This window comes from Athene noctua, unplaced genomic scaffold (assembly GCF_965140245.1).
Source record: "Athene noctua unplaced genomic scaffold, bAthNoc1.hap1.1 HAP1_HAP1_scaffold_159, whole genome shotgun sequence".
NCBI classification, from domain to species: Eukaryota; Metazoa; Chordata; class Aves; order Strigiformes; family Strigidae; genus Athene; species Athene noctua.
In genome coordinates, this window is record NW_027437630.1 from 112577 (window position 1) to 251981 (window position 139405).

A 139405-nucleotide genomic window follows, 5' to 3' on the forward strand; every position below is an offset into this window, starting at 1 on the left:
CGTGCCCCCAGGGTGGGATTGGGGGGTTGGGCGATGACCTCATGGACCCCATAAGTGCCACCAGGGTTGACACCACCTTGGTGTTGTCACCTGGGGCCACCAAAGCCCCGGCTGCGTGTGTGTGTGTGTGTGTGTGTGTGTGTCCCACCCTGTCCCCCCACGTGTCCCCCTCCCGTCCCTGTGTCCTTCGCTCACCCCCGGCGCTGGCGGCGGCTGTCACTTGCCATCGCGTCCTGCTGTCCCCGCCGAGGCTGATGGAGATGGCAGGCGGCGGAGCGGGCGCAGCCGTGTGTCCCCGTGTCACGAGCCCGCCGGTGCTCAGCCCCCCGGGGACGGCTCTTTTGTGTGGCTGTCACCCCTTAGCGTGGCCCGGCCGTCCCCGCGGTGGCACCCGTGGGTGCCCCATTGTCACCATGGCCTTTGCCACCGGCGGTGACATCCTGTCCTGCAACCCCGCGGTTGACCCCGATGGGTGCTCCTGGGGGGTGGGTGCTTGGCCACGCGAGTGTCACCCGGGCTGTCCCGAGGCGTGGGCGCCCGCAGAGCCCGGCCCTCCGGCGGGGAAACTGAGGCGGGTGGGAGGGAAGGGCCCTGGGTGTGCTCTGGGGACTGTCCCCCGTGGGGACACAGGTGACGGGTCCCATGGGTGTCCCCAGCCGCCGGCTGCCGGGCTCGGAGGTGACGGAGCTCCGGCCCCCGTGGGTGCGGGGCCGGCGGCTGCTCGGGGCCGGGGGTGGCACCGCTTGGGCCCGTGGGGACAGGGCGTGGCTCGGGGTGACCGCGCGGGGACGGCCCACGCGGGTCGGGGGGGGGGACGGGACGGGGCCACGGAGGGGTCCCCAGCGGTGGGGGGGTTCAGGGGGGCAGCCGGGGGCGGGGGGACCGGGGCCCCACGGAGACCCCGGGTCACGGGCGGGTGCGGGCGCGAGTGGCTGCGGGGGGGCGGGGGGCGCGGCAGAGGGGGCGTGTCCCCGCGCGGGGCGTGGGCGTGTCCGGGGCGGGACGGGGCGTGTCGGAGGGGGCGGGAGGGGGCGTGGCCCGGTGACAGTGGGCGTGGCCTGGGCGGGCGCGGGGCGCACCGGAGCCAGCGGAGCGCAGCGGAGCGGCCACCGCCGCCGCCACCCCCGAGCCCCCCCGCGCCGCCGCCGCCCTGCTCCCCCCCACCGCCACCATTCCCGCCCCCGGCCGACAACGCGCCCCGGCCGGGCGGCGGCTCAGCCTGGGCCGCAAAACTTTACTGGCGGCCGCGGCGGGGGTGGTGATGGTGCTGGTGCTGGTGGTGCTCATCCCGGTGCTGGTGAGCTCCGCCGGTACCGACGGACGCTACGAGATGCTGGGGACATGCCGGATGGTCTGCGAGCCCTACGGCCCCGCCGCCGCACCCGCTCCGCAACCGGCCGAACGCGGACCCCTCCCGCCGCCTTCCACCCTGGTGCAGGGTCCCCAGGGCAAGCCGGGGCGACCGGGGAAACCGGGGCCGCCGGGACCACCGGGAGAACCGGGACCACCGGGACCGGTGGGGGCACGGGGTGAAGTGGGACGACCAGGACCACCGGGATTACCGGGACCAGGGGCTACGGGTGCCGTGAGTGCGGCAACCTACAGCACGGTGCCGCGCGTCGCATTCTACGCCGGCCTCAAGAACCCCCACGAGGGCTACGAGGTCCTCAAGTTCGACGACGTGGTCACCAACCTGGGCAACAGCTACGACGCTGCCTCCGGCAAGTTCACCTGCGCCATCCCCGGCACCTGCTTCTTCACCTAGCACGTCCTCATGCGCGGCGGCGACGGCACCAGCATGTGGGCCGACCTCTGCAAGAACGGCCAGGTAAGGGCTGGCCATCCCAGCTACCAGCCCCCCCGCGGGGACGGGAGATGTCACTGCCCCCCCAGCACCGGAGAAGGGCGCTGGGTGCTTCCTCAGGGTGCCCCGTCCTTTTCCCAGCCCCAGGGATGCACCCCCTGGGTGCTCCATCCTTCTCCTGGCCCCAGAGGTGAACCCTCAGTATGCCACATCCTTCTCCCAGTGCTGATGATGAGCTCTGGGTGCTTCCCCCGGGGAGCCCCGTCCTTTTCCCAGCCCCAGGGATGCACCCCAGGGTGCCACATCCTTCTCCAGTGGCAGTGATGGGCTCCGGGTGCATCTCTGGGGTGCCACGTCCTTCTCCCAGCTGCAGAGATGCACCTGCGGCGTGCCCTGTCCTTCTCCTGGCCCCATAGATGCATCCCTGGGGTGCTCCATCCTTCTCTCAGTGACAAGGATGGGCTCTGGGAGCTTCCACTGGTGTGCCCCATCCTTTTCCCGGCCCCAGAGATGTACCCCAGGATGCTCTGTCCCTCTCCCAGTGGCAATGATGAGCTCTGGGTGCATCCCCAGGGCGCCATATCCTTCTCCTGGCCATGGAGATGCACCCCAGGGTGCCACATCCTTCTCCAGTGGCAGTGATGGGCGCTGGGTGCATCCCCAGGGTGCCCTGTCCTGCTCCCAGCTCCAGAGATGCATCCACGGCATGGCCCATCCTTCTGCCAGCCCTGGAGATTTGCCCCCAAGAGGCTCTGTGTTTTTCCCAGTAGCGATGATGGGCCCTGAGTGTGTTCCTGGGGTGCCCCATCCAACTCCCAGCCCCAAAGATGCACCCCAGGGGTGCCCCATCCTTCCTCCAGTAGCAGTTTTGGGCTCCGGGTGCACCCCCGGGGTGCCCCATCCTGCTCCCATGCCCAGAGATGCTCCCCCGGGTACCCCGTCCCTCTCCCAGCACTGGGGGCACATGCTGCCACCACAGCCAGGCTGCCCTGCCATGTCCCCAAGGGTCCCCTTGGTCCTTTCCTTGGCCCCACAGACGTGCCCTGTCATGCCTCTGGGGTGCCTTGGGGTGTCCCCACAGTGTCCCCAGGGTGTCCTGCCCTCCCCGGCGGGGACAAGGCTCCTCCACGGGGGACAGTCCCTGGAGGGGGCAGCTTCTGCCCCAATTGTGGGGTGCAGCCCCCCCGGCCCAGAGCCAGTCCTGCTGCCGCTGGGTGAGGAGACATGTCCTCATCCCGTCCGGGCTGCGAGGGGACACCATGGGGGGACACCCCGAGGCTGGCTCCGTCCCTGTCCCCCGCCCCACTCCGGCATCCCCCCCAGACCCCGTCCATCTGAAAATCCTCCCAATCCCGAGACCCTCCATCCCCGCTGTTTTCGGGTGATGTCCATAGCGCTGCCCCTTTCTCACACTGTGTCCCCCCAGCCATGACCTGAGGCCCAAGACGTGGTCGTGACCCCCAAAACGTCACCTGAGCTCAGTTCCCTTGGGTGTCACCACAACCGGCATCCTCACCGGGATTCATCCCACCCCGCTCCCACTTCCCGTCTTCTCCCAGCATCCAGCCCTGTGGTGCATCCTTATCCTGAGGATGTACGACACCAAATGAACCCAAACTTGCGTTATCAACCCCCAAAAACAGCTGGGGGGGGGCGGGAATTGGGAGTCCTGTCACGGCCACAGCACTTCACCCCTCGGCTCTTAAAACCCCTGAGCCGGGAGGGCAGCAGAGGCAGAAGCCGCTCAGCTTTTTTTCTCCATCCAAACAGTTTAATTTTTTTTTTTTTTTTTTTTGTGTGTCCCCCACTCCAGTCCCAAATTTTGGAGGGTCCTGGCGACGCTTGGCACCCCTGGCTCTTTCTCCCAAGCAGCATCTGTGTAACTCCAGACTGAGCATCCCCAAAAAAACACCTCAACCCCTTATTCCTCCACAAAAGTATTTCTGGGGATCCCCCCAAACCTTCCTGCCTTCTCCTGCCCTCCACTGAGCTCTGACCCCCCCAGCCTGGTGGGGGATTGATGCACCCGGACGCTCCTGGATGAATTTCCAGAAGCTACGGAGCCCCTCGACAAGAGGAACTGCACTTGGTCGGGCGCGCGATGCAGCTTAATTAACTGGTTGTTAATTACTAACGAGGTATCGCCGCTCCAATATTTATAAAGAAGCGGCTCGGGAGGCAGGGGAGCGTTTCAGCGGGCTGGCTCCAGCGGGAGAGTTTCAAAAAGGTACCCCAAAAATACCCCCAAAAATGAGAAAATTGGGTTAATTAGGGATTTGTTACCAAAAATGCTCCATCCCTGGCAAAGCTGGGGGGTCGGGGGTTGCCGGGGTGTTTCCTGGTAGACAGGGGTCGATGCCAGCCTCCTCCTAGGGAATTATAACTCGGGGGTGTCCGTCTGACCCCCCCACTTTCCTCTGGGCGCTGCTGGTTCTGGGCACAGCCCCTCACCCTGCATCGGGGCTGGAGTTAATGAGAGCCAGGGGAGCCCCGGCGCTGGGAGGGAGCTGCTCCTGGTGGTTAATTAGCATTAATTATTCTTATTTGTAGTAGCCCATAGACAGGCGAGTGGGGCAGCGGGGTGGGGGCGGGTGCTGGACGGTTGGACGGACGGACGGACGGGGTCGGAACGGGGCGGTTCTGGGGTCCCCGTGGTGGGGGTGACTGTGGCCCCGGCTGCCTCGTGTAGCCAAAGGCCTGGGGAGGGGCACAGCCCCGGGGGGGTCCCTGTGGTTGGGGGCCTGGGGACAGTCCCCAGGGGGGACCCCCTTGCTTTGGGGGGGGATTCTGGAGGCACCCAGTGTTGTGCCTGGGGGCCCAGGGGGCCACCTGCTACTGCCCCCAAGGGTGCTGGGGGGCACCCACCGCCATGCCCAGAGGGGTCCGAAGGGGGGCACCCACTGCTGCGCCTGGGGGTGCTGGGAGGGCACCCGGCATATGTCTGGGGGTGCTGGGGGGCGCCCGCCACTACACTTGGGGGTGCTGGGGAGCGCCCACAGCCACACGTTGGGGTCCTGGGCCACGGTGGCCGTGGCACGTGGGGCACATGGTGTCCCCGAGGCACCGAGCGTCACCGCGAGCAGCTCAGCCCCGCTGCCCCCCGTCCCCCTGCCAGCCCAGGGCCCTGGGGCGCAGCCGGCCACGTCGGGGACCATCCCAGTGACCCCAGGGCTGGTGACACCCCCCAGCAGTGTCACCGGGGTCAGTGACAGCGGCTGCAGCAGAGCCAGCTGCGGGGGCTGGGGGCCATGTCCCCCCCATGGTTCCCACCCCCCGGGGCTGCGCCGGGCTGTGGCACGGAGAAACTGAGGCACAGAGCAGCACGAGGGGGATGAGACCATCCGAGGGGGGGACTTGGTGGCAGCCCCCACTTCCTCTGCCACCGTGGTGCCGGGAGCGGCTCAGGCCAGCCTGGCGCTGCCATTTGTCTTCCCTGGTTAGCGCGAAGGGCTGGCGGGCACGTGGTGACGAGGCAGCTCCTTAACGAGGGAAGATGGATGGCACTGGGCGGCTCTGGCTGCAGGGGGAGGGACACGATGGCAGCAGAGCCCGGCACCAAAAAGCTTCCCCTCGTTCTCCCTCCCCCCTGCTTCTTCCTCCCTCCTCTTCCTCAGCATGACCCTCTGTGAGGCAACACCCCCCGGAGATTGGGACACTGTGACCCCCTGAGATTCACCGGGTGTCCTCCCCCAGGGATGGGGACCCTCGTGGTGGCGGGTTATACACAGGGTGAATATTAACAGGGTGATAGTGTTGGTGATGGCACGAGGGATACGGCTGCGTGGGTGAGAGCACGGGACCACCTGCTGGGACATCGGTAGGTTCCAGAGTTAACAGTGTCTGAGCACGCCATCGCAGGCTGCCTGTCGGCTCGGGGAGATGAGGAGAGGACCCTCCCCACCCAGCGTGAGCCAATTAAGAGCCCATTGTTGTCGGTTGTAATTAGGAGCATCTTCTCCCCAGCGCGTCGCTTTTGCATTTATTTCATTTGGGATTCTACCTGCCGGCTTGTCGCTGTCACCCAGCGCTGCGCGATCTCCCGGCAAGGCGCCGGCGGAGATTTGATTACCCAAATAATTCTGCAGTGGCAGCAGGCTCCAGCCACGGAACTTCTTTGCCAGGCAGTTACGGCACCTCCGGCTCTGCCGGCACCTCCCGGCCTTGTCCTCTGGCACGGAGGAAACATTTCTCGTGGGGAGCATCCCGCCCCCCAGCAGGCTGGGATCAGGGTGAAGAGCGAGGCTTGTTTTGGGGGGATTTGAGCTCAGCCTCGCTACACGCTCATGGCCCACAGGGAGCTCATGGGAAGATGTGCAGGAGAATCAGGTTGGTTGGGGCCGGGCTGGGCTTGGAGACGCAGTCCTGTGTCCGAGCCGGGGTCCCACATCTGAGCCACGGTCCTGTGTCCGAGTCCAGAGTCGGGGTCCCAGCTCTGAGCCACGGTCCCGCAGCTGCACTAGGTCAGGGTCCCGTGTCCGAGCCGGGGTCCCACATCCAAACCCGGAGATGGGGTCCCGTGTCTCAGCCGTGGTGCTGCATCCGAACCCAGGGTCGGGGTCCCGTGTCAGAGCTGTGGACTCACATCCAAACCCGAGACGGGGTCCCGTGTCTGAGCTGTGGGCCCGTGGCTGAATCTGAAACCGCGGCTCCATGTCTGAGCTGGGTCCCACATCCCCATCGGGAGACGGGATCCCGTGCCTGAGCTGTGGTGCTGCACCCCAGTCCGGAGCCGTGGTTCCGTGTCCGTGCCGGGGTCCCCCCCGTGCAGACCCAGGGCTGGGGCCCCGCCTCCGAGTCGTGGTGCCACACCCGAGCCTGGGCCTGTGGCCCCAAACCCAGCGCCAGGGCCCCAGCTCGGAGCCTGCCCGGTCAGGGAGAGGCTCCGGGCGGTGCTGGGGGCAGCCCCCTCCATCCGTGGTGCGTCACCCGTGGGGGGGGTCAGGGCACCCCACGCTGCCCCGGAGCTGGCGGGCGCTCTCCCTGGCTGCGGCTGAGCCGGGACCCCGGGTGTCCCGTGGGACCCGGGGCAGAGCCGTGCCCTGAGCCGGGTAACGCGGGTGTCCCCTGCGCAGGTGCGGGCCAGCGCCATCGCGCAGGACGCCGACCAGAACTACGACTACGCCAGCAACAGCGTCATCCTGCACCTGGACGCGGGGGACGAGGTCTTCATCAAGCTGGACGGGGGCAAAGCCCACGGCGGCAACAACAACAAGTACAGCACCTTCTCCGGCTTCATCATCTACTCGGACTGAACCCGCACCCACAGCGTCGCCCCACGGCCCCCCGGCCCCACGGCATCGCCCCATAGACCTCCAGCCCCACGGTATCCCCCAAAGACCGCCCAGCCCCACAGCGTCCCCCCACTGCCGCCCAGCCCTAGAGCCTCCCCTTTGCTACTGTCCAGCCCCACGGCATCCCCCCACAGCGATCCAGGCCATGTGCGGTGCCCCAAACCCCCCCTTTCCCATTAGCTCACCCCACAGCTGCTAATTCAAGGCTGGGGGCCCGCAGGGGGCTGGGGACCAGCAAGAGGCTGGGGGACCCCCCTGCACTGCCCCACTGTGCCCCCATCCCCTGGCTGTGCTCCCCGCTTGGCCCCGTGGTGCCCCACTCCTCGCTGCCCCCCCACGCTCGGGGCAGTGCCGGGGCCGGGGGTCCCTGCTGGCGTGTATATATGTACAGGACGCGCAGATGTCTATACGGGTGCCCCCCTGTCCAGCCCCGTGCTGGGGGGCTGCGCTGGGGCAGGGGGGAGATGCCTTGCTGCCTGACCCCAGGGCTACCCCATGGTAAAGCAGAGCTGTGACCTCTCCCCGTCTGCTGTCTGTGTCCCCGCGTGGGGCAGAGCCAACATCCCCCAGCCCAGGGACAGGGTCCACCTGCCACCCCCCCAGTCGACCCCGCTTGGCTTCCTGAACTGGCCCGGCCGGGGGTGCCGGGAGAGGCTCCCCTGTCCCCAAGCGCTGGCGTCTTCTCTGCCACCTCCAGTGCAGACAGTGGGGGTGCCACCGCCACCATGTCCCTGACCCAGAGCCCAGGTGGCCCCATGAGGGGTGTCCCCTCAGGTACATGCGTCCTCACTGCAGGGGGGAGGACGTGGTCCAGCCCTGCAGAGCCATGAGGACCCTCTGACACGGTCACCTGTCACCGCTGCTTCGGTGCAGGCAGCGATTCATAGAAACAGACTCTACAACTGGAGTAGAGTTACACAGCAGGTATGTTTGTATGTTTACTCCGGCCGGGGTGCAAGGGGATTTCTCTGCAAAGCTTGCACCCCCACAGCACATTTTACCAAAAACTTACCAAGTGTGGATATCCATATTCATTGGATTACACAATACAAATATCCATGTGCATGAGTGAGGCTGGGTTGGCTCTAGATGCTGGTGTCAGCAGTTGATGTTCTCTGCCCATTGCCTCCTGGTGGGTGTCTCTGGGGTCTGTTGGAGGAAGGCTCACAGTCCTCCTCACCTTGTACTTTTCCTTGGAGCATATGCAGATTCTCTCAGGCAATATCTTGAACAACAAGAGTGGTTTTCAGCTGGTTTACCAACTCTATCTTACCTAAAAGCACCAGTAGATCAGTTTCTACTGCCGATACGTGGCTGTCTACCCACTACAAAGACTCAACTTGTCAGAACCCATCTGCTTTCCAAGGACATGGCTCCTATTTTTGCCAAACATAGTAGTTCTTGGTAAGTTTCCACAGAAAATGCTTTGTTTAGATGCACACAGTAGCCCTTGGTAAGCTTCAACAGAACAGTCAGGGCAAGCAGGATTCTTAAGCAATATTCAGAAATTATTTTAAGTTGCTCTAAGCTGTTATAAGTAAATCAGTTTCAAAGCACGGGATCATTTCCTTGTATCAGCAGGACGCCGCCCAATTCAATGAGCCCCTGCGGTGGGGTCAGAGGACAGGAGCCGCTGGGGCCCCCTGGGTGGCCCTGGGGACAGGGTGCACGGGTGGGTGTGTGTCCCCCGGCGGTACCGGGGCTCGTTTCTCAGCACCAATTCCCCGGGAGCAGCAGCGGCCGGGCAGCGGGAGCTGCTCAGGGCCGGGGCTGTCAGCTCGGAGCTGGGAGGAGAAGGCTGCCGCTGCGGCTCGCTGTGGCAGGCAGCAGGCGGCGACCCCGCGCCCCTCAGCCCTGCCGGGCCCTTGGCTGGGCTCTCTCCGCTGGACAGCGCTCGGGCCGCCGGTTCTCCCGGCCGCAGGGGGCCGCCACGGCCGGGACGGCGACGGGGAGGGGGGAAAGATGGCGGCCAGGTCGGGGCCGCGGGACTACCGCTCCCATGGTGCAGCGCGCCGGGCGGACAGCCAATGGGAGGGCGAGGCGGGAAGAGCGGCCAATGAGGAGCGAGGGCGGGAAGATCGGCCAATGAGGAGCGAGGGCGTGAAGAGCGGCCAATGAGGAGCGAGGGCGTGAAGAGCGGCCAATGAGGAGCGAGGGCGGGGCCTGCGCGGCCGTTGGCAGCGGAGCGGCGGGAGGGTCCGTTGAGGCGTTGGGTGCGTGGGGGGGAGGAGCGGGAGCGCGGGGGGCAGGTCTGGGGCCCTGGGGGCAGGTCGGGGGCCCTGGGGGCAGGTCTGGGGCCCTGGGGGCGGGTCTGGGGCCCTGGGGTGGGCGGGCCGGGGCTCGGAGGGGTGGGGAGGGCTGGGAGTGCCTGCGGGGCCGGGGGAGGCGGTGTGGGGGGCCGGGGGCCTTAGGAAGGGCCTTGGGTGGGCAGAACGAGGGGCCCGAGGGAGGCTGGGGGGGCTCGAAGGTGGCAGCGTGGAGGGGGGGGCGGGCTACAGAGGCCCGAAGGGGAGGGGGTGGGACGGCGTCCCTGGAGGGGGCGGGCAGGGCTGTGGGAGGGGGTTGTGGGGGCCTGAAGGGGGTGTGGGGCCGTGAGAGGGGCTGCAGGGACCAGAGGGGGGTGTAGGCCGGGGGGGACGGGGCTGAAGGGGTCGGGCCGTGGGCGGGTGTTAACGGCAGCTCTGGGGGCACCAGCGGGGCTCAGGACAGGGAGGGGGTGCGAGGCCTTGCCCAGCTGTGGGCTCCCCTCCACCCCCTCAGCCTCAGCTGACCCATTCCCCCCCCCCCCCCCCACAGTGCGTGAGGCCCTTGGGACGTTGGAGCCCGGTGCCGTTGTTCTCCAGGCAGTGCCGCGCCCCCATCGCAGCACCCCCCTGTCACCATGATGCTGGGGCCCCCGCCCCAGGAGGGCTCTGTGGCTGTTGTGGTGCGTGTGCGGCCCCGCGCTTCCTGTGAGCGAGAGCGGGCCGCACGCCCCGTCCTGCATGTCGTTGACCAGCACATCCTCGTCTTCAACCCTGAAGAGCACAGTGGCCCCCCCAGCAGTGTGCTGCCCACTCACGGGCCCAAGCACCACAGCAAGGACCTGAAGTTTGTCTTTGACCGAGTTTTTGGGGAGGGGGCCACGCAGGAGGAGGTGTTCCAGCACACCACCCACGCGTTGTTGGACAGCGTCCTCAATGGCTACAACTGCTCCGGTAAGACCCGGAGGGTCCTCCTTTGATCAGAAACCCAGAATAATCCAGGATAATAAAGATCTTGAAGCTCCTCCTGTCCAACCACAAACTTCACACTGACCGTTCCCGACTCCACCAGATCCCTCAGTGCTGGCTCAGCCCGACTCTTCAACCCCTCTAGGGATAGGGACTCCCCCCCTGCCCTGGGCAGCCCATTCCAACGCCCAACAGCCCCTTCTGCAAAGAAAAACTTCTAAAATCCTTGCAGGAGCTCCTGTCCCATCTGCTCCCAGGCAGGGTGGACTCAGTGGAGCTGTTCATTTATTGTGGAAGCCCTAAGCAGCTGGGGATATGAGGGTACACAACAGCAACACGCAAACATGCAGCCTGAAACTTGGTGCTGGCACCAAGCTGGTGTGACTGTGAGTGTGATCGGGACAGGGACGATCCTGACATGGAAATGTCGAATCTCCCCCTGGGGAGCAATGAGGAGAAGCAAAACCTGAATAAGAGCAACTTCCGGAGTCACAGGATGGTTTGGGTTGGAAGGAACCTTGAAAGATAATCCAGTCCAACCCTCCTGCGATGGGCAGGGACATGTGTCACTAAATCTGGTTGTCCAAAGCCCCGTCCAACCTGGCCTTGAACCCTGCCGGGGGGGGGCAGCCACAGCTTCTCTGGGCAGCCTGTGCCAGGGCCTCACCCCCCTCACAGGGAAGAATTCCTGCCTGACGTCCAGTCTAAACCTGCCCTCTGTCAGTTAAAAGCCGTTGCCCCTTGTCCTGTCACTGCAGGCCCTGGTAAAAAGTCTTTCTCCGACTTTCCTACAAGCCTCTTTCTATACATTGAGAGGCCTCAGTAAGGTCTCCCCGAGCCTCCTCCTCTCCAGGCTGAGCACCCCCAGCTCTCAGCCTCTCCCCGCAGCAGCGCTGTCCCAGCCCTCAGACCGTTCCCGTGGCCTCTGGCCCCGCTCCCACAGGTCCATGTCTGTCCTGTGCTGGGGACCCCAGAGCTGGACGCAGGGCTCCAGGGGGAAAAGGATTTGTGGGGAGGAAATGGTGAGGAGGGACCTGGCTGGGCTGGAAAAGCAGGAACAGTGGGAGGATGAAGACAGAGGAGTGCAAAGTCTCCCAAGTTGGGTCTGGGGCTGCATCTGCAGGGACATTTCTAGCTCAGACAGAGATGTAGGTAGACTGGATGCAGGTAGAGTTGAGGATTTCCAAAGGAGGGCCCCAGAGATGAGCCAAGGGCTGGACAGAGAGGGGAGACTGAAGGAGATGGGTCTCTTCTCCCTGGAGAGGAGAAGAGTCCGGGGCGAACCTCATCCGTTTTTGAGGACTTAAAGGGCAGCTTTGGAGAGGATGGGGGCTCTCTGGTCACAAGTTGAAGACAAGGGGCAGCAGGGACATGTTGAACCAGGAGAGGTTTCATCTCAGTAGAAGACATTTTTTACAGTGAGGACATTCACTGGCACAGCCTCCCCAGGGGCATAGTGGAGTCCCAAGGGCTGGGGGTGTTCAAGATGCCATTGGACAGGGTGCACGATGATCTCATCTGGGCTCCCCTTCCCACAAAAGCTCAGACCAGACGATCTCTCCAGGTTCCTCACAGCCTGGGTGTGCTGTGGTTCTGTGATGCTGGGGGCCACAGCGGTGCTGGAGGGGATGGAGGTGGGCGTTGGGGCAGAAATGAGGCTGGGCAGGTGCTTTCCAGGCATTCTGAGGGACAAGGATGACATGCTCTCCGCTCTGCTAGGGTGGGAAGGATGGCGAGAAATCAGGTGGATCTGTGGCGCAAAGAGCCCCTTGCTTTTGCCATCCCTTCGCAGCCCGAATCGCGGTGAGGGGCAGAGCTTTGGGAGGATGCTGGGTTTGGGAGCGGGATCTGGGGTGAAGCAGACACATCTTGGGGTGCTTTGGGGTTTGCCGTGCCCCTTGTGAGCATGCCGCAGGCTGGCAGCTCTGTAAAGCCAGGTCTGAAAGCTCCTTGCTGGGTCTGAAAGCTCCTCGCCTGCCGCCGCAGCCCCCCGTGCTGTTGGCAGGCTGTCAGCAGACGAGCGGCTTAACGAGCACATCACTTGTGTGAGGCAGCACCGTGCGGGAGAGGCTGCTCTCCTGTCTAATCATGTGCCGGGCCGGGCACTGGGACCGGAGGATGCTATTCCTGGCTCTCCGGCATGCTCTGAGAGCTGCTGAAGGCTGCCTCTGTCACTGTGCCCACCTGGCAGGCACGTCTCGTGTCTCTATCTGCATAAAATAACTCCAGGATCCTCAAACGAGAGTTGCCAAGCCCCGAGTGCTGCTATTGGGGGGACGGGCTGAGGCTCTCTGGGTTAGTGTGTCCTGCTCTGATGGTGACGCTTCAAAGAGTGTTGAAAGGGGGGGTGGGGGGGTGAGATGAATTACCAGGTCTGGAAGAAGAAACGCCTTCTGGGGAGAGGTGGGGGAATGGGGCTGCTCGGCTTGTTAAAAAGAAGGTTCAGGGGTGACTGGAGCATCCAAGCACGTGATGGTTTGGGGACTCGTTCTGTCTCTGCTAAATGAGAGAGGCTGCAGTGAGAAAAAAAACTGCACTGAGGGGTCGAGTGGCAAACGCGGAGGGGAATTGGCTTTGGCTTCTCTCTGCAAAGGCTGTGAGCAGCCCCCGCCGCAGGGGTTGCTGCGGGAAGCTCTCCTCTCCGGCAAGGAGTGCACTTTCCGCCGCTCCTGTTAATTAACGATCGTTGCAACCCTCCACCCTTTCTCTTCCCAGTGTTTGCCTACGGTGCGACAGGAGCAGGGAAAACCTACACCATGCTGGGCTCGGAGGAAAGCCCTGGCATCATGTACCTCACCATGGTGGAGCTGTACAAGAGGATCGAGGCCAGGAAAGAGGAGAAGAGCTGTGAGGTGCTCGTCTCCTACCAGGAGGTACGCCGCGTCCGAGCCGGGTCCCCTCCTGCCTCCGGGTCACCGTGACTGGGACCTGGGGTTGATCCAGACCCTGCAGTGCCACACTCAGGGTACCCGCTGCACTGACAGCTGTGCCCGGTGTTCCCAGGGCAGCCTTAGAGCTTGGCTGGAAGCAGGCTCACCCACCCAGTTTGGAGAACTGGTGCTGCTGGTTTCTCCCACCTGGAGCCTGGGGCATTTTCTGCTCCTTGCCGTGGTCCCCGAGCGACGAGGGCTTCCTGGCTTTGGAGGAGTGGTGGCGCGGTGACTTGCCAGTGAAGCCCTCCCAAGCTCTCCTCTGCATTGAGAGCCCCCTCAGCTGCTCTTGGTGTAACGAGGCCCCAGAGGTGGCATCGGGGGGACACCAGGTTGTGCGTGACACTGGGGCACAAAGTTCCTCTCCCTGCTCCCCGTTGGGTAACCAAACCTCAGCCTTCCGTGGCGTTCCCTGCTCCAGGTGTACAACGAACAGATTCATGACCTGCTGGAGCCCAAGGGCCCTCTGGCCATCCGGGAGGATCCTGAGAAAGGAGTCGTGGTTCAGGGTCTCTCCTTCCACCAGGTGGGTAGAGAAATGGGCACAAGGTCTGGGCACCGCTGCGCCTGCACCAGTTCTGACAGCGGATGCGTGTCCCGGGGCCGTGGGGGGTGTGAGGGCGCGGGGGTGCCATCTGCGCGGCTCCTGGCGGACAGCAAACGCCACCCTGAGCTGAGAGGAGCCCCGCGGAGCTGCAGGATGCCTCAGCCTACGCCGCCGTGGCTGCTGGGTGCTGGGTTGTCTCGGTGCTTGCGTACGGGCTGCGCTGACGCCCGCCCTCTGCCCGTTCTCTCCCAGCCCGCGTCGGCAGAGCAGCTGCTGGAGATGTTGGCCAACGGCAACAGGAACCGGACGCAGCATCCCACCGACGCCAACAGCACCTCCTCCCGCTCGCACGCCATCTTCCAGGTGAGGGCTGCGGGTTGCAGTGTCGCTCGGGATTTGTGCTGAGAAGGGGGCGAGGGAGCCAGCCTGTGCCAGGACCCGGGGTTCCTGCCCCTGCTCCTGCTGTGCCACAGGAAAAATCGGTGGGTCCTGGCCCTGAGAAGAGAGGTGTGGGTCTGGGCAGGCCAGTAGCCAGCGCTGCAGCAGGACAGCACACACTGGTCACGCTGGTGGCCACGTCTCCCAGACAGCCCCAGACTCCCAGCTTGGTGTTAGGGGTCCCAAGGGCTGAAATTTCCCTTTGTGCTTTTGTCTCTTGTCAACTCAGCGTGTGGGAGCTGCACCTAAAACCTTCCTCAGAGCAAAGGGGCCGCGTATCGCTGGCTCCTGCTTGTGCCTCCCCCCAGGTGCCGCAGGCAGGCAGTCTGCTCCGTCGTGTCTCCCCCGGCTCTGAGCCGGGAATTCCGCTGCCCCGGGGCTCTGTGAATTTGCTCCCCGGTTTCTCGGTGCTCTCCTACACAAACCTGCCAGTTGATTTCAATTCCAGCCAGGCCCTTCCCCGAATTAGCAGGGCCGTCACGGCTGCGTGGGGAGACAGAGGGCTCTGACTGCAATTTCATTCTGAACCTGGTGCCTTGCCCGTTGCTGCTTGCAGGGGGAAGTCCAGGTGTCTGGATGCTTTCCCAGCCGGGCTTGTCACTGGGTGCTGGATTCCCGCCTGCCGTGAATCCATGAGCTGTGCTGGAACTCTGCCCTGCCCGGCAGGCAAACCACAGTCTGGTGAGGATGCAGGATCGGTTACCAGCCTCCAGCATCTATCTCTGTGGCACCTCCAGGCCATGCAGGAGCCGCTCCTGGGGGGCTGAGGGGGTTCCAGGGCGGTGGGGGAAGTGTTTGCTCCTCCTGGGAGATCTTGAGAGATGCTGAAGGGGAAGTTACGGAGCAGTGCTGTGGGTGAGTCTCAGTGGCTGTGTCCCTCCTCGCCTGCACCAGCTGGGAACTGGGCTGGGCACCGCCAGCCCTGCTTGGATGCCTCCCTGGGGCACTGCGAGGCTGTGTCTGGGGGCTTGCAGCCCCCACTGGCATCTGAGATTTCTGGAAAAACCCACAGTCGGAGTCAGGGCTGGGGCTGCCACCGTGCATGAGCACATCCTGGATGATGCCAGGGCTTTGGGTTGGGGTGTTGCCCTTCGGGGACACGACCAGATTATTTTCCGCAGCTCTGTCCCGTCTTGCGAGATCCCTTCCGTGGCTTTGCTGCTCAAGTCATCGCCGAGTTTTTGCTTGTCTTCTCAGCATGCCGGGCCCCTCCTTTCCTGCCGCTCGATCTCACGCCTGCGTGATCCGCTCCGCCATCGTTTCACAAACATTGAAACCGGTGATGCTGGCTCCAACCAGCAGCCCCACGAGCCTGGTGGAGCTGCAGCCTCACCCACCTCTGTCCTCGCAGATCTACGTGAAGCAGCAGGACTGCACTGGCGGCCTCGCTGGCGACCTGCGAGTGGCCAAGATGAGCCTGATCGACCTGGCAGGCTCGGAGCGAGCTTCGGTCGCCAACACCAAGGGAGAGCGGCTCCGGGAGGGCGCCAACATCAACCGCTCGCTGCTGGCCCTCATCAACGTCATCAACGCCTTGGCTGAGGCAAAGGTAACGCTGCTCCTCGCGTGGCCCCGCCGGGGTGGGCGGGTGAGCGCGGTGTCCTCCGGGGATGGTTCTGCCCGCGCGGTGAGGGTGGCAGCCTGGGCTGGGCTCCGAGAGGTGCCGTGGGATGAGGGTGGCCGCGCCCTTGCGGCACAGATTTGGAGCTGAGCAGAGCCTTGATCTCTCGGTACAGAGCAGGAAAAGCCACATCCCGTACCGGGACAGCAAGCTCACACGCCTGCTGAAGGACTCCATCGGCGGCCACTGCCGCACCATCATGATCGCCGCCGTGAGTCCCTCCGTCCTGGCCTACGAGGACACCTACAACACCCTCAAGTACGCCGGCCGGGCCAAGGAGATCAAGGTGTCGGTGAGGATCTGGCGTTGCGGCGGTGATCTGCTCTGTGTTTGGGAGCAGCTGGGGATGGCTGGGAAGGAGCCTGGTTTGTGGGGCGGAGGTTAGTGGGTGCCTCCCTTATCCAGCTTGAGTTTTCCAGCCCTGGGGGTGCCGCTCTGGGCAGACAGCAGCGGATGAAGCTGCAGACAGTGTGTGCCCTGTCTTCGTGTAAAGCTCCTCAGCCCAGCACCCAGAAAGGCTTGTGACTGCGGCAGCAGGTCCCTGAGCGCAGCTCCTGTCCACTGCAGCCACCCTGGGGCTCCCTGGGGAGCCTGGAGGAGGCTGAGCACCTCCAGCACTGGGAGAGAGGTACGTGCAGCCCCAGTGCTGCTTTAACCTCTGCCTTGGCCCTGTCTCTGCAGCTGAAGAGCAACGTGACCAGCTCTGACGGCCACGTTAGTAAATACGCCGTCACCTGCGAGCGGCTGAGAGCGGAGGTGAGATGCTGGCGGGGAGGGGAGGGCTCTCGCTTTAGCTGTGGTTTGCTGGGGACGTGGAGCTCTGAGCTCCTGGGCTCGTGAAACCATCTGAGCAAGAGCTGATCCTTCCTCGCAGGTGGCAGATCTGCGGGCGAAGCTCCGGGTCTATGAGGACGCTGCCCGGGAGTCACAGAACCAGGCTCTGGCGCCGCTGGCTCCCTCCGGCTTCCCAGAGGGGCTGCCCAGGTGAGGCTGGTGGGGAGCAGGGACAGAGCTTGGTGGGACCTCCTGGTGTGCCCCGAGCCTGTGGGGTTTTAGTGCTGGTCAGAGCCCAGGTGTCCATTAGAAAGCAGAGGAGCTTCTTTACTGGTGTGCACGTCACCTCGACTGGGCTCGGGGGCAGTTATGAGCGTGGCAGAGCACAGTGCACAAAGCTGGGCTGCAAAGGCCTAATCCTCTTCTCCTTGATCCATCCCAAAACTTCTTGGGCAAAGTGACAGCTTCCCCAGAGGATCTTCTCTGGCTCAGTGGCTGCTTCTCTGCCTTCTGCAGGTTGGAGGAAGCTGTCCCACAGACCAGCGTGGCTCAGAGGGGGAGTGATGGAGAGCAGCAGGAGCTGGGAGCTGGACAGTCTGTTGGGATGCCAATGGAGCTGGAGGAGGAGGTGAGAGAAGGGGTGCTGTGATGAGTGGGGCCTGGTGGGGGGCTCACATACCCTCGTGGGGTACCCTGGGCACGCTGGGAGAGGGCAGGAACTCACCCGGTCCACGGGCTCCTGGCTCAGCGTGTGGGGGGCTGTGGACTGCTGGCAAAACCCCTTAACTTCCCAGCTAACGGGGAATTTGGGGAACAAACTCAGCTCAGAGATGGGCTAATGCTGCGCTTTTGGGTGATTGCTCCAGGCTCCAGAGGAAAGGCCTCCCAGCAGCCCCAGAGCAGCCCACCAGACAGACGTCCAGCTGGAAGGGAAGACACCAAGGTGCCTTCTGCAGGGGTTGTCTGGCAGCCGGGCAGAGACGTGAGTGTCCTCGTGTCGTTCCCACATGTTGCTTCCTCATGTTTGCCTGCGGAGGACGGGCTGCCCACCCTCCTGTTGCATCCTGTAGCCATCCTAAGGGCTGTCCAGAAGGACGTGGGACCAGGTCTTTGTCTGCAGATGACAGCCGGCCCTGTAAAATAAGGGATTTGGCTCCTGGAGATCTAATCCCATGGGATAGTCTCTCCTGGAAATGCAGCAGTGAAGGTTTCCAGGCACAGCCACCGTGTGAGCCGTCAGTGCGCGTTGTTAGTCCTGAAATTACCTCTGCGAAGTCTTTCCTCTTGCCGCTGCTCCCCCGGGCCCTGCCCTGGCAGGGCTCCCGTGGCACCATCTGCTGATGTCTCTGCCCCAAGCATCTTGGCAGAATGAACCTCTTTGGAAAGGCCTCTTGAGGGAGGCTGGCCTTGACGTGTGCCTGGATCTGTCTGCCTCTGCCGGAGCTGACAAGTGTCTGAAGCCCGGCAGAGCCTGCAGGTGCCGTTTTGTCCCTGTAACTAACAGGTAAACACACAACTCACAGCTCGGGTTGTCCAGGAAGAGATTTACAACTTGGGTATCTCTCGACTTCAGTTTGCCTCTCTTGCCCCAAAACTCTGCTAACAGGCTCTGCCCCGCCCAAGGAGGTGTCTCAGAGGTGACGCTGGTGCTGCTGGGCCTCCGTTACTGGTGACGCTGGCTCACGCTCGCCTGCTAACTGGTTCTTGGGTCTGTCTCTCTCTGTCCCAGGCTCCTGGCTGCCGTCCTGAACGTTGCCCGAAAGCAATACGCCCTCCTGAAGGCTGCCGCCCTCCTCACTCCTGCCATGGTCTCCGAATTTGAGGACCTGGAGCGCCTGGTCAGTCAGGAGGCTGGTGTAAGCGGGGAGCAAGCCACGTCTGCAAAGGGAGCCGCAGAGATCGGTGGGGCCAGCCCTGCCCAGAGGATGCAGCAGGGCTGTGAGGGTGAGAAGCTGGGGCCGTCGGTGCTGCCCCCTCTCTTTTGTCTCGGTGTGCGCTGGAGGAGCCGGTGGCGGGGGGGCAGCTCCCAGCTGTGGGCACAGGGCAGGGAGATGAGTTTCTCCTGACTCCTCCTGACGTGGCACCCAGCGGGTTCTGCCCAGAGCGGCTGCAGCCTCGCTTTGTAGAGCGACTGGGGCTGGCCAGCACCGCCGGGAGCCCGGGGCACGGCCGGAGCCAGGAGCAGCCCTTGTCTCCGGGGAGCTCAGCATGTGTGTGCGAGTCAGCATAAACGTGAGGGATATTTCTGCTCCTGGAGACCAAAACAGCAGTTCTGATCCTCATTTGTCCTCCTCTTGTTTACTCCTCCATGGAACATTTGTCCCAGCCAGCCTGGCTGTAGCCTCCCAGCCGGCAGCCTGCATCTGACCAGGGCTGAGCTCTCCCTCCTCATCCTCAGGGCCGATGCACGATGCCCATAGCGAAGCCGTGGGCGCTGCAGACCCTGTGTTCCGGGCACAGACCGGGCGTTGCCGCAGGGCACTTGCTTTGGGCCCAGCCTGATGCCTTTAGGATTAGTTGTGCTGGCTCTTTTCCTCTCGGTTTAAGGTGGTTGGATGGAAACACCCGCTGGCAAACGGCTGCTGTAGGGCTCGCTGGGCTGACCTCCGCCGAGCTGTGACGGGGGGCTGTGAGGGGGATGCCCCGGGCTTTGCGGGTGCCTGGGAACTGCAGACAAGGAGGTGACTCTGTTTCTTCTCTGCTCCTTCAGCCCAGGTGTCTGTCGCCGTGCCCAGCACCCCCGGGATGAGTGGCACCGTGCAGCGCTTGCAGGACCTCGCTGCCCCCTGCAGCCCCACGTCGGTGGCTCCTGGCCCGATTAAGAGGAGGGGGACTACAACAAGTCACATGTCCCCGGTGTCATCGGCTGCCCAAAACCGCCGCACGCTGCCTGCTGTGCCCGTTCACAACCTGAACGAGACTTTTGAGGTCTCCAACAGCAGTGGTTCACCCAGCGTGGCCGAGGCAGCTGCCTCCAGCCTGCCAGAATTCTCCATCTGGGAGAGCGTCCAGAGCCACCTAAACAAGCAGGACGGCCCCGTCGTGCCCCAGTAAGTGCTGGCCTGGGGGGGTTAACTGTGGTTTTGGGGCTCCCCCCTCCACGATCTTGCTGTCTGGGTGAATCCTCCGTGGATCGCTGCAGCTCTGCTAAGGGGGGAGACTGGGCAGAAAACACTCAGCCTGCAGACAGGCAGCCAGCGGTCCGAGCTCGTGTGTGAATCGCTGTCAAAGATATAAAAAACATTCCAAGGAAATCTATTTCTCCCTTTGGGGCCCTTCTGGAGCCCCGCGTGCTGGCTGGGAAGCAGGTGGGGCCTCACCTCTGCTCCCAGAGAGGTTGGAGCGAGGGTTGGGACTGCACACTCTGGGGTTTTGCGTTTTATTGTTTAGTTGGTAGTTTGGGTTTCTTTATTGCCGGTGCTTCAAAGGGGCTCTGGATTTTCCAAAGCTCTGTGAATCTGTGAGAGCATCCAAAGGCAGAGATGGGCATGGCCTTGGTAACGCAGGACACCCCGAGGTCTCCCCGTCTCCTCCTGCAGCTCTAGGAAATGGTTCCTACCGAGGGAACTGGGGACACTGAGGTCCAGGGGAACAGCCCGAGCACCTCAGGGAGCAGCAGTAGCCAGGCGGCTGACGCCTCCTGTGCCGCTCTCCTGAGGATTTACCCCTCTTGGAACGGTTTTCCCCTACAAAACCGGGCAGGTTTCCTGTGACTCCTGTTCCCTGCGGGCGGATGGTGTTGGCCTGGCTGCCTCGCAGCCTCACGAGAGCGGGCACTAACTCCCTTCTCCTTGGCCGCAGAGCCTGTGCCCCGGTGTCTGCCGTGAAGGGTTCCTCCATCCCCAGGCCCTCCGTGGTCTCCAAAGCCCCTGCGCAGAAGCGGAGGCGAGTGGAGAGGTGAGGCAGCCGCCGGCCCCCCGTGCCCCAGAGCGCCCCGCGCAGGCAGCAAGGGCTGGCAGCTGCCTGGGGCTCGAGCCCCCGTCCCTGCCTGCGTCGGCCCCACCTCACCTGTGACACGTGGGGACGCGGGGGGGCTCCGCCCTGAGCCTCGCGGGTTTAAAACGGCCCCTTTCTCTCCACAGCGCTGCTCCCCCCACCCTGGGTGGGCTCCAGAGCTGCAGCACCCCGAGATCTGCGCAGCCCTCCCGCGCCCCTCCGCTCCCGGGCAGGCGCCTGGGGAAACCCTCTGCCCGCAGCACCACGGGCTGCAAGAGCGTTCCCTGCGGCAGGGCAGGCACCAAGCGGGCGCTGGACCAGCCCCCTTCCGGGTCAGGTGAGGAAAATACCTCGAACTGGGAGGTTTGCTGCTGGTGGAAGATGCTCTTTGGGGTTTGCTGCTTCCTGGCTGTAGCCAGAGCCTCGGGGAAGGCTGGTGGGTGCTTGGGGAGGGGCAGAAAGGAGGAGGGGGCTGGCAGCACCTGGATCTCTGTCGGGGCGGGGGGGGACGGGACCTGGGTTTGCTGCTTTTACCCAGCAGCTGCCTAATGCACTTCCCTCCTCTTTCCATCCTCAGAGCATCCTGCGGGCCCTCTCTCCTGGAAGGGCAGCAGAAGGACCACCAAAGAGCTCGTGGCCCTGGGCAGTGCCCCCCCTGCTCCCACCCCCCAGCCAATGAAGCTCTTATGCTGATGGCTCCTGCACCCAGGATCCCCGGCAGTGTCCCAACCCAGGTGCCAAACTTCTTCCTTTCTCTCGTAGCCCTGTCCCACCCTTCCTGCAGCCACACAACAATTCCTGCAGCCCTTCTTGTACCCCTGCAGTCACCCCCAGCCCCCTCCTGTTCACCGTCCCAGTTACGTCCCCTGTCGTATGATACTAAGAAATAACATGTATTTTTAATAAACCTTTTTCGTTTCCAACCAGAGGGGAGAGGGGAGACGTGCGGCTGTTTCTTCTCGCCTCCCCCTCGCCCAGGGAGCTGGGATGGGGAAGCAGCTCCCGTCTGAGCGGGCCTGGAAAAGGCCCTTGCTCGTGGGGGTGGGCTCTGTCGGGGCTTCCCCCATCTCCCATCATCCCCGGGACCCCGTGGGTGCCTTCTGCCCCCTCTGCTGTGCCCGGGGGGCTCTGGGGCGCTCGCTCCGTGTCCCAGAGTGCCGGCAAGCACCGGCTGCTGCTGCTTTGCGGGGCGAAAAGTGTTTCTGCTACAACCCCATGGCCACCATCCCTGTCTCTGTGTGACGCTGGGGGCTCCTGGCTCCAGCCGCCTGCACAGCAGAGAGCTCCCCGCATCCCTGCCTGGGGACCACACCTGTCCCCCGACACCCCTGCGACCCCCTTTCCTGCCGTGCCAGGGCACGTCTGGCCACGGGCACATCTGCTTGCCTGCCCCAGCTCCTCGTAGCCACCCCCAGAGGTGACCAAGCGTGGTGGGAGCAGGACGGGGAGGGAGGACCCAGCTGCGGGTGTGCTGCTGTCCCACAGGGACCGGGGTCACCGGCTCCTTCTGCACTACTTCCCTGCCTGGCAGCGGCTGATCTCGCCTTTGTCTTCTCAGAGCGTGGAAGCTTCTAATTAACACTTGCAGCCCGCTCCCAGTCCGTTTGTCTCATTAAGGGGGGCCGGGGAGGAGGAGGGGGAGAGCCCAGCTCTGCCTGCCGGCAGGGACAGCTTTCTGTGCTTTGATCCCGGCCGGCAGGAGCTGGGAGAAAATCAACCTCTGGGGAGCGGCGCGGGGGCTGGCGAGGACCCCGCCGCGCCCCCAGCCCCGTCCTGCCCCGCCAGGACTGTGCACGCCAGGGGACTTCAGAGAGTCCCGGGGGACGGAGGAGCCCTGTCACCAGGGGCTGTCACCCAGCACACATTCCCAGGGCTGCCACTCTTCCGGGAGGCCAAGTGTCACTTGCGGGGTACATCGGGGCCCCAAGCCGGGCGTTCCTGTGGGCAAACCCCTGCCCGCCGCTGGTGACAGCGGCCCAGGACAGCTGGGGGACACGGGCCTGCCTGGGGGCGAGGAGCTTCTGGGGATTCGAGGGGGATGTGGCAGCAAGCGGTTGTCTCGGAGCGCCGCCCGAGTGCCCCCAGTCGCACCAGTATGAGCCCGCCCTGGCCCTGGGTGCCCACAGGTCACACCCGTGGGGCCACGGCTGTTGCCACGACACTTTCCAAGTGGCCGCGGTCGGTGGCCCGGCGACGGTGGCCGCGGTCCAGCGGGGCCTGGCGGCGTGTCCCCGTCCCCGAGCGGGCGGGGAGCCTTTCCCGGCCATCGGCTGCCATCTAGCTGCCAGCCGGCGGGAGCTGTCCCCCGCCCTGGCCCCGCTCCAGCCCCTCCTGGGACCCCCCCGGCTTCATCCAGCCGCCTCTTGGGGCCCCCACCCCGATGCCCCCACGAGTCCCTCGCGGTCCCCAAGCCCCCCGGCCCCCGCCGGCGCTGTCCCCGAGGCCTGGCCATGTCCCGCTGTGTGGCTCAGGGCTGGCGGTGGCCCCGTGCCCCTGGCTCTGTCCCCCCGCGTTTCCCGGCAGCGCCGGGCCCCGGCACAAAGAGACCCCGCGGGGGGGCCGGGCCCGCCGGCTCCGGCCCCGCACGAAGCCCCTTTCAGCCGCCCGGGGAGGGGTCCCGGCCCTCCCTCCTCCCCCCGCCGCCCCCGGCGGGCAAAAGCCCCCCCAAACTCAGCGCACAGGTGACGGGGACGCGGCCGCGCACCCACAGCAGCGGCTGGGGCAGGATCCGGCCCCCCCGAGCTGGGAAGGGGGGACCCGGCGCCCTGAGCCCCGGCCGGGCTCCGGCAGGACCAGGCGGCGCTTGACAGAGCCAGCGGGGGGGAAGGACTTGGGAGGCGTCAGGCTCTAATTAGCAGCCGGCCTTAATGAGCAGCCGGCCTTAATGAGCCGCCTGCCCGCGCTGCCAGACGGCCCGCACAGAGCCTCCGCCCAGGGGAGCCGGGGCCGGGCGGCGGGTGCGGAGCCGCTTGTGCCGGGGCTGGGCCCGGGGGGGCGACACGGGGAGCGGGCGGGGTGTGAGTCGTGAGAGAGACAGAGAGTGTGTGTGCGTGTGTGTGCGTGTGCGTGTGTGTGCGTGTGCGTGTCTGTGTGTGTGTGTGTGTGTGCGCACATGGGCATGGGGGGATGGAGACGTGTGTGCGTGTGGACGTGTGTGTGCACCCAGCACCCACAGCGCCCTGGGCCCCCGCACCCAGCACCCCTGGGCCCCCACGGCCGTGCCCCCAGCACCCACGCCGCCCCAGGGGAATGTATCCCGCGCCCACAGAGCCCTGCAGCGCTGCCCCCAGCTCCCGCGGTGCCCACGGCCTCGCACCCCGCCTCGCACCCAGCACCCACCCGCCGGCTGCCCCACGGGTGCCCACGGCCACGGCTCTGCCTCCCAGCCTGGCGTGTGCCCCAGCCCCCCCAGTGCCCGCCGCGGGGGCAGGGGGCCGTGCTGCGGTGCCCGGGCTGGCTGCCAGGGCACAGCCCCCCCCTGCTGCTGTGCCGGGACTTGGGCTCCCTGCCCGGTGGCCAGTGACGAGGGGGCCCCCGGGCTGCACAAAACCCCCGGGCCGGGCCCATCACGCCCCCCCCTCCGGCATGGAGAGCCAGCGGCTCTCCTCCTACGGCCGCCGCATCGGCCCCGCCGCCCCGGGCTACCGGGGGCTTCCCGCCAGCCCCCCCGCCCGGCTCCGGGCTCCCCGCAGCGCCCAGCCTGGTCCCCGCACGGGTGCCCGCCTGGGGCTGGGCAGGATGGACTTCTCGCTGGCCGCAGCGCTCAACTCGGAGTTCAGGGAGACGCGCACCAACGAGAAGGTGGAGATGATGGAGCTCAACGACCGCTTTGCCAGCTACATCGAGAAGGTCCGGCTGCTGGAGCAGCAGAACAAGGTGCTGGTGGTGGAGCTGCACCAGGCGCGGGAGCAGGAGCCCTCGCGTCTGCCCGACGTCTACCAGGGGGAGCTGCGTGACCTGCGGCGCCACGTGGAGCAGTTGGCCACCGCCAAGGCCCGTCTGGAGATCGAGAAGGAGAACCTCGCCGAGGACCTCGGCAGCCTCCAGCAGAAGTAAGGCTCTGCCCCGCTTGGGGTAGCCCTGGGGCCCAAGGTGGCGACCATGACCAGGGTGGGGATGGGGAGCGGGGTGGGGATGGGGAGCAAGGGGGCCACCAGCAGCACGATGGCCTCAGGGACCAAGGTGGCCCCCAGGATGGTGATCACAGTCATCTGGGGACCAGGGCGGTGGCAAGGACCAGGGTGACAGCAGGTATCCCCAGGTTGGCCACTGAGACAGAGACCAGGGTGGCCACCAGGACCAGGGTAGCCCTGGGGACCGGGCAGTGGTGGGCACCAGGGTGGTGACGGGGCCGCGGGTGGCAACAGGGACCAGGGTGACCCCGGGAACAGCGCAGGACGGTGGCGGGGGGTGTGGGATGGGCACGTGCTCCGACACAGGGCGTGGGTGCTGGGAGTGCAGGGCCGTGTCGGCCCGGGGGGTCCATCCCTGGGGCTCAGGGTGACGAGGAGCAGCGCCTAATGAGTAGCAGCAATACCGAGTAGCAGCGCCCAACGAGTACTGCGCCTAACGAGGAGCGATGCTGAGGGGAACGGTGCTGAGTGAGTAACGGTGCCTCTGCTCCGGCGCAGGCTGCAGGACGAGGCGACCCTGCGGCTGGAGGCCGAGAGCGACCTGGCTGCCTACAGGCAGGTGAGGGCAGGGGCTGGACCCTGCGTCCCCCGTCCTGCAGCCCAGGGGCTCAGCCCCCAGCTCAGCCTCCCGCGGGGACGGGCAGGGGTGGGCAGGAGCGGGCAGTGGGGGGCTGGGGTGCCTTGGGGTGGGCAGAACGGGGCAGCACGGGGCAGGGCCGGGCAGCTCGGGAGGGAGCAGGCCCTGGGGACGGTCCCTCCTCTCCCCCCGCGGCGGCAGGACGTGGACGCCGCTGCCTTGGCTCGCCTGCCCTGGAGCGGCGGGTGGGGACGCTGCAGGACGAGATCGCCTTCCTCCGCAAGGCCCACGAGGAGGTAACCCCGCGCGGGGGGCTGGGGGGGAGTCCCGGGGCTCGCCGGGGCCGGGCTGAGCCCCGCTGTCCCCCCAGGAGCTGCGGGAGCTGCAGGAGCAGCTGGCCCGGCAGCGGGTGCACGTCGAGGTGGACGCGAGCAAGCCGGACCTGACGGCCGCCCTGCGCGACATCCGCAGCCGCTACGAGGCCGCGGCCGCCAGCAACGTCCGGGAGGCCGAGGAGTGGTACAAGTCCAAGGTGCGGCGGAGCCGGTCGCCCGGCGGGGGGGCCTGGCTGTCCCCTCCCGAGCGTCACCTCCTCGGGGCTGGGCGGCGCCGCCTGGGGGTGGCGCGTGGGGTTTGGGATCCCCGCTGCCCCCGCCCGTGTCCCGTGTCCGGGCCTGGTCCCCGCGGGGAGCGGGGACGTGTCCCCCTGCGGAGTGACACGGGCACGGTCCCTGAGGCGTGTTCCCAGTGACGGGGCCCACAGGCACTGTCCCGCAGGAGCAGGGACACGTTCCCGGTGGCTTCCAAAGGCACCATCCCTCCCACCTGCACGGCGGGGACGTGTCCCCAGCAGCACCTGCCGTCAGGGACGTGTCCCATGTCCGCTGTCCCGTCACCTCAAGGGAGCAGGGACACGTCTCCACGACACGTGCCATCAGCCACGTGCCCCACGTGCGCCGTCCCTTCCTCCCATGGCAGCAGGGATGTGTCCCCACCACAGGCGCTGCTGGGGCCACGGCCTCCCGGGAGCTGGGATGTCCCTGGGACACGCGCCTTTGGGGATGTCCCGCCTGTCCCCAACGGCTGCAGGAACAGGGACATGTCCCCAGGCCCACACCAAGGGCGTGTCCCGTGTGCACTGTCTCCTCCTGCCCCAGCAGCAGGGACACATCCCCAGTGACACGGGGCTCTGGGGACACGTCCCGTGAGCACCGTCCCACCACCCTGCCGGGTCGGGGATGTGTCTGTGTGCCACGTGCTGGTGGGGCCACGTCCCTGCAGTGGAGCAGAGCAGGGCTGTGTCCCCACGCCATGTGCCACCGGGACACATCCCACGGCACGTGTCCCCCCCCCAGTTCACAGACCTGACGGCCGCGGCCGCCCGGCACGCAGAGGCCCTGCGCGCCGCCAAGCAGGAGGCCAACGAGTACCGGCGCCAGCTCCAGGCCCTCACCTGCGACCTGGAGGCTCTGCGGGGTGCGGTAGGTGACAGCTGCGGGGAGCGGGCGGGGGACACGGCATCGGGGGGCTGCCACCGCCACCGGGCTCCCTGGCACGGCGCTGGGGACCCCCACCCGCTGCTGGGGGAACGGCTGGTCCCCAGGGGTGGGAGGTGGATGGGCACCGCGGAGAGCCACCAGCTCCCGGGAGAAGGCGGCGGTGGAGGGTGTCCTGTCCCCTCGAGGTCCCCCAGAACGAGTCCCTGGAGAGGCAGCTGCGGGAGCTGGAGGAGCGCTACGCCCTGGAGACGGCCGGCTACCAGGACACGGTGGCACGGCTGGAGGAGGACACCCGCAGCCTCAAGGAGGAGATGGCCCGGCACCTGCAGGACTACCAGGAGCTGCTCAGCGTCAAGCTGGCCCTCGACATCGAGATCGCCACGTACCGCAAACTGCTGGAGGGCGAGGAGAGCAGGTGATGGCAGAGCGGGGGCTTCGTCCTGCCCCTGCCCCTTCCCCGGCCGTGTCCCAAACCATCCCCAAAGCCTCGTGGTCCCCTCGGGGGTGTCGGACTGTCCCCAGCCCTCCTGCCTCAGCCCCAGGCGGGGCCGAGCTGGTGTGCAGGGCGGCAGCAGGACCCCGATGCTCTTCCCAACACCCCGCGTCGCTCCTGCAGGATCACCATCCCCGTGCAGAGCTTCTCCAACCTGCAGATCCGAGGTGAGGCCGTGGCCACGCGTGGGGTGGGGGTGGGATGGTGGCACAAGCAGGGGTGGCTTCTAGGGGTCAGCGGGAGGAGACGCTGTCTCAACCATCCCTGCCCCATCCGGAGGGACCGGGAGCTTTTCCTCCAAACCTCAAGGAATGAGGACTCCTGGGTTCTCCCAAGATGGGGGGAGGAGTGAGCCATGGCCACATCCCAGAGCCGAGCATGTCCCCAGGCCAGTGATGTCCCTAAGGCTGAATGACCACCATGTCCCCAAGGACAGCCCTGTCCCCAAGGCCAATCACACCCTAAAGCCACCCGTGTCCCCACGGCCAACCACATTCCCAAGGCCAATCATGTCCACGGTGCCGTGTCCCCAAGGCTAATCACTCCCCAAAGCCGGCCACATCCCCGGTGCCAGCCACATGCCAAGGCCAAGAATGTCACCAGTCACATCCCCAAGGCCAATCGCATCCCCGAGGCCCACAGTGTCCCTGAGGCTGGTCACATCCCTGGGGCCAGCGTCCCCTGGCTCAGGGTTCTCCAGGCCAACCTGTTCCCTTTGGGCCCCCCCACCTTGAGTGGGGCTGGAGGAGCCATTCCTGGGCACTGGGTCACCCCCGTGTCCTGCCCCTTTCCCCTAGAGACCAGCCTGGACCCTAAATCCGTGTCTGAAGCCCGCGTGAAGAGGAGCATTGTGGTCAAAACTGTGGAGACCAAGGATGGAGAGGTGCGAAGTCCTCATCCGTGACACCCACGCTGCCTCCCCTCCACCCCCCCTCCCCACGGGGTGTCCCCAAGGGGGTCACTCATCATGCACGTGGGGCCACCACCCTTCAGCCCAGGAGCAGCCCAGGCAGGGAACCAGTGACCCCAGTGCCCTGAGAGCACGGCACGAACCGGCTCTGGGCCACGGTGGGGCTGAGCCTGGCAGCTCGTAGAGAAAACCATCCCCCGTCCCTGTCCCCAAGGTCGTTCAGAGCCCAGACAGGCTCAGCCCGGGAGGAGAGCCCAAGCCCGGGGTGATGGTCGCTCTCCCTCTGCCTCCAGGTGATCAAGGAGTCCAAGCAGGAGCACAAGGAGGAGCCGTAGGGCGGAGGAGCCGCAGCAGCCACACGCTTGTAGCTGTAGCCCCGTAGGTCCTGTCCGATGCTGCAAGGGAGCCCGCGGCCGGGCACCGGTCACGGGAGGAGCCGGCGGTGCCTCGGGGGGTCACCTCCCCCAACCCACCCCGCTGACACCCTGTTGGGGGCTGGCTGCCAGCAGAGCGCCCGTTCAGGCGGGCACAGCGCGGGGAGGGGATGGGCAATACCCGGGGCAGGCGAGCGGCGCCGGGCAGAGCCGAGCTCCCTCGCCAGGACGCTGCCACGGCCCCACAGCACGGAGGAGCCGGCGGTTTCGGGGCCGTGCCCGCGCTCATCCTGGGTCTCCAGTGCCCAGGAGAGAGGCCCTCCTGTTGCCATCTCTGTGTGCCAGTCGGACAAGACAACGGTGCCAAGAGCACCTCTCCCTGCACCCCACCTTGCTGCCCTCTCCCCGGTCTGGGAGGCCACCCCAGATCTCCCCAGTGTACCCAGGCCCTGAGCACCCTTGGGGTGGGGGGCCTGCAGGGTGCAAGGAACCGGCAGCTGAGGGACATTTCCCCGTCACCAAGCATCACGTGGGCTTAGCCCAGAGGCAGGGGCAGGAGGAAGGAGGATGGGGAGGCAGGTGCTGTCAGGACGGCATCCAAGAGTGATGAGATGGGGATAACGAGGGGTTCCTGGGGACACTGGGGTGTCCAGGGTGGTTTGTGGGGCCGGAGCAGTGGTGGGCACAGGAGGCTGGGTGGCCTCGAGGACTTCTCCTGGCACAGAGCCATGGGCCTGTCCTGGCCCCCCCGAGTGTCCGCCACCAAGGTGTCCCCATCACCGTGTGGGGACAAAGAGTCCCGAGGGGCTTGTGGCGAGGGGTGACCCACGGTTGGGTGCCTGGGCCCTCGCCTGGGGGGTCCCACGCAGGTGAAAATGGAGAGGAGGGGAGTGCAGAGGAGACGGAGGAGGGTGTCAGGGCACCCACGGGTGCTCTCACAGTGAGAGGTGCCTCCCGCCACCCAGGAGCGATGGGGGAGGACGGATGGAGCCATCCCCGACCTGCTTGTCCCGCCAGGGGGACCGGGGCTGCCCTGGTGACAGTCGCTGCCATGCGAGGAGCCCAAGCTCCCCCCAGCACGGGCATTCGAGATGGGGCTGGAAGAAATCCCTTGTCCCTGGGCTCCACGTGGCCCTGTCCCCCTGCCCCCCTCTGTCCTCCGGTGCTCCCCCCGCACCAGCACGTGCCACCGGCCCACCCAGGGCCGTGGCCCAGCCCGGTGCTCACCCGCAGCCCCCGTCCCCTCCTTCGATTTAGCTACAGACCATGAGCGGAACCTGCCCTGATGCCACCTCACGTAGGAGCAACAGCCCAGCAGCACTCCTTGTACCCCGCAAGCCCCTTGGGACGAGCACAGGGGGTGCCACTGGGCTGCCACCCCCCTTGTCCCCTCTGTCCCCCCGTGCTTTGCAGCTCCTGACTCCAGAAGGGCCGTTCCCAGGGGCAGGAGATGTTACAGGAGAGCCGGGTGCTGCCCGGGTTTGGCATCCAGGGTGGGATGGCAGCGGCCCGGGGGACTCGGTCCCCCTCGAGCAGCCTTGGGCTGGTGCTTTGCAGCCCACGTTGCTACTGAATTAATGCACTAACACCTGCGGCAGCTTGAGGTGAGAAATAAAGCTAAAACGCGAGTGTGGTGCTTCCAAGGTCGCGCCTGCAACCTGCCTCTCTGCAGGCAGTGCCGGGGGTCTTCTTTACTGCATTTCTCCTGAGTCTTCTCACTAAACCACAGTTATTTTGCCTTTCCCCAAGTGATGGGGATGCTGCGGGCTGCTCCCATCCTTGACATAGGACGTGAGTGCAAGCGCTGGGCCTGGGCACTGCTGAAAGCGCCGGGCCTGTTCCCACCAGAGCTGGAACCGTTGTGTCAGGGCTGCTCCTGCATCAGCATCCTCCATCCTGACCCCGGGTAACTCCAGCACCTTCTTGTTTCATTTAAGCCTTCAACTCTTGGCTTTCTGCAAGTCCTCGGCTTTGCAAGTGTTACCCAAAGGCAAGAGGAATCGCACCCACAACAGGCTGCAGGGACACAGGTGTCCCCAAGACAGAAGCCACAAAGCCCAACATTCCAGTACCAGGCCCAGAGGTGAATCTGAAGCCTGCAATCAGGTGCCCAGTGGTTTCCACAGAGAAGGTGGGAGAGGGATGGGAATAGTCTGCCAGGGCGAGGGGGTGCCCTTTTGCTCCACTAGACGGGTTTGGAACAAAATGGACCCGACCGTTGTTGCTGAGATGATTTCAAGGCAATCTTGTGGCAGGCGCATCCGCCAGTGCAAGTGGAGCTTCGTGGCTGCTGAAGTGTGGCAGCTTCTGGCTGGCTTTGTTTTCAAGGTCTCACGGTAGGTGAGACCTTTGGCCAATGGGAGCCGCTACTGACTACAGGTCAGATTCGGTCTGGGTGTCAATGGAGATCCCTGGGGGAGCCATCTGGAGCTCGTCCCCTGAAGCAGCACCTTGCGGTCGAGGACTCTCCCCTTGGGCCAGGACGCTGCCCAAGGAAACTCCTCGAGGGCCCTTGGGTCGGGACGCTGCCCTGAGCAGGTCCTCGAGGGTGAGAGCCCTCACTTGTCAGGTGAGTGACAGAGCGTTTGGGGTTGCCGTTAAACCCCAGGGAGTGAGGCTTTGTAAAGTGTTTTGGGCTGCTATTAAACCCCAGAACGTTGTTCTGTTCTCCTCCTGCAGACATTCGAATCGGTAATTTACAGAGAGCCGGTTGGCTGTTACTAATAATAAAATTTTTATTTTTTATATTGGTGGCCGGTTGCTTGTTTGGGAGCCTCCGTAACAAGTCTGAGCAACGTAACACACACGGGGCTGCTCAGCACCCTTGGGAGAAGCTTGAGAACCCTCCCAGAGTAGAACTGCAAGGGAGCTCGGGGGGCAGGTGCTGAGCTGTGCCATCCGAGGGCCTCTCTGGGCTCCAGCCAAAACAGAAGTGCAACTCCATTTAGACACACTATTAGGCAGCTCTGCAGAGTTTCTTTGTTGGACTGATGCCTGTCAGTTCCTTCTGCATTTCAATTTGTGTGGAATTTTGGCAAACCAGATAGAGTTTGAGATCACTGGACCATGAGGTGACAGGATCTCTGAGGTTGAGCCCGTGCCCTGCTGTTTGAGGTAAAATAATAATAAAATACCTGGTTCGATCAGTCCCAGATACACCACCCTGCACAGCACCTCCACCTCCATCAGCCCATTCTACCTCCAATGCAAACGACTCCTGACAGCACGGGTCCGGGGCACTTTGGTGGTCCCAAGTGGCTGGATTACACCCACGTACAATTGCAGGCACTGCAAGAAGTGCACCGGACCTCACCCTTTGCTTGGCAAAAAGTGATGTTTCAGGAGAGTTTGTGTTTTTCCTGGACTCGCAGGAGTTGCTGGCAGTCACTAAATTACTAAGTCAACAAGTCTGCGTGTTAAAATTCACGGCAAACTCTCCACCAGTGATTAGATTTCACAGCTTAGAAGAATTTTGCCCTTGAATCTTGCCTTTGTCATCTATAAAACCATACAAAGCCAGAAAAGACCTTTTAAGATAAAGGTTCACCTAAGCAACGCAATTCCCAAACCTATTACCTTCTGAACCACAGAAAATTCTTTACAAAAGCTGTGCCTACAATTAAAACTCTTCAGTATGTACTAAAATCTTTGTCCGAAAACCTTTGCTAAATTCTTAAAATCGGTCTCAACTTCTCTAGCACCTGATCGTTGCCTTGCTACACCTTTGTCCTCACAAACTGTGAACAAGTTTTCTTTTAACCTTCCCCCTGTTAAGAGAGGGACAGGACCACTGGAAGTCCTCGCTGTCGGGCATTTTCCAACCCTTCTGGGGCTCTTTAACTCGTTCAGAGCGAGCCGCCGTGCTCTCAGTCTGTGACCCTGATTTTTCATTTATTTACTGATATTTGCATCACTTGGATGTTTGCTGTGAATAACCAGAAAAAAAAAATCACTAATGAAGGGCTCAGAATAGGTACCAGGGGAACCCATCTAGAAAACAGGTATTCCATGACAATTCCTCACTTACAGTCATGCATTCAGAACTGTGAGTTGCTTTAAAAAACTCAAAAATCTTGATGTTGTTGCATCAATTAAGAAACCTGAGTTTTTAAAATTAAAATATTGTCTATTAGCAATAATTCAATAGTCCGCTGCATCAGTGGTTAACACAAACTTGCGATTCTGGTCTTAAAATTACTAAAGGTAGCCCCTCTGACAAGGGTACGGCCAGTCATTAAGATTTTTTTAATACTTTTCTCGATTTAAACTGATCTAAAACTTGATAAATCCAGTTTTAAAAGCCAATGCCAGGATGAGAAACTGGGTGATGAACTCACGCAGCCTCAGCAAACAGCAGCTGAACACGTTTTCAACACAGTTGAAAAAACAGAGACAAGTTTCGTGTGATGTAAACGCAAACCCTCGACCTACGTGTCACACGTACGAAATGACGCTCCTTGCTCGGTTTTGCCCCATCCTTGGCCATTCCAACCCAGAAACGTCAGCCAAGGTACCGCTTCTCAAGAGATACACGGCAAAGGGATCGTTTGCTTACAAGGAGCCACAGAAACACTCCCAGGGCAGAGCCCCCCGCCGGCAGAGCCGGCCCGGAGCAGCAGCCTGCTCGCAGCACAGCACCCACCCCAGCTCACCTGGGCTTCTGCTCCGCGCCCTCAGCCCCTCACCTCGCCGCCTCCTCGGCCGCAGCCTGGTCGGAAGCCCCGGGCCACGGCGGGTCCCAGCTGCACCGACACACGGGAAATCCCTGCAGCCAGACCTCTCCGCCTCAGCGTTAATCCTCAGGACCGCACTCGTGAGGAGCTTTTGCCGCCGACCGGAGGGAGGAGGACGGACGCGGAGCAGCCTGCGCATTCGCTCCGCGCCGCCAGGGGCCCGTCTCTCCCCAGCCCGCCGCGGCCCGGTCCGCTCAGCGCCCGCGGCCGCCTCGGCCCCGCTCCCGCTCGGGGCCGCCCCCTCCCCACACGCGCCGCCGCGGCGGGGCCGCCGGGCCCGGGCGGGGGGCGCATGCGCAAAGGCGGGCGGCCCGTGCCGGCGGGGACGGGGGCTGGGGGGGGCGGTTACACGGGCGGGGTCACGCGTGGGGCCCTGGAATCGGGGGGGGAACGGCCCGGGCCAGAGGGACACGTGCGGTGACACCTGCGATGGCCGCGGGGAGCGGCGGAGCTGGGTCCCCTCCGGAACAGGACGGGGACGGAGACTGAGAGCGGGGGGGGGACACACGGACAGTGGGAGCAGGACAGGGACAGGGGCGGGGACAGGGACACGGAAAGCAGAGTGGGGTGGGGACATCAGGACGGGGGCCCGGGGAGCGGGATGGGGACAGGGACAGTGGGAAGGGGGTGGGAATACGGGGAGCAGGACAAGTCTGAGGGCCCGGGGAGCAGAACGGGGGATGGGGACGCCGGGAGCGCGATGGGGACAGGGACACGGGGAGCCCGTGCCCAGTCCCGGGGGCTGGGGAGAGACGGGGACGACGGAGGGGTCAGCACAGCCCCACTCACTGCTGGTGCCCCCTCGGCACGTCCCGGTGCTGAGCCCCGATGAACTCGTGCCAAGGACGGAGACCCCAGCACCCGCTGCCCTCGGGAGCGGTTCCGCGTGCCGGCGGGCCTCAGTTTACCCGCTCCACAGCCCGGGTGGGCGCGGCCCCTGGGCACCCCGCACCCGACAAAGGGCCACTGCTGGCAGCGGGGGAAATTCCAGCCGCTCGGAAGGGGCTGGGGGTCAGGGTCCGGCCGCGCACAGCCCCCGTTCCCAGGGAAGAGCCGCTGCTGCGGAAAATTCCCAGCCCGCGCAGGCAGGGCCGGGGCTCCCGCTGCGAGAGCTGGCTGCCCAGCGTGGATGGTCCCGCTGAGCACTCTGCCAAAGGCGTGGAACTGAACGCCGTCGTCCGTGCTGTACATTTTCGTGGTGTGACACATCAGCGGCCCCTTTCCAGGAAAGGGAAATAAGCCTCTTTCAAAATACAGTCGAGAAACACCGACCTGGCAGGACTCGTGGATAGAAAGGGATTAACAGGCTGGAATTTAGAAATACTTCTGTTGACTTGCCAAGCCCTTCATTTCCTTTCCCTGAAAGCCTTACATCTCCCTGCCCTGTACGGAGACCCCTGGAACGACTTTGCTGGACTCTTCTGGAGCTTCTCTCCCTCCTCTTGGGGAGCAGTAAATCGTGGCTGGGACAAGACCAGGAGAGGAAATGTCACCTGCTGGCCTGCAAAGCAGCTCAGGGCAGAGGACCCGAGCCTCCAGGGATCACAGCTCTCACGTCACTCCACAACCGGTGAGCTGGTGACAGTCACCACTGTATAGTTTCAGGTGGGTAATCACAACCCGTTACCAGAAGAGATTCGTTTTCTCTCCAGACATCAGAGCAAAAGTCACAGGCAAATTCCTCACTAGCTGCTGGCTGGCGTTGGTGGCTCTAGACAGCTCTGAATGACAGCTCAGTACAAGCTGTTGGAGGAGGAAGGTTTTTGCAAGGCTTTGATAGGAAAGGTGCTGACTAACTAACGTGGGGTTATTTTTATCAGCACAGTTCAGATCAGCTTTCTCAGACTTTGGAGAGAGAAACAAACTTCAAGGGAAAGGGACAAAAAGGCAGCAAAAGGACACAAAATCACCCTGCAGTTCCCACGTGCTCTGAAGTCCTGACCTAGTCCTGTTCCTCCCCGAACACTGTCAAACAATTCTCTCTCTCAAGGGCTGCCCTGGCAGGCAGCTCAAGTTTCTCCAAGTGAAGAGATTTGTTTCAGTATCGGATGAGAGCTTTCAAAATGCTAGAAGTCAAATCTGTGCAGATGGCTGTCTAGGAGGCAGCTGCCCTGTCAAGGCAGCGAGAGGAGCGTATTTGCCCGCTTCTGGACACTCAGAGCCAAGCAGAAGAGTTTCCTTACGTCAGGGTCACATTCACTCATGGCCTCCCCGAGGTCAGAGTCGACGCCACCAGTGTAGGTGTGCTCGATTTTCGTCTTGGCTCCCACCTTTGGGGAGGGGATATGCTGCACACACATGTCCACAAAGCCTGGAAGAGTAATACTTCATGAGAACAGGATTAAGCAGTGCAGAGGAAAGAAACAGGCTCCAATAAACACGGGGCAAAGCCATTCCTACTGCAGCACCCCCACAGCAATGGGGAAGATGCGAGCCATGTCTCCAGCTGTCCATTGGGCAAAAGGTTTAGTATTTTATATCTGGAAAGCTGAGAAGGGAGCTGTGCAAGTGAGCACTCCATGGCTCTAATACAGCCCTTAACTCTGCTCATGTCAGACCGGGGTACTGCGAAAACCACGGAGGGGAAGACAAACAACATTTACCTGTGAATTCCCCAAAGAACTTCTTGCAGACAAGCCGCAGGAGAGGCCGAATGTTCAGTTTCAATTCCTCTTTGGTCAGGTGGATGCCAAGTTCATCCAGTGTCCTGGGCAGGGTCGTGTCCACGTCCCCCACCACCTGCAAGACAAGCAGCACCACTCTCAGCTTTGCTGTGGGGTCCAGGCCAGTAACTCCCAGGTGCAGCTCCACACACCAGCCATCGCCCTCAGGGCTCTTGACCTGCTCTGGTTTAGAGCTCAAAGGAGAACTGGCGGCTGCTTCACATTATCCCTTGGCTGATGTTAGAGCACACTAGAAAGAGCAAAGGCAGTTCTATTAACTGTGCAAACAGAGGGCTAGATTTGCAAGGAGCAGCTGTTAAGCAGTGGCTCACCGTCTGTGGAGATCCCACCGCAGGATGGGACAGGCGAGTCCCACAGGCACCAGACACCACCGGGTAGTGTTCAGCCCTTGGCTGCTCCTACCTGCAACTGTGGGAAGGAGAATGAACCCCCACATACCTGAGCCAAGATCTTGTACAGGGGCTCCAGAATGAACTCCACGAAACTGCGCTGGGAACTGCTCGTTGGGGCCTTTTTGGTGAACTTGCGGCTATGGGAGACCAAAGAAGAGACATGAAGAGCATCTGCAGCCTGCAAGCACCCCGACGGCAAACACAGCCTCTGCTCTTCCCAGGTTATCTCCTTCTCCCTCCCAAGCCTCCGGGAAGCTGTCACACAGGAGTCGTGCCGACTCCACGCGAAGGCCAGAGGAGGCTCTGTCCCTGCTGTGAGATTCGGGATGGACCACACGAATTCACACCAAGCAGGAGGCCTGACCCAACCCCTCCCAGATACGAGCCCATCACAGGATCACGGGACAACTCAGGTTGGAAGGGACCTCGGGTGGTCGCCCAGTCCACATTTTACAGCAAAAAGAGAGAACAACCTAAACAGATGTTTAAACAGGCTTCTTACGTCTTCGGGTTGAAGTAGATGTCACCCCACAGCCGCTTCGCAAACTCCTGATAACTGATACCTCCTACAGGGAAAAAGCAAAATGACAAAAGTCTCTCAGAGTCACTGCATTTATCTCACCTTGAAAATCTTTAGGTTTTGGCTTTAAAACAACCCTGAAGATTTAATAGATCGATGCTTGGTCCCAATTTGGAATGGTTAAGCCCTGACCTGGGGAGAACAGGCAGAGAGGGGGCAGGAAACAGTCCGCTGAGGACGACACCAGCAGCCCAGGTACACTGTGGGGTCACAGACTTGCTTCTCAGGGACATTTCAACTCCCTCAATTACACACAAGGTTAAAGCGGAGAAGAGCTGCCCTGCCAGACGCCACACTGCAGGAACTCAGTTACATCTGCTGCCTTCTCCAAACGTTAACGCTGCAACCTGACGCTGTAGTGCCAAGGTACTGGGATGGCTCACACCCCGCAGGCTGATCGCAAGCATTTTCTGCCTTGCTGAACATCTCCAAGTTCTTTTCTCTTTTTCAGCTGATGCACTAAGAGCACAGCCACACACCCAAGTGCCGAAGGAACGGTGGAGTGCTTGGCTGTCACGGTGAATTTACAAATAATAAGGCAGCGGTGATAATTTACAGTAGTTTCCAAACAAGCTTTTGCTGTGGGCAGATGTGCAAGCATAAGAAATTTCACGGTGGCTGCGGTTTTGACAGTTAAACTACTATAACTCATGTTAGTTGAAGTACGGTGGCTGCACATAAAATCCCTGGTGGCCACAATCGAGTATTACCGACTCCAAGTACCGCTCAGCTCATGTCTGCCCCACGTGGATGACATCTCCCACCACCCCTGCCTGCATCTGCAGCGCTCCCCCGAAGAAGGGGGATCAGCCTAGAGGCACAGAGTTAACGCTGGGACGCCCAGGCAGCTCATTTATTTCTCCAAACTCACCAGGACGCACGACAGTCTGACACCTCAGTCCCTGACCTCTACAACTTCACCCTCCCTCTGGCTAACTTCTCTGCAAGAGCTGGGCCAGCTGCTTTACAACATCCTTCCTCCCCTGCTCACGGCTCCTACAGATCACCCCCAACTCCCCAGCGTGAGACTTCAAAAGCCTTGGCTGTACAGCTGGCTAATGCCAGCAAAAGGCCCGCTTGTACAAGTGGCAGATTGCCTTGAGCGGGCACCTGGGGAACAGAAAATTAAATCAAAGGCAGGAAAAGGCACTTTCTTAAAAAAGAAAGAGGGCAAGAGTGCAAAACCTTGTGGGCCAAGCTCGTGCCTGGCTGCAGCTGAGTCTCAGACTCTGGAGACTCGCAAAAAGCCAGGCAGAACTTAACTGCTTCGCTCCTGAGCTGTTGTGATAAGGAGGCAAAGCACAACACATACACTTGCCTTCAACTGCCACAGCAGGACTTGGTTTTTCTGATTAAGCGTACGTATCACATGTTGGCTTCTGGCTCAATAAACATTTATCAGGAGAGACTATCTAGCTAAAAACAAGTCAGAACTATTTTTGCTCTTTACGACCCAGGGCCCAGGGCTGCAGCACCTCTCAACGCTCTGAAATTCAAGAACACGCACACTGCCCATACATGTGCAGTGAAAGGCAAAGCTGAACGGCTCAGAAAGCCTCAACAAAAAAGGTTAGGAAATGAGATGTTAAAGTGTACAAGGTTTCTGGATAATCCTCACCATATGTGTCTGCATAAATCTTTGCAAAAGATCCCAGCGTGAAGCAGATGCTGTACTGTGAACTGGAGAAACACACGTTCCCCAGAAGGGGAGACAGAACGAGGTTCTCATCGGTGGAATACATGCTGAGAGGAGACAGTTTGTAGAGACAAGAAAAAAAAATAAAATCAGTGCTATGAACCACAGAAGACACTTAAATCTACTTCCCACACCAAACAGCAGTATGTGATAGGCAAGTGATTGCCAAATAGCATCTTAAAACGGGCTGCAGCGTGCTTGCCATCAACGTTTCAGGGTCAGAATCATTTTATGACTACTAACTGTAAAGCATCAGTCTGCAAAGAAATATTTCAAGATCTAGAACTAAAGTTAATCAGCACAAGTGCTTTGTATTTTTTGTCAGGTGGAGTTTTTCCTCCCCTAAAAAAAGGCAGCAAAGTTGGTCAACTAAGCAAAGGGAAAAGATAATACAAGGCAAATAATGTAGGAGGGATAGAACTGAACTGAAACAGTTCTAACGGACTCACAAGCATGCTGGACAGGAGAAACTACCCTGCTCCAAGCTGCCTGCAGCAACTGAACAGAGACAGGCAGGGGAGCTTGTGTGCAAATTCACACCCACTCCAAGGGCAGAATGCTGTTAAGAAGATCACCTGGATGCAGAAGAACCCACAGAAACAATGCACTGCTGCTGTGAAAGCTGGAGAAGATGTCCCTCCCTTCTCTGAGCAGGGTCTTGCAGGGAGATTTGACCCCACCAGCACCAGAGCCTCTGCTCAGGGGTTGGGACGAGTTCCCATTGGTTTTTTAACAGGTGTTTTAGAGCTTTGAGACATCTCAACCTGTAATTTGGGATACAGCCCGGACAATTTCAGCACATTTGAGACATCTGGGAGCACAGAAGTTCCCTGCTCTGGTCATACAGCCACTTTCCCCACTTTTTAATGGGGAAAAAAAGAGCTGATCCCATGAAACGTGTCAGGAAGAGTCAAGCCTGCCTAACTCAATATATTGCTGAGATGAATTCCCAGCAGTTCTTCCCACCCCATTTTCTATCAAGAAACAAACTCATTAGTTTTTAGGCATCCACAGGGCTCACAGAGGGAAGCACCCGAAATAGAGCAGGGACAGCGAGCACCAACGACACATCGCCCCAATACCTGATCAGACCGTTAACTTCATCCACGATATGTCTGAGTTTGTAATAAGCATCTGTAGGGGGCAGTTTCAGCTCCAGGATCAGTCGGTCTATCTTGTTGATGCACACAGTCACTGCCAGCCTTTCCTGCACCGCGTGCTTGATCAGCCTCTCCGTGTTCAGCATCACCTGCAGGGAATCACGAGCACAAACACCCCCGGTGAAAGCCCTCCACAAAATGCTCTCTGGGGCGTGACAGACAAACCAACGACCCTTACGCACAGGGCTGCAACTCTGTAGGAGCTCAGCCATCAGCTAATCCTCCTGAAATTTAGAAGTAGGTGCTGACCCAACTGAATTCCTAAATCCTACCCCAGGGACATCTCGGATATACATAACCTGCTCAATTTTAGGTACCATGAGGATGGAGAGGCAAACAAGTTAGATAATCAGCCCACAGGGCACACGCATCACGTCAGCCCTGGACACACAAGCCAGAGGCCTGACTCCCTGTTTTGCCTGGAAAACACTCTCACTTCCCCACCTGTCCTTCAAAAATCCTTCACCCCGCAAAGCTGAGGGCCAGGCCTTCACTTCAGGCAGGATCAAACCCTCCAGAGGAAGAGGTTTTGAAGTTAACCCCTAGGAGAGAGAACGTGGCACTCACCCCCTCGGCTGCATCAATGAAAAGTACAACGCCATCCGAAATACGAAGGCCAGCTGTCACCTCGTCAGAAAAACTGACAACACAAAATGGTGCTGAGAACCAGAGTCAGCCCTGACACCAGCAGCACAGAGGGTGGAAAGCCGTCCCCTGCTCCGCAGCAGCGAGGCAGAACACAGACGGCTTCCTCCTCAGACAGGGACCCGGGAGCAGCTGCCAGAGCTCCGCAGAGGGATCTGCTTCAGCTTTAATGCTATTTTTTGAGAATAAACACAACAACTCATTTAACAGGCACTTTTCCTCACATTTGTTACTGTTTTTCTCACAGCTCTGTGCAAGTACTTCAGGAAAAGGAGGAAGATTACTTCTCACCAAAGAACAACAGATGCCTCTCCCTCCAGCCTCCTCCTGCGCTCTAACCTCCCTCATCTCGCGCTGTAACTCAACAGATGTGTCCCAAGACCCTCGTTCCTAAAGTTTGGCCTTAGTTTCTTACAACAAGTTGATCTGTGATTATGTTCCCCTCACAGAAGCTTGTCAGAGGCTTGAGGGAACTTGCTTAGAGTCTCACGGTGGGGCAACAGCATTTGAGAAAAGCACGGCCCCCACTGGGCAAGGTGTCACCTGGAAAATCCAATTCTACATGTGCTCCTCATACACCTGAGTGAAACACATCTGCAGCCCCATTAGCCCGTAATTAGGCCTCCTAATCAGAAACACAAGCCTGACTAGAAGCCAGCTGCAGAGTTGTTACTTCTGGAAGTGATTTCAGAAGAAAGAATTTAGCTAAAGGCTCAGGACTAGGCTGGAATCGTCTACAAAACCCACAAAACAAAACATGCGTTTTTGCACAAGAAAACTTCCCAGGGCTGCATGCACCTGGGTGCCATTTCCAGATGAATCAGTGCGGTTTCAGGGGGTAGATTCTTTGTTTTTCTGAGAGCCAATGCTACCCAATCCCCTGCAATCCAACACCAAAGCTCTCTGAATGCCCTCATTAACCATCACTGCATGTGCTTGTACTGCTCTGCTCCTGTCAGCAGCACCAGCCAGAGAACACAGAGGTTGGTTAATGAGAGAAATCTTGGTTCACACGGTCACAGATCTGCCCCACACATCACCCTGCCTTCAGCTAAGTGCATCCCAAAACAGGATTTTCAGGATTACACAATCACCTGGAGTGTCAATGATGTTGAACAGAAAAGACTTTCCTTTGGTGTCGGGCAGAACAATAGTCACTGGTGTGCTCTTGATGCCTACTCCCCTCTGAAAGACAGGAAACCAGCATTATCAGTTACAACAAAAATACTTCAGCAAGGTGACCAAAGAAAAATGAGGAAGACGGAAAGAAGTAAACATCCACTCAGGACATCCTGTTACTCCCAGGGAGGGAGTAACAACCTCAGATTGCTGCAGTATCCAGCTCAGCTCCTCCATCCATACTGGCTCAGACTGGTGAGCTCCCACTGCACAATCCACGCCTCGTCTCACCTGAGGAACTGCAACACCCGAGACAGAAGACACGTGTTCTTCTGTGCCTTTGCCCTTCTGCTACTCTCAAGTTATACCTCAAAGCAGAAGGTTTGATCACCCAGAGTATAGAGTAGAGCATTAAGATGAAGAGAAAGAAACACTTCACAGGACTGTTCTGGTCACGACAATATTTAACGAGTAGGACAAAATCAGATTCCCATTCCCACCCAACCACAAGGAGTCAGAGCTCCCAGCTAAGAGTTCCCATCAAAGGAAACAGAGGACAAATATGTTCATTCTGAAATCAGTTTTTCTCCCCATCCATCATTACTGCAAAACCCTTCCACTTCTTTCCCTCAAAGAAAACAGGAGTTACTCATATGCTGGAATAACTGTGGTGCAGATTTTCATCATGACGCAGGTTATCATCTCAGCTAAATAAAATCAAACATGGACATGAGGGTTGCAGGAAATGGAAGAACGTTGGACCAAGGATCTTACTGAGGGAAACAAGAGGAGCAGATCATTTTATTGATAAAAAAACTATCACAGAATCACAGAATAGTTTGGGTTGGAAGGGACCTTAAAGCCCATCCAGTGCCACCCTGTGCCCCAGGCAGGGACACCTTCCACTAGCCCAGGTTGCCCAAAGCCCCGTCCAACCTGGCCTTGAACCCTGCCAGGGAGGGGGCAGCCACAGCTGCTCTGGGCAGCCTGTGCCAGGGCCTCACCCCCCTCCCAGGGGAGAATTTCTTCCTTAGATCTCATCTGAATCTGCCCTCTGTCAGTTTAAAACTTACCCCTCATCCTATCCTTACACCTCTGGATCAAGAGTCCCTCCCCCCTTTCCCGCAGCCCCTTTCAGCCCTGCGAGGCCGCTCTAAGGTCTCCCCGGAGCCTTCTCTTCTCCAGCTGAACCCCCCAACTCTCTCAGCCCCTCCTCACAGGAGAGGTGCTCCGGCCCCCTGACCATCTTTGTGGCCTCCTTTGAACCCGCTCCAACAGGTCAAAATGCAGAAGGCACAAAAAGATGTTAAAATGGAACAGGAAACTGCCTACAGTAAGTAACTGTGAGTAAAGCATGAGATAGCTGGATAAAAATCACTGCGTGTTCTACAAGACTCACTCACCTCTTGCTCAGTGAACAATATATCAGTGTAACAAAGCTGAAAGACAAAACAAGAGTCAGAATGTCACATTTGGTATCAAATATTAAGTTTGAAGCAGGACACCATAACTCTTTACAGATGGTTCAGGTGGCAGGTGAATGACAGAGACAGAATCAGGACTGAGCTCTGGATTTCCAATCCTACGTTCTAATCACTAAAACTGCATTTTCCACACGTACAGTCACGCTCCAAGTGTAAAATCCAACCCACGTTCCCCAGGGCAGAATACTCCAAAAGCTCACTTACGTCCTGGTCGTAGCGCTTCCGGATTTCTGGGTGTGTCTGTTCTATCAGGCAGTCAACAAAACAAGTCTGAAAAACATCAGAGCACAAGAGAAAGGAAGGGACTACGTTCAGACAGAGAAAGACAAATACAATCCCATCCCTCCAGTAGCTGTACAGAGAACGTTGGGCACGTTATTCTTTCCACGTGGCTGAAAGAAAACCCACAAATAAGCATTAGCAAGAGGAGCAGAAAGAGACTGCTGCTGGAGAGGTCGAGGGCTCAGGAGCAACGGTAAAAGGAGGCAACAAACAGATCATTACTACTACCCGATAGATGTGGGATATTCACACTACCTTGCCGTGGTGAAGGTGCCCACACAGAGTCACATTTCGAATTAGCTCCGAGTTGTCCATCAGATCTGCCAGGAAACTGCAGGAATGAAACACAAAAGACTGTTGGAGGCTTCTGCTGTGCCTAAGAAAAGTAGGTGCCGTTTCAGCTACACTGTCTATCCAAGGTGCCCCCTGAATCCTCTCCAAACTCTCATTCTGCCAATGCCCTGCGGAGGAAGAATCCCACTTTCCAGATGGGGAGGACAAGAGAGTTGGAGTCCTAGACAGATGTCAGTGGGTGGGAGAATACGGAGCTGGTAAAACTGCCAGCGATGGAATATTATTGAATATTTTTCTTCTCTTCTAGTCAGTATTAGAGCAAAAGTCACATCCATGTACTCAGACGATGAAATCCTTCCACTCAAATAGTGGCAGGCACTCAAGTAAATCACAGAGCTGGATAACACACACCCCACACAGTTTGAAGAGGCGGCCATGGGGACCCGCAGACCATTAGTTCTGATTTTCAGGTCTTAAAACAGTGATGTTCCCAGGGCCTCAAGGAAACAGCAATGGAATTTACATGGTTTTAGAATCAGCAACTGAGCTGGGTAATGATGGCCCGATCCCTTCTGCATGGAACCTGGCCAGAATATAACTGAGGTCCTAAATTACCAACTTCCCTAAACAGTAATGGGAGGCTATAAAACACGTATCCATTGCTACGGGCCTGCAGAAGATAAGTGCTGTCAAATAATCTCCTGTTTAAAAAGATTTAATTTTCACTGATGCAGTAGACTTCTTAACGTACAACATTTTGATTAAGAGCTAAAAAATACAAAAATCAATAATAATACTGATTAAAAGCTTGCTTATCGGTCTTAAAATAAGGTTTAATGGGAAATCAATACCAAGCTTGCAGGTTTCTGGCTGAGTCCCACAAGGAATTTCTCTCAGCCCCATCCAAACCATTTATATCAACAAGCAGGACAAAGAGCAATTCATTACAGACAGAAGGAGCAGAGAGATCCGGGATCACGGGGATCAGGGAGGCGGTAGATCATGAAGAGTACAGGGCATGGACTAAGAGCAACACGGACTGCCTAGAAAAATAAGACCCAGCAGGCTCTTTGGGTTGTACCGAGCTCGATCAAAAATCTGTCCAACCAGGGTGCTTACCACTACCACTGCGTAGGCTGTGCTTTTGCCAGGAAAGGTTGGACCACATGGTCCTTGAGGTCCCTTCCAAGCTGGAATTCAATGATCCCATGAATGGACACGGCACACACAGTACCAGGGGACAGCCTCGAGAAGCTGCCATTCCAAAAAGGTCCTGGGCATCCAAGTAACCAACGAATACAAACCCCAGGGAAATTCTGTTGCTGGAAAATAACAAGATCCTTGATGATACCCAGAGGGACTGCTCACATGGGGGTCTGGCACACAGGGAATGCATCTGGCTCTGGGATCTACACTTGAGGACTACTATTAAAACTAGCCACGAAACGGCGTATGGAAAGATGAGCCTAACAGGACACTCACGCAGCTCAATCTGTTCATCCTCAAATAGAAGACAACATGCAAAAACACTACACACGCAGGGATAAAGAGCCCTTCCACCATCAACAAAATGTAGACGTCGATGCTAAGATTATGTATTTTTAACAGAGACAGTACACAACGGGTTTTATGCCTCACTAAAGTTCCATGAGATACTATAACCCGACTTTTAAATTCGTTTGGATTTTTTTCCAGGTTTTCCCCAACTCTGGTGTCCCAGGGGCTGCTCTGCAGGACACAGCCAGAGACACCATCAAGAGCAGCAGAGTGCGGCTCAGCTGCAGCGTTACGCTGACCTACATACACCAGCAGCACAGAAATTCCCTCTGAAAACTCTTCCAGCATAGATGGGAATTAACTTGGGACAGCAGTAAGGCAACGGTCACTGGGATCAACCCAAAATGCCCCAACATGAGGTGTGCCACACACTGGCCATATGAATATTTCTTGAGCCAGTTAGAAAAACTTGCCTTCAGCAAATCTGCCCCACAAGGGATCCCAATTACCAAGCTTTATATCAGCTGTTGGGGTAAGATTTACATCCCGTTTCAGAAAAACTATGCACTGTGCTGCATACTGTGGAGGGAAAATACTTGTAAAGTGGTTAGCGTTTATTTTCCTCCTCTTGTTTTTGGTTCAAAATCTGGGAAACGGCTGCACTCAGTTCCGTTGCTGGTGTCAGTAAGAAACAAAGCTAATGCCCCCCAGAAGCTGCCTCCCCCACACAGCACACACCACACTGCCTCCCCACCTTTGCCTGTACACAACAAAAAGGGAGGGGGTTACAGCACAGATGGCTTGGGCCAGCGTATACGCTCAAAACCCCTACACAGGACTTACTCCATCTCATAGACAGTGACCGGTAACGTCTGTTCCATCAGAGAGAATTTCTTGGTTTTCACAGGTTTAATAATAGGCTCTGAAAACAAGAGAGAGAACAATAAAACACTGTTACCAGAGACCCTGAACCCCGCAGGCTCAGAAACGGTCAGAGGAAACAGGGACTTGTGCAGACAAAACCACAGCTTTCAAGCTGACAGATTCCCTTCACTCTTTATAAAAGCAGTTGTACCAGATGATCGTTGTAGGTCCCTTCCAACTGAACTGTTCTACTCTAGTACAGAAGGATCAGATGAGAGGACTTACATGCATTTTCATTTCTCCTTAAATATCTTTCCAGTATCTGCTGATATCTGTTTTTCAGAAGCTAGTTTGGCAGTTGTAATAACCCCGAGTGCCAGAATCTGCACTCCACTAAACGAACAAGAGTCTACACGTTCCTGGGGCTGAGAGGGAACTCGAAAGGGACATCAAAAACAACGGGGAGAACAGAGGAGAATGTTATTTTCCCTTTTCCAAGGATCCATTAAGAGCCTTCCCCTCCCTCCATACCCAACTTCATCACCACTTACCAGTGAGAGGCTGCGTGTCTTCCTCTTGCACTATCGTCTCCACTTCAGGCCCGTAGACTTCCTCGGCGGTGGGATAGTATTTCTTATCCTCATGCAGCACCACCTCCATCCCAGGGTGGTCCTCGTCGTGGTCCCCCATATCGTCATCATCGTCATCATCCTCAAGCTGCAACCAACTCTCACATTTAGCTGCTGCCAGCACCAAAGTGCTTTGCAAACACCAGTCACACCACAAAGTACAGGCCTGGCATCGAACGTGGAACAAGAGCTACGGACCCAGCCAGGGAACCACCAGCGCGGTCCTGGAACCTCACACCCAGCTGCAGAGCAGCTGCCAGAGGTGCTCTCTGTAAGCAACACACCTCTTCCTGCTGAGAATGAACAGCAAGAGGATTTGCAGAGACACCTCAACAGGCAGCAACTCCCGACCCTTGCTCCTATCCACAACGGAACCACACTCGTGCACAACACAACCCGGGCACACACAGACAAACTGCAGGAAGTAGAAGGGGCTCCCCCAGCCCTACGATGCTTTCTCCACCGTGGTACAGCAGCCTCTGCTGCCCGCCCTGCCCCCACCACTCCCCTCTGGTGTCTGTGGAGTCTTGCTCTGCCCCCACCACCGAGGAATCGAGCTCCTGGCAATACTGCTGCAGCACCAGCACATGTTACTCAAGGCCTGACGACCTCACTGACTGGCTGCGGATCCTCCATCTGACTGAACACAGAAAAAGCCAAATACAGCCTGAGCTACAGAAGCTCCCAGTTCTAACCATGATTCAAGGAGGAACTTTCCCTTTATCACAGACACAGAATCCTCTAAAAACCAAATCCGCTCTGATCCTCAGGAGTCAAATTGCACCAGCAAAGCAGAACCCAGCAGGGAAGAGCCATCACCGGCAGCTTGTGACGACCACAGTGCTCAGCCCCTGCTCCCGTGGGGGTTACGGGGCAGGACGAGGCCCGTGCCAGCTCCTCAGGATGCTGCCCCTCCACCCATCCGCACCGCTCACCTCATCCAGATCTTTAGACTCTCTGCCCAACTCGTCGTAGTCATCGTCCGAGTCCAGCTCCGGCCCGATGTAGTTCCCAAACTCGTCGTACAGGTCGGTGTCCATGCTGGGGGCGGGGAGGGGGTCGCAGGAGGCTGTAGACTCCGCCCCACGCACTCAGGGATCTGCCCGAGCCACCCCCCGCACCCAGCACTGCGCCGCACCGGGACTCCCGGCCCCGATCCCGGCCTGCACCGTGCGCGACGCCCCAGGCCCGCCCGCCGCCCCCCGGAGCCCTGCACCGCCCCGAGAGCCCCGCCCTGCCCGCCGAGCACCCCCCGTCTTCACCGCCCCCTCCCCGGCACCCCCGGGCCTGCCCCCCGGCCCCGGCCCCGCTCTCACCCGCCGCGCTGCCCTCGCCGCCGGCGCCGCCGACACCGCCGCGGAAGGCCCCCGGGCTGCCCGCGCCGCCTGTCGCGACAGAATCCCCCGTGCCCGCTGTCAGCGCCGCGCCCGCGGGGGAAGGGCCGGGCGGGCCGGGCGAAGCCGCCGACGCTCTCGGCGAGGTTTCGGTGGCCGCGGGGCCGGCGGGGCCGCGCGGGGCGGCGGGGCCGGTTCTGTCAGGCGCGGCCGGGGCAGCCGCGCTGGGGCCTCGCCGGCCGTGCCCGGTCGCTATGGCGACGGGAGGAGCGGCCGCGCGCGGCGGCGGGAGCTCGGCGGGGGGCGGCGGGGCTGTCGCGACAGAGAGAGCGGCCCCGGGGGCCGGCGGCGTGTCGGGGCCCGGCGGGGCTGTCGCGATCGGCGTGAGGTTCCCGGCTGCCATCCACGTGCGCGGCCCGGCAGGGCTCTCACGATAGCAGTGGAGTCCCCAAGGCCAGCCCTGGCGGGCCTGTCACGATACGAGTGGGGGTGTCGCGACGGGAGCGGGTCCCCGGGGCCAGTCCTGGCAGGACTGTTGTGACAGGAGGGGGGTCTCTGAGGCCAGCCCCGGCAGGGCTGTCACGACAGGAGCGGGGTCCCCTGAGGGTCCCCAGAGCCGCCCGCCCGCTCTCCTGCCTGGCGGCGGGGCCGGGATGGAGGCGGACGGAGCCCTCGACCCCGCGGCGCTGGAGCGGGAGCTGCGGGCGGCGGTGGCGGCCGACGAGAGGCGGGAGAGGGAGAACGAGGCCAAGCTGCGGGCCGTGCGCCAGCGCGTCCCCTCCTACGAGGAGTTCAGGTCCGACGGGGGATGCCCGGGGCGGGGCGGCGGCTTCAGGTGCTTCCCCACCCCAAAGGGCTTCGTCCACAGCGAAGCCTTGCTTGGTGCTGGGGGCTCCAGCCTCACAGCGGGGGGTTGGAGCTCTTTATTTTGGAGCTCCGGTTCTGGGACCCTGGTGGGTTTTGAGCTCAGACTTTGCTCTGAGAGGGGGTTGAGCTGATTATCTGTGCTTTCTGCTCGGGGTCACCACGAGCTTGGCTTGGCGGGGCAGCAAACCCAGCTTTAGGATTCCCAAAAAGGCCACAGCCCCGTGACACAGGGTCCGGGTGGGACAGAAACTCAGCCTTGTTTAGGATTTTCCCCCCTAAAATCATCAGGCTGACGTGTGTGGGGTGAGATCTCAGCTGTTCTGCCCCGAACAGCCAGCTCCAGGGGAGGTCCTCACGGGGGCCAAGCTGTGGAGCAGCAGTGGGACCCGCGCTGTCCCCTTCCCGCCACTCTGTCGTCCTCTCTCCCCGTTCCCGGGCACAACACCCACCCCCCAAGCCCCGCCGGCCTGCCGGGCGCTCCCTCTCCTCCCCGCACGCCCTGTGCCATGGTGGAGGTGCAGCAGAGGGTGACGCCTGTCCCCGCACACCCCGCCCGGCATGTTCGTGCTCCCAAACCCGTCAGTGCTTTGTCCAAGTGGTTTGGGAGCTGGTGTGTGGCCCAGGGATGGCAGGGATGCCTCGCAGAAGCAGCGCAGGGCACTCCCAACACCCACCCAAGTCCCGGATCCACCTCTAGATCCGTCTGGGGAAGTCCCTGTCCCTCAACATCCACAGACAGGTTTGTGGGTGGATCCTACAAAGGACTTTGACCGCCCCTTGGTAAACACATAGGGGATCAGATTCCATCCACGGCTTCATCTCTGTCTGCACTCAGTCATATCGTCTGATCCCTGAAAGGCAGAAAAACACCTTAAAATGCTTTTTTCTCCCCCAACTTTCTTGCCAGTCCCTATAAAGGGATCTTTGAGGGATTTTAAGCTGTTTTATCGGTGTATTGGTAACAGCAGAAGTAATCTGAGGGAGGGAACGGAGCAGCTTCTCTCTGTGGGGCAGTGTCTTCGCTCGTGTAGCCCACACTAGCACAGGAGCAGAGAGCTGGACCCCTTCAGAGATCTCCTGCCCGTTACTGGGATGACCAACTGCAGGGATTCATCCCATGGGATGAGAGGAACCACCAGAGCCACCGACTCTGGGCTGCTGTAGTTCGTTGCAGATGTCAGTGTAATAAGATGCCCAATTCAAGTGAATCCACAGAACGTACCTGCCCGGCACGCTGCAAGCTGCCAAACGGTCCCTGGCTGCTGTAAGAATTTAGGGTCTTTCCTCTGGAAGTCCCAAAGCCACAGAAAATTCAGTGTACCGTAAGAAAAAGGCAGGAGGACCCAAGATCCTGCCAGTTCTCGAGGCTCTGGCTCTAGAGGAACTGTTGGTGGAAATGCCCAGCTCCTGGGAAGCGAGCCAGTCCCCGTGCTGGGGAGGAACCATGGTGCTTGCAGCCTACAGGGAAATTCCTGCCCCGTTGGTCCTGACGACTGGATTAACACTGAGTTTGTGAGGAGGATGTGCCTGTCAAGTGCCCCCTGCTTGAAAAATCTTCTGTTTTCCTCTGACCCATCTCTGATGCTTCATGATCTCATTTGAATCCCCATCTTGTTTGATAGAATCGCAGAATCACAGGATGGTTTGGGTTGGAAGGGACCTTAAAGCCCATCCAGTGCCACCCCCTGCCCTGGGCAGGGACACCTTCCACTAGCCCAGGTTGCCCAAAGCCCCGTCCAACCTGGCCTTGAACCCTGCCAGGGAGGGGCCAGCCACAGCTTCTCTGGGCAGCCTGTGCCAGGGCCTCACCCCCCTCACAGGGAAGAATTCCTGCCTTACGTCCAGTCTAAACCTGCCCTCTGTCAGTTAAAAGCCGTTGCCCCTTGTCCTGTCACTGCAGGCCCTGGTAAAAAGTCTTTCTCCGACTTTCCTACAAGCCTCTTTCTATACATTGAGAGGCCTCAGTAAGGTCTCCCCGAGCCTCCTCCTCTCCAGGCTGAGCACCCCCAGCTCTCAGCCTCTCCCCGCAGCAGCGCTGTCCCAGCCCTCAGACCGTTCCCGTGGCCTCTGGCCCCGCTCCCACAGGTCCATGTCTGTCCTGTGCTGGGGACCCCAGAGCTGGACGCAGGGCTCCAGGGGGGTCTCACAAGAGCGGAGCAGAGGGGCAGCATCCCCTCGCCTGACCTGCTGGCCACACTGCTGCTCTGGGTGAAGCCCAGGACACGGTTGGCTTTCTGGGCTGCAGGCACACATTGCCAGGTCATGGTCAATCTTTCAGCCACCAGTACCCCCAAGTCCTTCTCTGCAGCGCTGCTCCCGGTCCCTCCATCCCTGAGTCTGTTCTGGTAGTGGGGATTGCCCCAGCCCAGGCCCAGGACGTTGCGCTTGGCCCTGTTGAAGTTGATGAGGTTCACATAGGTCCACTCCTTCAGCCTGTCCAGGTCCCTCTGGATGATACATACGGCCTAAACTCAGAAATTGCCTCAGAGAAGCAGCTCAAAGCCCCACATTATTTGATGTTGCCAAGTATCCCATCCCCTTGTTGCCTGCAGGAACATCGTGCTGGCATCACACCTGAAGCCTCTAGAGAAAAAGGACAAGATGGGTAAGAGGAGGAATGTGCTGTGGAATCCCTGTGCAGTCCGTGCCAAGGCCCCGCAAGCCAGCGACGTGGAAATACCCCAGGTGAGGGACACACTTCCTGTGACTTTGTCCACGTATCAAAATTGCTCCGGAGTAATTTGGGGATTATTTTAAAAGGCGAGAGTTCTTCCTAAATATCTCTACATGTGAGCAAGCCCTCAAAGGCCCCAAGCACGTGGGTGTTTAGATAACCACAGGGGTCACTCCTGGCCCCTACTTTCTGACAAGAGCTTGCATCAGCTGCTCCAAGAAGAATCTGCTTCAGCCCTGGGGAATCTAAGACCAGCTGCACAGTGTCAGACCAGAGCTCCCAGTACCCCACCTCTGCTGGTGGCCAGTACCACATTCTTGGGGAAGAGTGCCCTCCCTCGACCGCACTCTTCCAGCTGGCTGCAGTTAGAGACAGAGAGCCCGGGCCGTGCATCTGGGTCATCACATTTAATCGCCACAGACCGCAGAGCTGTGAGCGTGGCCAGTTCTCTCTCACCCCATGGTTTAGTTCTGCATCATATGGAAAAGTGCTGATTTGTTTTAAACCTGCTGCCTGATGAGTTCCCTGGATGTTCCTTAGTTCTTCAGCTGTGGGAAACAGTTACTAAACATTTTCTACCCAGGTCGTTCGTGGTTTGAGTGGCATCGGTCCTGCCCCCTCCCGTGGACTCTGCCCACGCTGCTGAGTCCTGGCCACTGGACGTGGAACTGGGGATGTTTCCCAGGGATGTTTCTCCTGGGTTTTTTTGACACCGAATTTCACTGGCCTGTTTATTATGAGATCTTTCTGCAGCTCTTCCAGGCAGCTTTGTGTTTTCGTGGACTGAGCAATGATCTGCCCAGAGCAAATTCTGTTCTGAATCCCATTAGTACTTGGGCTCTGATCTGCGGAGCTGCTCCGGTTTGTGTTTAGGCCCAGCCTGATGTTGCTGTGCCTTGTCCTCGCTCTCTGTGGAAAAGCCCAAACATTTTAACCCTCCTTCAAGTCTGTGCGTCAGTTAAGGCAGCGGTGATGAGTTCAGCAGTTCAATTCCATCGTGTATAAAACAGGATTTCCCTTTATCTGGAGGTGCCACGCGGAGCTTTGTGCCCCCTTTCAGTGCCAGCTCTGCCACAGATCCCCGCCAATGCAGCCTGTTACGAGACGGTGTGTCAGGGCCATCTGCATCTTGTCTGGGGTTTACATCTCCTGTCTTTTTTCTCCTCACTCCTTTGATTTGCCGCACAGTGCTCGAGGTGGAGCAGAGGTTTTCACTGAACTACGCCGATCTCCAGGAGACCCCTTCCCGAGCAGTGACGGTGGGTCCAGGCTGGGCAGCATGTCTGGTTCTGGTCAGGGTTGGGGTTACTCCACTACTGCTCTGTGTTCATCTGCACCAGGTTTCATGTCTCATCCATTCTTCCCTTATTTTCCCCCAAAGTTCTCTGGTTTCTAGGGGGCTTGAGGAACCTGGAATTTCTTGTCTTCATGTTTTGCCACCTCACAAGCTTTCTGCAGTCCTTTGTGACATCCACAGGTTGTTTGGGGCTGGGGGAGGATACGAATTTTCAAGTGGGAACAAACCAAAATGAACTGGATTCCTATTTTTTCTTTCAGTAACTGGATCAACTGCCCAGAACCTCTGCCGAATTTTACAGAGATTGGCGCAGATGCTTAAAAAGCGGAAGAGAAAAATACCAGTTTTTGCTTGAACTCGGAGGGGAGGCCTTGGGCAGAATTTTTCAGGCTGATTTGGGCTTTGGCCTCCTGGGTGAATTCCTTACGGTGCTGGCAGAGAACATCTGTCACGAAGACAGAGATGCCGTCCTTCAGATCTTACAGAGCCTTTCGGGCACCAAGCGCTTCGGGTTAAACGTGGATCTTCTGAGCGAGTCCGAGAAGGAGAGCAGCAGGGATTTGTTGAGGAAGCTGCGGAACATGAGTGGGGGTTACGGCACCGCTGGCCATCCCAGCAGCCCAGCTGGCTGTGGAGCAGAGAGGGAAGCCCCCCTCATGGACAGCAGCTTGCAAAGGGAAGTTGAGGAGGACAGGAGAGTGATGGAGCTGAGGAAATGTTACCGGGTCAACTGAAGGAGCAGAAGCACCAGGGTGGTGCAGAGACAGAGTGGAAAAGAGGCTCGACGCTTGGCTTTGGCATCATTGTGTGAAACGGAGCAATGGGCTATTTCTGGAGCATTGCTGTACATTTCCCTGCTCCTGGGAGCCACCCAGAGCAATAGTTCTGCACAAATAAAGGTCAGTTACCGAGAGGACTGTGCTGTGGTCTCTGGGGCAGGGTGTCCTCACAGAACTCTGTGACAATCTCTTAGATGAGGAGAACAACCAAGGGAAAGAAAAAATTGGCTGGTATTTTGGAGGAGAAACCAGACCCCAAATTATCCCTTCCCTTTGTCATCACTGACCATTGTCACTGAGGGGATTTAAGAAATGTAACCAGTGACACTTCGTGTTTATCCGTGCAGCCGCTGGAGGTAGAATGGGCTGATGGAGGTGGAGGTGCTGTGCAGGGTGGTGAATCTGGGACTGATCGAACCAGGTATTTTATTATTATTTTACCTCAAACAGCAGGGCACGGGCTCAACCTCAGAGATCCTGTCACCTCATGGTCCAGTGATCTCAAACTCTATCTGGTTTGCCAAAATTCCACACAAATTGAAATGCAGAAGGAACTGACAGGCATCAGTCCAACAAAGAAACTCTGCAGAGCTGCCTAATAGTGTGTCTAAATGGAGTTGCACTTCTGTTTTGGCTGGAGCCCAGAGAGGCCCTCGGATGGCACAGCTCAGCACCTGCCCCCCGAGCTCCCTTGCAGTTCTACTCTGGGAGGGTTCTCAAGCTTCTCCCAAGGGTGCTGAGCAGCCCCGTGTGTGTTACGTTGCTCAGACTTGTTACGGAGGCTCCCAAACAAGCAACCGGCCACCAATATAAAAAATAAAAATTTTATTATTAGTAACAGCCAACCGTCTCTCTGTAAATTACCGATTCGAATGTCTGCAGGAGGAGAACAAAACAACGTTCTGGGGTTTAATAGCAGCCCAAAACACTTTACAAAGCCTCACTCCCTGGGGTTTAACGGCAACCCCAAACGCTCTGTCACTCACCTGACAAGTGAGGGCTCTCACCCTCGAGGACCTGCTCAGGGCAGCGTCCCGACCCAAGGGCCCTCGAGGAGTTTCCTTGGGCAGCGTCCTGGCCCAAGGGGAGAGTCCTCGACCGCAAGGTGCTGCTTCAGGGGACGAGCTCCAGATGGCTCCCCCAGGGATCTCCATTGACACCCAGACCGAATCTGACCTGTAGTCAGTAGCGGCTCCCATTGGCCAAAGGTCTCACCTACCGTGAGACCTTGAAAACAAAGCCAGCCAGAAGCTGCCACACTTCAGCAGCCACGAAGCTCCACTTGCACTGGCGGATGCGCCTGCCACAAGATTGCCTTGAAATCATCTCAGCAACAACGGTCGGGTCCATTTTGTTCCAAACCCGTCTAGTGGAGCAAAAGGGCACCCCCTCGCCCTGGCAGACTATTCCCATCCCTCTCCCACCTTCTCTGTGGAAACCACTGGGCACCTGATTGCAGGCTTCAGATTCACCTCTGGGCCTGGTACTGGAATGTTGGGCTTTGTGGCTTCTGTCTTGGGGACACCTGTGTCCCTGCAGCCTGTTGTGGGTGCGATTCCTCTTGCCTTTGGGTAACACTTGCAAAGCCGAGGACTTGCAGAAAGCCAAGAGTTGAAGGCTTAAATGAAACAAGAAGGTGCTGGAGTTACCCGGGGTCAGGATGGAGGATGCTGATGCAGGAGCAGCCCTGACACAACGGTTCCAGCTCTGGTGGGAACAGGCCCGGCGCTTTCAGCAGTGCCCAGGCCCAGCGCTTGCACTCACGTCCTATGTCAAGGATGGGAGCAGCCCGCAGCATCCCCATCACTTGGGGAAAGGCAAAATAACTGTGGTTTAGTGAGAAGACTCAGGAGAAATGCAGTAAAGAAGACCCCCGGCACTGCCTGCAGAGAGGCAGGTTGCAGGCGCGACCTTGGAAGCACCACACTCGCGTTTTAGCTTTATTTCTCACCTCAAGCTGCCGCAGGTGTTAGTGCATTAATTCAGTAGCAACGTGGGCTGCAAAGCACCAGCCCAAGGCTGCTCGAGGGGGACCGAGTCCCCCGGGCCGCTGCCATCCCACCCTGGATGCCAAACCCGGGCAGCACCCGGCTCTCCTGTAACATCTCCTGCCCCTGGGAACGGCCCTTCTGGAGTCAGGAGCTGCAAAGCACGGGGGGACAGAGGGGACAAGGGGGGTGGCAGCCCAGTGGCACCCCCTGTGCTCGTCCCAAGGGGCTTGCGGGGTACAAGGAGTGCTGCTGGGCTGTTGCTCCTACGTGAGGTGGCATCAGGGCAGGTTCCGCTCATGGTCTGTAGCTAAATCGAAGGAGGGGACGGGGGCTGCGGGTGAGCACCGGGCTGGGCCACGGCCCTGGGTGGGCCGGTGGCACGTGCTGGTGCGGGGGGAGCACCGGAGGACAGAGGGGGGCAGGGGGACAGGGCCACGTGGAGCCCAGGGACAAGGGATTTCTTCCAGCCCCATCTCGAATGCCCGTGCTGGGGGGAGCTTGGGCTCCTCGCATGGCAGCGACTGTCACCAGGGCAGCCCCGGTCCCCCTGGCGGGACAAGCAGGTCGGGGATGGCTCCATCCGTCCTCCCCCATCGCTCCTGGGTGGCGGGAGGCACCTCTCACTGTGAGAGCACCCGTGGGTGCCCTGACACCCTCCTCCGTCTCCTCTGCACTCCCCTCCTCTCCATTTTCACCTGCGTGGGACCCCCCAGGCGAGGGCCCAGGCACCCAACCGTGGGTCACCCCTCGCCACAAGCCCCTCGGGACTCTTTGTCCCCACACGGTGATGGGGACACCTTGGTGGCGGACACTCGGGGGGGCCAGGACAGGCCCATGGCTCTGTGCCAGGAGAAGTCCTCGAGGCCACCCAGCCTCCTGTGCCCACCACTGCTCCGGCCCCACAAACCACCCTGGACACCCCAGTGTCCCCAGGAACCCCTCGTTATCCCCATCTCATCACTCTTGGATGCCGTCCTGACAGCACCTGCCTCCCCATCCTCCTTCCTCCTGCCCCTGCCTCTGGGCTAAGCCCACGTGATGCTTGGTGACGGGGAAATGTCCCTCAGCTGCCGGTTCCTTGCACCCTGCAGGCCCCCCACCCCAAGGGTGCTCAGGGCCTGGGTACACTGGGGAGATCTGGGGTGGCCTCCCAGACCGGGGAGAGGGCAGCAAGGTGGGGTGCAGGGAGAGGTGCTCTTGGCACCGTTGTCTTGTCCGACTGGCACACAGAGATGGCAACAGGAGGGCCTCTCTCCTGGGCACTGGAGACCCAGGATGAGCGCGGGCACGGCCCCGAAACCGCCGGCTCCTCCGTGCTGTGGGGCCGTGGCAGCGTCCTGGCGAGGGAGCTCGGCTCTGCCCGGCGCCGCTCGCCTGCCCCGGGTATTGCCCATCCCCTCCCCGCGCTGTGCCCGCCTGAACGGGCGCTCTGCTGGCAGCCAGCCCCCAACAGGGTGTCAGCGGGGTGGGTTGGGGGAGGTGACCCCCCGAGGCACCGCCGGCTCCTCCCGTGACCGGTGCCCGGCCGCGGGCTCCCTTGCAGCATCGGACAGGACCTACGGGGCTACAGCTACAAGCGTGTGGCTGCTGCGGCTCCTCCGCCCTACGGCTCCTCCTTGTGCTCCTGCTTGGACTCCTTGATCACCTGGAGGCAGAGGGAGAGCGACCATCACCCCGGGCTTGGGCTCTCCTCCCGGGCTGAGCCTGTCTGGGCTCTGAACGACCTTGGGGACAGGGACGGGGGATGGTTTTCTCTACGAGCTGCCAGGCTCAGCCCCACCGTGGCCCAGAGCCGGTTCGTGCCGTGCTCTCAGGGCACTGGGGTCACTGGTTCCCTGCCTGGGCTGCTCCTGGGCTGAAGGGTGGTGGCCCCACGTGCATGATGAGTGACCCCCTTGGGGACACCCCGTGGGGAGGGGGGGTGGAGGGGAGGCAGCGTGGGTGTCACGGATGAGGACTTCGCACCTCTCCATCCTTGGTCTCCACAGTTTTGACCACAATGCTCCTCTTCACGCGGGCTTCAGACACGGATTTAGGGTCCAGGCTGGTCTCTAGGGGAAAGGGGCAGGACACGGGGGTGACCCAGTGCCCAGGAATGGCTCCTCCAGCCCCACTCAAGGTGGGGGGGCCCAAAGGGAACAGGTTGGCCTGGAGAACCCTGAGCCAGGGGACGCTGGCCCCAGGGATGTGACCAGCCTCAGGGACACTGTGGGCCTCGGGGATGCGATTGGCCTTGGGGATGTGACTGGTGACATTCTTGGCCTTGGCATGTGGCTGGCACCGGGGATGTGGCCGGCTTTGGGGAGTGATTAGCCTTGGGGACACGGCACCGTGGACATGATTGGCCTTGGGAATGTGGTTGGCCGTGGGGACACGGGTGGCTTTAGGGTGTGATTGGCCTTGGGGACAGGGCTGTCCTTGGGGACATGGTGGTCATTCAGCCTTAGGGACATCACTGGCCTGGGGACATGCTCGGCTCTGGGATGTGGCCATGGCTCACTCCTCCCCCCATCTTGGGAGAACCCAGGAGTCCTCATTCCTTGAGGTTTGGAGGAAAAGCTCCCGGTCCCTCCGGATGGGGCAGGGATGGTTGAGACAGCGTCTCCTCCCGCTGACCCCTAGAAGCCACCCCTGCTTGTGCCACCATCCCACCCCCACCCCACGCGTGGCCACGGCCTCACCTCGGATCTGCAGGTTGGAGAAGCTCTGCACGGGGATGGTGATCCTGCAGGAGCGACGCGGGGTGTTGGGAAGAGCATCGGGGTCCTGCTGCCGCCCTGCACACCAGCTCGGCCCCGCCTGGGGCTGAGGCAGGAGGGCTGGGGACAGTCCGACACCCCCGAGGGGACCACGAGGCTTTGGGGATGGTTTGGGACACGGCCGGGGAAGGGGCAGGGGCAGGACGAAGCCCCCGCTCTGCCATCACCTGCTCTCCTCGCCCTCCAGCAGTTTGCGGTACGTGGCGATCTCGATGTCGAGGGCCAGCTTGACGCTGAGCAGCTCCTGGTAGTCCTGCAGGTGCCGGGCCATCTCCTCCTTGAGGCTGCGGGTGTCCTCCTCCAGCCGTGCCACCGTGTCCTGGTAGCCGGCCGTCTCCAGGGCGTAGCGCTCCTCCAGCTCCCGCAGCTGCCTCTCCAGGGACTCGTTCTGGGGGACCTCGAGGGGACAGGACACCCTCCACCGCCGCCTTCTCCCGGGAGCTGGTGGCTCTCCGCGGTGCCCATCCACCTCCCACCCCTGGGGACCAGCCGTTCCCCCAGCAGCGGGTGGGGGTCCCCAGCGCCGTGCCAGGGAGCCCGGTGGCGGTGGCAGCCCCCCGATGCCGTGTCCCCCGCCCGCTCCCCGCAGCTGTCACCTACCGCACCCCGCAGAGCCTCCAGGTCGCAGGTGAGGGCCTGGAGCTGGCGCCGGTACTCGTTGGCCTCCTGCTTGGCGGCGCGCAGGGCCTCTGCGTGCCGGGCGGCCGCGGCCGTCAGGTCTGTGAACTGGGGGGGGACACGTGCCGTGGGATGTGTCCCGGTGGCACATGGCGTGGGGACACAGCCCTGCTCTGCTCCACTGCAGGGACGTGGCCCCACCAGCACGTGGCACACAGACACATCCCCGACCCGGCAGGGTGGTGGGACGGTGCTCACGGGACGTGTCCCCAGAGCCCCGTGTCACTGGGGATGTGTCCCTGCTGCTGGGGCAGGAGGAGACAGTGCACACGGGACACGCCCTTGGTGTGGGCCTGGGGACATGTCCCTGTTCCTGCAGCCGTTGGGGACAGGCGGGACATCCCCAAAGGCGCGTGTCCCAGGGACATCCCAGCTCCCGGGAGGCCGTGGCCCCAGCAGCGCCTGTGGTGGGGACACATCCCTGCTGCCATGGGAGGAAGGGACAGCTCACACGGGACGTGCCCCCGGTGGCACGCGGTGTTGGGTGGAAGGGACGGCGCACGTGGGGCACGTGGCTGATGGCACGTGTTGTGGAGACGTGTCCCTGCTCCCTTGAGGTGACGGGACAGCGGACATGGGACACGTCCCTGACGGCAGGTGCTGCTGGGGACACGTCCCCGCCGTGCAGGTGGGAGGGATGGTGCCTTTGGAAGCCACCGGGAACGTGTCCCTGCTCCTGCGGGACAGTGCCTGTGGGCCCCGTCACTGGGAACACGCCTCAGGGACCGTGCCCGTGTCACTCCGCAGGGGGACACGTCCCCGCTCCCCGCGGGGACCAGGCCCGGACACGGGACACGGGCAGGGGCAGCGGGGATCCCAAACCCCACGCGCCACCCCCAGGCGGCGCCGCCCAGCCCCGAGGAGGTGACGCTCGGGAGGGGACAGCCAGGCCCCCCCGCCGGGCGACCGGCTCCGCCGCACCTTGGACTTGTACCACTCCTCGGCCTCCCGGACGTTGCTGGCGGCCGCGGCCTCGTAGCGGCTGCGGATGTCGCGCAGGGCGGCCGTCAGGTCCGGCTTGCTCGCGTCCACCTCGACGTGCACCCGCTGCCGGGCCAGCTGCTCCTGCAGCTCCCGCAGCTCCTGGGGGGACAGCGGGGCTCAGCCCGGCCCCGGCGAGCCCCGGGACTCCCCCCCAGCCCCCCGCGCGGGGTTACCTCCTCGTGGGCCTTGCGGAGGAAGGCGATCTCGTCCTGCAGCGTCCCCACCCGCCGCTCCAGGGCAGGCGAGCCAAGGCAGCGGCGTCCACGTCCTGCCGCCGCGGGGGGAGAGGAGGGACCGTCCCCAGGGCCTGCTCCCTCCCGAGCTGCCCGGCCCTGCCCCGTGCTGCCCCGTTCTGCCCACCCCAAGGCACCCCAGCCCCCCACTGCCCGCTCCTGCCCACCCCTGCCCGTCCCCGCGGGAGGCTGAGCTGGGGGCTGAGCCCCTGGGCTGCAGGACGGGGGACGCAGGGTCCAGCCCCTGCCCTCACCTGCCTGTAGGCAGCCAGGTCGCTCTCGGCCTCCAGCCGCAGGGTCGCCTCGTCCTGCAGCCTGCGCCGGAGCAGAGGCACCGTTACTCACTCAGCACCGTTCCCCTCAGCATCGCTCCTCGTTAGGCGCAGTACTCGTTGGGCGCTGCTACTCGGTATTGCTGCTACTCATTAGGCGCTGCTCCTCGTCACCCTGAGCCCCAGGGATGGACCCCCCGGGCCGACACGGCCCTGCGCTCCCAGCACCCACACCCTGTGTCGGAGCACGTGCCCATCCCACACCCCCCGCCACCGTCCTGCGCTGTTCCCAGGGTCACCCTGGTCCCTGTTGCCACCCGCGGCCCCGTCACCACCCTGGTGCCCACCACTACCCGGTCCCCAGGGCTACCCTGGTCCTGGTGGCCACCCTGGTCTCTGTCTCAGTGGCCAACCTGGGGATACCTGCTGTCACCCTGGTCCTTGCCACTGCCCTGGTCCCCAGATGACTGTGATCACCATCCTGGGGGCCACCTTGGTCCCTGAGGCCATCGTGCTGCTGGTGGCCCCCTTGCTCCCCATCCCCACCCCGCTCCCCATCCCCACCCTGGTCATGGTCGCCACCTTGGGCCCCAGGGCTACCCCAAGCGGGGCAGAGCCTTACTTCTGCTGGAGGCTGCCAAGGTCCTCGGCGAGGTTCTCCTTCTCGATCTCCAGACGGGCCTTGGCGGTGGCCAACTGCTCCACGTGGCGCCGCAGGTCACGCAGCTCCCCCTGGTAGACGTCGGGCAGACGCGAGGGCTCCTGCTCCCGCGCCTGGTGCAGCTCCACCACCAGCACCTTGTTCTGCTGCTCCAGCAGCCGGACCTTCTCGATGTAGCTGGCAAAGCGGTCGTTGAGCTCCATCATCTCCACCTTCTCGTTGGTGCGCGTCTCCCTGAACTCCGAGTTGAGCGCTGCGGCCAGCGAGAAGTCCATCCTGCCCAGCCCCAGGCGGGCACCCGTGCGGGGACCAGGCTGGGCGCTGCGGGGAGCCCGGAGCCGGGCGGGGGGGCTGGCGGGAAGCCCCCGGTAGCCCGGGGCGGCGGGGCCGATGCGGCGGCCGTAGGAGGAGAGCCGCTGGCTCTCCATGCCGGAGGGGGGGGCGTGATGGGCCCGGCCCGGGGGTTTTATGCAGCCCGGGGGCCCCCTCGTCACTGGCCACCGGGCAGGGAGCCCAAGTCCCGGCACAGCAGCAGGGGGGGGCTGTGCCCTGGCAGCCAGCCCGGGCACCGCAGCACGGCCCCCTGCCCCCGCGGCGGGCACTGGGGGGGCTGGGGCACACGCCAGGCTGGGAGGCAGAGCCGTGGCCGTGGGCACCCGTGGGGCAGCCGGCGGGTGGGTGCTGGGTGCGAGGCGGGGTGCGAGGCCGTGGGCACCGCGGGAGCTGGGGGCAGCGCTGCAGGGCTCCGTGGGCGCGGGATACATTCCCCTGGGGCGGCGTGGGTGCTGGGGGCACGGCCGTGGGGGCCCAGGGGTGCTGGGTGCGGGGGCCCAGGGCGCTGTGGGTGCTGGGTGCACACACACGTCCACACGCACACACGTCTCCATCCCCCCATGCCCATGTGCGCACACACACACACACAGACACACGCACACACACACACACACACGCACACGCACACGCACACACACGCACACACACTCTCTGTCTCTCTCACGACTCACACCCCGCCCGCTCCCCGTGTCGCCCCCCCGGGCCCAGCCCCGGCACAAGCGGCTCCGCACCCGCCGCCCGGCCCCGGCTCCCCTGGGCGGAGGCTCTGTGCGGGCCGTCTGGCAGCGCGGGCAGGCGGCTCATTAAGGCCGGCTGCTCATTAAGGCCGGCTGCTAATTAGAGCCTGACGCCTCCCAAGTCCTTCCCCCCCGCTGGCTCTGTCAAGCGCCGCCTGGTCCTGCCGGAGCCCGGCCGGGGCTCAGGGCGCCGGGTCCCCCCTTCCCAGCTCGGGGGGGCCGGATCCTGCCCCAGCCGCTGCTGTGGGTGCGCGGCCGCGTCCCCGTCACCTGTGCGCTGAGTTTGGGGGGGCTTTTGCCCGCCGGGGGCGGCGGGGGGAGGAGGGAGGGCCGGGACCCCTCCCCGGGCGGCTGAAAGGGGCTTCGTGCGGGGCCGGAGCCGGCGGGCCCGGCCCCCCCGCGGGGTCTCTTTGTGCCGGGGCCCGGCGCTGCCGGGAAACGCGGGGGGACAGAGCCAGGGGCACGGGGCCACCGCCAGCCCTGAGCCACACAGCGGGACATGGCCAGGCCTCGGGGACAGCGCCGGCGGGGGCCGGGGGGCTTGGGGACCGCGAGGGACTCGTGGGGGCATCGGGGTGGGGGCCCCAAGAGGCGGCTGGATGAAGCCGGGGGGTCCCAGGAGGGGCTGGAGCGGGGCCAGGGCGGGGGACAGCTCCCGCCGGCTGGCAGCTAGATGGCAGCCGATGGCCGGGAAAGGCTCCCCGCCCGCTCGGGGACGGGGACACGCCGCCAGGCCCCGCTGGACCGCGGCCACCGTCGCCGGGCCACCGACCGCGGCCACTTGGAAAGTGTCGTGGCAACAGCCGTGGCCCCACGGGTGTGACCTGTGGGCACCCAGGGCCAGGGCGGGCTCATACTGGTGCGACTGGGGGCACTCGGGCGGCGCTCCGAGACAACCGCTTGCTGCCACATCCCCCTCGAATCCCCAGAAGCTCCTCGCCCCCAGGCAGGCCCGTGTCCCCCAGCTGTCCTGGGCCGCTGTCACCAGCGGCGGGCAGGGGTTTGCCCACAGAAACGCCCGGCTTGGGGCCCCGATGTACCCCGCAAGTGACACTTGGCCTCCCGGAAGAGTGGCAGCCCTGGGAACGTGTGCTGGGTGACAGCCCCTGGTGACAGGGCTCCTCCGTCCCCCGGGACTCTCTGAAGTCCCCTGGCGTGCACAGTCCTGGCGGGGCAGGACGGGGCTGGGGGCGCGGCGGGGTCCTCGCCAGCCCCCGCGCCGCTCCCCAGAGGTTGATTTTCTCCCAGCTCCTGCCGGCCGGGATCAAAGCACAGAAAGCTGTCCCTGCCGGCAGGCAGAGCTGGGCTCTCCCCCTCCTCCTCCCCGGCCCCCCTTAATGAGACAAACGGACTGGGAGCGGGCTGCAAGTGTTAATTAGAAGCTTCCACGCTCTGAGAAGACAAAGGCGAGATCAGCCGCTGCCAGGCAGGGAAGTAGTGCAGAAGGAGCCGGTGACCCCGGTCCCTGTGGGACAGCAGCACACCCGCAGCTGGGTCCTCCCTCCCCGTCCTGCTCCCACCACGCTTGGTCACCTCTGGGGGTGGCTACGAGGAGCTGGGGCAGGCAAGCAGATGTGCCCGTGGCCAGACGTGCCCTGGCACGGCAGGAAAGGGGGTCGCAGGGGTGTCGGGGGACAGGTGTGGTCCCCAGGTAGGGATGCGGGGAGCTCTCTGCTGTGCAGGCGGCTGGAGCCAGGAGCCCCCAGCGTCACACGGAGACAGGGATGGTGGCCATGGGGTTGTAGCAGAAACACTTTTCGCCCCGCAAAGCAGCAGCAGCCGGTGCTTGCCGGCACTCTGGGACACGGAGCGAGCGCCCCAGAGCCCCCCTGGCACAGCAGAGGGGGCAGAAGGCACCCACGGGGTCCCGGGGATGATGGGAGATGGGGGAAGCCCCGACAGAGCCCACCCCCACGAGCAAGGGCCTTTTCCAGGCCCGCTCAGACGGGAGCTGCTTCCCCATCCCAGCTCCCTGGGCGAGGGGGAGGCGAGAAGAAACAGCCGCACGTCTCCCCTCTCCCCTCTGGTTGGAAACGAAAAAGGTTTATTAAAAATACATGTTATTTCTTAGTATCATACGACAGGGGACGTAACTGGGACGGTGAACAGGAGGGGGCTGGGGGTGACTGCAGGGGTACAAGAAGGGCTGCAGGAATTGTTGTGTGGCTGCAGGAAGGGTGGGACAGGGCTACGAGAGAAAGGAAGAAGTTTGGCACCTGGGTTGGGACACTGCCGGGGATCCTGGGTGCAGGAGCCATCAGCATAAGAGCTTCATTGGCTGGGGGGTGGGAGCAGGGGGGGCACTGCCCAGGGCCACGAGCTCTTTGGTGGTCCTTCTGCTGCCCTTCCAGGAGAGAGGGCCCGCAGGATGCTCTGAGGATGGAAAGAGGAGGGAAGTGCATTAGGCAGCTGCTGGGTAAAAGCAGCAAACCCAGGTCCCGTCCCCCCCCGCCCCGACAGAGATCCAGGTGCTGCCAGCCCCCTCCTCCTTTCTGCCCCTCCCCAAGCACCCACCAGCCTTCCCCGAGGCTCTGGCTACAGCCAGGAAGCAGCAAACCCCAAAGAGCATCTTCCACCAGCAGCAAACCTCCCAGTTCGAGGTATTTTCCTCACCTGACCCGGAAGGGGGCTGGTCCAGCGCCCGCTTGGTGCCTGCCCTGCCGCAGGGAACGCTCTTGCAGCCCGTGGTGCTGCGGGCAGAGGGTTTCCCCAGGCGCCTGCCCGGGAGCGGAGGGGCGCGGGAGGGCTGCGCAGATCTCGGGGTGCTGCAGCTCTGGAGCCCACCCAGGGTGGGGGGAGCAGCGCTGTGGAGAGAAAGGGGCCGTTTTAAACCCGCGAGGCTCAGGGCGGAGCCCCCCCGCGTCCCCACGTGTCACAGGTGAGGTGGGGCCGACGCAGGCAGGGACGGGGGCTCGAGCCCCAGGCAGCTGCCAGCCCTTGCTGCCTGCGCGGGGCGCTCTGGGGCACGGGGGGCCGGCGGCTGCCTCACCTCTCCACTCGCCTCCGCTTCTGCGCAGGGGCTTTGGAGACCACGGAGGGCCTGGGGATGGAGGAACCCTTCACGGCAGACACCGGGGCACAGGCTCTGCGGCCAAGGAGAAGGGAGTTAGTGCCCGCTCTCGTGAGGCTGCGAGGCAGCCAGGCCAACACCATCCGCCCGCAGGGAACAGGAGTCACAGGAAACCTGCCCGGTTTTGTAGGGGAAAACCGTTCCAAGAGGGGTAAATCCTCAGGAGAGCGGCACAGGAGGCGTCAGCCGCCTGGCTACTGCTGCTCCCTGAGGTGCTCGGGCTGTTCCCCTGGACCTCAGTGTCCCCAGTTCCCTCGGTAGGAACCATTTCCTAGAGCTGCAGGAGGAGACGGGGAGACCTCGGGGTGTCCTGCGTTACCAAGGCCATGCCCATCTCTGCCTTTGGATGCTCTCACAGATTCACAGAGCTTTGGAAAATCCAGAGCCCCTTTGAAGCACCGGCAATAAAAAACCCCAAACTACCAACTAAACAATAAAACGCAAAACCCCAGAGTGTGCAGTCCCAACCCTCGCTCCAACCTCTCTGGGAGCAGAGGTGAGGCCCCACCTGCTTCCCAGCCAGCACGCGGGGCTCCAGAAGGGCCCCAAAGGGAGAAATAGATTTCCTTGGAATGTTTTTTATATCTTTGACAGCGATTCACACACGAGCTCGGACCGCTGGCTGCCTGTCTGCAGGCTGAGTGTTTTCTGCCCAGTCTCCCCCCTTAGCAGAGCTGCAGCGATCCACGGAGGATTCACCCAGACAGCAAGATCGTGGAGGGGGGAGCCCCAAAACCACAGTTAACCCCCCCAGGCCAGCACTTACTGGGGCACGACGGGGCCGTCCTGCTTGTTTAGGTGGCTCTGGACGCTCTCCCAGATGGAGAATTCTGGCAGGCTGGAGGCAGCTGCCTCGGCCACGCTGGGTGAACCACTGCTGTTGGAGACCTCAAAAGTCTCGTTCAGGTTGTGAACGGGCACAGCAGGCAGCGTGCGGCGGTTTTGGGCAGCCGATGACACCGGGGACATGTGACTTGTTGTAGTCCCCCTCCTCTTAATCGGGCCAGGAGCCACCGACGTGGGGCTGCAGGGGGCAGCGAGGTCCTGCAAGCGCTGCACGGTGCCACTCATCCCGGGGGTGCTGGGCACGGCGACAGACACCTGGGCTGAAGGAGCAGAGAAGAAACAGAGTCACCTCCTTGTCTGCAGTTCCCAGGCACCCGCAAAGCCCGGGGCATCCCCCTCACAGCCCCCCGTCACAGCTCGGCGGAGGTCAGCCCAGCGAGCCCTACAGCAGCCGTTTGCCAGCGGGTGTTTCCATCCAACCACCTTAAACCGAGAGGAAAAGAGCCAGCACAACTAATCCTAAAGGCATCAGGCTGGGCCCAAAGCAAGTGCCCTGCGGCAACGCCCGGTCTGTGCCCGGAACACAGGGTCTGCAGCGCCCACGGCTTCGCTATGGGCATCGTGCATCGGCCCTGAGGATGAGGAGGGAGAGCTCAGCCCTGGTCAGATGCAGGCTGCCGGCTGGGAGGCTACAGCCAGGCTGGCTGGGACAAATGTTCCATGGAGGAGTAAACAAGAGGAGGACAAATGAGGATCAGAACTGCTGTTTTGGTCTCCAGGAGCAGAAATATCCCTCACGTTTATGCTGACTCGCACACACATGCTGAGCTCCCCGGAGACAAGGGCTGCTCCTGGCTCCGGCCGTGCCCCGGGCTCCCGGCGGTGCTGGCCAGCCCCAGTCGCTCTACAAAGCGAGGCTGCAGCCGCTCTGGGCAGAACCCGCTGGGTGCCACGTCAGGAGGAGTCAGGAGAAACTCATCTCCCTGCCCTGTGCCCACAGCTGGGAGCTGCCCCCCCGCCACCGGCTCCTCCAGCGCACACCGAGACAAAAGAGAGGGGGCAGCACCGACGGCCCCAGCTTCTCACCCTCACAGCCCTGCTGCATCCTCTGGGCAGGGCTGGCCCCGCCGATCTCTGCGGCTCCCTTTGCAGACGTGGCTTGCTCCCCGCTTACACCAGCCTCCTGACTGACCAGGCGCTCCAGGTCCTCAAATTCGGAGACCATGGCAGGAGTGAGGAGGGCGGCAGCCTTCAGGAGGGCGTATTGCTTTCGGGCAACGTTCAGGACGGCAGCCAGGAGCCTGGGACAGAGAGAGACAGACCCAAGAACCAGTTAGCAGGTGAGCGTGAGCCAGCGTCACCAGTAACGGAGGCCCAGCAGCACCAGCGTCACCTCTGAGACACCTCCTTGGGCGGGGCAGAGCCTGTTAGCAGAGTTTTGGGGCAAGAGAGGCAAACTGAAGTCGAGAGATACCCAAGTTGTAAATCTCTTCCTGGACAACCCGAGCTGTGAGTTGTGTGTTTACCTGTTAGTTACAGGGACAAAACGGCACCTGCAGGCTCTGCCGGGCTTCAGACACTTGTCAGCTCCGGCAGAGGCAGACAGATCCAGGCACACGTCAAGGCCAGCCTCCCTCAAGAGGCCTTTCCAAAGAGGTTCATTCTGCCAAGATGCTTGGGGCAGAGACATCAGCAGATGGTGCCACGGGAGCCCTGCCAGGGCAGGGCCCGGGGGAGCAGCGGCAAGAGGAAAGACTTCGCAGAGGTAATTTCAGGACTAACAACGCGCACTTAAGGCTCACACGGTGGCTGTGCCTGGAAACCTTCACTGCTGCATTTCCAGGAGAGACTATCCCATGGGATTAGATCTCCAGGAGCCAAATCCCTTATTTTACAGGGCCGGCTGTCATCTGCAGACAAAGACCTGGTCCCACGTCCTTCTGGACAGCCCTTAGGATGGCTACAGGATGCAACAGGAGGGTGGGCAGCCCGTCCTCCGCAGGCAAACATGAGGAAGCAACATGTGGGAACGACACGAGGACACTCACGTCTCTGCCCGGCTGCCAGACAACCCCTGCAGAAGGCACCTTGGTGTCTTCCCTTCCAGCTGGACGTCTGTCTGGTGGGCTGCTCTGGGGCTGCTGGGAGGCCTTTCCTCTGGAGCCTGGAGCAATCACCCAAAAGCGCAGCATTAGCCCATCTCTGAGCTGAGTTTGTTCCCCAAATTCCCCGTTAGCTGGGAAGTTAAGGGGTTTTGCCAGCAGTCCACAGCCCCCCACACGCTGAGCCAGGAGCCCGTGGACCGGGTGAGTTCCTGCCCTCTCCCAGCGCGCCCAGGGTACCCCACGAGGGTATGTGAGCCCCCCACCAGGCCCCACTCATCACAGCACCCCTTCTCTCACCTCCTCCTCCAGCTCCATTGGCATCCCAACAGACTGTCCAGCTCCCAGCTCCTGCTGCTCTCCATCACTCCTCTGAGCCACGCTGGTCTGTGGGACAGCTTCCTCCAACCTGCAGAAGGCAGAGAAGCAGCCACTGAGCCAGAGAAGATCCTCTGGGGAAGCTGTCACTTTGCCCAAGAAGTTTTGGGATGGATCAAGGAGAAGAGGATTAGGCCTTTGCAGCCCAGCTTTGTGCACTGTGCTCTGCCACGCTCATAACTGCCCCCGAGCCCAGTCGAGGTGACGTGCACACCAGTAAAGAAGCTCCTCTGCTTTCTAATGGACACCTGGGCTCTGACCAGCACTAAAACCCCACAGGCTCGGGGCACACCAGGAGGTCCCACCAAGCTCTGTCCCTGCTCCCCACCAGCCTCACCTGGGCAGCCCCTCTGGGAAGCCGGAGGGAGCCAGCGGCGCCAGAGCCTGGTTCTGTGACTCCCGGGCAGCGTCCTCATAGACCCGGAGCTTCGCCCGCAGATCTGCCACCTGCGAGGAAGGATCAGCTCTTGCTCAGATGGTTTCACGAGCCCAGGAGCTCAGAGCTCCACGTCCCCAGCAAACCACAGCTAAAGCGAGAGCCCTCCCCTCCCCGCCAGCATCTCACCTCCGCTCTCAGCCGCTCGCAGGTGACGGCGTATTTACTAACGTGGCCGTCAGAGCTGGTCACGTTGCTCTTCAGCTGCAGAGACAGGGCCAAGGCAGAGGTTAAAGCAGCACTGGGGCTGCACGTACCTCTCTCCCAGTGCTGGAGGTGCTCAGCCTCCTCCAGGCTCCCCAGGGAGCCCCAGGGTGGCTGCAGTGGACAGGAGCTGCGCTCAGGGACCTGCTGCCGCAGTCACAAGCCTTTCTGGGTGCTGGGCTGAGGAGCTTTACACGAAGACAGGGCACACACTGTCTGCAGCTTCATCCGCTGCTGTCTGCCCAGAGCGGCACCCCCAGGGCTGGAAAACTCAAGCTGGATAAGGGAGGCACCCACTAACCTCCCCCCCCACAAACCAGGCTCCTTCCCAGCCATCCCCAGCCGCTCCCAAACACAGAGCAGATCACCGCCGCAACGCCAGATCCTCACCGACACCTTGATCTCCTTGGCCCGGCCGGCGTACTTGAGGGTGTTGTAGGTGTCCTCGTAGGCCAGGACGGAGGGACTCACGGCGGCGATCATGATGGTGCGGCAGTGGCCGCCGATGGAGTCCTTCAGCAGGCGTGTGAGCTTGCTGTCCCGGTACGGGATGTGGCTTTTCCTGCTCTGTACCGAGAGATCAAGGCTCTGCTCAGCTCCAAATCTGTGCCGCAAGGGCGCGGCCACCCTCATCCCACGGCACCTCTCGGAGCCCAGCCCAGGCTGCCACCCTCACCGCGCGGGCAGAACCATCCCCGGAGGACACCGCGCTCACCCGCCCACCCCGGCGGGGCCACGCGAGGAGCAGCGTTACCTTTGCCTCAGCCAAGGCGTTGATGACGTTGATGAGGGCCAGCAGCGAGCGGTTGATGTTGGCGCCCTCCCGGAGCCGCTCTCCCTTGGTGTTGGCGACCGAAGCTCGCTCCGAGCCTGCCAGGTCGATCAGGCTCATCTTGGCCACTCGCAGGTCGCCAGCGAGGCCGCCAGTGCAGTCCTGCTGCTTCACGTAGATCTGCGAGGACAGAGGTGGGTGAGGCTGCAGCTCCACCAGGCTCGTGGGGCTGCTGGTTGGAGCCAGCATCACCGGTTTCAATGTTTGTGAAACGATGGCGGAGCGGATCACGCAGGCGTGAGATCGAGCGGCAGGAAAGGAGGGGCCCGGCATGCTGAGAAGACAAGCAAAAACTCGGCGATGACTTGAGCAGCAAAGCCACGGAAGGGATCTCGCAAGACGGGACAGAGCTGCGGAAAATAATCAGCGTCTCCTGCACTTGGTGAGCGAGTGGGGTACAGCTGGTCACGTCCCCAAAGGGCAACACCCCAACCCAAAGCCCTGGCATCATCCAGGATGTGCTCATGCACGGTGGCAGCCCCAGCCCTGACTCCGACTGTGGGTTTTTCCAGAAATCTCAGATGCCAGTGGGGGCTGCAAGCCCCCAGACACAGCCTCGCAGTGCCCCAGGGAGGCATCCAAGCAGGGCTGGCGGTGCCCAGCCCAGTTCCCAGCTGGTGCAGGCGAGGAGGGACACAGCCACTGAGAGTCACCCACAGCACTGCTCCGTAACTTCCCCTTCAGCATCTCTCAAGATCTCCCAGGAGGAGCAAACACTTCCCCCACCGCCCTGGAACCCCCTCAGCCCCCCAGGAGCGGCTCCTGCATGGCCTGGAGGTGCCACAGAGATAGATGCTGGAGGCTGGTAACCGATCCTGCATCCTCACCAGACTGTGGTTTGCCTGCCGGGCAGGGCAGAGTTCCAGCACAGCTCATGGATTCACGGCAGGCGGGAATCCAGCACCCAGTGACAAGCCCGGCTGGGAAAGCATCCAGACACCTGGACTTCCCCCTGCAAGCAGCAACGGGCAAGGCACCAGGTTCAGAATGAAATTGCAGTCAGAGCCCTCTGTCTCCCCACGCAGCCGTGACGGCCCTGCTAATTCGGGGAAGGGCCTGGCTGGAATTGAAATCAACTGGCAGGTTTGTGTAGGAGAGCACTGAGAAACCGGGGAGCAAATTCACAGAGCCCCGGGGGAGCGGAATTCCCGGCTCAGAGCCGGGGGAGACACGACGGAGCAGACTGCCTGCCTGCGGCACCTGGGGGGAGGCACAAGCAGGAGCCAGCGATACGCGGCCCCTTTGCTCTGAGGAAGGTTTTAGGTGCAGCTCCCACACGCTGAGTTGACAAGAGACAAAAGCACAAAGGGAAATTTCAGCCCTTGGGACCCCTAACACCAAGCTGGGAGTCTGGGGCTGTCTGGGAGACGTGGCCACCAGCGTGACCAGTGTGTGCTGTCCTGCTGCAGCGCTGGCTACTGGCCTGCCCAGACCCACACCTCTCTTCTCAGGGCCAGGACCCACCGATTTTTCCTGTGGCACAGCAGGAGCAGGGGCAGGAACCCCGGGTCCTGGCACAGGCTGGCTCCCTCGCCCCCTTCTCAGCACAAATCCCGAGCGACACTGCAACCCGCAGCCCTCACCTGGAAGATGGCGTGCGAGCGGGAGGAGGTGCTGTTGGCGTCGGTGGGATGCTGCGTCCGGTTCCTGTTGCCGTTGGCCAACATCTCCAGCAGCTGCTCTGCCGACGCGGGCTGGGAGAGAACGGGCAGAGGGCGGGCGTCAGCGCAGCCCGTACGCAAGCACCGAGACAACCCAGCACCCAGCAGCCACGGCGGCGTAGGCTGAGGCATCCTGCAGCTCCGCGGGGCTCCTCTCAGCTCAGGGTGGCGTTTGCTGTCCGCCAGGAGCCGCGCAGATGGCACCCCCGCGCCCTCACACCCCCCACGGCCCCGGGACACGCATCCGCTGTCAGAACTGGTGCAGGCGCAGCGGTGCCCAGACCTTGTGCCCATTTCTCTACCCACCTGGTGGAAGGAGAGACCCTGAACCACGACTCCTTTCTCAGGATCCTCCCGGATGGCCAGAGGGCCCTTGGGCTCCAGCAGGTCATGAATCTGTTCGTTGTACACCTGGAGCAGGGAACGCCACGGAAGGCTGAGGTTTGGTTACCCAACGGGGAGCAGGGAGAGGAACTTTGTGCCCCAGTGTCACGCACAACCTGGTGTCCCCCCGATGCCACCTCTGGGGCCTCGTTACACCAAGAGCAGCTGAGGGGGCTCTCAATGCAGAGGAGAGCTTGGGAGGGCTTCACTGGCAAGTCACCGCGCCACCACTCCTCCAAAGCCAGGAAGCCCTCGTCGCTCGGGGACCACGGCAAGGAGCAGAAAATGCCCCAGGCTCCAGGTGGGAGAAACCAGCAGCACCAGTTCTCCAAACTGGGTGGGTGAGCCTGCTTCCAGCCAAGCTCTAAGGCTGCCCTGGGAACACCGGGCACAGCTGTCAGTGCAGCGGGTACCCTGAGTGTGGCACTGCAGGGTCTGGATCAACCCCAGGTCCCAGTCACGGTGACCCGGAGGCAGGAGGGGACCCGGCTCGGACGCGGCGTACCTCCTGGTAGGAGACGAGCACCTCACAGCTCTTCTCCTCTTTCCTGGCCTCGATCCTCTTGTACAGCTCCACCATGGTGAGGTACATGATGCCAGGGCTTTCCTCCGAGCCCAGCATGGTGTAGGTTTTCCCTGCTCCTGTCGCACCGTAGGCAAACACTGGGAAGAGAAAGGGTGGAGGGTTGCAACGATCGTTAATTAACAGGAGCGGCGGAAAGTGCACTCCTTGCCGGAGAGGAGAGCTTCCCGCAGCAACCCCTGCGGCGGGGGCTGCTCACAGCCTTTGCAGAGAGAAGCCAAAGCCAATTCCCCTCCGCGTTTGCCACTCGACCCCTCAGTGCAGTTTTTTTTCTCACTGCAGCCTCTCTCATTTAGCAGAGACAGAACGAGTCCCCAAACCATCACGTGCTTGGATGCTCCAGTCACCCCTGAACCTTCTTTTTAACAAGCCGAGCAGCCCCATTCCCCCACCTCTCCCCAGAAGGCGTTTCTTCTTCCAGACCTGGTAATTCATCTCACCCCCCCACCCCCCCTTTCAACACTCTTTGAAGCGTCACCATCAGAGCAGGACACACTAACCCAGAGAGCCTCAGCCCGTCCCCCCAATAGCAGCACTCGGGGCTTGGCAACTCTCGTTTGAGGATCCTGGAGTTATTTTATGCAGATAGAGACACGAGACGTGCCTGCCAGGTGGGCACAGTGACAGAGGCAGCCTTCAGCAGCTCGCAGAGCATGCCGGAGAGCCAGGAATAGCATCCTCCGGTCCCAGTGCCCGGCCCGGCACATGATTAGACAGGAGAGCAGCCTCTCCCGCACGGTGCTGCCTCACACAAGTGATGTGCTCGTTAAGCCGCTCGTCTGCTGACAGCCTGCCAACAGCACGGGGGGCTGCGGCGGCAGGCGAGGAGCTTTCAGACCCAGCAAGGAGCTTTCAGACCTGGCTTTACAGAGCTGCCAGCCTGCGGCATGCTCACAAGGGGCACGGCAAACCCCAAAGCACCCCAAGATGTGTCTGCTTCACCCCAGATCCCGCTCCCAAACCCAGCATCCTCCCAAAGCTCTGCCCCTCACCGCGATTCGGGCTGCGAAGGGATGGCAAAAGCAAGGGGCTCTTTGCGCCACAGATCCACCTGATTTCTCGCCATCCTTCCCACCCTAGCAGAGCGGAGAGCATGTCATCCTTGTCCCTCAGAATGCCTGGAAAGCACCTGCCCAGCCTCATTTCTGCCCCAACGCCCACCTCCATCCCCTCCAGCACCGCTGTGGCCCCCAGCATCACAGAACCACAGCACACCCAGGCTGTGAGGAACCTGGAGAGATCATCTGGTCTGAGCTTTTGTGGGAAGGGGAGCCCAGATGAGATCATCGTGCACCCTGTCCAATGGCATCTTGAACACCCCCAGCCCTTGGGACTCCACTATGCCCCTGGGGAGGCTGTGCCAGTGAATGTTCTCACTGTAAAAAATGTCTTCTACTGAGATGAAACCTCTCCTGGTTCAACATGTCCCTGCTGCCCCTTGTCTTCAACTTGTGACCAGAGAGCCCCCATCCTCTCCAAAGCTGCCCTTTAAGTCCTCAAAAACGGATGAGGTTCGCCCCGGACTCTTCTCCTCTCCAGGGAGAAGAGACCCATCTCCTTCAGTCTCCCCTCTCTGTCCAGCCCTTGGCTCATCTCTGGGGCCCTCCTTTGGAAATCCTCAACTCTACCTGCATCCAGTCTACCTACATCTCTGTCTGAGCTAGAAATGTCCCTGCAGATGCAGCCCCAGACCCAACTTGGGAGACTTTGCACTCCTCTGTCTTCATCCTCCCACTGTTCCTGCTTTTCCAGCCCAGCCAGGTCCCTCCTCACCATTTCCTCCCCACAAATCCTTTTCCCCCTGGAGCCCTGCATCCAGCTCTGGGGTCCCCAGCACAGGACAGACATGGACCTGTGGGAGCGGGGCCAGAGGCCACGGGAACGGTCTGAGGGCTGGGACAGCGCTGCTGCGGGGAGAGGCTGAGCTGGGGGTGCTCAGCCTGGAGAGGAGGAGGCTCGGGGAGACCTTACTGAGGCCTCTCAATGTATAGAAAGAGGCTTGTAGGAAAGTCGGAGAAAGACTTTTTACCAGGGCCTGCAGTGACAGGACAAGGGGCAACGGCTTTTAACTGACAGAGGGCAGGTTTAGACTGGACGTAAGGCAGGAATTCTTCCCTGTGAGGGCGGTGAGGCCCTGGCACAGGCTGCCCAGAGAAGCTGTGGCTGCCCCCCCCCGGCAGGGTTCAAGGCCAGGTTGGACGGGGCTTTGGGCAACCAGATTTAGTGACACATGTCCCTGCCCATCGCAGGAGGGTTGGACTGGATTATCTTTCAAGGTTCCTTCCAACCCAAACCATCCTGTGACTCCGGAAGTTGCTCTTATTCAGGTTTTGCTTCTCCTCATTGCTCCCCAGGGGGAGATTCGACATTTCCATGTCAGGATCGTCCCTGTCCCGATCACACTCACAGTCACACCAGCTTGGTGCCAGCACCAAGTTTCAGGCTGCATGTTTGCGTGTTGCTGTTGTGTACCCTCATATCCCCAGCTGCTTAGGGCTTCCACAATAAATGAACAGCTCCACTGAGTCCACCCTGCCTGGGAGCAGATGGGACAGGAGCTCCTGCAAGGATTTTAGAAGTTTTTCTTTGCAGAAGGGGCTGTTGGGCGTTGGAATGGGCTGCCCAGGGCAGGGGGGGAGTCCCTATCCCTAGAGGGGTTGAAGAGTCGGGCTGAGCCAGCACTGAGGGATCTGGTGGAGTCGGGAACGGTCAGTGTGAAGTTTGTGGTTGGACAGGAGGAGCTTCAAGATCTTTATTATCCTGGATTATTCTGGGTTTCTGATCAAAGGAGGACCCTCCGGGTCTTACCGGAGCAGTTGTAGCCATTGAGGACGCTGTCCAACAACGCGTGGGTGGTGTGCTGGAACACCTCCTCCTGCGTGGCCCCCTCCCCAAAAACTCGGTCAAAGACAAACTTCAGGTCCTTGCTGTGGTGCTTGGGCCCGTGAGTGGGCAGCACACTGCTGGGGGGGCCACTGTGCTCTTCAGGGTTGAAGACGAGGATGTGCTGGTCAACGACATGCAGGACGGGGCGTGCGGCCCGCTCTCGCTCACAGGAAGCGCGGGGCCGCACACGCACCACAACAGCCACAGAGCCCTCCTGGGGCGGGGGCCCCAGCATCATGGTGACAGGGGGGTGCTGCGATGGGGGCGCGGCACTGCCTGGAGAACAACGGCACCGGGCTCCAACGTCCCAAGGGCCTCACGCACTGTGGGGGGGGGTGGGGGGGAATGGGTCAGCTGAGGCTGAGGGGGTGGAGGGGAGCCCACAGCTGGGCAAGGCCTCGCACCCCCTCCCTGTCCTGACCCCCGCTGGTGCCCCCAGAGCTGCCGTTAACACCCGCCCACGGCCCGACCCCTTCAGCCCCGTCCCCCCCGGCCTACACCCCCCTCTGGTCCCTGCAGCCCCTCTCACGGCCCCACACCCCCTTCAGGCCCCCACAACCCCCTCCCACAGCCCTGCCCGCCCCCTCCAGGGACGCCGTCCCACCCCCTCCCCTTCGGGCCTCTGTAGCCCGCCCCCCCCTCCACGCTGCCACCTTCGAGCCCCCCCAGCCTCCCTCGGGCCCCTCGTTCTGCCCACCCAAGGCCCTTCCTAAGGCCCCCGGCCCCCCACACCGCCTCCCCCGGCCCCGCAGGCACTCCCAGCCCTCCCCACCCCTCCGAGCCCCGGCCCGCCCACCCCAGGGCCCCAGACCCGCCCCCAGGGCCCCAGACCCGCCCCCAGGGCCCCAGACCTGCCCCCAGGGCCCCCGACCTGCCCCCCGCGCTCCCGCTCCTCCCCCCCGCGCACCCAACGCCTCAACGGACCCTCCCGCCGCTCCGCTGCCAACGGCCGCGCAGGCCCCGCCCTCGCTCCTCATTGGCCGCTCTTCCCGCCCTCGCTCCTCATTGGCCGCTCTTCCCGCCTCGCCCTCCCATTGGCTGTCCGCCCGGCGCGCTGCACCATGGGAGCGGTAGTCCCGCGGCCCCGACCTGGCCGCCATCTTTCCCCCCTCCCCGTCGCCGTCCCGGCCGTGGCGGCCCCCTGCGGCCGGGAGAACCGGCGGCCCGAGCGCTGTCCAGCGGAGAGAGCCCAGCCAAGGGCCCGGCAGGGCTGAGGGGCGCGGGGTCGCCGCCTGCTGCCTGCCACAGCGAGCCGCAGCGGCAGCCTTCTCCTCCCAGCTCCGAGCTGACAGCCCCGGCCCTGAGCAGCTCCCGCTGCCCGGCCGCTGCTGCTCCCGGGGAATTGGTGCTGAGAAACGAGCCCCGGTACCGCCGGGGGACACACACCCACCCGTGCACCCTGTCCCCAGGGCCACCCAGGGGGCCCCAGCGGCTCCTGTCCTCTGACCCCACCGCAGGGGCTCATTGAATTGGGCGGCGTCCTGCTGATACAAGGAAATGATCCCGTGCTTTGAAACTGATTTACTTATAACAGCTTAGAGCAACTTAAAATAATTTCTGAATATTGCTTAAGAATCCTGCTTGCCCTGACTGTTCTGTTGAAGCTTACCAAGGGCTACTGTGTGCATCTAAACAAAGCATTTTCTGTGGAAACTTACCAAGAACTACTATGTTTGGCAAAAATAGGAGCCATGTCCTTGGAAAGCAGATGGGTTCTGACAAGTTGAGTCTTTGTAGTGGGTAGACAGCCACGTATCGGCAGTAGAAACTGATCTACTGGTGCTTTTAGGTAAGATAGAGTTGGTAAACCAGCTGAAAACCACTCTTGTTGTTCAAGATATTGTCTGAGAGAATCTGCATATGCTCCAAGGAAAAGTACAAGGTGAGGAGGACTGTGAGCCTTCCTCCAACAGACCCCAGAGACACCCACCAGGAGGCAATGGGCAGAGAACATCAACTGCTGACACCAGCATCTAGAGCCAACCCAGCCTCACTCATGCACATGGATATTTGTATTGTGTAATCCAATGAATATGGATATCCACACTTGGTAAGTTTTTGGTAAAATGTGCTGTGGGGGTGCAAGCTTTGCAGAGAAATCCCCTTGCACCCCGGCCGGAGTAAACATACAAACATACCTGCTGTGTAACTCTACTCCAGTTGTAGAGTCTGTTTCTATGAATCGCTGCCTGCACCGAAGCAGCGGTGACAGGTGACCGTGCCAGAGGGTCCTCATGGCTCTGCAGGGCTGGACCACGTCCTCCCCCCTGCAGTGAGGACGCATGTACCTGAGGGGACACCCCTCATGGGGCCACCTGGGCTCTGGGTCAGGGACATGGTGGCGGTGGCACCCCCACTGTCTGCACTGGAGGTGGCAGAGAAGACGCCAGCGCTTGGGGACAGGGGAGCCTCTCCCGGCACCCCCGGCCGGGCCAGTTCAGGAAGCCAAGCGGGGTCGACTGGGGGGGTGGCAGGTGGACCCTGTCCCTGGGCTGGGGGATGTTGGCTCTGCCCCACGCGGGGACACAGACAGCAGACGGGGAGAGGTCACAGCTCTGCTTTACCATGGGGTAGCCCTGGGGTCAGGCAGCAAGGCATCTCCCCCCTGCCCCAGCGCAGCCCCCCAGCACGGGGCTGGACAGGGGGGCACCCGTATGGACATCTGCGCGTCCTGTACATATATACACGCCAGCAGGGACCCCCGGCCCCGGCACTGCCCCGAGCGTGGGGGGGCAGCGAGGAGTGGGGCACCACGGGGCCAAGCGGGGAGCACAGCCAGGGGATGGGGGCGCAGTGGGGCAGCGCAGGGGGGTCCCCCAGCCTCTTGCTGGTCCCCAGCCCCCTGCGGGCCCCCAGCCTTGAATTAGCAGCTGTGGGGTGAGCTAATGGGAAAGGGGGGGTTTGGGGCACCGCACATGGCCTGGATCGCTGTGGGGGGATGCCGTGGGGCTGGACAGGAGCAAAGGGGAGGCTCTAGGGCTGGGCGGCAGTGGGGGGACGCTGTGGGGCTGGGCGGTCTTTGGGGGATACCGTGGGGCTGGAGGTCTATGGGGCGATGCCGTGGGGCCGGGGGGCCGTGGGGCGACGCTGTGGGTGCGGGTTCAGTCCGAGTAGATGATGAAGCCGGAGAAGGTGCTGTACTTGTTGTTGTTGCCGCCGTGGGCTTTGCCCCCGTCCAGCTTGATGAAGACCTCGTCCCCCGCGTCCAGGTGCAGGATGACGCTGTTGCTGGCGTAGTCGTAGTTCTGGTCGGCGTCCTGCGCGATGGCGCTGGCCCGCACCTGCGCAGGGGACACCCGCGTTACCCGGCTCAGGGCACGGCTCTGCCCCGGGTCCCACGGGACACCCGGGGTCCCGGCTCAGCCGCAGCCAGGGAGAGCGCCCGCCAGCTCCGGGGCAGCGTGGGGTGCCCTGACCCCCCCCACGGGTGACGCACCCCGGATGGAGGGGGCTGCCCCCAGCACCGCCCGGAGCCTCTCCCTGACCGGGCAGGCTCCGAGCTGGGGCCCTGGCGCTGGGTTTGGGGCCACAGGCCCAGGCTCGGGTGTGGCACCACGACTCGGAGGCGGGGCCCCAGCCCTGGGTCTGCACGGGGGGGACCCCGGCACGGACACGGAACCACGGCTCCGGACTGGGGTGCAGCACCACAGCTCAGGCACGGGATCCCGTCTCCCGATGGGGATGTGGGACCCAGCTCAGACATGGAGCCGCGGTTTCAGATTCAGCCACGGGCCCACAGCTCAGACACGGGACCCCGTCTCGGGTTTGGATGTGAGTCCACAGCTCTGACACGGGACCCCGACCCTGGGTTCGGATGCAGCACCACGGCTGAGACACGGGACCCCATCTCCGGGTTTGGATGTGGGACCCCGGCTCGGACACGGGACCCTGACCTAGTGCAGCTGCGGGACCGTGGCTCAGAGCTGGGACCCCGACTCTGGATTCGGACACAGGACCGTGGCTCAGATGTGGGACCCCGGCTCGGACACAGGACTGCGTCTCCAAGCCCAGCCCGGCCCCAACCAACCTGATTCTCCTGCACATCTTCCCATGAGCTCCCTGTGGGCCATGAGCGTGTAGCGAGGCTGAGCTCAAATCCCCCCAAAACAAGCCTCGCTCTTCACCCTGATCCCAGCCTGCTGGGGGGCGGGATGCTCCCCACGAGAAATGTTTCCTCCGTGCCAGAGGACAAGGCCGGGAGGTGCCGGCAGAGCCGGAGGTGCCGTAACTGCCTGGCAAAGAAGTTCCGTGGCTGGAGCCTGCTGCCACTGCAGAATTATTTGGGTAATCAAATCTCCGCCGGCGCCTTGCCGGGAGATCGCGCAGCGCTGGGTGACAGCGACAAGCCGGCAGGTAAAATCCCAAATGAAATAAATGCAAAAGCGACGCGCTGGGGAGAAGATGCTCCTAATTACAACCGACAACAATGGGCTCTTAATTGGCTCACGCTGGGTGGGGAGGGTCCTCTCCTCATCTCCCCGAGCCGACAGGCAGCCTGCGATGGCGTGCTCAGACACTGTTAACTCTGGAACCTACCGATGTCCCAGCAGGTGGTCCCGTGCTCTCACCCACGCAGCCGTATCCCTCGTGCCATCACCAACACTATCACCCTGTTAATATTCACCCTGTGTATAACCCGCCACCACGAGGGTCCCCATCCCTGGGGGAGGACACCCGGTGAATCTCAGGGGGTCACAGTGTCCCAATCTCCGGGGGGTGTTGCCTCACAGAGGGTCATGCTGAGGAAGAGGAGGGAGGAAGAAGCAGGGGCGAGGGAGAACGAGGGGAAGCTTTTTGGTGCCGGGCTCTGCTGCCATCGTGTCCCTCCCCCTGCAGCCAGAGCCGCCCAGTGCCATCCATCTTCCCTCGTTAAGGAGCTGCCTCGTCACCACGTGCCCGCCAGCCCTTCGCGCTAACCAGGGAAGACAAATGGCAGCGCCAGGCTGGCCTGAGCCGCTCCCGGCACCACGGTGGCAGAGGAAGTGGGGGCTGCCACCAAGTCCCCCCCTCGGATGGTCTCATCCCCCTCGTGCTGCTCTGTGCCTCAGTTTCTCCGTGCCACAGCCCGGCGCAGCCCCGGGGGGTGGGAACCATGGGGGGGACATGGCCCCCAGCCCCCGCAGCTGGCTCTGCTGCAGCCGCTGTCACTGACCCCGGTGACACTGCTGGGGGGTGTCACCAGCCCTGGGGTCACTGGGATGGTCCCCGACGTGGCCGGCTGCGCCCCAGGGCCCTGGGCTGGCAGGGGGACGGGGGGCAGCGGGGCTGAGCTGCTCGCGGTGACGCTCGGTGCCTCGGGGACACCATGTGCCCCACGTGCCACGGCCACCGTGGCCCAGGACCCCAACGTGTGGCTGTGGGCGCTCCCCAGCACCCCCAAGTGTAGTGGCGGGCGCCCCCCAGCACCCCCAGACATATGCCGGGTGCCCTCCCAGCACCCCCAGGCGCAGCAGTGGGTGCCCCCCTTCGGACCCCTCTGGGCATGGCGGTGGGTGCCCCCCAGCACCCTTGGGGGCAGTAGCAGGTGGCCCCCTGGGCCCCCAGGCACAACACTGGGTGCCTCCAGAATCCCCCCCCAAAGCAAGGGGGTCCCCCCTGGGGACTGTCCCCAGGCCCCCAACCACAGGGACCCCCCCGGGGCTGTGCCCCTCCCCAGGCCTTTGGCTACACGAGGCAGCCGGGGCCACAGTCACCCCCACCACGGGGACCCCAGAACCGCCCCGTTCCGACCCCGTCCGTCCGTCCGTCCAACCGTCCAGCACCCGCCCCCACCCCGCTGCCCCACTCGCCTGTCTATGGGCTACTACAAATAAGAATAATTAATGCTAATTAACCACCAGGAGCAGCTCCCTCCCAGCGCCGGGGCTCCCCTGGCTCTCATTAACTCCAGCCCCGATGCAGGGTGAGGGGCTGTGCCCAGAACCAGCAGCGCCCAGAGGAAAGTGGGGGGGTCAGACGGACACCCCCGAGTTATAATTCCCTAGGAGGAGGCTGGCATCGACCCCTGTCTACCAGGAAACACCCCGGCAACCCCCGACCCCCCAGCTTTGCCAGGGATGGAGCATTTTTGGTAACAAATCCCTACTTAACCCAATTTTCTCATTTTTGGGGGTATTTTTGGGGTACCTTTTTGAAACTCTCCCGCTGGAGCCAGCCCGCTGAAACGCTCCCCTGCCTCCCGAGCCGCTTCTTTATAAATATTGGAGCGGCGATACCTCGTTAGTAATTAACAACCAGTTAATTAAGCTGCATCGCGCGCCCGACCAAGTGCAGTTCCTCTTGTCGAGGGGCTCCGTAGCTTCTGGAAATTCATCCAGGAGCGTCCGGGTGCATCAATCCCCCACCAGGCTGGGGGGGTCAGAGCTCAGTGGAGGGCAGGAGAAGGCAGGAAGGTTTGGGGGGGGTCCCCAAAAATACTTTTGTGGAGGAATAAGGGGTTGAAGTGTTTTTTTGGGGATGCTCAGTCTGGAGTTACACAGATGCTGCTTGGGAGAAAGAGCCAGGGGTGCCAAGCGTCGCCAGGACCCTCCAAAATTTGGGACTGGAGTGGGGGACACACACACAAAAAAAAAAAATAATTAAACTGTTTGGATGGAGAAAAAAAGCTGAGCGGCTTCTGCCTCTGCTGCCCTCCCGGCTCAGGGGTTTTAAGAGCCGAGGGGTGAAGTGCTGTGGCCGTGACAGGACTCCCAATTCCCGCCCCCCCCCAGCTGTTTTTGGGGGTTGATAACGCAAGTTTGGGTTCATTTGGTGTCGTACATCCTCAGGATAAGGATGCACCACAGGGCTGGATGCTGGGAGAAGACGGGAAGTGGGAGCGGGGTGGGATGAATCCCGGTGAGGATGCCGGTTGTGGTGACACCCAAGGGAACTGAGCTCAGGTGACGTTTTGGGGGTCACGACCACGTCTTGGGCCTCAGGTCATGGCTGGGGGGACACAGTGTGAGAAAGGGGCAGCGCTATGGACATCACCCGAAAACAGCGGGGATGGAGGGTCTCGGGATTGGGAGGATTTTCAGATGGACGGGGTCTGGGGGGGATGCCGGAGTGGGGCGGGAGACAGGGACGGAGCCAGCCTCGGGGTGTCCCCCCATGGTGTCCCCTCGCAGCCCGGACGGGATGAGGACATGTCTCCTCACCCAGCGGCAGCAGGACTGGCTCTGGGCCGGGGGGGCTGCACCCCACAATTGGGGCAGAAGCTGCCCCCTCCAGGGACTGTCCCCCGTGGAGGAGCCTTGTCCCCGCCGGGGAGGGCAGGACACCCTGGGGACACTGTGGGGACACCCCAAGGCACCCCAGAGGCATGACAGGGCACGTCTGTGGGGCCAAGGAAAGGACCAAGGGGACCCTTGGGGACATGGCAGGGCAGCCTGGCTGTGGTGGCAGCATGTGCCCCCAGTGCTGGGAGAGGGACGGGGTACCCGGGGGAGCATCTCTGGGCATGGGAGCAGGATGGGGCACCCCGGGGGTGCACCCGGAGCCCAAAACTGCTACTGGAGGAAGGATGGGGCACCCCTGGGGTGCATCTTTGGGGCTGGGAGTTGGATGGGGCACCCCAGGAACACACTCAGGGCCCATCATCGCTACTGGGAAAAACACAGAGCCTCTTGGGGGCAAATCTCCAGGGCTGGCAGAAGGATGGGCCATGCCGTGGATGCATCTCTGGAGCTGGGAGCAGGACAGGGCACCCTGGGGATGCACCCAGCGCCCATCACTGCCACTGGAGAAGGATGTGGCACCCTGGGGTGCATCTCCATGGCCAGGAGAAGGATATGGCGCCCTGGGGATGCACCCAGAGCTCATCATTGCCACTGGGAGAGGGACAGAGCATCCTGGGGTACATCTCTGGGGCCGGGAAAAGGATGGGGCACACCAGTGGAAGCTCCCAGAGCCCATCCTTGTCACTGAGAGAAGGATGGAGCACCCCAGGGATGCATCTATGGGGCCAGGAGAAGGACAGGGCACGCCGCAGGTGCATCTCTGCAGCTGGGAGAAGGACGTGGCACCCCAGAGATGCACCCGGAGCCCATCACTGCCACTGGAGAAGGATGTGGCACCCTGGGGTGCATCCCTGGGGCTGGGAAAAGGACGGGGCTCCCCGGGGGAAGCACCCAGAGCTCATCATCAGCACTGGGAGAAGGATGTGGCATACTGAGGGTTCACCTCTGGGGCCAGGAGAAGGATGGAGCACCCAGGGGGTGCATCCCTGGGGCTGGGAAAAGGACGGGGCACCCTGAGGAAGCACCCAGCGCCCTTCTCCGGTGCTGGGGGGGCAGTGACATCTCCCGTCCCCGCGGGGGGGCTGGTAGCTGGGATGGCCAGCCCTTACCTGGCCGTTCTTGCAGAGGTCGGCCCACATGCTGGTGCCGTCGCCGCCGCGCATGAGGACGTGCTAGGTGAAGAAGCAGGTGCCGGGGATGGCGCAGGTGAACTTGCCGGAGGCAGCGTCGTAGCTGTTGCCCAGGTTGGTGACCACGTCGTCGAACTTGAGGACCTCGTAGCCCTCGTGGGGGTTCTTGAGGCCGGCGTAGAATGCGACGCGCGGCACCGTGCTGTAGGTTGCCGCACTCACGGCACCCGTAGCCCCTGGTCCCGGTAATCCCGGTGGTCCTGGTCGTCCCACTTCACCCCGTGCCCCCACCGGTCCCGGTGGTCCCGGTTCTCCCGGTGGTCCCGGCGGCCCCGGTTTCCCCGGTCGCCCCGGCTTGCCCTGGGGACCCTGCACCAGGGTGGAAGGCGGCGGGAGGGGTCCGCGTTCGGCCGGTTGCGGAGCGGGTGCGGCGGCGGGGCCGTAGGGCTCGCAGACCATCCGGCATGTCCCCAGCATCTCGTAGCGTCCGTCGGTACCGGCGGAGCTCACCAGCACCGGGATGAGCACCACCAGCACCAGCACCATCACCACCCCCGCCGCGGCCGCCAGTAAAGTTTTGCGGCCCAGGCTGAGCCGCCGCCCGGCCGGGGCGCGTTGTCGGCCGGGGGCGGGAATGGTGGCGGTGGGGGGGAGCAGGGCGGCGGCGGCGCGGGGGGGCTCGGGGGTGGCGGCGGCGGTGGCCGCTCCGCTGCGCTCCGCTGGCTCCGGTGCGCCCCGCGCCCGCCCAGGCCACGCCCACTGTCACCGGGCCACGCCCCCTCCCGCCCCCTCCGACACGCCCCGTCCCGCCCCGGACACGCCCACGCCCCGCGCGGGGACACGCCCCCTCTGCCGCGCCCCCCGCCCCCCCGCAGCCACTCGCGCCCGCACCCGCCCGTGACCCGGGGTCTCCGTGGGGCCCCGGTCCCCCCGCCCCCGGCTGCCCCCCTGAACCCCCCCACCGCTGGGGACCCCTCCGTGGCCCCGTCCCGTCCCCCCCCCCGACCCGCGTGGGCCATCCCCGCGCGGTCACCCCGAGCCACGCCCTGTCCCCACGGGCCCAAGCGGTGCCACCCCCGGCCCCGAGCAGCCGCCGGCCCCGCACCCACGGGGGCCGGAGCTCCGTCACCTCCGAGCCCGGCAGCCGGCGGCTGGGGACACCCATGGGACCCGTCACCTGTGTCCCCACGGGGGACAGTCCCCAGAGCACACCCAGGGCCCTTCCCTCCCACCCGCCTCAGTTTCCCCGCCGGAGGGCCGGGCTCTGCGGGCGCCCACGCCTCGGGACAGCCCGGGTGACACTCGCGTGGCCAAGCACCCACCCCCCAGGAGCACCCATCGGGGTCAACCGCGGGGTTGCAGGACAGGATGTCACCGCCGGTGGCAAAGGCCATGGTGACAATGGGGCACCCACGGGTGCCACCGCGGGGACGGCCGGGCCACGCTAAGGGGTGACAGCCACACAAAAGAGCCGTCCCCGGGGGGCTGAGCACCGGCGGGCTCGTGACACGGGGACACACGGCTGCGCCCGCTCCGCCGCCTGCCATCTCCATCAGCCTCGGCGGGGACAGCAGGACGCGATGGCAAGTGACAGCCGCCGCCAGCGCCGGGGGTGAGCGAAGGACACAGGGACGGGAGGGGGACACGTGGGGGGACAGGGTGGGACACACACACACACACACACACACACACGCAGCCGGGGCTTTGGTGGCCCCAGGTGACAACACCAAGGTGGTGTCAACCCTGGTGGCACTTATGGGGTCCATGAGGTCATCGCCCAACCCCCCAATCCCACCCTGGGGGCACGTCCCCTTCCTGTGTCACACCCGCGCGGTGTCTCCAGACTCCAGGGGACAAGCGGGGGACAGACCCCAGCCCGCCAACCCAAAAGGGGGGGGACCAAGGGGACACTTGGCAGCCCATCGATCACCCCTGCATCCCACCCCAGCTCCCGCAGAGCCTTTAATTTAATCAGTGTGCAAAAATCAATTAGCCAGCTTTAAGGAGGCAATTATTCCCGGGCCTTAACGAGGCTTGGGGGGGGGGAGAGTATTTTGGGGTGGGAGTGCTGTCAGCCCCGTGACCCCCCCCAAGCTGTCCTGTCATGTCATTGGCTCCTTCCTGGTTCTTCTCTCCATCGTGTGCGTGTCCCCCCCCGACTCCTCGTTATCTTTCTTTTTTAACGAGAGCCTAAAAATACGCCTCGCCGAGGTCACGGGCTGCGTGAGTCACCCGCCAGCGCTGCGCTGCGGTGCCCGGGGTGGGCAAGGGGCTCTGCGTGGGGACGGGGTGGCTGTGGCAGGACACAGGGGGGACACAGACACGCCCCGGTTGCATCAGGGCACTCGTGTCACAGGGAGGGTGAGGGGACATCCTCGGCGCTGGTCACAGTGTCCTCGAGTGATGGGACCACAGCCCCAGGCCACCCCATTGCCACAGGTCATTGTGTCCCCACGGTACGGCCAGCGGATCGGAAGATCTCACCACCCTGGGCCGGCACGTCGCCACGGCACGGCCAGCGGACCGGAACATCTCACCACCGGGGGCCGGCACGTCGCCACGGAAAGGCCAGCGGCCCTGAACATCTCACCACCCAGGACCGGCACGTCGCCACGGCACGGCTAGCGGCCCGGAACATCTCACCCCCCGGGGCCGGCACGTCGCCACGGCACGGCCAGCGGACCGGAACATCTCACCACCCGGGGCCGGCACGTCGCCACGGCACGGCCAGCGGACCGGAACATCTCACCACCCAGGACCGGCACGTCACCACAGCACGGCCAGCGGACCGGAATATCTCAGCCCCCTGGGGCGACACGTCGCCACGGCACGGCAAGCGGCCCGGAATATCTCACCACACGGGACCGGCACGTCGCCACGGCACGGCCGGCGGATCGGAACATCTCACCACCCAGGAACGGCACGTCGCCACGGCACGGCCAGCGGACCGGAACATCTCACTACCCGGGGACGGCACGTCGCAACGGCACGGCCAGCGGCCCGGAACATCTCACCACCGGGGCCGGTACATCGCCACGGCACGGCCAGCGGACCGGAACATCTCACCACCCGGGACCAGCACATCGCCACGGCACGGCCAGTGGCCCAGAACATCTCAACACCCTGGGCCAGCACGTCGCCACGGCACGGCCAGCGGACCGGAACATCTCACCAGCCGGGGCCGGCACGTCGCCATTTCGACCAGATGTCACAGTGCCACTGCCAAGTTACCGTGCCACCCCCTGGTCACAGTACCGCCCGCATGTCACATGCCACCCCCAGGTCACAGTGCCATGCCCATGTCACAGTGCAGACCCATGTCACAGTGCCAACCCAATGTCACAATGCCACTGCCTTTCACGGTGCAACACCCATGTCACAGTGCCATACCCATGTCACAGTGCCACGCCATGTCACTGTGCCGTCCCCATGTCATAGTGCCACCCCCATGTCACAGAACCTTCCCCATGTCAAAGTGCCATCCTCGTGAAACCGTGCCACCCCAATCACGTGCCACCCCAATGTCACAGTGCGACACGCATGTCACAGTGCCACACCCATGTCACAGTAACGTCCACATGTCACACTGCCACCCCCATGTTACACTGCCGTCCCCATGTCACAGTGGCACCCCCATGTCACAATGCCACCGCCATGTCACAGTGCTATCCCCATGTCACAGTGCCAATCCAATGTCACAGTGCCATCCCCATGTCACAAAACCATTGCCATGTCACAGTGGCACCCACAGGTGCTATCCCCATGTCACAGTACTGCCCCCATGACACTGTGCCACCCCACTGTCACAGTGACGTCCACATGCCACAGTGCCACACCCATGTCACACTGCCCTCCCCATGTCACAGTGCCACACCCATGCCAAAGTGCCATCCCAATTTCACAGTGCCACCCACATGTCACAATGCCAGCACCATGTCACAGTGCCGTCCCCATGTCATAGGGCCGTCCCCATTTCACAGTGCCACCCCTGTGTCACAGTGCCGACCCGATGTCACAATGCCACGGTCATGTCACAGTGCCACCCCTGTGTCACAGTGCCACCCCCATGGCACAGTGCCGTACCCATGTCACAGTGCCACCGCCGTATCATAGTGACGCCCCCATGCGACAGTGCCGCCCCCATGAAACAGTGCCGACCAAATGTCACAATGACACCGACATGTCACTGTGCCACCGCCATGTCACAGTGCCATCCCCATGTCACAGTGACGCCCCCGTGTCACAGTGCTGCCCCCAATTCACAGTAATGCCTCCATGTCACAGTGCCGTCCCCATGTCACAGTGCCGACCCAATGTCACAAAGCCATCGCCATGTCTCAATGCCACCGCCTTGTCACAGTGCCACCCCCAAGTCACACTGCCGTCCCCATGTCACAGTGCGACCCCTGTGTCATAATGCCACCACCATGTCACAGTGCCACCCCACTGTTACAGTGTCGCCCCATGTTACAGTGCACTGCCCATGTCACGCTGCCACCACCATGCCACAGTGCCGTCCCCATGTCACAGTGACACCCACATGTCACAGTGCCACCTACATGTCACAGTGCTACTCCCATGTCATAATGCCACCGCCATGTCACAGTGCCAACCCCATGTCACAGTGCCATCGCCGTATCATAGTGGCGCCCCCATGTGACAGTACCGTCCCCATGTCACAGTGCAACTCTAATGACCCAGGGCCGTCCCACTCTCACAATGCCACGCCCATGTCACAGTGCCGCCCCCGTGTCACAGTGCTACTCCAGTGTCACAGCACCGTACCCATGTCACAGTGCCACCAGAAAGTCACTGTGCCACCGACATGTTAAAGTGACACCCCCATGTCACAGTACCACTCCCATGTCCCAGTGTCGTCCCCATGTCCCAGTGCCGTCCCCTTGTCACAGTGCCGCCCCCATGTCACAGTGCTGACCCCATATCTCAGTGTCACCCCCATGTCACATTTCTGGTCCCATTTCACAGTGCCACTTCCATGTCACAATGTTGCCCCCATGTCACAATGCCGCCCGCATGTCACAGCGCCACTCCTTGTCACTGAGCTATTTTCATGTCACAGTGCCACCCCAACGTCACAGAGCCATCCCCATTTCACAGTGTCACACTAAAGTCACCGTGCCACTCCCATGTCTCAGTGCCACTCCCATGTCACCGTGCCACCCACATGTCACCATGATGCCCCCATGGCACAGTGCCTAGTCCATGTCACAGTGCCACACTCATGTCACAGTGCCGTCCCCATGTAAGAGTGCTACTCCATGTCATTGTGCCGTCCCCATGTCACTGTGCCACGTCACAATGCCGCCCACATGTCACAGTGCCACTCGCTGTCACTGTTCTATTTTCATGTGACAGTGCCACCCCAATGTCACAGTGCCGAACCAACGTCACAATGCTACTGCCATGTCTCAGTGCTAAAACCATGTCACTGTGCCACCCACATGTCACAGTGCCACCATGTCACAATGCCACCCCCATGTTACAATGCTGTGCTCGTGTCACAGTGCCACACCCATTATACTGCCGTCCCCATGTCACAGTGCCACACCTATGTCATAGTGCCGCTCACATGTCACCGTGCCACCCCCATGTCACAGTGCCGCCAACACATTACAATGCCAAACCAATGTCACAATGCAGCCCCCATGTCACAGTGAAGCCCCCATGTGTCCCCATGTCATAGTGACACCCCCATGTCCCAGTGTCGCTCCCATGTCACAGTGCCACCCCTATGTCATAGTGCCGCTCACATGTCACCGTGCCACCCCCATGTCACAGTGCCACCAACACGTTACAATGCCAAACCAATGTCACAATGCAGCCCCCATGTCACAGTGAAGCCCCCATGTCAAAGTGTCACCCCCATGTCACAATGCCGTCCCCATGTTACCCTGAAGCCCCATGTCACAATGCCACCCTCATGTTACAGAGCCACCACCATGTCACACTGCCATCCCCATGTCACAGAGCCATCCCCATTTCACAGTGTCACACTAAAGTCACGGTGCAGCCTCCATGTCACAGTGCCACCCACATGTCACATTGCCGCACCCATGTCACAGTGCCATCATGAAACCGTGACCTGGTTGTAACGGGTGTAGCACTGTGACACGGGGGCAGCATTGTAACATGGGGTGGCATTGTGACATGTGGGTGGCACTGTGACATGTGGACATTACTGTGACTGTGGGGTGGCACTGTGACATGGAGACGGTACTGGTACATGGCGATGGCATTGTGACATGGGGTGGCACTGTGAATTGGGGGCAGCACTGTGACACGGGGGCGTCACTGTGACATGGAGAAGGTACTGTGACATAGAGATGGCACTGTGACATGTGGGTGGCACTGTGACATGTGGGTGGCACTGTGACATGGTTTTAGCACTGAGACATGGCAGTAGCATTGTGACGTTGGTTTGGCGCTGTGACATTGGGGTGGCACTGTGACATGAAAATAGAACAGTGACAGCGAGTGGCACTGTGACATGTGGGCGGCATTGTGACGTGGCACAGTGACATGGGGACGGCACAATGACATGGAGTAGCACTCTTACATGGGGACGGCACTGTGACATGAGTGTGGCACTGTGACATGGACTAGGCACTGTGCCATGGGGGCATCATGGTGACATGTGGGTGGCACGGTGACATGGGAGTGGCACTGAGACATGGGAGTGGCACGGCGACTTTAGTGTGACACTGTGAAATGGGGATGGCTCTGTGACGTTGGGGTGGCACTGTGACATGAAAATAGCTCAGTGACAAGGAGTGGCGCTGTGACATGCGGGCGGCATTGTGACATGGGGGCGACACTGTGACATGGAAGTGGCACTGTGAAATGGGAGCAGAAATGTGACATGGGGGTGACACTGAGATATGGGGTCAGCACTGTGACATGGGGGCGGCACCGTGACAAGGGGATGGCACTGGGACATGGGGACGACACTGGGACATGGGAGTGGTACTGTGACGTGGGGGTGTCACTGTAACATGTCGGTGGCACAGTGACTTTCTGGTGGCACTGTGACATGGGTACGGTGCTGTGACACTGGAGTAGCACTGTGACACGGGGGCGGCACTGTGACATGGGCGTGGCATTGTGAGAGTGGGACGGCACTGGGTCATTAGAGTTGCACTGTGACATGGGGACGGTACTGTCACATGGGGGCGCCACTATGATACGGCGATGGCACTGTGACATGGGGTTGGCACTGTAGCGGTGGCATTAGGACATGGGAGTAGCACTGTGACATGCACCCATGTCACAGTGCCACACCCATGTCACAGTGCCAACCCACTGTCAGGGTGACATCCACATGTCACAGTGCCACACCCCCACATCCATGTCACAGTGCCAACCCACTGTCAGGGTGACATCCACATGTCACAGTGCCACACCCATGTCACAGTGCCACACCCATGTCACAGTGCCACCACAATTACACAGTACAGTCCCCATGTCACTGCCACAACCATGTAACAGTGCCGTCCCAATGTCATAGTGCCATCCACATGTCACAGTTCCGTCACCATGTCACAGTGCCACTACCACGTCACAGAGCCACCACCATGTCACAATGCAGCCCTAATGTCACAGTGCCGTCACATGTCACAGTGTCGCTCCATGTGACAGTGCCCTGCCCATGTCACACTGTCATCCCCATGTCACAGTGTCGTTCCCGTGTCAGTGCCGCCCCCATGTCACTGTGCCATTCCCATGTCACACTACCAACCCACTGTGACAATGCCGCCACCAGGTCTCAGTGCCACACACGTCACAGAGCCACCCCCAGCTCAGAGTGCCGCCCCACTGTCACAGAGTAGGCCCCTTGTCAATATGCCACCACAATGTCACACTGCCACCATGATATCACAGTGCCGTCCCCATGTCACAGTGCCACGCCCATGTCACAGTGCCGCCTCTATGTCACAGAGCCATTAAAGTCACGGTGCAGCCTCCATGTCACAGTGCTGTCCACATGTCACAGTACCACCCCCATGACAAAGTGCCACCCCAATGTCACAGTGCCACCCCAATGTCACAGTTCTGTCCTCATATCAAAGTGCCATCCCCATGTCACAGTACCATCCCCATGTCACAGTGCAACCCCACTGTCACAGTGACATCCACATGTCACAGAGCCACCCTCATGTCACTGTGCCACCACAATGTCACAATGCCACACCCATATCAGAGTGCTGTCTCCACATCACAGTGCCATCCCCATGTCATAGTGCCACCCCCATGCCATAGTGCTGCCCCCATGTCACAGTGCCACCCACATGTCACAGTGCAGTCCTAATGTCACAACCCCACCGCCGTGTCACAATGCCACCCCTCTGACGCAGTCATCCCCATGTCACAGTTCCACTCCATTGTCCCAGTGCCACTCCAATGTCCCAGTGCCGTCCCCATGTCACAGTGCAACCACAATGTCACAGTGCCACTGCCATTTCACAGTACCGCCCCAATGTAACAGTGCCACCCCAATGTCACAGTGCCACCACCATGTCACAATGCAGCCCCCATGTCACAGTTCTGTCCTCATGTCAGAGTGCCACCCCCATGTCGAAGTACCTTACCCATTTCACAGTGCAACCCCACTGTCACAGTGACATCCACATGTCACAGTGCCACGCCCATATCATAACGCCACCACCATGTCACAGTGCCACCCCTCTGTCACAGTGCCATCCCCATGTCACAGTGCAACCACAATGTCACAGTGCCACTGCCATGTCACAGTGCCGTGCCATGGGTGACCTGGGTCATGAATGGCACTGTGACATGTGGACGTTACTGTGACATGGGGATAGCACTGTGACATGGCGGTGGCATTGTGACATGGGGGTGCCACTGGGGACGGCAGTGTAACATGGGGGTGGCACTGTGACATGTGGACGTTACGGTGACATGGGTGTGGCACTGTGACATGCGTGTCGCACTGTGACATTAGGGTGGCACTGTGACATTGGGGTGGCACGGTTTCACGAGGATGGCACTTTGACATGGGGACGGTTCTGTGACATGGGGGTGGCACTATGACATGGGGACGGCACAGTGACATGGCGTGGCACTGTGACATGGGTATGGCACTGTGACTTGGGTACGGCACTGTGACATGGGTGTTGCACCGTGAAAGGCAGTGGCATTGTGACATTGGGTTGGCACTGTGACATGGGTCTGCACTGTGACATGGGCATGGCACTGTGACCTGGGGGTGGCACTGTGACATGGTTTTAGCACTGAGACATGGCAGTAGCATTGTGACGTTGGTTTGGCGCTGTGACATTGGGGTGGCACTGTGACATGGTGGCAGCGCTGTGAAATGGGGGAGGCATGGGGTCATTAGAGTTGCACCATGACATGGGGACGGCACTGTGACATGGGGAGGGCAGCGTGTCTTGGGGGTGGCACTGTGATATGATGACGGCACTGTGACATGGCGGTGGCACTGTGACATTGTGGTCACACTGTGACATAGGGATGGCACTGGGACATGGATATGGCACTGTGACATGGGATGGCGCTGTTACATGGCATGGCACTGTGACATGGGGACGGCACTGGGTCATTATAGTTGCACTGTGACATGGGGACGGCAGGGTGACATAGGGCTGGCACTGTGACATGGGTGTTGCACTGTGACATGGGGACAGCAGTTGGACATGGGAGTGGTACTGTGACGTGGGGGTGTCACTGTAACATGGCGGTGGCACAGTGACATTCTGGTGGCACCGTGACACGGGTACGGTGCTGTCGCACTGGGGTAGCACTGTGACATGGGGGCGGCACTGTGACATGGGAGTGGCACTGTGACAATGGGACAGCACTGGGTCATTAGAGTTGCACTGTGACATGGGGAAGGCAGTGTGACATGGCGGTGGCATTATGACATGTGGGTGGCACTGTGACATGGGGATGGCATTGCGACATGGGGGTGGTGCTGTGACGTGGGGGCGTTACTGTGACATGGGTGTGGCACTGTGACATGCGTGTGCAGTGGCATTGTGACATGGGGGTGCCACTGTGACATGGGGACGGCAGTGTAACATGGTGGTGGCTCTGTAACATGAGGGTGGCATTGTGACATGGGGCTTCAGGGTAACATGGGGATGGCATTGTGACATGGGGGTGACACTTTGACATGGGGGCTTCACTGTGAAGCGGCACTATGACATAGGGGTGGCACTGTGACATGGAAGCGGCACTGGGACATGGGGGTGTCACTATGACATGGGGACTGCACTGTGACATGGGGAGGCCACTGTGACATGGGTGTGGCACTCACTGTGACATGGGGACGGCGCTGTGACATAGGAGGGACAGCAGTGTGACATTGGGGTGGCAGTTGGGCATGGGGGTGGCAGTGTGACATGGGGATGCAATATTGACAAGGGGCCTGCACTGTGACAATGGTGTGGCACTTTCAGATGGAGGTGACTCTGTGACATGTGTGTGGCACTGTGACCTGGCGGTGGCATTGTCACATTGGTTTGGTAGTGTGACATGGGAATGGCACAGTGACATGGGTGTGGCACTGTGACATGGGTGTGGCACTGGGATATGGGGACGGTACACTGACCTGGTGTTGGCACTGTGACATGGTGGTGCCACTGTGACATTCTGGTGGCACTGTGACATGTGGACGTCACTGTGAAAGGGGGTGGCGCTGTGACATGGGAATGGTACCGTGACATGGGTGTGGCACTGTGACTTCAGTGTGGCACTGTGACATGGGGTTGGATCTGTGACAGGCGAGCGTCACTATTATGTGGCGGTGTATCTGTGACATGGGGTCGGCACTGTGACATGGGGGTGGCACTGTGACATGGGGATGGCACTGTGACATGGTGGTGGCACTCTGACATGGGGACGGCAGTGTGTCACGGGGGCGGCACTGTGACATGTGGACGGTACTATCATATGGCAGCGTCACTTTGATACGGCGGTGGCACTGTGACATCGGGATGGCACAGTAACATGAGGGTGCCACCGCGACATGGAAGTGGCATTGTGACAAGGGGATGGCACTGTGTCACGGGAAGGCACTGTGCCATGGGGACGGCACTGTGACATGGCAGTGGCACTGTGACATTGTGGTTGCACTGTGCCATGGGGACGGCACTGGGACATTGTGGTTTCACTGTGACATGGGGATGACACTGTGACAGAGGGGTGGCACTGTGACATGGTGGTGGCATTATGATATGGGCGTGGCACTGTGACATGGGGATGGCACTGTGACATGGGGAGGTCAGTGTGACATGGCGGTGGCATTGTGACATTAGGACTGCACTGTGACATGTGGGTGGCACTGTGACATGTGGATGGCACAGTGACATGGGGTGGCGCTGTTTCATAGGAACGGCACTGTGTAATGGGGACGGCACTGTGACATGGGTACTGAACTGTGACATTGTGGTGGCACTGTGACATGGGGTCTGTACTGTGTCATGGGGACAGCAGTGTGACATGGGGTGGCACTGTGACACGTTATTGCACGAGTTGCACTGTGACATGGGTGTGGCACTGTGACCTGGCGGTTGCATTGTCACATTGGGTGACATGGGGACGGCACTGTGATATGGGTGTGGCATTGTGACATTGTGGTGGCACAGTGACATGGGTGTGGCTCTGTGACAGTGGGGTTGCACTGTGACGTGGGGACTGTACTGTGCCATGGGGGTGGCACTTTGATATGAGGACGGATCTGTGACATGGGGGCTGCATTGTGACATGTGGGTGGCACTGTGACACAGGGCCGGCACCTTGACATGGGGACAGCACTGTGACATGGGGGTGGTACTGTGACTTGGAGGTGTCACTGAGATATGGCAGCGGCACCGTGACATTCTGGTGGCACTGTGACATGGGTACAGTACTGTGACATTGGGATGGCACTGTGACATTGGGATGGCACTGTGACATGGGGGTGGCACTGTGACATGGGGGTGGCACTGTGACATGGGGACGGCACTGTGACATGGGGACGGCAGTGTGTCACCGGGGCAGCACTGTGACATGGGGACGGTACACTGCTATCCCCATGTCACAGTACCGCCCCCATGACACCGTGCCACCCCACTGTCACAGTGACGTCCACATGCCACAGTGCCACACCCATGTCACAGTGCCACATCCAGGTCACAGTAACTCCCCCATGTCACAGGGCAGTCCCCATGTCACAGCACCACACCCATGTCACACTGCCCTCCCCATGTCACAGCCACCCCCATGTCACACTGCCCTCCCCATGTCACAGTGCCACCCCCACACCAAAGTGCCATCCCAATTTCACAGTGCCACCCACATGTCACAATGCCAGCACCATGTCACAGTGCCGTCCCCATGTCATAGGGCCGTCCCCATTTCACAGTGCCACCCCTGTGTCACAGTGCCGACCCGATGTCACAATGCCACGGTCATGTCACAGTGCCACCCCTGTGTCACAGTGCCACCCCCATGGCACAGTGCCGTACCCATGTCACAGTGCCACCGCCGTATCATAGTGACGCCCCCATGCGACAGTGCCGCCCCCATGAAACAGTGCCGACCAAATGTCACAATGACACCGACATGTCACTGTGCCACCGCCATGTCACAGTGCCTTCCCCATGTCACAGTGCCGTCCCCATGTCACAGTGCTGCCCCCAATTCACAGTGCCGACCCAATGTCACAAAGCCATCGCCATGTCTCAATGCCACCACCTTGTCACAGTGCCACCCCCAAGTCACACTGCCGTCCCCATGTCACAGTGCATGACCCCTGTGTCATGCTGCCACATCCATGTCCCAGTGCCGTCCCCATGTCACAGTGACACCCACATGTCACAGTGCCACGAACATGTCACAGTGCCAAGCCGAAGTCAAAGTGCCACCCCCATGTCACAGTGCAGTCCCCCTGTCATAGTGCCACCACAATGTCACAGTGCCACTCCTATTTCACACTGCTACCCCCATTTCATAGTGACACCTCCATGTCACAATGTTGCCCCCATGTCACATTGCTGTACCTATGTCACAGTGCCGCCACCATGTCACAGTGCCATGGTTTGGTAGTGTGACATGGGAATGGCACAGTGACATGGGTGTGGCACTGTGACATGGGTGTGGCACTGGGATATGGGGACGGTACACTGACCTGGTGTTGGCACTGTGACATGGTGGTGCCACTGTGACATTCTGGTGGCACTGTGACATGTGGACGTCACTGTGAAAGGGGGTGGCGCTGTGACATGGGAATGGTACCGTGACATGGGTGTGGCACTGTGACTTCAGTGTGACACTGTGACATGGGGTTGGATCTGTGACAGGCGAGCGTCACTATTATGTGGCGGTGTATCTGTGACATGGGGTCGGCACTGTGACATGGTGGTGGCACTCTGACATGGGGACGGCAGCGTGTCACGGGGGCGGCACTGTGACATGTGGACGGTACTATCATATGGCAGCGTCACTTTGATACGGCGGTGGCACTGTGACATCGGGATGGCACAGTAACATGAGGGTGCCACCGTGACATGGAAGTGGCATTGTGACAAGGGGATGGCACTGTGTCACGGGAAGGCACTGTGCCATGGGGACGGTACTGTGACATGGCAGTGGCACTGTGACATTGTGGTTGCACTGTGACATGGGATGGCAATGGGACATTGTGGTTTCACTGTGACATGGGGATGACACTGTGACAGAGGGGTGGCACTGTGACATGGTGGTGGCATTGGGACATTGTGGTTTCACTGTGACATGGGGATGACACTGTGACAGAGGGGTGGCACTGTGACATGGTGGTGGCATTATGATATGGGCGTGGCACTGTGACATGGGGATGGCACTGTGACATGGGGAGGTCAGTGTGACATGGCGGTGGCATTGTGACATTAGGACTGCACTGTGACATGTGGGTGGCACTGTGACATGTGGATGGCACAGTGACATGGGGTGGCGCTGTTTCATAGGAACGGCACTGTGTCATGGGGACGGCACTGTGTCATGGGACAGGGCAGTCCCCATGTCACAGCACCACACCCATGTCACACTGCCCTCCCCATGTCACAGCCACCCCCATGTCACACTGCCCTCCCCATGTCACAGTGCCACCCCCACGCCAAAGTGCCATCCCAATTTCACAGTGCCACCCACATGTCACAATGCCAGCACCATGTCACAGTGCCGTCCCCATGTCATAGGGCCGTCCCCATTTCACAGTGCCACCCCTGTGTCACAGTGCCGACCCGATGTCACAATGCCACGGTCATGTCACAGTGCCACCCCTGTGTCACAGTGCCACCCCCATGGCACAGTGCCGTACCCATGGCACAGTGCCACCGCCGTATCATAGTGACGCCCCCATGCGACAGTGCCGCCCCCATGAAACAGTGCCGACCAAATGTCACAATGACACCGACATGTCACTGTGCCACCGCCATGTCACAGTGCCTTCCCCATGTCACAGTGACGCCCCCGTGTCACAGTGCTGCCCCCAATTCACAGTGACGCCTCCATGTCACAGTGCCGTCCCCATGTCACAGTGCCGACCCAATGTCACAAAGCCATCGCCATGTCTCAATGCCACCGCCTTGTCACAGTGCCACCCCCAAGTCACACTGCCATCCCCATGTCACAGTGCATGACCCCTGTGTCATTCTGCCACCGCCATGTCCCAGTGCCGTCCCCATGTCACAGTGACACCCACATGTCACAGTTGCCACGAACATGTCACAGTGATATCCCCATGTAGCAGTGCTGCCTCCATGTCACAGTCCACCAGCGTGTCACACTGCTTTCCCCATGTCACAGTGGAATTCTAATGACCTGGTGCCGTCCCCATGTCACAGTGCCATCCCCATGTCACAGTGCTGTCCCCACCTAATAGTGCAGTCCCCATGTCACAGTGCTGCACCCATGTCACAGTGCCAACCCACTGTCAGGGTGACATCCACATATCACAGTGCCATCCCCATGTCACAGTGCCACCACAATGACACAGTATAGTCCCCATGTCACTGCCACAACCATATCACAGTGCCGTCCCAATGTCACTGTGACACCCACACGTCACAGTGCCTTCTCCATGTAACAGTGCCGTCCCAATGTCATAGCGCCATCCACATGACACAGTTCCATCACCATGTCACAGTGCCACTACCACGTCACAGAGCCATCCCCATGTCACAGTGCCACCACCATGTCACAATGCAGCCCTAATGTCACAGTGCCGTCACATGTCACAGTGTCGCTCCATGTGACAGTGCCCTGCCCATGTCACACTGTCATCCCCATGTCACAGTGTCGTCCCCGTGTCAGTGCCGCCCCCATGTCACTGTGCCATTCCCATGTCACACTACCAACCCACTGTGACAATGCCGCCACCAGGTCTCAGTGCCACACACGTCACAGAGCCACCCCCAGCTCAGAGTGCCGCCCCACTGTCACAGAGTAGGCCCGTTGTCAATATGCCACACCCATGTCAAAGTGCCACCCCGATGTCACACTGCTATCCCTATGTCACAGTGCCATCCCCATGTCACAGTGCCACCACAATGTCACAGTGCCACCACAATGTCACAGTGATGTGCCCATGTCACAGTGGAATTCTAATGACCCAGTTCCGTCCCCATGTCACAGTGCTGTCCCCACGTAATAGTGCAGTCCCCATGTCACAGTGCCGCACCCATGTCACAGTGCCACACACATGTCACAGTGCCAACCCACTGTCACGGTGCCATCCCCATGTCAGAATGCCACCTCAATGTCACAGAGCCATCCCCATTTCACAGTGTCACACTAAAGTCACGGTGCAGCCTCCATGTCACAGTGCTGTCCACATGTCACAGTACTGCCCCCATGACAAAGTGCCACCCCAATGTCACAGTTCTGTCCTCATATCAAAGTGCCATCCCCATGTCACAGTACCATCCCCATGTCACAGTGCAACCCCACTGTCACAGTGACATCCACATGTCACAGAGCCACCCTCATGTCACTGTGCCACCACAATGTCACAATGCCACACCCATATCAGAGTGCTGTCTCCACATCACAGTGCCACCCCCATGCCATAGTGCTGCCCCCATGTCACAGTGCACCCCACATGTCACAGTGCAGTCCTAATGTCACAACCCCACCACCGTGTCACAATGCCACCCCTCTGACGCAGTCATCCCCATGTCACAGTTCCACTCCATTGTCCCAGTGCCACTCCAATGTCCCAGTGCCGTCCCCATGTCACAGTGCAACCACAATGTCACAGTGCCACTGCCATTTCACAGTACCGCCCCAATGTAACAGTGCCACCCCAATGTCACAGTGCCACCACCATGTCACAATGCAGCCCCCATGTCACAGTTCTGTCCTCATGTCACAGTGCCACCCCCATGTCGAAGTACCTTACCCATTTCACAGTGCAACCCCACTGTCACAGTGACATCCACATGTCACAGTGCCGCCCCCATGCAATAGTTCCACCCACATGTCACAGTGCCGTCCTAATGTCACAATGCCACCGCCATGTCACAATGCCACCACCATGTCACACTGACCTCCCCATGTCACACTGCCGTCCCCACGTCACAGTGCCACCCCCATGTCACAGTGCCGCCCCCATGTCACAGTGTCGCCCCCATGTCATAGTTCCACTCCATTGTCCCAGGGCCACTCCAATGTCCCCGTGCCATCCCCATGTCACAGTGCCACCGCCATATCAAAGTGACGCTGCCATATGATAGTACCGTCCACATGTCACAGTGCCGCTCCCGTGACACACTGCTGTCCCCATGTCAGAGTGCCACCACCATGCCACAGTGCCGTCCCCATGTCACAGTGCCACTGCTTGTCACTGTTCTATTTTCCTGTCACAATGCCACCTCAATGTCACAGAGCCATCCCCATGTCACAGTGCCGTCCCCATGTCACAGTGCCGCCCTCATGTCATAGTGCCACCACAATGTCACAGTGCCACTCCTATTTCACACTGCTACCCCCATTTCATAGTGACACCTCCATGTCACAATGTTGCCCACATGTCACAGTGCTGTACCAATGTCAAAGTGGCACCCACATGTCACCCCATGTCACAGTGCCGCCATCATGTCACAGTGCCGCCCCCATGTCACAGTGCCACTCCCAAGACACAATGCCTTCCCCATGTCACAATGGAATCCCCATGTCACAATGCCGCCCCCATGTCAGAATGCCACCATCATGTCACAGTGCAACCACAATGTCACAGTGCCATCCCAATGTCACAGTGCCATCCCAATGTCACAGTGCCATCCCAATGTCAATGTGGCGTCCCCATGGCACACTGCCTTCCCATGTCACAGTGCCGCCCCAGTGTCACAGTGCTGTCCACATGTAACAGTACCGTCCCCATGTCACAGTGCCACCACAATGTCACAGTGCCGTCCCCACGTAAGAGCGTCACTCCATGTCATTGTGCCGACCCCATGTCAAAATGCCACCCCCATGCCATAGTGCCGCCCCCATGTCACAGTGGCACCCACGTCACAGTGCCGTCCTTATGTCACAATGTCACCGCCATGTCACACTGACATCCCCATGTCACAGTGCCACCCCATATCACAATATCACCATGTCACCGTGCCACCCCTATGTCACCGTGCCGCCCCCATGTCACAGAGTCACCCCCATGTCACAGTGCCGCTCCCGTGTCACAGAGCCGCCCTACGTCACAATGCCACCCCCATTTCAATGTACCTTCCCCGTGCCACAATGGCAGCCACGTCACCGTGCCATGTCAATGTCACAGTGCCATCCCCATGTCACTGTGTCACCCCATGTCACAGTGCCACCCCAAATGTCTCAGTGTGAAGTGCTAAGGTTTGGACTACCAGCCCAAACCAGAGCTGACCTATAGATGAATCCTGTACATTTTACAACTGAAACCATTGCGCTAGTAGGTGTTGAACTCAGTTATAACAACGCACTTATGCTGATGTAAAAAGTGATAAAGCATGGAAGTACTGAAGCCTGAACAACAGGCCCCAAGCCGAAGCTGCTAACTTAGTGTGTAGTCATGAACACAGTATCTAAACTCGCTAGTGAGAGACGCGGCTTAGACAAAATGTAGTCAGCAGTGAGGGGAAAATGTTTCCCATTTTCCTTTCTCAGCCTTCTGCAAGGCTGAGAACCCAGGTATCTGGCCTTGTAAAAACTCCCTTGGTTTCCCCCCCTGAGCCCTGGCCAGGCTTTGGGTGGAATCCAACAGGAGGATGAAACCAGAAATTTCCCGCTCAGAACAGAGGTGCCAGCTGTTCTGGCCTGTCGATCTCTGGTATCTAAGGCCGGGCCCGTTTGCAGCGACTCTGGCAGCCTCAGCTACGGGTGGAGGCACCGCGTAGGATTTCCCCCTTGCCGGGACAGGCTCTGCCAACCCTCGCTGTGACCGGGGCTGCCCAGCCACTGCGGGGCTGGGGGATGGGAACGTGTGCGAGGGGTGATGTGTTTTTCTTAATCTCCATTCTCTCTCTCGTGTAGTAATGATTTAATGCATTACCCTGTTTTTTCCTGTTTGCTGCTTTAAGTGCACTATTCTGCTTTTTCTTACTGCATGTTTTCTGTATTACACTGTTACATTGGTTATCGCCAGTAAAATACGCCTGCTCTTTTCACCCTGGTGTCTGGGTTGAATTGGTATCCTTAATCAGCAGAACAATGCCCAAGTGGAAACCAGCAAGGAGTGGTGTCTCTCCAGGGTCCACACTGGGACTGATGCAGTTTCATATCGATGGAATGGATACTGGCGTCGAGTGCGCCCTCAGCCAGGTGGCAGGTGACACCTGCTACCACGGGACTATTTTTTTAGCCCATTTACATTTACCCATCGCTTTGAAGCTCCCCAAGGGTCGGCTGGTGGTTCTTGCTCTGTGTAGGCACTATTTTCGGTGATACACTGTTTTAAACGGGTAAAGCACAGCAGAACACACTATTTACAACCTGCTGAGAATCATCCCCCAGGCATAGCAGGAACAAGGGCAAAGCTTGTCTATTTACAATGTGTTTGACTTACAGCACTGTTAAACATTCACCACCACCAGACATTTCACTAGACTGAAGGCTGACAGCAGTGTACCCGGACAGACCTTTCTGGATGCTCCTGGGTAGAAATCCTAAAGACTTTCTTTGGGCTTCCATCCTTAAAGAGCTACAAAAAGCTTTTTAAATGAAGTAGAACAAATAAAAAAATCAAACAAAAAACAACAGGTAAATCCCTGAGACACTAGTGAGGAACAAAAAGTCTCCCATTAAGTCCGCTACCCTTCACAAAACGGACAAAAGAGATTCTTGCGAAGAAACCGCGGATGGAAGATAACCCTGATAACTGCAGCACAAGTGACCAACGTGGAAACGGCAGCACCGACCCTTCTCCTGCTCTTCCTATGAGCTCCTCACCGGTTACATGAAGCGGCAAAACCAAGGATGACTGAACAGATCTGGGCAGAAGTTTGCCCCCCAATTCAAAACGATCAAGAAGTCTATTTGAAATATGGATTCACATCCACTGTCATGGGTGATGAACCTCGCCCTAAGCACACGGTTGTGCTTTGACACAGGAGTTAAGGACAGTCTGAAGTCACTGCCACAAGCAGACATTCAAAACCAAAGCATACAGAAAACACAAACAAACCTCTACCATTTTTTCAGCCATGTCTCAAGTCCCACAACACTCAACACAGGACCCTTGTCCTCCTGTGTGGCTGGTGTCTTCCCATGGCTCTTCCCCAAGGCAGGAGAAATGACCATCTATTTGGAAGTCTGCACAAATTCAGAAGTACACTCAGCTCTCCGACAGTCATACCTGTGGGCCAGAAGTCCTCCCACAGCCCAGAAGCGACCATTCATCATCTGGCAGTCATTCTGCATGAACCTATCTAAAACAGTCCAATGCTCACCAGAAAGGAGTTGGACCACAGCAGAAGTGACACTGGCCACCAACCTGGACAGGTGTATTAGACCAGAAATGGTGGTTACAAGACAAAAAATGCAAAATAAACCACCAGAAGAGAACAAAAAAACCAAAAAACAACTAGAAGACACACCATGCACAAACCAGAGGCCCCTATCCAAACCCTAAAAAGAAAATAATCTACAATAGGACTCTCCAAAAACCACCCAGAACTAGGGTGGTAAGCTAAGGCAAGAGACCCCCAAACAACTGAGGAATCCAGGACCAAAAAGCCTAGATTTTGTCCCTAAAAATAACACAGTTTAATGCTATCCCACCTACACTCTGGCATCCCATAACGCTAATACCCCATAACCCTAGCTCTCTATAAGCCTACAACCCCATAAACCTCTGTGTTGGTTTAGGCCCTGCTGGGACCGGAGGCCACGTGGCTGTTGTCCCTCCCCCACCCTTGGACACAAGTAGGGCACAAACCCCAGGTTAAAAGAAGAAGAAATTTAATACAACGGTGTAATAAGCAATCTGAACAACAACAGTAGCAATGATAACAACAATAAACAGTAATAACAGAAAACAAAAGATATACAGAGAAATACCGCAAGGATATAGCTTTTCTGCGACCAAAGCCACAAAGGAAAAAGTTCCCGAGCTGCCGTGGACCTGAGGTCAGCATGGTATGAATAACCCGGCTGGAGATCCCTTCCCCCTCTCTGCTGGGGAAACTTAACCCTATCCCACCTGAACCAGGACACCCTAGCACCCAGTAACACTAGCTCTCCCTAAAACTGGTGTGCGATAACCCTGGAAAACCGTTATGCCGGCACTGTACAACCCCAGCACCCAACTACCGCGAAGTCCCCACAATAAAGGCAATCAGCAGCTGCTGTCCCTGAGCAGCCAAGAAGCCCTGTTTTCACTGGGTGGGGACACCTGCCCCAGGCGTCACCACTGGCGGAGGCCAGTCGGGTGTCACCACCGGGGTCTGACAGCTTCTGGCCAGCAGACCCGCTGCCGGTGTCCCTGCTCACCCAGCCGGGACGCTGCTGTTGAGCCTGTTTGTCTCATGACACGGCTCACCCGTGATACGTGAGCGCACAAGGCAAAGACAACCACCCTTTGCGGGGGAACGTGACCAGCGCAGCATGTACCCTCACGGCTACAGAGCTCAGTGGGCAACAGCTTTCCTCTACAAGTGTGCAAGATTCACAGTACTTGCACATTTCCGCATCAGGAGAAAACCTTCTGGGCCAAAAAGCTTTTTGCTGAAGCAAAGGGTGGAAAAAAGACACTTCTTATAATAGCCGATATCCTGATAGAGACACAACTTTTGTTTTCAGAAAGAAGTTTCATTCTGCACCCAGGCAAAAGTCAGCTGAAACTGGTACCTGCTGGCCTTCTGTCTGTCGTTCCTCCGATTGAAAAATGGCAATGATGAACAAGGCAGCCTGCTGAGTTCCTAACCAGACCAATCCTAAAAAAGTAGGGCAGCCCCAAATAGGGAGATAGCTGTAAACTTCACTCACACTAAAAGCTGTGGAGAAAGTCACAAACCATCTCCCATTCTGCAAGTCAAATTCTTGACTATTTTCTCACTGCTGCTGATTTAACTGTAAATTGCTTCAAAATAACACTTATAATTCTTAACTTTTTATACCAGTAAGTTCTTGGTGCCATAAGAGAAATATTGTACTGAGAAGGCACCAGAAACATACAGCAATGTTTACATATATATATTTTGCCTTCCCTTAGATGAGGTTATTTTGTAATTTGAAACCTTAGTGGAAAGATTTTTGCTTTTATCCTGATCAGACGTTTAAGTGCCAGCCCTCTGCTACAGCTGCAGAAGCAGTCAAGCTGTTTCAGCACCAAATTAAATTTTCACTTTCCAATTAGCTGTTATTTTTTTTCCCTTCCTCTTAATTTTTATATTTAAACAAACAGCTGAAGTATTTGCTTACTTGGGGAAAAACAGTGCTCTCCTTCCCCTGTTACAATAAGCTACTGATGTGAAGGGCAAGAGGCTGAGACCCCCCAAGAAGATATTTAGAAGAGTGGGAAGAATTTGAGAGTCATAAGTTGGATGTTCTTTGGCTGGTCAAAACTGAGGAGGGGGAAGAAGACCTACAGGGAGCTCAAGGGAAGCACAAGAGAGCATCTGGGAGCCAACTGTGTGACGGGGGCATAAGGCAGCTGCACTGCCGTGTGTCAGGCACAGCGTTTTCAAGAACTGTAGAGGAGAGAACGCCCCTGACAAGAGTGCAGCTTGTCTGACGTGGTGGCCCTGCGGGTCCTTCACGTCCCAGAAAGATGAACTGTCCCTGGGAGAACTGGCGAGGAGAGCTGCGGGGATCGCTGGGACGTGAGAGGTGGTCATGCGTGATGACGTCAGGAGTGCGGGATTGGCTCGGGCCAGGAAAGCAAGTGGGAGAAGAGTGGGGTGACTCCTGTAAATGCGGAAGAGGGAAATAACACTGAGGGAGAAGAGTTACTACGCTAGAAGGGTGTGAGCACCAGAAAAAATGTGTACTGCCTAGCCCTGAGTAACTTTAAGCTGCAAACTGGAAGAAAACTCTTTAATGCTTAGAAGATTTAGGTTCTGCAACAGCCTTCCAAGGGAAATAAAGAAAGGGGGAAGCAACCAGCCAACCCCTTATGGCTTACTATGGACCTCAGTAATCTTTTGATGGGCCTGGAGATCTCTTCCAATCTGCAGGCACTGCCTTTCAAGATACGTGTTCCCTCTTCACTTTTTTGTTTTTTGAAACACCGAACCATTGCTGATCAAGTGTTTTGGTGGGAAAAGGTGATATGCTGACAGGATTGTTTCACTTGTGAATGGCGCTTAGGTACCAGTTCAGGTAATGTGGTTTCATATAGCAAGAATTATACTTTGTAAACAGTTAACAAGTATGGGAAGGACTTTACCATGTTTGAACTCTTCTACCATTACCGCTCGTGTAGATGCAGATCCCTTGTGTGTAGAGTTCTGCTGTGGAGAGCCTGGGGCGAGGATCCACATTACACGGGATCGGTCTGAGGGGTTCACCTGGGATGTTAAAACAACGGTGCTTAGCATCAACTTAGGTTGGAAAAAAGTTTAAGGCTTCTGAATTCAATGTTTACAAGCCCTAGAGTCCTATAGTGGTAAACTAAGATTGCTGTCTTTTGGTTGTTTCAGCAATACAGGATTTGGCCATTCCCCATGTTAGAAAAGCCAGCAACTGTCCATCTAAAACTCTGCCATGTAATTCAGGGTAGGACTGAATGTTGTCAACACAAATCTTATATGAAGAACTACCTCTAGAACTGTTACTTCTTTCTGAAAATTAAAATAAACAATAGCTCTTATGATTTTGAAAAAAAAAAAACCAAAAGAAACCCCAAAAAAACACCAAGAACTTGTTCACAAGAGCAGAAGCCAAAGCATTTGGATAGAGCAGACATATTCTTGCTACCAGCATGGTCCAGGAAACCCCACCAAGAAATCCCAGCAGGTTGGAGTAAATGCCATGTCCTAGAGCGGATACACTGCCGTTAGCCTGCAGTCTTTCCATACCCAAGGATATTCCTTCAAATCTGCAGCACCAACTTCACAATCTAGAGAATACTCAGTATACTTCAGCCTCAAAGTCAGTTGTTACTGCAGTGCAACGAAGCCAAAACTGTTGGTCCTTAACAGTGATGAGAAAAAGAATCCTTACCACACCACGTCCCAAAACACTGCTACTCTGAAATTTGCCTACACTGCTACAGCTACGGCTTCACTCCAACTTCCCTTAAGAAAAAAAATTCCACCATGCTTCTAGCACTTGCTCTAGCCACATGCGCAAACAGTACTTTCTTATTCCTTATGGATCAAGCTTTTATACTTAACTTGGCTTTTGTATCACCTGACGTCAGGTTCCTGATAAGCAATAAAGCACCTTGTGTTGTAGGCACTCCCCTCTTCTCCCCATTCTATCCCCATTAAAAACCACACCCACTCTACTCCGTGGACAGACTCTGAATCTAAACTAAAACCCAGGTTTTTGTTTGAAAACTGTCACTGAAATGGCTATCCAAAGCTGAAGTACTTCAAACGGTCGTATTTTTTCAGTGTGAGGTGCCTCTGAGAAGCTTAAAGATTATGAACAATCACCTTACTCACCTTTTGCCCACCGTTTAATTGCACGGAGCATGAGCCAGAAGTTCTCTTCACTTGGCACTAGATGTAGCATTTCATTGGCAACTCTAAGAAAAAAGTTAAGTACAGAAGTTCCTAGTAACAGGTACAGATCCGTCTGATGCTATGCTGGATCAGTAGCTTACAATTTATCATTCAAATCTATGAAATCAAGTTTGGATCACTCACTTTGTACTATGTTAAAAATTACAGATTACACCTCTCATTCAGTATCCCTTCAGGTAACTGGTGCCCTCCACCGCTTTGTCATTATTTATAGACTCTCACCAACCATTTTTAATAAGGCCTTTCTAGAGGATTCTGAAAGCCAGGTTTCTTTCAACAGCCAGGAACAATTAAACCAGTCACTGTTAAATAGTGAACAAGTTAGGCTTCAGGTAGTTTAAATATCTTTTGGGGTTTTTTTATGAATCACACATTCTTCTCTATCAAGTGCTCTACCTATTCATCTGAAGCAGTTTCTGTGGCAAGCTGGAACAATGCTGATCAAGGAAACATGAAATACAGGTCTATCTCAACAGACAACTCCTTGAAACATCTAAATGTAAGACCACTCACCACCTCCTTAGATCTCAAGTACACAGGAGATCAGTTTATGCACCTTGTACAGAAACTTGAGATGTGGAATGTGCATTCTAGACCAATTTCAGTAACACTTTCTTTTTAAAGATGTGTAAATACGTTCACCATTTAAGGTCCGTACACATCTCATATCCAGGCTTCTCAGATGCCAGTCATCTCCGAGATCAAGATTAATCAGAAACAGTTTGCACAGACAGTCTTGCAAGCACCAGATCAATCTTAAGAGGAAAAAAAGTGTCAACCGTGAGTTAGAATGCTGCTCTCTTTGTGAACAGCATGCTAGTGGGGAACAGTTAGTCAAGTCTAAAAAAGAGTGGTTAATATTTCTATTTAGAACTATACGACTATAGATACATCTCCCAAGAGATTTATTTGCCAAAAAACCTCAAGAAAATTGCTAGAAGTCCCATATTTTATTTGCAAAACCTTCATTGTATCCCCCCTTTCTTTTTAAGCTAGGTAAAAGAAGGGGTTTTTTAAATTGAAGACTACTCTAAACTTAGAATTTCCATTAAAAGGGAACTTAAAATTAATCACAGAATAAAGACGTAAGTTCAATCACCTCAGCTGTACTTCAGCAAAGGAGAGAGCATTTTCTCTATGCAGCAAGCCCTTTTGATCCTGAAGCATCTGCTTCTTGAGGTAAGAAAGTTATTCTGTGAATGTCTGCATCAGACAAAGGCCAGAAGAAGGGCACAGAATAAGCGTCTTCATGAGAGTGATACCAAGCAGTAACTTGCTTAGGTACTACAACACGCAGGTCTCCATTCACTGTACAAGATGTGTTCAAGAAACAAGGATTCCTGCAGCTGACAAACCCAGGCAGGAGTCAAAAGAGTATTTTACTTTTTATTTTCCAGATTGCTCGTCTCACGGCCACTTCATTTTTGATTTGCAGCAAAGCATTTAGTCTGCTGACATGATTCACACAGTGAACTACACCACACTCATCCCTCTGTAGAAATCCAGCTTGTCAGAGCTGGGAGGAGTTAGCAAGGACACTGCCTTTGCTCCCACTCTGCACAGTCCTTGTGAGGTAGGTGCTGTCCAAGCAAGCTACCCTGCTCTACATCGCAGGTTTAGAAAGGGGTGTCCCGGATGGTCCCACGCCTGCCAGGCTTCCTGGGGGCTTATTTTCCTATAAGCTCCCATTTTACTGCAGCGTCTTCTCCTGGGACAGGCTGTGGTCAGGCCGTTCAATCACGGTTTCCTAAATACACTCTAAGGTACAAATAACCTCGTGAAATAGCATGGTCACAGCTCCCTGGAGAAGTTACCCTATTCCAAAGGAAGAAAAGAAATATTTCGCACTTAAAGAAAAAAAGCAAAACACTTACCTCAACACCATCAAACTTGACAACTGGTACATATGCATCTTCAACTGACTGTAAAGGAACAAATAACTGTGTAAGAAAACATTTTTTGCTACTTTCATGTTCTTCCTAAACTGTGATAAACTACAGAATTTACACTGCTAAACTACTCAGTATCAACACTGAGCTGCTTCTGAACCAAAAAAAATGTTAGTAAGCTGCAAACAGTATGGCCAGTCTAATACTGGCTTTAAAAAGTGACTTAGCCAAGAGATTCAGAGGCTGATCCTGTGCTGTAATGAACCAGCAGTGCACAACGAGCCACCAGTGCCAGTGCTGGTAAGGTACTTCCCTTGGCAGTGAGGGAGAAAAGAGATTGCTGTAGCTATCTTACTGCTGGTTAACATCCAGAGAAATCTAAAAAGTTCTGTCCACATTTGACAGCATGCCCTAGCCTTCCTTATTTTGATTTTCTACTGTGCCTGAGGTGCTGTCAGGTACCTTATGGGACAGTTTTCAGTGCTGCAGACCCTTGTCAGAACTGTGCCGCAGCCCGCTGAGAGCCTGTTCTCAGGTGACAAGTCATTTCAGCAAAGGCTCATTTGCTGTGCACATGAAGTCTTTCAAAGTGCCAGCACGAGGAAGACCAGGCTAAGAGAAACACTTCTCAGGAGTTCAGTTTCACACACAAGGTGTGCAACAGATGCACCTGAGGGTGATTTTACAAAGCAGTTTGTACGTTCACAGCGCAGCCCCTACTCACTCGATGTCAAGCTGACAGCGTGCGGCCCTTCCGCAACGTCTTGGGCTGAGCGGCCAGAGGAACGTGACCAGGGGAGAAGGAATTAGAGGTTCTAAAGTACATCCAGAGGGGACACCATGGCAAAGGCGCTGACAGAAGCCTTTCCACATCACCTTCAGCTTCCTTAGTTTTCAGGCTGCCCCTTCCTCTTCCTGCCCCTTACTAGACCTAAGATTAAAGCAAGGCTCCTAGGGACAACCTTGCTTTCTGATACAGTTGACTCATTCTCAAACCATGGGCAGGGAAGAAGTGTACCACAAAGATCCTTATGTGACGTACAGTCACTGGGGAAAGGAACCAAAAGCTTGACTTCTCAAGCTGCAGGAAACACTATTTTAGAAGGTGCTCAGAAACAACGGCTTCTAAATTTTGGGTTGTAAGACATCCACTACCAATATGAGGCTTTAACATGAATATTCTTTTTGTAGAAGTTGCACAATTGTCAATGAGAGAGCTCAGTCGCTCTTAAGATTTTTTTATTTCCTCCTGATGTTTTAGTTTTTCAAAGAATGACTGAAAAGAATCTGATCTTTCTACATGCCTAGGAGCAACAGAAACAGCATCTTTGTCAGCACCTGCAAAGAGATTCCATTTCTTCTGTTATTGCTGGAGGTCACTTTCAAACATTAGAACTATCACCAGACAACGAAAGTTCCACCTTCAGTGTGTACTCCAAGCCAGTAAGATCCAAATGTAAATATTTTGCCGCCAACTTTTGCTACTGCTGAATGGGGGAGACTCTGTGGGTAGAAGAGAAAGAGTTTACTTTAGAAGGTAAGATACACATTGATCTATGTGCAAGTTCAGGCAGCATACAAGTTATTTAAAAGACTACAACCGCCTCCATAAACAATGTATTCTCACTCCCTGCTGAACTGTTAGTCTAATAGACTGCTACTGTTTCTGAAATGAGTGCTTGCGACTTAAAAAAAAAAAAGAGTAATGTAGCAGTCCTTTCATTAATTCACAGAAATTAAGACCCATTATTAGTCTTCCCCACAGCAGACACACATAAATTAACACAATCAAAGAGCTATACAAAGGGCAAATCTAGGGTAATCACTTCAAACTAGACTGGGTGCTGCAGGCTGTTTGGGGCAAGATTAGTGCCACTGACCATCTGTCTCACCCCACAATACGCTCTTTCAGCTTTGTTAATTGCTACAAGTCAGCGGATAGAGCCACTTCACACATCTATCCAGTGCCCCGAAGATTTCAACATCTTGAAGTATCTTTTATACCCTATTTCAATGGCAGTTACTACAGCCCCACTCAATACTTAAGAAGTTAAAAGTTGGACTTCAATATCAATCCTAGTAGTATTGCATTTGAAAGAAATAAAAAGGCTTCAGCTGTTTGATAAGAACATATAAAAAGAAACCCTTACCTTGCTCTCACCAAGTTTCTGAAATCCATTCATTGATTAAATTATTCACTTTACCAAGAACCACCAGCTTGTAAAGAAAACTCATGTTAAGCTTGCCCTAAAACCCCAAGAGGTTACACCTGTGTAACCTGTGATTCAGTTCTTCTACACCTTTCAATACACCAGATGGCTTCATTGCTTCAACTAGCTTCTGAATGTGGATGCAGTTTCTCTCCTTAGGAGGAGCCAAGCTAATCGGAGAAGTAATTCCATAGTGCCTCTGAGGCTGCTTCTGCACCTTAGAATTACTGTGGGAAAAAAATAAAATACTGAAGACTTCACAGAAGAAAAAAAAAAACAAACAACCCAATCTTAGTGGAAAACATCCTTCAGTTTACAGGTTTCCAAATCAACATCTGTTCCAGCATTAATATAAATGAGAAAAAAATTGTCCTGTTTATGATCTTTAGACAACTTGTGATACAGAGAAAAGATTACTTGTTTTGAGATGTATTTACTTCTAGAAAACCGCTTAGCAACTTATTTACTTACTTATAGCAAGCTGTAGCATTACTTTTAGTATTTTTAAAATATTGCTAAGAATCCTGCTTGCCCAGACTGTTCTGTGGAATTTTACCAAGGACTACTGTGTTCATCAAAACAAAGCAGTTCACTGTGAAAATCTACCAAGGGCTACAATGTCCAGCAAAATATTATACTTTTGGCCTTGAGGAACAGGTGGCTCTAACTAGTTGGAATCTTAGTAAGGAGTAAAGATAGCCATATACGGATGGTAGAAGTTCTATTGGTTCTCTTGGATAAGATAGAAGGAATAAACCTTCTGAAAAACAGAAATTGGCCAAGGGAATCTGTGCATGCACCAGGGAAAAAACAAGGTGAGAAAGACTATGAGCCTTCCACCCAAAGACGCCCACCAGGAGGCAATGTGCAGGTGCAAAGATGACATGAACTGTTGACATCGGCCTTTCTAACTAACCCAGCCTTACTCATGCATATGGATGTGTGTGTTATGTAACCCAATGAATATGGATATCCACACTCTATCAGTTTTTGGTAAAATGTGCCGTGGGTGTGCAAGCTCTGTGGAGAGATCCCCTTGCACCCCAGTGCCGGAGTAAACATCCCTGCTGTATAACTCTGTTCGAGTTGTAGAGTCTTTTTTCTGCGGATCACTTGACCTAACTTAGAAGTCACAACTACTTTTTCAAAAATATCTGTGGATGTAAGAAAAGATCTAAGTTGCTACCAACTTATTTGCATTGCTCTAGACAGTTAGAACTGATCACCAGGAAATGAAGAGGTTTGAAATCCACTAAGGGTGACACTACACACAGCAGAAGTTTTGGACACATTTCAGTTTTGTATCAGATTTGATTTACGGATATTCCCATCAGCTGCCTGCTAACATTAAATAAGACCATTTAACACTGGCTTCTTTTAGTTAAATGTATTTGCTGCGCTTCTGATTCTGGAAGGGCATTGCAGTTAACTGTAGAGGAAGGACATAGAACCAAGTGGTCTGTTAAAGAGCTCATGCAGTAAGTTCAGCATTGCCTTGTTTTTGTTTATGGAAGAGTATGAGTGAAAATATCAACCAGTCTCCACCTAATTTTGCTAGGAGAGCCTCATGCATTTAACACAGTGTTCAACTTTTATCATTCAGAGGCTTAGCTGTACATACACCTGTTTGATCTAAACCCAGGAGAGGTACGTCAGCATACGAAGCAGCATGAATTAAGCCCCGTATGCAGAGGGTGCTCTAACCTGGCTTAGCTAGCTCACTGCCCACTTAGGCTGAGCAGGACACCAGGCACCTGGGTTTGGAGCCCCTGGAACTCCAGTTACAGCAAGGCATAATTTGTGCCTCCAACCCTCTGCTTGCCCTGCGTGTTTAGACTTCTTTGCAGTCAGAAGCAGCACAGGACTGACATGACAGAACAACATTAAATTAAAGGCAGCATTCCCGGTTTTTTTATACCACAGAACCCTTGCTTTAGAAAGGGAAAAACGGAGAAGAAAACCCTGCTTTGCATCACCAGCTGAAACCAGGAGAGAGAAAGGAGCGGGTCAGGAGGGAAGCACTGTACTGAACGGATCAAGGCTCTCTACAGAAACACCAGTAGCCAAAGGGGGAAGACGCACTAAAAGGTCTGTACAACTCATCACAGTTGTCAGATTCTACATCCAGACCCTAAGGCTAAAGGGATTAATGATGCCTTTATTCAACTGGCTCTTTTTCTACTTCACAGCCAACGAGCCTCAAATATTAGATGGGTCAGTCACAGAATCATAGAATGGTTCAACCTGGAATGGACCTTAAAGCCCATCCAGTCCCACCCCCCTGCCCCGGGCAGGGCCACCTTCCACTAGCCCAGGCTGCCCAAAGCCCCGTCCAACCTGGCCTTGAACCCTGCCAGGGAGGGGGCAGCCACAGCTGCTCTGGGCAACCTGTGCCAGGGCCTCACCGCCCTCACAGGGAAGAATTTCTTTCTTAAATTTAACCTAAACCTGCTCTCTTTCGGGTTAAAACTCTCACCCTCATCCTATCACTACACTCCCTGATAGAGAGTCACTCACAGGAACCCCTTCCCTGCTACCGACCCCCCCACCCCAGACCCAACACACCTGTGACGGGTTTTAACATCGATACAAGCTGCTGATTCTTGGTTTGTTGATCAAAGATCTGCTGGCATCAGAAACATTCAAAGCAATTTCCTGCTTCAGCTGCGATGAAGAATTATGCTTCAGCCGTACAAATGAGCTAAGAGGAAGTGCAATACAACCCCTTTTCTGTGCAAACCTCAGCAAAGCCCAACTCTGACCCCATCTGCACATTTTTACAGTGGAACCGTCCTGACTCTTCCACCCAAAGAGAGTGACTATGGAAATTAATGCAGCAGGATAGAGAAACACCGGGATTGACTCAGGCACTGTGAAAACAAGGAGCCTGGAGCTGAATTCACCGAGGAGACAGGAACTGCGAGACGGCAACAACACTGCCGCTGAAAAAACGTTATTCAAGACAAAATATGCACTAGCCCAAGCGTCAAGGTCCACAACGAGTAGCACTGCACACACAGTCACCAGCTCTTCCCTGAGCGACTCCAGGGCAGTGAGAAACAAGCACACGGAATCAAACGCAGCCTGACCTACCCCTACCGACCACAGACTGCTCCTCGGTGTCACCGCTCCGGGCGCTTGGGAAGGACATTTGCGTGTCCGCCCCTCGGTTCACTGCCGCAGGTTCAGGATACACCGGCTGGAAGGGGAAAGGGGAAGGGCACGCACTTCCCTTTGCTCAGGCAGCCCCGCAAAACCGGCCCCGCAGGTCAGGTACTTGTAGAAGCCTTTTCAGCATCCAACTGTCAGCCTCCTCAGGGAAAAAAGCGGGGGTTTTGAGAGGAATGACAGAATTCTCCCTGGCACAGTAACCCGATCAGAACACTCAGGGCGCGCCGCATTCCCCCGTTCGGGCCGGACACGTACCCCGACCCCAGCGCAGAGCCCCGCCGGGGCAGCCCGCAGCCAGCCCCGCCGCCGGGAGGGGGCCGGGTCCCCACCGCGCGGAGCCCGCACCCAGAACCGCTCCGGGCCCCGGGCCGCACACCCGGGGCCGAGCCCAGAGCCCCCAGCCGCGCCCCGCCTGCCCCTGGCCGAGGCCGGGCACCTCTGGAGAGGAGCTTTCCGCGGCGGGGGCAGGGTCCGCCCGGGGCCCCGCCCGGCCCCGCCGGGGCTGCGCGGGAAAAGCCCCTCGGGCGGACGCGCCGCCGCCCGCGCCTCTCCTCCGGGGCGCGGACCCGCGGCTGCCGGCGGCGGGATCGTCCGACCCCGCTCCCCGCCAGCGGCACTGGCAGGCGGCGCTCGCCGGAGCAGGAGCCGCGGGAAACTCTCCTGGGCGGCCGCTGCCCCGCCGGGCCCTCGGCGCGGGGAGCCCGGCGCTGGGGGAGCCTTTGCAGCGGGGCCGGGCCGAGCCCGCCGAAGGGCCCCGCCAGCAGCCCTGTCCGGGCTCCCGCCGGGGGACGCTCCCGGGCCCGGGCCGCCCTCCGCTCCGAGCGGGGCGAGAGGAGAGAGCCGTCACCCTCCGGTCAGCTCCTCCTCACCGGGGTGGTCCCGAGGAGCCGGACAGGCGTCGCCGGACTAACGGTGGGACTGGGAGATCTTCAAGGTCCCTTCCAGCCTGGGTGATTCTGTGACTCCGGCGGGTACCGGGAGCCCTTCGCACAGGCGGTTAATGGCGGCGGGGTTTGAGCACTCGCCGCAGCTCACTGCCGTGGGGATCGTGGGCCGACAGAGTCCGTCACAAGCCGGGCTCTAACGCCACCGAAAGACCCTGGGCTTCTCCGCACCGTGGCGTTTAGATGACAGTGCCCTGCTGACATCCCAGCCTGCAGAAGGTTTAAGGTAAAACCATAATGCTTCTGTAAAGTTGAAGGTGTCTTTGGAAAAAAGCTTGCTTCCCGACTGCCTTGATGTCTTGTCATACCAGAGCCTTTCTCTGAGATTGGCACGTACATCGCTTCTGTACTTTTCTGGGTCTGTAGTGCTTTTGTTTAAAAAAAAATTTTTTTTCTCTTGCAAGATACTTTGAAGAAACACAAACTGAACTTTTGTTCTGAAGTTTCAACAAGCTAACAAAGCCAACATTTGCTGTTCAGACACAAAGGTACTTTCAGCAGGACAGACTTACCTAACCGAATAAAACACCGTCATAGTGTGGAAATATAAAAATTACTATTTATTTGTTGAATATTTGCGTGACAGTACTTGTGCTAACATTTCAAAGTCTTTGAAAATCAGATGCTTCTGTAAGAAGTTGTGGTGGTAAAGCCAAAAAAGAAAAAAGTTTTCAAGCAGATTTCTTGAGAGATTTTTTTTAAACCTCTGGTCATGCTTTTTATATTTGCAGGAGTTCATTATGGCTTTTAACACTTTATGATCCTCACAGCACTACTGTGATCCTAGAATCGGGAAGAGCTGTTGTTTGTATGTTGCTTCCTGTGCTTTTCTCTCAAGTTGATACCATCTATTTGGTGTGAGGAAAACACCGGCCTTTATTTTTTCCATTCTAGATGGCTAATTATCCCATTTTAAAAAAAAAAAAAAATCTGTTTCTGCTGCGTGCTTTGGTGTTGCAAGGCTGGCTGTGTTTGCCTACAGATGGGATGGAAGGTTTTTCACGGGGAGGTGATGCCTTTCTTTAAATCATCTACAACTTTTAGGAGGAAATTAACAGCTCTCCAAGCACAGAAGATTTTCCTCAGGTGCAATTCTAATGTTAAGTGGAAATGAAGACCAGTCAAGCTTATCTTGAATCTTATGCTTCAATCACGTAAACTATGGAGGAGAAAAGGCAGGGGGTGCCTGAGATACAAGGGCTGTTAGCGATGGTTGAAGTGAGATGGTCAGGTGGTGAGTTTATACTCCTGACTAGAGCTCAAATAGAGAGGATTTTTTTTTTTTTTTTCTGGAGAAGGGACAGTTCTGAAGTGCCATGAGAGCAGTAGTTCAGCAGAAACACTGTTGAACTTTTTCTCGAGTTTGAATTCTAGTTTCTGGTATTATCTTTCTTTATTTGAGAGTGTTTCTTGAAGGACAGAACTGAGAGGACAGATTGTGCTGGCTACTCTGTGAGTAATATGTTTGCATAGAAAACAAGGTTCTTTTGGTTTTTTTCGCCAGCTATTTACGTAAAATTCTGTCTAAGATGTCACTGCTGTGTTCCACCTCCATTGTTTCCACAATATTATGTGTAGCAGTGGTTAAAACCTATTATGTTTCAGAATGTGTAAGATTTGGGAGGATTTTTTCAAGGTAATGCTTTCCTCTGCTGTGTGTATTAACTTTAAAACAGTTCTGTGTAGTGTCTGGCTTATAGAAAAGCCCAATAACCAATTAAATACTGTTAGTTGGGCCTCTCTTTTTTGGTGTGCATATGTGCTATCCAGATAGCATATTGAAAAAGTGAAATCTGTGTTCTTAGAATCATATAGGGTGGGGGAGTGTTTTGGGTTTGTTTGCTTAGTGTTGTAAACTGCCGGTATGTTCTAAAGGAATATTTCTAATATAAATGAGGTGATACCTGAGTATTTCTAGTCTGTTAGAGGGTATCACTGATTTTATGGAGATGTGCTTTATAAATATATATACATCAGTTCTGTGTTCTCATATGTTATGTTCCGTGCATCTTGTATTTTAAGCTTGTCTGTAGAGTTAATGGTAGGGTGATATGTTTTAGAAAACACTTAGAGCGTGTGTTTGATAAACTTGTAAAATTCAACAGTCTAAATGTTTATTCTTGGCTAAAAGTAATTGTTTATGTACTCGCTGTGGACTTTGCTGTCGCTGTTTCTTACCTTTTTCAGGTGCTGCCCCTGTATGCCACAGGGGATACTTGCTTGTAAATGCCTGTCCCTTTTCAGTAGAAGATGGCAATCTTGTCCTATTTTTCCTCTCTTACAAACTCTTCCTGTCTATTCAGAGTGGGCTAAGGAGCTTTCTGCTCAGTGCACAATTCCTGTAAGTTGTTTAGGCTAATCTTCTAAATGTAAGTCTTTGCTGTGTCAATTTTTGGCTCGATAAGTCACTAGAAGTGTCTGATCATGTAGCTGTGAGGTCAGAAATACTGACCCAAGGGAAGAATTGTGAGGAGAGAGGAGGAGGAGATGATTTCTTTCAATATCCCCAAGGTAAATCCTGTACCTTGTACAGACCAGATCCTTCTCTCTTACTTAAAGTGTATCTCCATAGAGTAGTTCTGTGGCAATTAAATTGGTCTAACCCAGGCCGAGGGGATTTTTCTCCTTTGGCTGAGCGTCTGTGCTGACTTGGTGCTGAGCTAGACGGGTTTCCTGACTGTTGGAGTATGTGCAGGCTCCTAACGCTGCTGGAGATGCAGGGAGAAGCAGAGCCACAGACACAGCTGTGGAGGGGAGAGGTGGGATGAGAGACAGCAGTCTGGATTTACATTGGTTTACAGTGCACCCAGACACTTGCATCCTTTTCCAGTATATCAATTAGTTTAAGAAAGCTTCTAATCTCTGTCTACAGTTTCTCCGCTGTTATTCTCCTCCTGCAGTTGTGAAATGTGTACAGCTGGGTGTGCGTGTCTGCCTGTCCCAGCTGTACGCAGGCCCCTGTAACCGCGTCGGTGAATGCGAATCCCGGTGAAGTACTTGGAGCTGCTATATTGGCGAGATAGCTTGAAGGTTTTCTGATGGGGCCAATACGACTATTAGCGCTGTAGGATCAGCTCTTACCCATAGAGGGATGCACATTAATATTACCGCAGGTAAATATTTTGATGATGCCTGTGTCACAGGCTGAACTGTATTTTAGGGGTATGGGGAAGATTATATGCTCAGATCTGGGCTTTAACACCCGTCCCATCTATCAGCTGACCTTCTGGCACTGTTGGTTGTGTTTGTTTGAGATAGTTCCTTTACTAAGTGGGGTGTCTCCGAGGGGCTGATATTTATGAGGGAGTGTGTTGCTGGAGTCATACAACAACGCTAACAGTAAGCAATGTGCTGCTGTGAATGGAAAAAGTGTGATATTTTAGTCTGTCGTTTTCTTACCGTGTAGCTTTTTCTCAGATGAATTGTGTTGCAAGCTTTTAAAAAGAAAAACTTCATCCGGAAGGATTTTTATCGTACTGTATTTGGCAAGGTGCTTCATGACTCTTGTTAGAATGTTAGAATATTAAAATGTAATGATTAAAGGAGAGTGAAACTTTAAACAGATTTTTGAAGGCAGTTTTGAGGAACTTTTTGTATATGCATGAGAAGTCATGTACCAGCTATTGTACCTGAACCTTTCTGCATCAATATACAAAATCTACTGAAAGGTGAAAAACTGCTGCAGAGCAAATATTGGTGTGATATTCAAATATTATCCCCAGAACAGAGAAAAACTTGTCAAAATTATTTTCATCAGACTTCGGATTTTTCTTACAGATGTGGAGGATCTTATCTGTGTAAGGTACCCTGTTTCACTGGAGAGATTTTTGTCAGCAATAATTTGTATATATGCATGTAGGCCCTGAAGAATATCAGCTAACAATAACCTGAAATTCCGTACTGGAAAGCTGCCTTTTGTAGTCAGTGTTCTCAGGATTTACCGATACATCGCATTGTGTGGGCAGGTATATGGTAGGAGATAACAGTGAACAGCAGAAGGTGGGGTTGCTGTAGACAGGTTTCAGGTGGGTGGATTTAAACAAATAGTGGTTGGAGGGTTTTTTAGTTGGTTGCTTGTGGTTTTGTTTTCTTCCTTTTATCTTTGAATCTCATCAGTTTACTTAAGGGACATAATTCTATAGAATGTTGGTATTGGTAACCTAACAAGCTGCTCAGAAAAGCGAATGCATAAGCCATTCATATTTTAAGTTGGTCCAGACTGTCGCTGCTGGAACACTAAGCTTGCCTCGGGGGGCATGACTGGCACTGTGGTGCTCTGTCTGTCTCTGGCTGGCTGGCTGCTGATGGCTCTTAGCTCCTGCGGCCACTTGCAGGGGGCTCCTGGCTTCCCTGCAGTCACCTGGTAGGATTTCAAGTGGCCACTGCATGCTGAGCCAGCAAAACAGTACCTCTGCTCTGCTGCTTTCCCCGGGAGGTCTTGAATGTTTGTGCCCCTCCCTTAGTGGAAAATCAGTCACAGCTCATCACCGGGGCAACGCCACCAAAAGACTCGAGAGAAACTTGCACGGGCTTGTAGGGCAGGTACAGTATCATCAGGAGGCGGACAGGTTTCACTTCAAACTGAAGCTAAGGTTAATGATGGTGTTACCAGCTTCTAAAGCAGGTTAGTTAATGGGAACTAGCTGCAGGTTTGCTGGAGCAGCGCTAATCTGGCTGCTCGCAATGAAGTGTCTGTCTCTGATCATTTTCTCTCGGCAGGCTGAAAAATAGCCCCAGTATGAGTGCTTAGTCTACAATCCCGTTGATTTTGCTTTAGGTTTGTCTTTAGCTGTTGGAGATTAATGAATCAAAATGGTGTCTGAGTTTACAACCAGTTCTCATCACTTAGCAGTGTAATTTCTAGCTGTTCTCTCCTTGGCTCCCCTGAGCCCATCAGCTGAAGGACTCTGCTCTTCTGCCCTGGGGGAATGGGGTGCAGCCTTCAGCGTCTAGGAACTAGTGAGATGATAGCAGAGGGTGTTGAAGCCTTTTTTGCTTTTCCAACTGTGTAAGTACTATTACTGTGTATTTGTTGGAACCATGTCCAAATCTGCCAGTGGCCTTTCCCCTTGTCTTGTTTTTGCCCATATCACAGTCTTCCCTGAGCTCAGAAGAGGAGCCTCCCTTGATTCCACCAGCAGCCATCAGACACAGTGACAGTATGTCGGAGATATTCACTGATGGGGAAGTGCAGACAGCACCTTAGATGCTTGATAGCAAACCACAAGCAAAGGCTCTGCTTGGGAAGGTCTGTGTGTGCTGGCGTTTGGATAAGCAGCTGCCATATGGATCACAGGTTTCTTCAGTTTCTTGGGGTTTCACTCGAAGGGGAAAGCTAAGGTGGTAAGTTTGAGTGTCTCTCTGAAGTGTTCCTCTCCTGTAGACAGCCTAGATATTTTGGTTCTGTAAAGGTTTGATTTGAACTCTGGTTCCTCCAGAGGTTTTACACACAGAAAATTCTTTGCCACTGCAGTTTACCATTAAGGTGTTTCCTTTGGGGGAAGAAGGTTGAGTGGAAAGTGCACTTGTTCTAGAGAAACAGTGTTCAATTAAAAGAACAGTGATCTCTGCTAGCTAACACCTGAAGAAGGAAAAAACCTTTTGTGGTAGGTGTTGGTTTAGAAGTCTCTTGGGTCAGAAATAGTTGCCGGGAAGGTAATGCCCAAATTTAATGGGATATGCCTCCTGTAGTAGGTTTGTTTTTTTTTTTTTTTAATACTGCCTTCATTTTATAGGTAATATTTGTTTTATAGGAAGTGTTGAAGAGGGGGAACTTGTTAATGTTTAAAAAGGGGTTTTCTCTGACCTGAATGGTAGTTTCTACAGATGAATGTGTTGTATCTTTTTTTATGAATAGCTTTAAACAGAGAGCAGAAACGATTACTTTTTTCTTGATAGAGGAAGAGAATTAACCTGTTTAGTTTTATTTTGGGTGTGGACCCAACTCCTTGGACAGCTGCTGTTGTGTAGCACTGGTATTTGTTCTGGTTTGAAAGTGGCTGTAAGACTGCTTGTGGGCATTAAAGCCTGATCCTAATACCCCCGATGCGCTCTCTCTTCTCATGCTGAGGAGTCTTTTCCATTAATTGATTGATTTTGTGCAGAGACTGCGTCTAGTTCTATTGCTTGCAGGGAAACTCTAAAGAGAGGAATGGATACTGATAATTGCTGGAACACCTCAATGCTGTGTGAGAGCTGGGAGAAGTGTTCCTATCCATTGACTTTGTAGTAAGACCTTGCTGGAGTTTTTGCTCGCCTTTTTACACGACAGCACGATGCTCAGCTTCATGCAGAAACTTAGCATCTGTCAAAAAACAGTCAGTTTGAATTGTCAACTTGGGCCCAGGGCAGGGAGCTCTCAGCTGGCCAGCTTTATGTAGCTGGTCTCCTGTGCTTGAGGAGGCAGAGGCTCACCCCTTCAGCTGGCAAGGCGCTAGGGAGGTTGTGTAGGTGTGCTTGTTTTTAACCTGTTCTTGATAGTGCCCATTGTTTGAAGGGAAACAAAATAAAACAAATAATTCTGCTCTAACATAAAACACAAGTGAAAGATCCTGATCCTTTTAATAATTGTTCCTTTGATGGCCGTGTGGCTAGGCAGTGCATCCCAACATGGATAAGCATTGTCTGGGTGGAGCTCTTGTGGAGACCTGCTGTCTGTTTGTTCACAGTCACTATTTTCCCATAGTCTGTGTGTTCCCATAGTCCTTACCCTGAAAAGGGGAGGGAGAAATTGAAAGGTAAAGACACTCTCCTGATGTTCTCTGTATGCTTGCTTCCATTCTGGTCTTCCCATCTGATATTTCTATATTTGTGCTGTTCTTCCTGGGTAATTATGAAGGGGCAACTCACAGGGGATACATGAGCTCTAATACTATCTATTATTAGAATGAGAGGATGAGAGCTTTGAAATATGATAGAGTGTGACATAAACACTGTTTTGGCTTTTCCACTGTATCTATATCTTCAAATTTAGAGGAAATAATGCTTAAAATTAACTAAAGCCTACCCCCATATTCTGAAGCAAAAATGTAATTTAGAGTAGTTGGAAAGGAGCTGTAAAAGAAGAGTACAGTCATCGCCTGATCTCATCTTCTTTTAGAGAGCTTTGTGATTTTTGACACCTGTACCCAGCCTGGTGTGTTGTTCATGGGGCTTCTTTGTTGTAGTTGATAAAGGAAGCCATAAATAATTGTTCTTTTCTGTTTGAACAGTTGCCCAGTCAGGGAATTGGCATGTGCAAGGTAAGCAAGGCATAGTGCTGACTTTCTCATAAACAAGTTGTTTGATTTTGTGTCTTTGTTGTTTTGTGTTTTTTTTTTTTTAAAAAAACCCACCTAACTAAAAGAGAAGATGAAGCATAGGAGAATGACAAGTAATGGGCTGAAAACTTTGGAAAAGATGAGCATTACAGAACAATTATGTAGCTTATGTGAGTATCCTTTTGGACTCCTCGCCTATCAGTGTTTGTCCATGTGGTAATGCATAGCCATTTTTGCCTTGACGACTGGCAGACAAATGTATGGGACAGAATCAATATCCCATACGAAAGTGCTTCCAATGATGTTAAAATCGTTCTAACGCATCTGTGATGTATTCTGTCAGCTACAGGTAAAACTTGAGTGAGAGAATAGAAAGCAAGAGTGAGAGCAACAAAAATGAACAGTGGAGAAGATGAGCGTGGTGGTCATGCAACTGCTTGTAAGTCAGGCAGTTGAGGGGCTGCCTTCAGGAATGTACTGCCTGGGGTGGGTGTTCCAGGGTGTGGGGAAACACGGACAGGTTTTGAGTGGCTGAATACAGGGTCTATTCTCAGGTACATCAAGTCTACTAAAACACAAAGGGCTTCCAGGTGGTATAAGTGTAACTTACTCCTTTTTAAAGTTTTCTTTATGCTTTGAGAAAAGAAGAAAATGTCAATAGTGCAAATAAGCAACAGTCTGTGGGAGATCACAGTTCTTACTGTATATCTAGCAGTCACATTTATGACTTTATTGTACTTTCACCCACCTCGTTTGTCTTAAATAATGTATATTTGGTCTTTTTCTATTAATAAATTTCATTTTAGTCTGAAAGATCTTCTTTTGCTTGCTGTCTGCAGCAATGTGATGAAAGGGAGGTGTTCAGAGGGAAGACTGCTGTGAAGATTTCAGATGTACTGTGATACTGTCTTCTGAGATGATTGAAAATTGATGCAGTAGGAATTTATTGCCAGACAAGTTTTCCATCTGTGAAGGTCTTGTTTAATCGATGATAACTAGATACGGTAATCCCTTTCTGGGATGGCTCCGTCCACTCTTTGAAGAGAAGTTTCTAGGCAGTGTTCTTAGCTATTTTGTACGGGAATATTTAATTATTTCAGATATTTAGGAAATAATACTACTTTCTTCAAGGTTGCTTTTAATTATGCTCTCATCTGCCAAACTTCAGGAATATTTTATCCTAGTGTGAAACCAGGGACAAGCATGAGCTCAAAAAGTCCTTCTTTAAGGCTCAGTATTACATGATTTGCTGTATCACCTGAGCAAATGACCAGCACTTAAAGAGGTGAAATAGTTACACAGTTAAATCATACACATCTTGAGAAATAAAAGAGTTCTGGTCGTTTCAACATGGCCATGAAAATAGTGTGCCATCTTAAGATAACTGAGAGAACAGAAAACCGGGTGAGGAAAAAAACCCCACGTCCAGTTACAACTGTTGGGGGGAAGTGGAGGGAATGGTGGTCTATGTGTGCCTGTGAATTTGCCAGGCAGTCCCCATAACTGCAAGTATGCTTTTTGTTAAACTCCTGGTTCCTTCCCTTGATGGATGACCAGCAGGTTCTTAATGTTTCTGGGAACTGTTGCATAATGTATACGGGTAATGACACTGAATGTGCTCTACAGTCTGGAGAAACACAATTTGTTGCAACGATCGTAGAAAGCAGGGGGTACAGTTGAGCAGAAATTTTGTTTGTGAATCATCATCATCAGCTTGAGTTAGGTTTTGGTGACTGGTATACTGTGTCTGTGTCGCTTCAGCGGGGTGCTGCTGAAATGCAGGTTCTTGTATAAACTTGAGGCTTATGCAGGGCTTTCTAGTGGGCACGAGATCTTTCTACATGTGCCACCCTGTATGAAGTGGACTCTGCTGTGTCATTCTACATTCTCTCACCTTTCTTTTGCATGTGGTCCTCCTGGCTATGCCATGTATTTTGAGGTCAGCTGCCTGAGGAGCACAGTAAGAGAAGAGCTCAGCTCTGAAGCTCAGGGCTGTGATCTTGTAGCAGCAAAACCGCAGTGATCTTGCTGCTGTGAGAATTGCTCTCGATGTGGCATCCACGTGTGCAGCAGTATCTGTGAATTGTCTGCTTTTGCTTCAGGGTTTCTTTCAATGCTCATAATTTCTTGAGGGGAAAAAAAACAGGAAGTAACATTAATTTTTTGAAACATAATGTGATTAGGCGTTTAGATGTTTATGTGATGTGTGATCTGCACCCCTAGTTAGTGGTGCCTGCAGGAAGCACCTACTGGCCAAATACTTGGTTCCTAACTGTCCTGTGCAAATCTTGTTATCATGTAATGGTCTGAGGTAGAATGTTGCTTCTGAGCGAAGGTCCCTCTGAAAGGCTGGGTCTAAAGTGATAACGTAGGCACGGATCTGGAACTGTTACTCTGCAGCATAATAGTTGTACTCTCAGGTGCCTCAAATACCACATACAACAGTAGCATGTTTCTATCATTATTTTCACCTGTAAGAAAAACAGACTGGGAAAAGCAAAGGAAGTTTAAATGATCTAAACTCTTTCCAGACTGGAAAGGTGAAAGGAGACTCCCAGCATGGGAACACCTCTTTTCAAAGACTGTTTCCTTGAGGAGAAGGTGCAGGAGGGAACAGAAATGCCTTTTGGAAACGGTGTAGGATGAGGGGAGAAGTAGGGTGATATCATCACTGTATTTCAAGAGACAAAAAATAACTATTTAGCGATTTTTGAATAGAAGTTCTTCTCCCCCGAGTTGGACATGAAGAAGCATAACAAGCCTCCTGCAGCCTTTTCTCTTAATTTAAAGGCATTGCAGAACCCTGCAGCAAGGCTTTGGCCCTGGAGAGCTGGAATAAAGCGCTGGCTACTGAAGGTTTGCTCTGAGGCCTTGTTCGAGCCCGTTCCTGTGACCGCACTGACCCTTAGTGACTGCAGAGACAGTCAAATAATTTAGAGATTCAGTTGTTTTAAAAAATAAATATATATCTTTACAGAACATCTTGCTTTACAAGGGAGCTTTTATCAGCAAATGTCTTCATTAGGAGGAAATTGTCAAAATCTTTCTATTTAAGCAATCTCTAAATTCTCAGGGAAGTTTTACCCAGTTTTTATTTTACAACAACCAATTTTTTTTCTCATTTGGGTGTTGACTTGAGATGGATTGTGCTACCTTAATAAATAGCTTCATTAAAATATCAGTGCTGCTAAGATGCTGGGGGTTAATGGTTTAAATTTAGCCGTGTAAGTTTGTTCAGGAATGCTGGATCTCAGGCTGGAAGCTTTGCAAACGTTTAGTACAATACAGGTGATAGCATTGTTAATTTGTTTGCAATCTGATATGATGCACCTACAGGAGGTGTCTGATGACTATCTGGAAAACATTAGTATATTTTAACAGGCATAAGGTGAAAACAAGAAATCATTTCTTTCCCTTGGGCCTTTCAGCTCAGCAGCAGACGATGTACATGCATATGTAATGCCAAGGCAAGTTCAGCTCTTCTTCAGTAGCCCTCTGCCTCTGATGTTTGGATTGTTATCTCAGGATTCATTTTCAAGTAGTGTTAGTTTCAACGAGTGTGAGGGATTTGTCATGCAGTGAGTATGTGAAAAAACAGATACACAATCTTTAGGGCCCCACTGCATGAAATGTACGATATCTTAAATTTTCTCTGACTCCTCTTTGGGGCTCTAATGACAGAGACAATCAGACAGAAGAGCATTAAGAAATATAATAGGGGATGCACCCATGATCTGGAAAACATGCATGTGTCTTGAATATTTTGTGGATCTTAGTGCTGTTGAGGCTGACAAAAAGAAATCTTGGATAAGGATTTGATGACACAACGATCCCTGTCTGTTCCTCTGATTTCAGTCAAGAGTAGTTAACACCTCACAGGAACTGCTAATATCTCATTGACCCATGTATTGATTGTCCAGTGGTGAGGTATTGGTTAGTACCTATGACTTCCTGGACTGAGCAATTGATGACTCAAGAGAACAGGATTTGTAATTTCTCTCCAGGAAGCTCTAGGGCAGAGGCAGGAGATAATGTACTGAGGTTGTGATTCCACAACAACCCAGGACGAGCCAAGTATCGTGCCCCATGGCCATGTCCTTCTCCTGCTGCTTTTCTCTGTCTTAGCTGGGCCTCTCGCGCAGCCCGATCCTGTGCTGGGCATGTCGGCACGTAAAGATGCTGGAAAGTTATTTCCTTTGGGCTTTGGCTTGTTGGGGTGGCTTTTCGGGGTAGGGTGGTGGGTACAATTGCATCAGGAGGCGCTAGTTCTTCATGATCCCGGTTTGGAAAGGCACTGGGCTTGTATAAAGCGTCTTTTCAGATGCTGGTTTTCTGAGATGCCATTTAAAAGGAAAGGAGGACAGTGTAGCTCATGCTACAGCCATTCAGACGCTGGGAGCCCCAAGTTGTGTGGCAGCGAATGGGCCTGCGACTCTGGCCCAGCAGCCCCTGCACCTCCCGTCGGTGGAAAAGTCACCCCATTTTGGTCCTTTGAGCTCTTAGAGGATTTTCCCGAAGAAGCCAGCTCGATTTCCTCATTTCCACTGTCAGACAAAAGGGATGTTCACCTGAGAACTTGTTGCTGCGCTCGTAGATAAGGGCTAGGCCAGGCCTTATCTAACTGGGCACAGTATCCCTCTGCGTAAGATTTTAAATTGCCTCAGGCAGACAACATAGAAGGTGTTGCCTCGAGGCGTCGGGTCCTGCAGTTGGAAACGGTGATGTCTAATTAGAGGGGAGGAAACATTTTCAAGACGCTTAGTCCTTGATTTCCAAAAGGTGTTTCTTGTCTGTTTTTTGACATGTTCTAACTCTTAGCTAAACCAGATACTCTAGATTTTTCTATTCTTCTCTCAGATAAGGAAAGCTAGACCTAACTGCATGCATGTTTACAATCACTATAGCCTCTATAAATTTCACAGGATCACAGAATCGTTCAGGTTGAAAAAACCCCTTGAGGTCATCGAGTCCAACCCTCAGCCCCACTATGGTGCAAAGTTCTCCCCTGCACCACAGCCCCCAGCGTCTCATCGGAACGACCCTTCAACCCCTCCAGGGATGGTGACTCCAGCCCTGCCCTGGGCAGCCTCTTCCACTGTCTGAGCACTCTTTCTGGGAAACCTGTTCTCCAAACGTCCAGTGTAAACCTCCCTGTTGCAGTTGAAAGCCATTCCCTCTTGTTCTATGGCTCATGACCTGTCAGAAGGGACCAGCACCAGCCTCTGTACAGTGTCCTTTCAGGGAGTTGCAGAGAGTGCTGAGGTCTGCCCTCAGCCTTCTCCTCCTCAAAGTAAACAGACCCCATTAAATTTCTAAATAGAAAAAAAAGGACATCATGACCACCTGAGGTTTCTGCAAAATACTCTCTGTAAAGTAGGGTAGAGAGCTGTATTTCTGGGACAAGGATAGAATCATTTCAGCTCGAAGGCACCCTAGAAGGGATCTGATCCATCCCCATGTTCTAAACAGTCACAATGAAGAAAAAGCTCCAAGGAGGAAAAACACTTGGACATTCCCAGTTACAAATGCCACCCGGATAAGTGCTGGATCCCAGTGCTACAGAAAGGAATCTGAAGGGCTCTCCCCCCAAACTGATGATGTTCTAAGAATGACCAAAGGTCCGGTAAACGCGAAAAGGGAAAACGCCTGCGACAAAGCTAGACGTCACATCTAGGTAACAGCTGGGTGTGAGGTTGGTTTCTTCAGAAGGCAAAATTAAAGTATCCTCCTTCTCAGCCTTCCTCTCACTTTGATCTTGGTCTTTACCCAATCTTTGCTCCTTTAGTTCAAAATGTGTGTAAAGCCTCTTTCAGTTCATTCGGGGGGTTTTGTTGTGAAGCTCGTTTGGTTCATAACACAGTTCTGCTGCCCTGCTCAGATGTCAGAATCTCAAGAGGAAACTCAGACTGAGCCCCCAAACGTCTGGCAGAGAGCTAAAGGGTCTAGAAATCTGGCTTTGGCACCAAACCAGCTACTTTGTAGAATGTATCGCTCTTGTTGTTTACATGAAAAGTTCTCTGAAACTGCTAAGTGAAGCCAACGTATTTATTCATTCTAGGAATTATGCATTATTATTACTTATCATAGTCTGTAAAAATAATGTTATCTATCAGATTTTCCTAACAGATTTAAACGTAGTCCGTCTATTGAAGGCTGTTGGGAATGTTTTTGTGTACGCATGATTTTTCAGATTTTGTAAGATAATCATCTTTGGATTTTCCACTTGCTAATTCCCTTGTTCTTGTAAATTGAAGTCCTCGCTGCTTCTTTTTCCTGCGTGGAGGCTGGCGGTCTCCTTTTCTATAGACTTGCACATCGTCTTGGCCCTGCAGTCAAAAGAGAGACAGAACATTATGTGTGTAATTTCCTAGAATAAAACAACATGCTCTCTCAGAAACCTTTTCAGAAGGACACTTTCAACACTTGTAGAAGCAAGAGGAAAGAAAATAATTTCATCCTAGTCTAATTGACCCTCGTTTCCAAAGGTTCCGTTCAAGTCTTTTTCCTCTAAAACCTTCCCAAGCAGATGCTTGAGAAGCGTGTGGTGGTTGCACAAAGCAAGCAGAAATGGTGGCAAGGCTGGCGAGGGATTCCTGAAGGTGGGTTGAGGTGCTTTGCATCCCTGTGGTGCCTCAGCAGGATCTGCATCTCCGACCGGAGTCAGAATGGCCTAATGCTGCGTGTGGAAGTGCCCTGGGTCAGCTCGGGGCAGCGCTGACAGCGGGGCCGTCCGGGGGGGTCTGAAACAGAGGTGGGCAGGGACCTGGTGCTTTTAATGGAAGGAGGGAATTGTATCAAGCAGTTACCTGAAGGGTGGTTTTCAAGGGAGAGCTCGTTTTTCCATTGGGATTTCTTTTCCTCCCAGCTGTTGAGTTAGAGGCTCCTGATGCAGATTTGTCTGTAGAAAACACACAGACATTGTTTCTTAATGACAGCTGCAATGGCAGGAAAGACTCTCTGAGCCTGAGGTGAATTCAGTAGGGGGTGAGCTGACGGACCAAGGAGTGCATGGGGTGAATCCCACACCACCTCTGAAATAGCAGCTAGTATTCAGTGCAGACTCCCTCTGTGGTCGTTTAAAGATCATCTGTAACCTCGTGGCGTTCCCAGGGGGCTCACGGGACCTTCCCAGTGAGGTGATCCCGCCGTGGACATCCTTGACCCGAACAAAGGGGATGTTCCTGTGTTGAAAATCTGCCCCAAGGCATCAATTGCTTTTAGATGAAAGGAGTGCCTAAGCCAATCTCCTGTTTTATCCCTGCTTGTGACGGAAGCACCAGGCGCAAGGCAGCTTTGTGTTTTTGTGCCGGGCAGTTGGTTTTGCATCCGAGTACGCTGCCTAAGGACTAACCCTGTTCTGTAAAAGGGGCTTAAAAATGAATATTATTAATACTCCGGTGTTGTGTTAATTCCATCTTAATTCCATTAATTCAAACTATTGATTCCACAGTAATCCTAAAGTTGTCAGGGTGTACGCTCCATGTAAGTATTACCGTAGTTTTGCACTTGGCTCCCAGGTCTTGTCTTTGTGTGGAGCTGATTCTTTTGCTCGGGGCCTTTTGGATGGTTTGGCTCAGGTACTGCTGAAAATAAAGGCTGCAAAAATGCTAGTGGTTGCTCTTAGGACAAAAATGCTGATTGAGAAAGCAAAAGATGTACATTCAGGGTTCCATCCAAAAGAGATTGCCAGGAAGATACAAGACCGGGAATCCCCCCTGTAGGCTTCTTGTCAAGTTTATGACCTAGCAGGTGCTATCAAGAGGACAGTCGAGTGTTTCACAGATGGAAAAGAGGTGAAGGGAAAGATCACCCTGAATGAATGGCAGGAAGAATGAATTCAGTCCTCTGTCCAGCATAAATCATATGAACAAAGTGAACATAAATCGCAAAAATGTATGCTACCCTTAAATTGATAGCAGGAGTTTGCTGACGAGATAAAAGAGGCAGTAAAAAGTGGGGATCAGTATATTTGTGCCCTGTGGCCCATCCTTGCATCTGACGCTGTTTGTGGGGCAGAGGACTGCTTTCTGCTCGGAAGGTGCTAAATTAGTGTTCGTGCCTATTGTGTTTGACAAATTGTAAAGCTTTCTAAAGCTTCACCTTTCTGTCTGTAGATCCTGCGGCAGTCTGTTGGTGAATGTGATGCCGGATCAAATTTACTCCTGCCCATATTCAGGCATAAATAAGTGAGTTTTCACCTGCAGGGACCGATGGAAAGCAGCACAATCCAGACAGGCACATTTGAGGCATTTTAAGAGATCAGTGTAAGCAGGAGCCCACCTGTAGCTTCACTGAACTTTGGCGCTGGCTTGGCAGTGAAGGCAGGGGAGACGATGTACGCAGATAGTGGTGGTCCTGCAGAGTCGAAAGAAGACTTTCTTCTCGTTTCTGTACAGACATAAAGATGAGAAGAATCAGTTTGACTGCCCTCCCTTTAACCTCTTTGCTGGTAACTTGGTTTTACTCTGGGCTTTGAAGCATGAATTCCTCAAAGTGAAAAAGCAAACAAAACTGTTGCACTGTTCTTCAAGAACTGACATCCTGGCTGGAAAACAAGATGAAAAAATTGTTCTTTGTGGGTAGCCCAGTCCAAAAGCATTCAGTTATGTTATTTACCCCATGATGCTCGGCAATGAGAATGGCAGTGCCGTTCCCTGTGCTTACCCACAAGCAGGTAAACCCTTCTTTCTCTTGCCTTTCCAGGTGATGACAATACAATTCCCACCACACTGAATAACAAAAAAAGAGAAGGAGAGCCTTGAGGAAACACAGTAGCGATTGAGAATATTGGCAGCACAGACGGCAGAGCCTTTGAAAATGGAGGGAATCTCCTTTGGCACTGGCTCCCAGCTCTGGGAGCTCGTGATTAGTTTAGTGCAATTGCCTTTAACCTCTCATGTTGTCTGCTTCTTTCTCTTTGGTTAGTTCTTTGGATCCCGCCGAGTGTAACTCGCGCACCTGGCGCGTGACTGCCGTGCTCTCTGATGAAACACCATCATGCCCAGGTTAAAGAAGACCACGGCTTCAAAGGAAGGCACCAGCCTCAGCCACCTGTTGGTTCTTTGGCTTCTCGCTTTTCAGGAATGGTATTTATGCATCCTACCCGATGGAATATGTGGCGTATTGAAAGGTGTGTGTGTCATCCTTGTACCTACAACCTCAAGAGAACTCACTTGAAGAAATGCTCTGGGGAAGCACCTCTCTCCTTTTCTCTGACTGCATCTCATTAGAAATACAAAAAAAGAAGATTTTGTCCCTGACACTAATGTGATTTTCGCCCCCCCCCAATTGAAAGTAGCAGGTGATATTTCTGTGCAGCAATTTCTGATGACTGATCTACTGGTGAGTCCGGTGTGTTTTAATAGTCAGAGCATAATGCTCCCTCCTCAAATGGAATTATACTCTTGCTTATCCAGTAAAAGATCTAATACAGATTTTTTTTTTTTTTTCCAGTCATGCCACTTGCTCAGGAATGAAGGAGAAACAAAATACAGGAGGTAAATATTTCTGAATTGGTATTTCTTTGTCCTGCCTTCTGTTGGATAAAGCCTAGCCTTCCAACCAAAATGGAACTCGTTTCTTACTATCTCTTAGAATGCACTTGAAGGGGGGATTTATTTAATCTGAGTTTAGTTGGAGAAAAGCTTGATGTGTGGCTGCGTTTCAGCATCTAGAGACCCAAGACAGGCAGCAGAGAGCACAGAGCACCTCTGGGAAAGGGACTCGTCTGCCCTTTCTTTGGCTCTGTCTGACGATGCAATAAAGAGCCCCGTAAGAGTGCCTGCACGGCCTGATGGGGAATGGAAACGGCCTTCCTACCTTAGGGCGGCTAAAACTAGGCTACACAAATCTTGATCCTGAAGAAAAACTCGATGCAAGACCTAAGTAGTGTATCTCCGGAAAGTACACATAGGGTTAATAGCCCATTTCTACCTTTTCCACCTACACTCCATACAGTGACAGGAGAGGGAGAGAGATGGGGGGGGGAAATTCCTGTCTTTTATCGACACTAAATCTAAAAAGTGGGGAGGAGGGGCAAACTCTGTGATAGCTTCTCCCTGTAACAGTAATTTAAAAAGTGGTAACTATTGTGCAAGAAGTTGAAAAGTACTTGCCTTTCTGCAAGTCTGGGTGGGTGGCTTCCACGGGGGACAGCTCTTTTTCCTGAGGCGAAGACACGGTTGTTGTTGAGGGGTGTTCGTGAGGGGGCTGAATCCTGTAATACTCTCCTAAACACAGCCCAGGAGGGGAAAAAAAAAACCAACAAAGTTCACTCTCTTGTCAGAAGTGCTGTTTAGGCAAGAGTGACTAAGTTTGTATTTACCAGATTTATAGCATATTTCCTTTATTGCCCTTTCCTCTTCGATCTCTTCAGCAGTCTTGGGCACCCAGTCAGGAACATCTGTAGGAAATATTTTCCAAGGGTTACTAGACAGCTCTACAAAGACCTTTGGCAATTGGTAATAACCAGCCACCATAAGGAATTTCACTTTGGTCAGAGCCCTTCTTTTTTCCTGACTGCAGGCTCTGCTTCTGGCCAGAAAATGGATTCCTTGCTATGAGGTATTTGCAAGCGCAGTGGACTTGCAGTCACGACACCTATTAAGAAGCGTTTGTTGATGTAAACTGATTCAAAGCCATCTTCAGTACTCATGATCCTTCTTTTCCCCCCCCAAAGGAAATGTTGTGATGAAACATGTCAGCGGGGAGTGCTTGTCAGAAACCCTCTGCGCAGAGTTCCTCTCCTGCAGTGTCTGCCAGCGGAGCTGGCGAAGGGCGTGCTCCTTGGCTGTCTCAGGTAAGGCTGCTAAGATGCGCAAAGCCCCGCGTCTTGTATTGTTGAGGTTCCTGTGGCTTCCTGGGACTGAACACGAGTTAGGAAGCATGAGCAGGCAGCCCTGCCAGGCAGCCTGCAGGGCAGGGGAAAGTGAAGAGCAGCTTGGGGCTGCCTGAGAAGGAGCACAGCGGTTTGCGGAGCGCGCACGTGAGAGTAGGTCGCGCTCCCGCTCTCTGGGAACGTGCAATTCGTCCCTTCCCTGTGAATCTGGCATCTCTGAGTGAGATACATCCAACAGTTTAACTACATTTTAAAAACCGAAAAACTAAATCTCTCTCTGTACGTATAGAAACATAGACACAGACATTCAGTTTCTGTGGAGAGTGTTGTGTGGATTCTCTTTGCTGGATTTAAGGATAACTTTCTGCAATAACATGAGACTGCCTACAGAGTTGAGGAAAGCAGTTGAAGGAATTATTTAAGTGGAAGTCAGAGCCCTGTCTTTTGTGAACAAACCTGTGACTTCAGCTCTATTTAATGGGAAAAAGAGGAATTATCCTGCTGTTGAACTGTACAGCCAGGCATTGCCCGGGAGTTAGGGAATGTTGCCTCGCTCCCACCTGGTGACTACCGGTTCCGATAACTTGGGGATTAGCTGGAAACTATTTCAAAAACCTGTCAACAACTCTTTTCTACAATTGTAACGGTTATTTGAGTAAATGAGCTGGGAGGTGTCAAACACCCCCCCTCCCCCCCCCCCCCCCCCCATTCTACTTCCTTGTAAAAGAAAGAAAAAACTTGTTTACAGTTCTCCTCCTCTTCCTCGTCATCTTCGTCATCCTGGAGGTTTATGATGAGCGGTGGGTGAATTGGCAGTTGAGTGTTGTGTTGATTTCTGTGGGGTTGCTGATGAGGGCCTGGATGCAGAATCCCTTGGTGGGCAGCCTGTTGCAGTGGGACATCTGCAGAAAAGAACATGGTGTTTCTTTTGTTAGGAGGGAACTAGGATATCAAATGAGGGTTGAGAGCAGCAGGTACAGTTCTGAAACCCTTCTGACACTGAAGGCCTCATTACACAGGGAGGTTGTGCCTTCTAGGGAAAAGCCTTCTGCGGAGGTTGGCAAAAGAGCATCTTCCAGCTGCAGGAAGCAGGGAAAAACACAGGTGCCGGCTCCTGCGAACGGAGGGATGAGGCCCTGCTGAACGAAGGCTTTTGAGAAGAGGAACGTTTGGATCATTCTGCAGTCTCTGAGAAAGGCTGGGTATCTCTTCCAGCTGGGGGAGGGATGAATTTCTGTCAGTAACCTTCCTTCTTCCAGTGCCTTTGCAGTTACTGACAACCAGGGAACCCTGTGATTAGTGGTACCCGGGCTGCAGGGAGTCCGTGAGTTTAGGACCCCACCTGTGAGAATATTTGAAACAGGCTGAAGAACAGGCAGGCCTGTCTCCCTGCCCGTGGCATCAGTTCTGAAGCATTTAGCAGCGCTAAGCACAGGTTTACCCATTTGTAGCTTGGAGACCTTTCCTTTCTATCAGCATTTTCTGAATCACACCTCTCTTTCCTGAGTACAACGTGTTGATTTTGAGAAAGACCATGAAGTTCCTGAAGGTAATTTACACTGAATCAGAGGAAACTCATCAAAGATACTCTTTTCCTTAGAAATGTCTGTCTACCCATGATGTTGGCAGCAGCGTGTGGGTGAGATGCAACCCATTTTCCTAACACTCCTGCAGATCAGATTGGTTGTATCTCATGCAAGAGAAGGTAAGATAGAGCACTTTGACTTGATAGAGCCTTTGTCGGTGTCCAGGCTAGGGTATCATTAGCTCCGGGGACTGTAAGGCAAATCCACCTTGACTGAGTTGAAGGAGATTACAGGAGCACAAGGCGACTGCTTCTGACTGGAGGTCTTTCTGGGCTTCTCTTCCGACGCCTGTCTCCAGCTCTGGAGAGAAGGTCCCAGAACAACTCTCTTTTAGTCTGCTTGTTTGTGCTTCTGTGGCAAATCATGCTGACTTGCCTTCGGGCCTGCTCCCGCCCAGTTTCTGACATCTGTCTTGGTTCCCCGCCCTGGACTCTTCCCCTGTTCCAGGTTCCAGCTGCCTACCAGGACTGCCAGTAGGCAAGAGCTCCTCTTAGAAGAGACTGAGGGAAACTTGTGAGGGTGTTCTTTTCCATCACTACTCCGATGACATTGGTACTGCCTTGCAAACTGTGACTGTATTTCAGTAGCCCGCGTCCAGTGTTCAAGCCTGAAAAACGCTTTCAGAGCGCTGAACTGGACATCCGTCTGCACACAGAGGACTGTCATCTGACGTTATCTATACAAGGGGTGTCTCATCCGTGTGACGTGTTGTGCTCCATCCACAGCTATTGCTACTGGTGGCCCTGCCAACCTCCCCCCCCGCCACACACGCTACTTTTCATTTCTCTCAAACGATTACCTGCCTGCTGGCCATTTTCACTGCTGGAGAGATTTCATCTAGCCAATGCCCCAGTAAAGCAACGTTTTTACTGCGTGGATCTCAGCAACCTAAAGTGCCCCTTCACCTTTCACGTAACTGGCAGCTACGAAGATTCGTAACGTGGCAGCTAAAAAACCCAATGTGGCGACCCCATTCAAACGCCAGGGCAATTCGCTGCCTTGCCTTGGCCTTGCTGCGATAGCAGATCTTACCTGACTGATTTGCCAGGGTGCATTTCTTGACCTTACTCTAGGTTATGGAAGCACTGGAAGGACATTTTTGCGTATTTCCTTAGTCGAGTGAACAAATGGTTGGTAAGGTATTTTTACTCACTGTTAGTGGGTGGCAAAAAAAGTCCGTTGATACATCGAGGTTTGCTGTGATGGAAAGCACAGCTGATCCTCAGGCAGCCTCGGGGTTGTTTTTCCCAGAAACAGGAGATGTTGTGGTACTTTTGCTGCAGGAGAAAAAGAGTTTTCAGGTGTTGTAAATGGCACAATAAAAATGGCCTAAATGGTTTAGTACGTGGTGTACTGAGCTTCATCCCAGCTGAGAGCTGAAAATGCCAGGTTGAGGGTTAATTCTGAATGCGTTTCTGTGTCGTTTTTTGAAGGAAAGCAAAGTCCCCCTTGAAGATGCTTGTGTATTTGAAGGTAAGTTTCACTCGGGTGCAGGCATTAACACTGGGTCTAGGAGCAGCATCTCCAAATCCGGCCACTTTTGGACTGTAGGCAGCACAAGCGGGCCATGCCCTGAGACAGGCTGGGGTCTGGGGCCAAAGCCCGTCTCCCAGGCGTGAACGCCTCAATCCCTGATGCTGAAGCGGATGCAATAACCAAGAGCCCTACACCCACCCTTGGGTTTTTACTCGGTGGAATAGAACAGTATGTCTTTGGAGGACGGACCCGTTTTGAAGGTCTTTCTTTTAAGGAAGTGACTTTACGGGGATCCAGGCAGTTGCTGTGAGCAGAAGCTATAACCATGCCAGGTTTTTTTCAGAATCAGTGTCATGTCACTTTGTTAAGAAAGCGCTGGGTGATCTTTATGCACGATTTTTAACTTTTACGTCTTCCTTGAGTATCTGAACCCAGCTCACGGGAGGAATTGTCTGTAGCTTAGGTTATCTTAGCTCTTAGCACTTGCAAAAATCAGCAGTTTGATCTACAGGTGCTGCCATGACCCAGAGAGAGGGACATACCAACTTCAGACTTGAGATAGTAAGGCTCCCTTTCAGCACGGTCTATCAAGAGAATCAAGGTTACAAAGCCCTGTAAAATCTCCAGCATTTACCTGTGCGTAGGGGGGATGAAAACAGAAGTAGGGGTCATTCCCAAGTGCTCCCATTTTCACCTCTTAGGCTGCTTCTCCTCTGTGCTGCTAACGGCAGGCAATCTTATCCTGAAAGCAGTAGTTCCTCTCAAAAACTGGACCTTTGGAAGCTGGTCTCTGCTTCTTTCTTGAAACAGAAACTCCAACCAGCAGTGAAAGAGGCTTGAAGGGAGGAGGTGGTACCCTCTGCAGGCTTGTGGAACCAGCCAAGGCAGTTGCTAGGGGCTTTAGAATGTTACCCTCCAGCGGTTGCCAAGGGCACCTCCAGCGTGTGCCGTTAGCACCATGGCCCTCTGTAACCTGTCCAGCTTGAATCCCTTCCTTTTTCTCCCTTGCTCCCCAGTAAAGTCGCAAAATCGGAGCCTTTCAGAGAGTCTCCCGTTCTGGTGTTTCTTTAACGTCAAAGGGAACAAACCCATTTGGCGGGGCTTAAATAGTGCCCCACTTCTTGCCGTAGGAACTCACAGTGTCTTGGAAACAAATCTTTGATACCACAAAGTATTATTACATGTATTATTTGTCTCTTTTTTTAACCCAAATCCTTGCACCCAGTGTTTCTCTTACTCTCCCTCCCTCTCTCTTTGGATTGAGAATGTTGCTGTTCCCTGTTAGTACAGGGTTAGCTGTTAGCTGCTTCCACTATTGGGGTGCAGAGCTGCTTCTTGCTTCTGCGATGTCCACTGGCAGGGCTAAAGCAGAAAGAAGAGCGTACACCTGTGTCCCTAACGAACACCCGTGGTCCCGTTCAGGTCCTAGGCTGTCCCTGCACAAAAAGTATCGAGGGGGGGGAAATGGAGTTTTAGCGTGGGAACAGGGTGAGGCATCCTGTTCTCCTCAGGCCGTGGGGTCCCGTTTACCCCACTGACTGCCATCCGTGACTGGGAGATGAACGCTTGAGAGCACTGTTAGGGCGAAACCTGGGAACTTAGGAGTAAGAAGTCAAAGCAAGGGAAGAAAGGGAAAGGCTCCACAACCTCCAAAGAGAGGTTAAAGAGTAATAGGATAGAGATGGAGCCCAAGAGAAGGGAGGGAGATAAACGGGAGAATTCAAGCCAGAGACTAGTGGTTCATAGCATAGAAGCAAAATTTGGGAAAGCAGGTGATGGGCACGAACGATGAACTGTCAGTGGGCAGCAGCAGCAGGCACGGGCAGGATGTGTTAACCCTGCCGAGAGTTTTCCACACAGGGGCTCTTTGTAGCTGGACAGCTGTGCCTGAAGGAGGCACAGAAGAAGGTACGGTCAGGAAGAATTAATTGCGTATGGTGTTTGCGTGACGTGGTTTTGGTAGCGGAGGGGCTACAGGGGCG

The 139405-nt window shown here is 57.0% G+C and overlaps 3 protein-coding genes and 6 pseudogenes across 7 annotated transcripts; 4 read left to right on the forward strand and 5 right to left on the reverse strand.

Moving 5' to 3' along the window:
• The first annotated feature begins 1056 nt into the window (after positions 1 to 1056).
• On the forward strand, positions 1057 to 7357 carry LOC141955357 (C1q-related factor-like; annotated as a pseudogene).
• Positions 7358 to 7917: 560 nt separating this feature from the next.
• LOC141955355 (kinesin-like protein KIF18B) lies at positions 7918 to 21447 on the forward strand. 3 transcript variants are annotated; one of them, XM_074895195.1, is made up of 17 exons: positions 7918 to 8019; positions 8948 to 9291; positions 9892 to 10292; positions 13023 to 13180; positions 13659 to 13763; positions 14037 to 14147; positions 15574 to 15771; positions 15959 to 16135; positions 16525 to 16599; positions 16718 to 16827; positions 17134 to 17245; positions 17484 to 17599; positions 18347 to 18561; positions 19328 to 19667; positions 20419 to 20514; positions 20700 to 20890; positions 21131 to 21446. In XM_074895195.1, the coding sequence occupies exons 3-17, from the start codon at positions 9977 to 9979 to the stop codon at positions 21244 to 21246; spliced, it is 2436 nt and encodes an 811-aa protein (XP_074751296.1). In that variant the 5' UTR covers positions 7918 to 8019; positions 8948 to 9291; positions 9892 to 9976; the 3' UTR covers positions 21247 to 21446. The 3 variants fall into 3 exon arrangements, with proteins under 3 accessions (XP_074751296.1, XP_074751297.1, XP_074751298.1); XM_074895196.1 differs by lacking the exons at positions 7918 to 8019; positions 13659 to 13763 and having other exon boundaries at positions 8729 to 9291; XM_074895197.1 differs by lacking the exons at positions 7918 to 8019; positions 8948 to 9291; positions 9892 to 10292 and adding an exon at positions 11062 to 12602 and having other exon boundaries at positions 21131 to 21447.
• Positions 21448 to 24138: 2691 nt separating this feature from the next.
• On the forward strand, positions 24139 to 28500 carry LOC141955360 (glial fibrillary acidic protein-like; annotated as a pseudogene).
• A 5234-nt stretch (positions 28501 to 33734) lies between these two features.
• On the reverse strand, positions 33735 to 47730 carry LOC141955356 (116 kDa U5 small nuclear ribonucleoprotein component-like). The gene is made up of 15 exons (XM_074895198.1): positions 47534 to 47730; positions 46521 to 46686; positions 45949 to 46027; positions 43570 to 43645; positions 43237 to 43302; positions 42952 to 42987; positions 41518 to 41614; positions 40352 to 40443; positions 39707 to 39873; positions 38547 to 38671; positions 36851 to 36914; positions 36395 to 36485; positions 35876 to 36011; positions 35456 to 35583; positions 33735 to 34490 (listed from the first exon to the last, which is right to left on the reverse strand). Exons 1-15 carry the CDS (start codon positions 47636 to 47638, stop codon positions 33849 to 33851), a joined length of 2070 nt encoding a protein of 689 aa, XP_074751299.1. The 5' UTR covers positions 47639 to 47730; the 3' UTR covers positions 33735 to 33848.
• Positions 47731 to 48183: 453 nt separating this feature from the next.
• Positions 48184 to 53696, forward strand: LOC141955354 (dynein axonemal assembly factor 19-like; annotated as a pseudogene).
• Positions 53697 to 57143: 3447 nt separating this feature from the next.
• On the reverse strand, positions 57144 to 61555 carry LOC141955352 (glial fibrillary acidic protein-like; annotated as a pseudogene).
• A 2699-nt stretch (positions 61556 to 64254) lies between these two features.
• Positions 64255 to 76949, reverse strand: LOC141955358 (kinesin-like protein KIF18B). 3 transcript variants are annotated; one of them, XM_074895199.1, is made up of 16 exons: positions 76444 to 76949; positions 75442 to 75842; positions 72556 to 72713; positions 71973 to 72077; positions 71589 to 71699; positions 69928 to 70125; positions 69564 to 69740; positions 69099 to 69173; positions 68871 to 68980; positions 68456 to 68564; positions 68102 to 68217; positions 67140 to 67354; positions 66034 to 66373; positions 65187 to 65282; positions 64811 to 65001; positions 64256 to 64570 (listed from the first exon to the last, which is right to left on the reverse strand). In XM_074895199.1, exons 2-16 carry the CDS (start codon positions 75755 to 75757, stop codon positions 64455 to 64457), a joined length of 2433 nt encoding a protein of 810 aa, XP_074751300.1. In that variant the 5' UTR covers positions 75758 to 75842; positions 76444 to 76949; the 3' UTR covers positions 64256 to 64454. The 3 variants fall into 3 exon arrangements, with proteins under 3 accessions (XP_074751302.1, XP_074751300.1, XP_074751301.1); XM_074895201.1 differs by lacking the exons at positions 75442 to 75842; positions 76444 to 76949 and adding an exon at positions 73134 to 73808 and having other exon boundaries at positions 64255 to 64570; XM_074895200.1 differs by lacking the exon at positions 71973 to 72077 and having other exon boundaries at positions 76444 to 76948.
• Positions 76950 to 78249: 1300 nt separating this feature from the next.
• On the reverse strand, positions 78250 to 84620 carry LOC141955351 (C1q-related factor-like; annotated as a pseudogene).
• Positions 84621 to 108652: 24032 nt separating this feature from the next.
• Positions 108653 to 116800, reverse strand: LOC141955353 (poly(A) polymerase gamma-like; annotated as a pseudogene).
• Between the last annotated feature and the right edge of the window lie 22605 nt (positions 116801 to 139405).

Coding starts and splice junctions, on each gene's coding strand:
- LOC141955355 (XM_074895195.1), top strand. CDS start 9,977: ATGATGCTGGGGCCCCCGCCCCAGGAGGGCTCTGTGGCTGTTGTGGTG. Junction 16,136..16,524: donor CCAAGGAGATCAAGGTGTCG/GTGAGGATCTGG, acceptor CTGTCTCTGCAG/CTGAAGAGCAACGTGACCAG. Junction 20,515..20,699: donor AAGCGGAGGCGAGTGGAGAG/GTGAGGCAGCCG, acceptor TTCTCTCCACAG/CGCTGCTCCCCCCACCCTGG.
- LOC141955356 (XM_074895198.1), bottom strand. CDS start 47,638: ATGGACACCGACCTGTACGACGAGTTTGGGAACTACATCGGGCCGGAG. Junction 40,444..41,517: donor CATTGACACTCCAGGTGATT/GTGTAATCCTGA, acceptor TCTGGTTCTCAG/CACCATTTTGTGTTGTCAGT. Junction 36,915..38,546: donor GATTTATGCAGACACATATG/GTGAGGATTATC, acceptor TTTTCCCTGTAG/GAGGTATCAGTTATCAGGAG.
- LOC141955358 (XM_074895199.1), bottom strand. CDS start 75,757: ATGATGCTGGGGCCCCCGCCCCAGGAGGGCTCTGTGGCTGTTGTGGTG. Junction 72,714..75,441: donor CAATGGCTACAACTGCTCCG/GTAAGACCCGGA, acceptor TTCTCTTCCCAG/TGTTTGCCTACGGTGCGACA. Junction 70,126..71,588: donor GCTCGCACGCCATCTTCCAG/GTGAGGGCTGCG, acceptor CTGTCCTCGCAG/ATCTACGTGAAGCAGCAGGA.